A 144,179-nucleotide genomic window follows, 5' to 3' on the forward strand; every position below is an offset into this window, starting at 1 on the left:
CAAACTAATTTTTGGATATTAGCAAAGCATAACACATACCAAAACTGCTTTTTCTTTTCTCTTTTTCCTTTTTTTTTTTCTCCTGTTGAGGAAATGGCATCTCAGGAACCAATCTAATACACAGAACAGCTTCTATTTTTAGTAAAGCAGTTTTCACTAGACATAATTTGGGCATTCTGAATAGAATATGTGAACCATTGCTAATTTAACTCCTCTGGGTTGTGAAATAAAGCCCATAGTGTATGTAACTAAGGTGGTTTTCTAACTTTAAGGTATGATCTTGGGTTTGATCTATTGTTCCAAATTTACAAATTATAAGAGACACCTGTAGAAGTAAACAAACATGATATTCAGGTATCTATCCTGTACAGCAAGGTATTTAATCTATATCTACACACATAGATAAACCAAGTGATCAAAATTAATGGAAATTCATGCGCCTTATTTTCATTAGGACAAATTGGCCCAAAGTATTTGTGCGTGGAGGAGGCATCCCAGCAAAGCATAGTATGTGTTCTACATATTCCACATCTGTTTCTTCCATCTATAGTGTAAAGGAAGTTTTGTGTCTGTGCATTAAAGGTTCAGCCTATTAACTCTTCTTTATTTATTTGCCTGTATACATAGATTTTTCATATGAAGCCCATGAAAGTAGTATCTAAGCAACAGCCTGAACATTTCAGCTTTGTCCTGAGGACTTTATTCTGCTCTTAGAATGGAGAATAAACGTAGGCAAGTTGTAATGGCTATGGGGAGTTTAACCACTATATTGTTCTGCTGTGGCTTATGCTAAGAATCTGTAAGCTGTTATTTAAATGGTTACTATTTCCTGCTTGAAACAGCACTTTCATTGTTGTGACCACTAATCAAACTACCTCAGAGGTGATCACCTAGAGAAGTGTTAGGAGAAAGATAATACTAGAAGCAAAATCACACAAGAAAAAAAAAAAAGTATAAATGCTATACTCCATTATAGTCTCTGCACCTGGTTGCAGACATACATGGGATTTAACAGGATTTACTTTTCAGGTATTTAAAGCAGGCTAACAAGTTTTGAGCACTTATAATGTTATTTGAATTTTATTTTATTTTTACATATATTTCAAGGACCTGCTGCATTTTTTCACCTGTAGGCCAATGTGTTTCCTGGAAGGCTAATCTCAGAATTCCTGTTAATTCTTGCTACTTCCCCACCAATACCAAGTGTATTTGGTTCTTTCACCTACAAGGATTGTATAGGAAACATTAGCTTTTTCTGTCAGCCACACATCACAAGAAAGTTATTATGCAGACCCACCCTGTTTTTTTTCGAGTTGTGATAAAACAAGGAAAAGTTTTTGAAAGATGTAGTGAAAAAAACTGCTAACACTGATGTGTGAGACTGAGTTTTCTGTTGGCTGATTCACTTGCCACTATTTTTGAATAGAACAAAAACCTGCAGTCTCAATTTGGCAAATAGCAAATCAATTCCTTATATGTAGATCTCATCTGTGTTAGAAAAGTCATACTGAAGATATTGCAAATTTGATAGTGCTTCCACAATTTTTGTGGCACAACATGGGAACATCAGATGTGAAATATTTCAAGTTTAGAGAAGGACTGGGATATCATAAAAAAAATGGCCTTAGGCTAAAGCAAAGCTTAAGTTTAATTAAAAGTGAGGGCATGAACTTATGGGTTTAAAGCAAGAATTTCTTCTATAAACAGTGGGATTTTCTGTTGGAAATGACAGAATAGTGGAAATACTTGCCTTTCTATTACATAACTCATTGCATATCACTGCATAAAGATGTCAATGTAATATTGCCATGAAAGAGAAATGGAGTATTTATCTTCGAGAGGAATCTAAAAGACTTGGTTTGATGTGTTTGCCTGTAATAATGAGCAAGTAGGAATGATGTCCTGGGAATTTTCACCTGACAAATTCCCTGTCACTACTCACCCCTGGGACACTGGCGATTCTTTGGATTCTTTGTTTTAGTCTTTACGATAAAATTCTTAATTTCTACATATTCTGACAAGTAATTTGTGGTTTTGTGGGGTAGAGCAGTGCAGATGTACATACAGACTTCTGAGCTGAACAAATATAGTGTTTTTGCCAAATTTTCTGAAAGAAAATGAAAATTGTTTACGAACAACCAAGATGTTCATGGCCCCAATGTCACTTACGTGTATGGGAGTACAATAAATACACTCCAGCAAAGAAGAGAGAACTCAAGGATAGTTAAGAGAAATGAGTCTTCAAAAATTACTCTTTAATACCTTGGCAAAGGTCAACATTTTTGCTGTGCCTAATAATGCCTTTGTATATATTGGGAAACTTGGGTTACAGCTATAGTCCCCTGTAATAATCAATAATTTTATGGAAGAGGTCTGATTGAGAATTATTGCCCATCCTTCATTGTCCTGTATTTTTATTCTCAAATTAATAATGAAAAAATGCTGCTCAAAATATCTGTCTAAACTGGTAAAAAAGTTACTCTGGGAAAAAAAAATGTGGCAAAGAATTTATTTGGTACAGGGCAGAAAAATACGAAGGAATGGAAAAAATAAAAATGAAAGGAAGACAAACTTTTCTTGTCTTCTTGTCTTTCTGGCAATTGTGAGCCAACATAACATCATTTTAGGATTTTAAAACAAAAATAATTTCCCCTTTTGTTGCATCAATAATTTTCATTTTAAGATTTTTTTTCTTTTTAGATTTTTGTTATTTTCCTGATCATTTTTTATTGGTTTCTTAGTGTCTTATTTATTCTCTCATACTGTTCCTATTTTTCTTTCCTTATTTTCTATTTCATTATTTTCTCCTCTGTCCCTCTTCTTACTCTCTTTCCCTTACTCCAGTCTTTCTTTGGCTGGCGTCCAGAGAAAATACTGCAGTATTTTTTTTTCATACTATTCTTGCCAGTAAAACAGTATCTTTGACAAAGAGAAAAAATAAGCTGCTGCTCTGGAGGTGGCAAGAAAACTGGCATAATACCAGTGAACATAATCCAAGCTTGGCACGGGACAGACTAGACGACCTAAAAACTTTTCCTTTACTGAACTTCAAGGTTTTTGTGGAAGCAGTAGGGGAAAGGGATAGATTCCAAAACTCTAAAATCTCTCATGACATTTTAATTGTGAAAGGCTTAAGAGACTCTGCAGACACTCTGTCCTAAAACACACCTTTCACTCTAATAATTTCTTTTGCATTTCATCTTTTTAAAAATTAAATAATAAGATGCCTGCTTTAACTACTTAAGATCAACCCTTTACTTTTGCTCCATGGATGAGAATCATTTCTGAAGCAATCTTTCTTCTGGAAAGGAGCAGTGCATGTGCTGGTTCAGCACTGTATTGTGGTGCACATTGGCAAGCCTTCTGCAGTACACCTAAGGTGGAGGAAGGGCACAGTCAAAGATTAAGGCATAGCCCAGAGAAGTTAATACCTTGGAGACTGTAACACATCTATACGTTTCCTTTCTTGCCTTACTTGCCCGTTGTCAAGCTTAGCTGCATATGCCAAGCACTGGTATCAAGACTGTAGACCTGTGTAGAGGGATCTGAGGGATTTGTTCTTGCCTTTGTTTTGTGGATCCATTATTTGTTTAGCCTTCAAGAAAAAGTATCTATGTTTGTTTGGTATGTGCATTTAATAATTTCAATTCTTTTTCCAGTATTTCAAAACACTCCTCAAAGACTGCAGAGCTATGCCATATTAAATAGAAAATAAAATATCTTCTCTCATCCAAGGTCATATTGTGTCAGTCCCTTGGGAGACATCAAGCTCACTTATTAGTACAGGAACGGATAAATAAATTATAGAAACCCCCACTGACACTGGCACATCAAATTGTCTTATAAAGGTTCAACAAACATCAGACAGAGTAATTTGACATCTTATTTTCCTTCCTCCTTGGTCAGCTATAACTAAAGTATAAAACAACAATTTGATTAAGAACTCTTACTAATAGAAATTCAAGACTAAATATAAAGCAAAAATAAACCTAACAGCACTTGAAAAAGTGAAGGATTCATCCCATATTTGGAGCTGGTTTGCACTGCCATTTCTAACATGCAGGACTTAGCCTTTTATTTTCATATCTTGCTGTAAGTCTTTGTCAGCCTGCTTATATTCCCTAAATAGCTCTGCTTCACTACATTTCCATCCGTACAGAAAGGGCATGGACATAAACACTGATAAACAGTGAATGAAATCTTCCCTACCTCCCAGCTAAGGCAGGATACTGGCAGGCCATATTTTTCTTCTCAGAAAGTATTATGCTAGGGATTGAGTCTTTTATTGTGATTTAAGAGGGATTTTTACCAGGAAGCTGGCAGCATCAAGCATCTTTTGCTAGATGTTGTGCTGCTCTGTGATATATAGGTATGTGTCTTTTGGCTGCTATAGCAACCTTCCTCAAAACTAACAAAGTACCAACCATTTAATCTCTGCAGTAGGTTAAAGTAGATTTTTGTCTTGTGTTTTTGGTCAGTTTGCCTCTGACTGAGAACAAAAGGAAAAATTGTCATATATATGCCTGCTTAAAGGAGAGATCAATTACATCAGGAAGATTTAAACTGGATCTGAGTATAAAACAGATTTCATAGGATGTTACCTCCTATGTTAAATAAGCAAGAAACACTTGAAGGTTTGTTGGAATCCTGAATTCTTTTTGCCTATATGATTACTCTACTGGTAACACCTGCTAGAATTTAATTGAGCCTGTTAAACCATTAACACATATATACCCCTGTCCATCTACAGCAGAAATCAAGCTCCTAAATTAGCAGAATTTTAGGGCAATACAAGCATAAAGTATGATTAGGTAATTTTAACTACAGGTGATAACAATTCGGTAGAATTTTAAAAATCAGTAGAAATAGATGAGTCACTGAAAAGGACACTTTGCATCTGTAGTTCTGTTTTCTACGGGAGGAAATTTTTAATATGCGATCATTCCAAAGAGGTACAAGTATATCACATACTCACAATCAAGCTATTCCAAGTGACAGCTGGAAGCTGTCGTAGGGCAAGGGGCCTATGATGTCGTTGCCATCACGGAAACGTGGTGGGACGACTCATATAACTGGAGTACGGCTATGGTGGGGTATAAGCTTTTCAGACGGGACAGGAAGGGTAGGAGAGGAGGTGGGGTAGCCCTCTTTGTAAGGGAGGACTTGGACATCACTGAGATGGATTGTGGAGATGAGGAGGTTGAGTGCCTGTGGGTCAAAATCAGAGGAGCCCACCAGAAGGGAGATTTTGTGATGGGAGTCTGTTACAGACCACCCAACCAAGGAGAAGCAGCTGATGAGCTCTTCTATAAACAGCTGGGGTTAATCTCTAGATCGATGCCTCTCGTTCTGGTGGGTGACTTCAATCTGCCTGATATCTGCTGGGTGTACAACACAGCAGAAAGGAAGCAGTCTAGGAGGTTCCTGGAGTGCGTGGGAGATAACTTCCTTGCACAGTTGGTGAATGAACCAACCAGGGAAGGTGCCCTCCTGGACCTCCTGTTGGTGAACAGAGAAGGCCTTGTAGGGGATGTGGCGGTAGGTGGACGCCTAGGACTAAGCGATCATGAGATTATAAAATTTTCTGTTCTAGGTGAAGTGAAGAGGGTGGTTAGCAAGACCGTAACATTAAATTTCCAGAGGGCAGACTTTGATCTCTTCAGCAGGCTGGTTGGTGAAGTCTCATGGGAGACAGTACTCAAGGGCAAGGGAGCCCAGGAGGGCTGGGAGCTCTTCAAAGGGGTGGTCCTAGCAGCTCAGGAGAAAGCCATCCCTGTGGTCCGGAAAAAAAGCCGGCAGGGGAGAAAGCCAGCTTGGTTGAATAGAGAGATCTTGAGGGTTATCAAGAAGAAAAGAAATGTTTATGGCCTCTGGAAGAAGGGACAGGCCTCTTGGGTGGACTACAGGAGGGAAGTGAGATTGTGTAGGGAAAAAATCAGAAGGGCTAAGGCTCAGCTAGAAATTGGATTGGCCAAGTCAGTGAAAGATAACAAAAAATCTTTCTACAAATATATAAATAATAAAAGGAGGACTAGGGAGACCATACAGTCCCTATTGGACACAGAAGGGACAACAGTAACAGGGGATGAGGAAAAGGCTGAGGTACTTAATGCCTTCTTTGCCTCAGTCTTTAGTCGTAAGGAGGGTCGTTCCGTCTGTGTACAAACCCAGGAGCTAGAGGAGCATAATGAGGCTCCCGTGATCCAAGAGGAGGTGGTCAGAGCCTTGCTAGCCCGACTGGACAGTCACAAGTCTATGGGGCCGGACGGGATTCACCCTAGGGTACTGAAGGAGCTGGCGGATGTGCTGGCCAAACCCCTTTCCATCATCTTCCAACAGTCCTGGAAGACTGGGGAAGTCCCACTGGACTGGAGGCTGGCTGATGTTGTGCCCATCTACAAAAAGGGCCGCAGGGAGGACCCAGGAAACTACAGGCCTGTCAGTCTGACCTCAGTGCCAGGGAAAGTCATGGAACAGGTGATCTTGAGTGCTATCATGAAGCACATGCAAGAGAACCGGGTGATCAGGCCCAGTCAACATGGATTCACAAAAGGCAGGTCTTGCCAGACTAACCTGATCGCCTTCTATGACAAAGTGACCCGGCTACTGGATGAGGGAAAGGCTGTGGATGTGGTCTTCCTGGACTTCAGCAAAGCCTTTGACACAGTTTCTCACAGCGTTCTGCTTGAGAAACTGTCAGCCTCTGGGCTGGACAGGCACACACTCTCCTGGGTGGAAAACTGGTTGGATGGCCGGGCCCAGAGAGTGGTGGTAAATGGTGTGAAATCCAGCTGGAGGCCAGTGACAAGTGGGGTTCCCCAGGGCTCAGTGCTGGGTCCAGCCCTGTTCAATGTCTTCATCAATGATCTGGATGAAGGCATCGAGTGCACCCTGAGCAAGTTTGCGGACGACACTAAGCTGGGTGGAAGTGTCGATCTGCTGGAGGGTCGGGAGGCTCTGCAAAGGGATCTGAACAGGCTGGACCGCTGGGCAGAGTCCAACGGCATGAGGTTTAACAAGGCCAAATGCCGGGTCCTGCACTTGGGGCACAACAACCCTATGCAGTGCTACAGACTGGGAGAAGTCTGTCTAGAAAGCTGCCTGGAGGAGAGGGACCTGGGTGTGTTGGTTGACAGCCGACTGAATATGAGCCAGCAGTGTGCCCAGGTGGCCAAGAAGGCCAATGGCATCTTGGCTTGTATCAGAAACGGCGTGACCAGCAGGTCCAGGGAGGTTATCCTCCCTCTGTACTCGGCACTGGTGAGACCGCTCCTCGAATACTGTGTTCAGTTCTGGGCCCCTCACCACAAGAAGGATGTTGAGGCTCTGGAGAGAGTCCAGAGAAGAGCAACAAAGCTGGTGAAAGGGCTGGAGAACAGGCCTTATGAGGAGCGGCTGAGAGAGCTGGGGTTGTTTAGCCTGGAGAAGAGGAGGCTGAGGGGTGACCTCATTGCTCTCTACAACTACTTGAAAGGACGTTGTAGAGAGGAGGGTGCTGGCCTCTTCTCCCAAGTGACAGGGGACAGGACAAGAGGGAATGGCTTCAAGCTCCGCCAGGGGAGGTTTAGGCTAGACGTTAGGAAAAAATTCTTTACAGAAAGGGTCATTGGGCACTGGAACAGGCTGCCCAGGGAGGTGGTTGAGTCACCTTCCCTGGAGGTGTTTAAGGCACGGGTGGACGAGGTGCTGAGGGATATGGTTTAGTGTTTGGTAGGAACGGTTGGACTCGGTGATCCGGTGGGTCTCTTCCAACCTGGTTATTCTGTGATTCTGTGATAAGAATAATAAGGAAATAAAGATAGTCCATATTGTATACTGAAATAAATACCATATTGTATTTAGCAAGTGTTAGTGCAAACAACAGACGCATCTATTGATGAAACAAAAGGGTACAGGTATGTCCTAGAAAACTAGCTAGATTGCTTACAATAGGAAAATATTTTTCTATAACTAAATTAATGTCCTCATAACTAAGCTCACATAGTTATTATTATTGGTAGAAAGCTGATGCTGAGGAAGAAGATAATAGAACACTTATGCACTTATAAGAAGCTGATTAATTAATAAAAATTATTAAGCTTGGTTTCATCCTCTGATCCTACACAGCACACTCACAAATGCACATACAGTCTGTGCCTTGCATTTCATAAGTCAGCATCTATTCCCAAGTCCTGAACCCTCTTCTAACATAGCCTAACGGTAGAAAACAAGGAAGAAAGGCAAATAATCTTCTCCTCTATTTAAGTGTTTCACTTTGACTTCTAGTCTGCTCAATAGAGTTTCTTGAGTCTGCAGATGCTTCCCAACACTTTCTTCAGATTTGTGTTCAGACCAGCCCTGAAAGAGTCCCCACAACAAGTAGCAGAGGCAGCTGTGGGAACACACACCAGAATACACTAGGAGTGTCTGCGAGAATGGGAAGACCTGGCAAAACTGCAGTTAATACAGTGTTTGAGAAAATTATTTTCTTAGTTACTGTACTAAGTGAAAAAATCACTGGGGAACAGACTGCAAGAAAGAATCGTATCCTTTAATGATAGATGCATGAATTAAAAAATACCCAGACTTCAACTCTGATTTTGAATGAAAATGAAATTGTAAGTGATTGTAGAGGCTAAGAGTGATAGTTACATTTTAAATTGTCTGAAAGATAGGTGTCTGAAATGTTGCTGTTATTTGCCATGAGCTTATGACAGAACATGAAAGAAAAGACCATAAGCACTTCAGACATATTATCTTAGACCTGTCTATGTTTCAAATGAATGATGACTATAAATCCCCATAACAAAAATCAGTGTAGATCAACCATTCCTTTGAATGTGATTTGTAGTTATTGGGGGTTTCCTAATCTCATTTAAACAGAGCTCTGGCATGTACACATTGCCTTAGTTTGACTGAAGGTTATGTTCTTCTGCAGCTGCACAAGAGGCAGGTGCATGAAAAGCATATGACAACATGTCATGTGGTTGTATGACATTGTGGACAGTGGCACTTCATGAAGTCTTGCAAGACTTCTATAACACGCCAGTGAATCTTCAAACTGCCGAAGCCAAAGAACATAGGAGCGATCAAAATGTTTGAAGGAATAAAGAAAGTAGAAATCTCCCCATTCTTTCCTTGAAATTTTGCATGCTTCACTGTTTGGTGAAGTACGAAAAGAAGTAATCCCAAAGTAGGAGCATTACAAGGTTTCTGTGAAGATTATTTTGTCTTCTCAGACTTCTTGTTCATATGTCAAGAAGCAGCAGTCTATGCTAAGAGAAATTTCTTAATTTCTTCTTCTAGGACAGCTGTCTGTCCTGCCTTGGTTCCTCCTGCTATGCAAGTCAAAAAGGAGGTGGGGAGACTGAAGAAGAGGAAGAATTTGCCCTTCTTAAAAACATTTCCTCCAATTCTTGAAGCAAAGAAGTAAGAAAAATAGCATTTTCACCTGTTGCGCCTATAGATTTCCTGACACTCTCATAGAGAAATAGGAGGTCCCTGAAATTTAAAGAAGAGGGGCAGATAGTAAGGGAGGAGTGACAGGAGACAAAGGTACAAAATACAGGCAGGAACCAGAGAAAATGCAGAAAGGATCTTCTTTTGCATTATATCATCCATCCTCCTGTTGATTAGCATATTTCACCATTCATCACTTGCTAATTGATTATTTATTTTCCTGGTATACTAAGCATGCATCCAGGTTCTACTCATTAGACAAAACATATTCCGTTCACATTATTTTCTTTAAATACCATATTTGGACTTTAATTGGTTTATCCATTGTCTTTCATACAGTACAACATACATACAATAATTAAGCTTCTTATTTTTAAAGTGTTTATAGCAAGCTGTATCCTACACTAGGAAAAATTTAGAAGGATAGGAAGAAATGGACAGAAAATGAAAGATAAATTGGACCAATTTACTCATCAAACCTAGAAGACAAATTCCATCCAAAATACAGATTTAATTGCCAGATCAAAAGCCCCATGGCAAAATTCTATGATAAAATATATCTGATTGATATAATGTTCATGATTCTGCAGAGGAAAGAAGCTGACAGAGTCTGGCTGTTTCTAGTAGATGAATAAAGATAGGTAGTTAGTGATGCACACAAAGCCAAAGAAACCTTTTGTAGACTTCTGGAGTAGGGGTCATCCCATTGGAATGACTGATCGACATTTGTTGGCACTGATAACGTTGTTTTTAATTTTTATAAAATCTTTTTCCTGTACTATCTTAAAATCTCTCAATATGCAGGAAATTGTGCTGCAATTACAAGAGTATCTAAATACAGTAAAAATAATTTTGCTTCCTAGTTTATCATAACATTTGTTTTTATAGCAAGAATAATTAAGATTGACTAATGTATAGTACTCTTCTATCTGATTTTCTAGATCTCCGTATAATGATATCTGCTAAATAAGTTGGACTGTAAAGGGCTTTTTCGGTTTAAGTGTTAAATTTCCACTTTTAAGAAAAGGCTGTGGATTAGCTTTGTGTCTTTTTGTTTTTCCCCCCAGGTGGCTTTGTAAAAGGAGATCAGACAAACTATGTCAATTAAAGCTTTGATGTTAAATAACCCTGGAAGCACATTACTTTAGTTTCATTTAATAGCTCTTTGGATTTATATTACTGTATAAATATCTCCACTGAATAGCGATATGAAGTTGGTTTAGATGCCTGATGTTGATAGCAGTCTGGACCATGCCTAAATTAATCCTGACTCTGCATTTGTAGTTTTGAGAGCTGGTCTAGGTGGGTTTTGTAATTAGACTCTCCCAGGTAGCAGGAAGCTAGAGCTCTGGCTCCTTAGTTAGCAGCTGTGCTCCCAGCTGGGTGTGTTTATTATAAATGAAAAAGACTCCTCAAATTTCCATTCTCGGCATGACCATGCTTGGCTTTAGTCTCCATTTCTGGATGTCACTGAAGATAAACATTAAAGGCAGCCTGAATGCTGCCTCATAAAGATTTGGTTGACATAATGTACCATAATGATATATTTCTAATCAGGCTATTTAGTACTATCAAAGAATCTTCTAAAAAATGAATCATGACTTGTCATTTGAATATAAATGTAACCTAACTCAGACAACTCTCTGTATAATGACCATATGCAGTATAGCAACTGAATATGAAATGAAATATTTGCCTAAAGCTTGCAGGTGATAACAAAACAATGGGGCATTGTTGACCCACAGTGAGAGTATTTCACTACTCATCTGAAGAAAAAATTACTTTTATTTCAATCTCATTATGAAAACTGGAAAATGTGCTCTATGGCATTATTCATCACAGTGCACAGCATTTTATTGTCTCACTTAAACCCAGTTTGGAAGGTTTAAGTGAGATTTAAGGAGTACATAGGCTCAGTACTGGTTCTTAACACGGGAGGATTTCATCATTAATAGCTACAGATCAGATATAAACCTCTATAAAAGCAATACATGAAGAAAAAAGCATTTAAAATCAGTTTTCCCTGAAGTCTCTAGAGTATATTTTTGTTTCAGGTGATATTTTTACATATTCAGAAAATAATCCCTTTCCACTCTCCCTTCTATTTAATCTCTAACAGGCAATCTTTCCCTCTGCACCTCCTAGCACTTTCACTGCTTTTTTGCATGATTCATTGAGCTTTTTGTCTCACATATTTCATCCAAGTGTAACAAAACCCCTCAAGCCAGCACTGGTCTAGAAAAGGCTGAAGATGGGAAAGCAAGTTATTTCACATAAGGGTTAAAGACTTTAGATTATTTTTCTGCCTTAGAATAACTATGAATTTGTCTGCTTAGATTTTTTTTAAAAAAATCAGAGTTGTAGTTGAGATGCATTCTAGATTTCTTAGGCAAAATCCTGTTGTGGTAAATAACAGTTTTGCAGCTGAGTTTGAGGGAGGCTAGGTTTTTTAGTCAATTTCTTTGCTTTTTAAGTCTCTAGGAGCTAAACCTCTGCTCTCCTGCCCTGTTCTACTGCATTCTCCTTTTCTGTCTCCACATGGTTATTCTTATAGATCAGTGGAGCACACAGGGGCCTTGTTCCAAGGTGACTTCCATACTATGGAATATAATAATTTTCTTCCCGAGAAATATGCCTCCCAATGACCAAATAGTCTCAATCAACATATAGGAAGTATTATTACCTATAACTATGAAAATGTCTTTGATGCACTGGGTGTTAGGGATACATCTAGGCCACCATATAATTTATTACTTCTCATCAATAGTAGGCTCCTCTGGCCAATGTCTGTTCTGATCCATACCCTGAGCCCATTATTATCATTACTGAATTAATACAGGTAACACAAAGCATAACCATGAGAAAACAAAACTGCAACGCTTTCAAGAAGACATTTTGTCTTTACCTCTTTCCAAAGAGAAGAGTGTAAAGGAGCTGGTCATGACACCGTTAAAATGTAGTGTTATGTGCTCCTAGGTAGGACACTCACAACCACAGATAATATGAATATGAATTTGACACTATCAATGATTTTTCTTTTAATGCAGTAAAAATGCATGGATGGCAGCCAGCCTCTCTGGTTCATCTGAAACCAGCCTCTATGATTAGGTATGTAGTAGAAACCTAATTATATGTTACAGCACAATGCCTAAAGGATGAATAAACCAGATGAGACCATATTCCTTCCACATGTGCAAAGTTTAGCCATACTCATTTCTTGTTTAACATTACTGAAAAAAGGTATGCTTTTTGTCCCAGAGAGAAACATGATCCCATGGGACAAATTCTCCTCTGATTTACATGCAATGCAGTCTCTCTGGGATAACTAATTATATTATGCTCCTTTATCATATTGTGCCTTAGCGCAATTCTCTTTTTCTATCATGCATCTTAGAAATAAAATATATTTCACTTTGGAAAGGTGAAGTTACTTTTGTGTGTACCAGCAAAACCTGTCATCATCTTGGCAGACAGGAATTAAACCAAGAACGAGTATGTAAATATTCATGTAGGTCACAGTCTGAAAAATTAATCCACAAAATTAAACTGAAGTTTGTTTCTGCTTCCTACTCCAGTTACAAACGGTGTTTGCAGTAATTTGTTGCACAACACTAAAACATATGAGAACTAAAGTTAGTTTTAGGTTAATTTAGGCAATTGCACAATTTCAAACAGCCTCTAGACTACTCTGAATTATGCTGCCCTGCAAGAACTGCATACCATATCCCTGCAGGAATAGATGGAAGCTGTGAAAAACTGTCTAACAGATTATTTTGCATAGAGTTGCCACAGTTTTTGCTACAGTACCTTTCGTTACTCAAGCGGTGTAAACATCCCACAATAGAACTGAGGACCTTATTTGATAAGTTTACATTATAAAAAGCTCTGAGATTATAAAAGTAGGCCACTTAACAACAGTTGTGAGGATGATAGATCTTATTTATATTCAGCTAAGGTAGCGGTTTCAACTTTTTTTGATTACCATCCCCTGCCAGGGGGTATGATCTACTATGCAGTAAACTCCAACCTCATAGCATTAATTCTGCTCACCTTAGTCACCTTTTAGTGACTGCAAGAGCTGATAGAGCACAGACTGCCAACCACTGGTCTAAGACACATTTGCAATGTACATAAAGAATAATAAAATAAAGTATTTAAAAAGTCAGTTTGAAGACTTGAATGTTTTGGGGGTTTTAGGATTATGATCCTTCAATTCGTAATTTTCAACAGATGGAAAAATGACCAACACCTGTAATGTTTAGTGATTTATAATATGAAGTGCACTTCACAAAACTGAAACCAATGTTAAGACAAAGTTTATTAGTCAAATCCCAAAGTGGTTGGCCATGTTCTTAATTCTCTGCTAATGCTTTATTAGTACTTTATGTATAGGTATTTACATTACATTTATTCCCCACTCATAGGACCAAGTACATTTAGAAAGTTCAATAACTGTATTGAAATGTCTTTGTATTCCCTAGTACCTCCACCAACTGGAGTTTAACTATCAGCTACTGAAGCATGTTGGCTTGATGTTTAAAGGGACACCTCTCTTTCACATTTTTTTTTCTTCTAATCTCAGGTTTATGCTTGGCATCCTCCATACTTACTTCTGCATATTTGTGTGGTTTGTCATTCCAAGCAGTATTTGTGCTGAAAGTATTTTGAAACTTACAATGTAGAAAATAGCAGCTGTGTTTTATCTCTGCATATTTACTACCAGCTGCATTTCTTCCAGTTGGTTTTCTCAAATCTCTGACTAGGTTAAGAAAATCTCCCATTACTCCTACAGCTCTCTCGACCTTTCCATATGCCTTTTCATTTACTCAGTCATTTCACACTTGAGCTGCTGTTTCTGGAGAAGGCGGAGAGGTGCATATTTCTGTAACCAGTTTATTCTCAGAGATCAATTCAAATCCAACCCTGAATGATACTGCAGCCTTAGGAATGACCAGATAACCACTGTTCTTTGCTCAAGGAACAAACAAATCACTGCCCATACAAATACCTGCCACAGGAAAACACAGAGAGAACACTTTGGCTCACCTCTGCCTCTTCTCATAGCATGGGCTGGGCCATATGGAAGGCAAACCCAAACATCTCCTCTCCATACTGAATTTGTTAGTTGGCTGATTTAAGCTAATATTACAACATTTTTCACCCTTCTCCAGGTTCTCTGCCCCAGTGTAAAAAGGGATGAAGTAATCTCATTCCAAGGGAATGAGATTTTATGCTCATAAGGAAGGCACATACTTCATGTTTCACATTTCTGCCATCTTCATCTAATCTATATCTTTTATTGTTAATAGCTCAGTTAATGTTTTCTTTGAGCTAGACATAAATTTGGCCTATAATATCCTGCTTTTTTTCATATTACTAGCTGTCCCATTCTCCTACCTACGTTGTTAGACTTCTTTCCATTTTTATTCAGGCATTATAACAGCCTTTTATTATTGAGCTTACATTACAATATATTAATGTCTATAAATTCCCCATTAATCTCTTATATAGCACATATCCACAACAAAAAATACACTTCCCTGTTAGCATTTACTCTATAATTTTGTTTTCATCTTCTCTATGTACATATGTGTTAGAAAGGCCACATTCAGAAAAATTTGGATTTGCTTGAATAGGTTCAACTGATTATAAGATACTATCCTATTGATTATAAGATGTTACTCCAACATTGGAATACAAAATAACCCTGAGTTACTAGTGCACTCAGATAATTCCTAGAAGTCTTTCTTTCCCAAATCAGAAAGTGTCAGCAGGAATTGAAGGAACAATTGACAGGGCACTTGGGTGACTTTTAATCTCTTATGTATAAATATACATATAACATAATTGCCAGCTTTGATATAAAAACATTGGAACAGTGAAGTAGTTATTTACAGGTCATCAATAATAGTTTGTATCACATATTTTAATATAAAGAATAGACATACGTTTATATATGCCTGTTAATATGTATGTTCCCTACAAAGAAAAAGAAAGTCTGTCAATTGCAACATAGACAATTGACATGACAGGAAGAAAAAAACCATGGTACAGCATTTCAACAGAAATACGCCTTTTTTTTTTGGTGTTATTGCCCCTTATAAGTGTGTGCTTATGTGGGTTTTTCTCTCTAGGAGCTGTGAAAAAACTGACATTTTTTATTGTCTTCTCAGACGTGGGAGGCAGCCATTTCTAAATCATTTTGGGCAGTCTACCACTGCAAATTTTACTTTATTCTTATTCCTTTATGGCTTTTATTAATACTATTCTGATAGTGACAACAATTTGGTTGGCTGCAAAATCAAATGTAGATTGTTATTAGTACTTAATACTGACTTTTGCATTCACATGTGTTAATTTACTGTGATATTCTTTGGAGTCTTGTCACTTCCATAATTTTTCTTTTAAAGCTATCATTAATTTATCATTACAGTACCTTTTGTAGCTTTCTTTTGTGAATGCAGTCCCCTGTATGACAAAGAAGTTCTATCTTTATATTCTGATTTTGTTCTTCAGTGGAATATCAGGGAGAAAATACCAAGTACACAAAGAAAAAAGAAAATATATCTCTTGAAGTTACAAACAAATATACATATTTCACTATGCTATTTTGTCTCTTGCAGAATGAAATAAGTAGACAGTAAGTTCTAAAGCATTATGAATTATTATTTTATGCTCTATATAAATAGTTTCATACTAATGAAACATCCATATAACTGACAGAAGCAAGGACTTCAGTATATCTCTGATTCTGCATTGCATGTGAATTCTTTTACATTGATCAGTACTCTCATCATAGCCAATGGGGCTCTTCAAGGATTGCAGAAGTGTTTATATGTCCAGTGCCAAACTGATATTGAAGCACTTACCTCCTGTCTAAACACTTCAATCATATCAATTTCAGTGAATTAGGATAGATTCTTGTATATCCTTATAGTTCTGGTCTTAAGTGTTCTGCAGATTCAGAGCCATGCCTGACACTTCCTCTTCCTTTTTCACTTAGCCAAAAGGAATGCTGATGTACAATACAACAAGTACAGATATTACCAGAAACATGACATTCTTAGTTTTGTGCATATACTTAAGCATAATTTTATACTGAAAAAGTACCGTATGTTATACTTTCTTTGATATTTTCTCACTCAATGAAGAAGGAAAATATCATTATGAATGTCCATACCAATATTAGATAACCTACAGCAAACAGGAAAAATCTATACTGAGTTTAGTGGAGCCATAATTTGTACTACTGTAGGGAGTTCCTGAAATAAACACTACTGTGTTAATTTCTGTGTGCTAGACTGTAGATATATACCCACTCAGACATTAAGTGCCTACTTATCAGAACTCCTGAATACCACAAACACAAGCTGAAGCCAAAGGGAGCTGTGATTATGCAGACTCTATCAAAACTAGGAAAATCAAAATCTTTATTGGCAAAACAGTACCAGTCAGACTAGCTGCTCCAGCACAAGTTTGTACCGCTCCATGGACAGGTGTACCTGATGTTTCTGGATTTGATTCAACTTAGGTTCATAAAGAAATGTTGGTGAGAATATATGAGATTCCCTGTCCTGACGACAACAAAAGAGAGCATAGTCGCATAAAATCTGTTGCTATAGCAAGTGACCATATTATATGTTTAATATTCAGGAGTCAGAAGTTAATGAAATACAACCCAACTTCACTATAACAAAACAATATGGTACAAGATACATATGTTTGTTCTATTCATGTGATGATTTTAGCAGGCTCTGGGAAACTGCTGCTTGAGAATAAGAAAGAAAAGAGCAGCTGAGCAGAACATCAATACGCAGTACTTCTATGGAGACCACTTCACATTGATCACCATTTAAAAGATGTTTTTTAAAATGATAAATCAAGGAAGAAGGGAAAAAAAAACAGTACATTCAAATGCTAAATACAGCCTTCACTGAGAAAAGTGAGAAAAATGTCATTGTCGTATTTGGGATACACTTGCATAACTGTTCATGCCATTATGCCTAATTAACAGCAAGCTAACAGATTCTTGCTATGGGGATGTTTATACACAGAATATGCTAAATGTAGAGTTTGCTACACTGAAGGTAGATTTTACATAGAATTAAGGCACTGTTAATTCACATAGAAAACATATTTCTGCTTTGAAAAAGCACTATGAGCCAAAGTACTTTGGGAATGCTAATTCTAAGGGCTAATCTTGATGAAAAAGAAATTGTTGCATTCTTCATGGAACAAATACAATAACATAAAATATTAAATTATTCTCATATATGTTAGGATAAAATAATAAAATCGATATATTTTAATGAAGCTAGACTAGCTTATAATTCTTGATGTTGTTCTTTCTTTTGTTTTTGCTTTGGTACTGTAGCATAGTATAGGAAATACTCTAAACAGCTACAGTATGAAAGAACAAGCTTTATTTTAACTTTCATAAATGACTTTGGACCCAAAGAACTCATCAGGTAAAGCTCATGCAGCTGTTGCTGTGAATAATTCAAACAAATCGCTTCAGCCACAGTATGACAGGACTGACTTCACAGCGGTAACCTCCATAAATACTGTCAGAAAACAGATACATTAGCTGTTAGTGACTGAAACTTCCAGTCCTTGGGAAGTAAAACTTGCTAAATTCTTTCTTGATTAACCTGTCTGACAAAACTTCTCATCAAATTGTTTGGTTTTTTCCCTGAGAATGCATCATCTTTGAAACCTTAATAAGTACTTGCTATGTTTCATATACAGGTTACATTAGAGCAATGAATTACTATGGACTGTAACAAAAAACGCTCCCACAGTCTCAGAATCAAGTGTGCAGACCAATTTCTTCTGATTTCAGTCTCAGCAGCACAACTAAACATCTATAATATTAATCTAAATGTATGCAGCATTATTTAAGTCCTGAGTGTACAAATTGTAACAGCACTACCTTTACATGTACAAGTACTTCTGTTGAACTCTGGGAATTAATTACATAAATAAAAACATTTCTACATTCTTGTAGAAAAGAGTTCTAATTATTTTGGAATAATTAAATATTACATATAAATAATTTTAGGGTTTTAAAAAGATGAAGTTTGGGACTAGAAGGAAAATGTGATATAGAGAAGAGCTAATAAGGACCAGAAGTAACATATATATTGAAATGAGTCCTAGTGGATGGAAAATTGGGAAGCTCAGACTCTTTAGAAAAGCCATTTCTTCGGAATGATGCTTTGTTGCCAACAGAGAATAAGATGTAAAGGAACAAGTAATATCTAAGAATTCTTAAGAGGAAAATATTAATAACTGGGAAAATGACAGAAATTACAACCAAAAGGAGGAGAGAATCGTTAAAGTAGCCAATGTGTTTAAGGCTTACTGAGCCAGTGTACAACAGCATTAGAAATGTGATTCTGCTGGCAGTTTGTCACACTCTTGTCTACAATTTTAATGTCATTTTTTGGGCGGATAACTTTTTGAAAGACAACATAATCATCTTAAGTGCTTATGAGGTGATTTCTGTAATTATTGCAGATCTACTCATAGTAATCAACTGGAACCTTTTCTGCATGATGAACTACTCTTCCTGCCTGATCCTGCAATTCAGGACAAAGGAACTATTCCCTTTGACTTCACTGGGATTCTGCCAGAAGAATCTTCTCCCTACTAAAAGAGTGCACCTAATTTGTTCACTTGCCGGGATTACATAATTTTCATAATTCTCCCTCCAAGAACCTCCAATTAAGTGTCCAATTTCCATGTTCGTTCTTCTCCTACACATTATCCTCTACTTTGTTGTTCATTTTCAGTAGAGATGTATTTTACAATTTAATTTGAAAAGTGGTTAGGTATCCTTCAATTCATGTTACACAATGATATTAAAAAATAAGTCTGTAATAGCAGGAATTACCTTGGAACACATTAGTGAATGCTTTTTTTGGTTTTTTTTTGAATAATGCTGAAGTGTGCCTTTAAAACAAATTTCTTGTGAAGGAAACTCTCATTTCCATCTCTCTCCTTCTCAGAAACCCTAAATGTTTCATTTATCAGTTTTTATTACATATAATTTCACAAGAGATTACAGAAACATTTTTAAGATGTAAAAAACTTACCTTTGTCAAGTGCATCAGTTCAAAACATGGCTGAGTGATAAGCCAAGTAAATGTATTAATTCCTGATATCCTATTTTCCATTTCGTAAGTGAACAGTCTGAGCAGCAGTTAATGCATACTTTTATCTACATGAATTTTTCATAAGGATGACCTGGTTGTTCTACATGATGTGGTCTGGATGATTTTCCTGACCCTCCTCACTGTCATTTGCCCTTCTCTCAGCATGATCCTCTCAGAAAAGCCTAGATTTATCATGTAGGCTGGTCAAATCAGCCCCCTGACTGATTCCAGGAAGGACTACAGTGAAAACAAGCTTTTTGCTTAGGAACACGTCCTGTCTGTGCCCCTCCAGGCTGCTTTCCAAGGCTGTTGTTGCTGCCCTTTGTTTGCACCAGATTTTCACATGCATTTTTTTTTCTCTGCCTTAGGCACCAGAAACCCTTACATACCTGAAACTAAAGGATATTTTCTTATATACTTGTAAAATTACTTGTTTCTGTTGTACTGGCCTTAGACTTCACTCAAATAGCACCACAGGATGTTGCCATGCTACACATCACGTAAGAAGATGCTTCTTACTCCTCTTCTTGCCACAGAGCACAAATATGTTCTTATAAAAATCACCTTTGAAACTTATATGAGCTTTTTTCATCAACTGAAACAAACTTATTGTCGGGTGTAATGTATATTTATTCACAGAGGAAACTGTGAGCTGACCAAATAACAGACAGTATGCAGGAGCTTAATACAGAAGTGACTAAAGCATTTGGTATAAGGATTTTTCAACATTTGGTATAAGGATTTTTCAAGTGCTTCAGGCAATGGCTGTTGAGCCTAGAAAGAATGAAGCACTGATTCTCTCTTCTTTCCCTGATAATCCCAAGAAGAAATTTCTTCTTTCCCTGAGTAATATATTAGCATTTCTTTTAGGCATGACTTCTATGCAACCTGACAAACTTGGGCAATTTTATGTAGTAAATGATCTCACTCTAACATTTGTCAAGCTACATATCCTTGGATCATAGATCCTTATAAACACAAGTCACTAGAGAGAAGGTTTAAGATACAGTTCTGCTGTAGCCATGGGCTTCTGGACATAAGAAAGGGATGCAGTTGTTCCCTTGCTAATGGCACTGCACTGGGTACGACTGTAACTCAGTGCCGTTCATCGGTGCAATGCTACAGTGTCACAGCAATGCAGTGCTTAGGCACAAGTTGCATTAAGCACGCGCAAAATATTATTCTGTATTACACAGAAGAGGGTGGATGTGAAATCCGTCCTCTTGGAAATAGCAGAAATATTTCAACAGAATCCTCATGAGAAACAATAACCCCTGCAGGCAAGAACAAAGCAATGAATATTGTCTTCTCTTGTGCCTTAAGGACTTAAGCCTGAAGAAATATACAACTAAACGGTCAATTAACAACAATGTCCTGCTTTCTTGGTGCCCGGCAGTTTGAATGATTTTTCTGACCTTTAAGAGCATTTCAAACAAAATAACCAAGGATAGAGACAGAATTTTGCTTAGTTTCTTACTGTCACCTCCATTCTCAAAACTATTAATCATTTCAGGAAGTGGTCAAGAAGGAGCACTGCAGAAATCTTTCCTGAATGCTTGCTCTCTGATAGAAGCAATTTCAGTCCTACATAATTCTTATGTTTGAAGCACAATGTATCTAGTTTTCTAGAAGACTTTGCTCAGTCTTTCCAACACTCCTCACTCAATAGGTGAGTGGCTGATACAACTCCCCTAGCATTAGCTGTGTACAAGCTAGGAGTTCTCTACCAAAACCAGAGGGAGAAAGGCACCACCATAGACTGATTCATTCCACCTTGAAAGAGGTATCTAAGATAGGTGGGATGCAGTGCTGTAGAGATGTCTGTGTTACTGCTTTAAAAGCAAGAAGTCGACACAAGCAGTTTTCAGAACGTGACTAAGCTTTGTGTAACTGATGAAGGAAGCTCACTTTCTTCATCACTGCACAGTCACGAGGAGGTAACTGCACCTGCCTGTGAATTGATGTCTTTTACCCCCAGGCCTAAAATTATATTGTTTAAATGAAGAACAAGTTCAGCTCCCGCCTCTGTGTAACACAATTAAAGGTATAAACCTTAACTTTTAAGAAAATATAAAAACCAAAGCTAAAGGGTTCCCATGCACTGAGCACATCAGAGTCACATTTACATTTGGTACTGGTAGCCACAGAAATGCTTAGGCCTGTTTCTACTGGCAAGAGCAATTGTACATCTCTCATCCAATGCAGGGGCACAAGTCTGTGCTCTGACAGATTCCAGCAGCACAGCCTGAAACTACATGCACCAGAAACCTGGATGGAAGTGACTTGCAGCTCTGGCTGAAAACAAAACAAAACAAAACTAGACAAATCTTAACTAGTGTGCAACTTTAGTTGCTTCGTGGCCAATAATCCACATGCTAGCGTGTTCCAAATAAAAATCTGTGTGCGGCATCTGGATTCTAATGGTAACTGACTCCCTTTTCTGCTCTGAATCACCCCAATTCCATTGTCAAGCTAGAGAGCGCATTACGCTTCTCTGAAAGTCAAGATCTTAGCATGACGCGTCCCAGGGAAGCAATAGGACATCAAATACAGCATTTGTGTCCCACCAGGGCCTTTCCCTCACGGTAAAGGCACGTTAACATAGGGACGGCGATGGAAAACGCGGTCACACGCATCCCGGAGGATGCTGCTTTTGGAAGGACGACCACCCCCGTGGCACTCCGCGAGCGAGGGATTCAGGGGAGCCTGGGAGGTTTTGAAGGCGAGGAGGGGACATCCAAAGAGAAGCAACCCCCCCCCGGCGCCGCCGAGGCGAGGGGTGGAGCCGGGGGGTAGGGGCACGGCTGCTTGCCGAGGGGCAGCCGGCTCCGGCGAGCGCTCGGGCTGGGGGCGGCGCTGGGGCAGCCCCGCGGGGCAGGGAGCGCCGCGCCGCAGGGCGAGCGCAGCACAGGCGCTGCCCAGGCGCTTCCAGGCGCTCCCGGCGGCGGGGGAAGGCGGAGGAGAAGGAGGAGAAGGAGGAGGAGGAGGAAGAGAAGGAGGGGTGGGGTGGGTGGAGGGGAGGGAGGCCGCCTTTTTTAGGAGGGAGACCCTCCTTCGCGGCCGCCCGCTCGCAGCCATGGCTTTGAAGGAGGCGGGCGGCAGCATCCTGCCCATCAGCGACATGGTGTCGGGGCCGTCGGCGTTCCCCGAGGTGGTGGAGCTGAACGTGGGGGGCCAGGTGTACGTGACGAGGCACTCCACGCTGCTCAGCGTCCCGGACAGCACGCTGGCTACCATGTTCTCGCCCTGCCGGGGCGGCCCGGCGGCGGCGCGCCAGCTGCCCAGGGACAGCCGGGCGCGCTTCTTCATCGACCGCGACGGCTTCCTCTTCAGGTACGTGCTGGATTACCTGCGGGACAAGCAGCTGGCGCTGCCCGAGCACTTCCCCGAGAAGGAGCGGCTCCTGCGGGAAGCCGAGTACTTCCAGCTGGGCGACCTGGTGAAGCTGCTGTCGCCCAAGGTCACCAAGCAGAGCTCGCTCAACGACGAGGGCTGCCAGAGCGACCTGGAGGACGGCAGCTCGCAGGGCAGCGGCGACCGGCTGCAGCGGGCGGCGCTGGACAAGCGCTCGGGCTTCCTGACCGTGGGTTACCGCGGCTCCTACACCACCGTGCGGGACAACCAGGCGGACGCCAAGTTCCGCCGCGTCGCCCGCATCATGGTGTGCGGCAGGATCGCCCTGGCCAAGGAGGTCTTCGGAGAGACCCTCAACGAGAGCCGCGACCCCGACCGCCCCCCTGAGAAGTACACCTCCCGCTTCTACCTCAAATTCACCTACCTGGAGCAAGCCTTCGACCGGCTCTCCGAGGCGGGCTTCCACATGGTGGCTTGCAACTCCACCGGTACCGCCGCCTTCATCAACCAGTACAGGGACGACAAGATCTGGAGCAGCTACACCGAGTACATCTTCTTCAGTAAGTGCCGCCCGCGCCGCTGCCTCTCCCACCCCCGCGGGGTGCGCGGCGGTGTTGGGGTTCCAAGTACCCCCCGCGCTCCAGCCCTTTCCGTCCCAAAGCAGCGCGTAGCTCGGGATAAATTGGGGCTGCCCCCTTCACCCTCTCATTCGCTTCGAATTGCGCTTTGGGGGCTGCTGTGATGCCCCATCCGGAGCGCGGCGAGGGAGCGGCTCCCCCCATCCCTTAGAGGCGTTGGGGGGCTGCGCCTCCACCTTTTGGTGCCGAGCTTGGAGCGGGGAAAGGCATCCCTCCCGCAGCGCCGTGCCGGGGTCCCCTGGGGGCTGGGGGCTTGCGGAGCTCCCTCCCGGCGAGGTGGAGCCCCGGGCGAGGAAGGGGTTTAATGTTTTCTCGCGGCGTTGCCCTCCCGGAGGAGCGCGCTGCGTTAGGGCTCCGTTAGGGAACGGGCGGCAGGGGCACTGCCAACTGCCCGAGGAGCCTGGCTCCAAGGGTGGGGGAGAAGGAAAGAAGACACTAACCCACTCCTTAGCCTGTGTGCAGCTCCTAAACAACTCCGCTGCTCGGCTGTGGGTAGCCTTAAAGGTTTCAGGCCACTAGCAAACAGGAAAATAAGAGCGACAACGAATCAACCTGGCAAAGTGTGTAGAGCTATGTAGGGCACTGACTGGGCAGGGATTTCGGGTAGTGAAACTGCAGCTGGATGGAGAACACCAGCCCCCGGCAGAGATTTGTCTTTGAAAGGCAGAGACAGCCTTAAGCAGTACAGATGTGTTTGAGAATCGAAACGTGTTCTCCGTTGACTTCCTTCCTCTCCTGCCTCTGTGTGGTCTCACGCTCCCTGAGCGCAGGAGGGATGCTTTGGCAGAGCAACCGCCTGCCTCTCTGGTGAGGTGGGTGTTGGAGCCTCTAACTGACTTCACCAGCAGGGCAGCTACAGGGAAACAACCTGTTTTGCCTGCAAAACTGTGTCTAGGCACAGTATTGAATAAAGGAGGGAGATGTTAGTGGTTTTCTACTTGGAGGATAGATTAATTAAATAGTTTACATTGCTGTGTGTTATATAGGTGGTGACCACCTATTGCTGGGCAGGTACTTCAAATCAATCTTCAAGACTATATTAAAACAGTTTCTGAAGGTTCGTTGCATAATCTGTTACCAGTCATATTTCATTAAGATACATAAAAACTGAGCTATAGACAAGCTTTACATTCTTCTGAGTGGACTTTATCAAGTATTTTACATGATTATTAAATTGTCTTTCAGAGAAAAATGAGTGTACTGATTTTCAAAATAGTAAAAATTCTTTATTGTTATTATCAAGACTATGAAATAGCCTGTTCTGCTCAGAAGTAGATTTTTAGTTGCATAATTATTTGTGTACATTTGTGATACTTGTAACATTTTAGGCTTTTTTTGTGTGTGTATGTGTTATGATGAGGTCACTGTATGGAACAGTGCTCTAATTCACATCAGTGTTCCAAATTAATCCCTGGTGTAATACCACTGATTTACATGGAAAAATGCCAGGGATGAATTGAATGTTTTACATGAAGAGTTTTGTTTCGATTTTTAGTCTTCCAGGTTATGATGCTGTGAAAAGTAAAACAGGTAATGATTTCTGAGTGCTGAAAAGATGGGGAGCATATTTTTGTTTTAGTTGTTTGTTATGTATTTAGCAACCTTTTTAACAGTTTTATACATCTTTGTACGACTAGATAGATTTTTCCAAAATACAGTAGCGTTGAGACAAAACTTAGTCCCCAAAATGAGAGGAGAAACAAGCAAAACACCTTTTGTGTGTGTGTTTTGTTTTAGTAACTAAGTATCCAGTTGATGGAGACTGTTTATAAAACAATACTTTATTGTTGTTAAACGCCCTGGATGAATTGGGTGTTTGCTTTGCCAGACTGTTGCACAAGAATCCATTGAAAGGAGAGGAAACTTTGGAAGCCTTAGTGTTTTGCACCGGGGTTAAGAAGAGTGGTTGGGGTTACCAGCTGTGGTCTCTCCAATAGCATTTGCCAGGACTGTATGCCTACCTCACTCAAAAGCAGACCTCAAAAGCAGGACAAGAGCTATTCTTCAATTCAAATCTCTGATATTCTTTGCCACATGTCCCCATGAAGCCTAGAAAGGAGGCAGTTTCAGTTGGTAGGTTACTGATTTCAAGAGCAGTGTCCAGCCCTGGGCTGTGCCTTACAGACAAAAGTATAAAGACAAAGAACTTTGGGAAGCCTCTTCTGGTTTTGGCCGGTGCTTGAGATTTAATTTTGTGTTATCGGAGAAGGAACCTGGTTTTATGTTCCCCTGGAAAAAGCCCTAGCTGCACTTGCAAATGTTATTCACAGCATGACCATCTGCAACCAGCAACTCTATTAGTTGTTGATCTGTAATTCTATAGCAGCCACAGCCACACAGACTTGTCTTTCACCATTTCTCCTGAGGACTTGTGGACAAATCTGTTTTCTCATAATGGTAGATAGCAAAGTGATTGGAAAAATATGTAAAGATGTGTATATTCTGACTGTTTCCTTAGGTCATGAGTGGTTGAATGAGTTTCTCACTGGGAGCTACTAAGGAACATTTGAAACCCAAAGGTGGCCTCTAATGTATGGTTTGTAGAACAGATTTTGTTTCTAGTATCTCTTAAACTTTGGTAGGTATTTTGAGTTGAAATGGCCACCTGTCACTTTTTTAAAAAGTGGAAATATATTTTCCTAAACATTATTGCCGATGAAATTTAATTTGGGTAGTCCACGTTTACTGAATTTGTGCATTTCTTAATATCTAGGGATAGATTAGTTGTCGCAGGCGTCATTTGAAGCTACTTACCAGGAAGTAATGCTTCAGCCTTTGGCAACATGTCCTGGCAACAGGTCCTGGCAACAGGTCCAGAGGCAGGCTTTCCTTCTTAATACACGTAACTCCTGTAAAAAACATGAGATTCTTTTACCTCAGTGGTGTGCAAGCTGTCGCGTATAAAATGACAGCTCCATTTGTCTACACAATAGCATCATGGTCAGAGTTTAACTTGCACCTTGCACGGGTGCCTTATTTCTGAAAAATGCTCGTAGATCTGTTCCATGTATCTCTTACAAATCCTTTCTCCTAGTGGTCAATAAAAGGAGTAACTTTTAATGTGGTATAGAAAAGGGTCTACCAGAGCGTACCACAAACTTTTCCTTATTTTTTTCTCCTGATAACTTGCCTCCATGCCTGAAGGCTATCAGGGATCTCTAAGCTATTAAAGCTCTCACCTTAGCATGTATGAGGGTGACTTGGGTCAGTAAACATCACATTAATTGCATATGCAGTTTGGAAAAGAGGCTCAAACTCTTTTGCTGCTTAGTTTCGAGCTACCATAGAGGACACTGATTAGCTACCTGTTGGTGTGCAGTAGGCAATGGCTTTCACAAAAGCTGTTCCTAGTTGGAGACTGGATGCTAGAAATAATGAGACCTTGCTTCAAGTGGCTGCAGGTAACACAACAGACCTTCTGTTATTAGCTGGTGTCTTTCTGAGGAATGGGTGCAATTTACATTTTGAAGCTTTTGTTCTTTTTTGTGTCATTCACTATCTCTCAGTACTGTTGTGTAATGCCGGATTGTCTGTGCATGCTATTACTTTTTTTTTCTTTGGTAGAATCTAATTGGTCTTAATGGATTTTGCATTTAACATCTGCTCTGCAATCTGACTTAGGGGTGTTGAGAACATGATGCCTAACTGGAAGCTTTCTGTGCTGAGCTGATATGTTTACTGTAAGAAAAATGCAGTAAAACTTCATGAAAAAAACTCTTTGACATGTTTTCTCTTTGACACTACTGTTTCACATGTGACATTTTCTGTTTCCTTGTCTTCTGTTTTTGTTTGTAACAGGTGACATTTGCATGACTTTTGGTGCTTATTTTCCACTTGAAGTCACAACATCTTGAGATTACATTGGTTGCTGTGCAAATAGTCATAAACAAGTGATAAGAATTTCATAAACAGTGGGGAATAAGCAGTTGGAAACAATGAACTTTCAGGAAACAATGTGGTATATGGAAAATAACCCCAAAAACAATAACAAAGCCAAACCTAGCCCCCCCAATGGCAAGACACCCTCCCTCCCCAATATTTTTTGTGTCTTTGCGATAAGAAGGACAAAACAGAAGGTGACTGTTGAAACTTGGGGAACAAGCATCTATGTACATACTTTGAGATGTTATTTGCTCTGTGCCAAACTCAGTGCAACATTCCACTGAGATAATAGTAAGAGGGTGGTGGGTTTGCAGGTAACCTTAAACTACCCTTCTAAGGCTAGAATGATATGAGAGCCATTCTGCCTATGGTTTCTTTGACCGTGCCAAGCTCCATCCACCACTCCTTATTTGCTGGAGTTTGTGCTACATGGAGTGTGTACCTGTACTATTTGATGTGGAGCAAATAGATGTGAAACGTGCTAGACTGAGGAGAGTGAGGAGAATAAGACAAAAGTAAAACAAGGATTTTGCTTCTTTGTGGAACATGAAGGTGTAATCAAACTACTTACTTTGGGCCTGAATCAGAGCCTGAAAAGTTAGAGTACAAGTTTTTGGTGGTACAGGAATACATGAAGGATTAATTTATTATCACAGCACGATGTAGAAAAGCTGATTTCAGGCAGAATCAAGATATAGGAACATTGTTTATGGTAGGACTGTTGAGCAAAACCCTTTAAGAGAGATTCTGCAGGCAGTCCTGTGACTTTGAAAAACTGACATAAAACTTCAGAATATTTTGCCTTATGATTCCAGCTCAAGTCTAATAGAGCTTATAAATAAATAAATAATAGACTACTCTTTATCTTGTCATTCTTCCAAAATATATGTCCCTGAATGTGAAGAGATGAATCAAAGTGTGCAGTCATAAATTACCAATATAAGAATATCTTTCTTATGCCACCATTTGACGTAATGTGTGATAATCTAGACTACTGAAACTGATATTCTGATTTCAGTCATAATTTCAACCAAGATACTCTATTTGAGAATGATTTTAAAAAGATTAAAAAGCAGTTTAAACAAATACAGCTTTTTAATAAATAATGAAAACGGCCTCCTTTGCTCTACACCTGATGCAAAGACACTATTGCAGTAAACAGCTATGCTAGGAACCTTTTTTTTTTTCTTACATTTCAATAGAAATATGCAAGACTTGATACAATGATTTGTAATCATTGTATCAGGTTTTTGCCCTCATTGCAATAAAATTATATTTTACGTCTTGTGGAGGCACTTTAATATCTGGAGCTGAGGAGTGAAACTGTTGTGCAGTATTTTAAAGGATCAATACTAGATAAGCAATAAGCACCATGATACAAGCAGCTGTTATTTCTGGTGCTGCAAAATGGAAACACAGTGTTTTTAATATTATCCCATATTTGTACTTCTTGTGGATTACTTGGGAACAAAGTAACGGTGTTGGAGAAGCTGACTTTGCTGTTTCTGTAATATTTTGCAGGAAAACTGTTTCTTGATGTCAGATCACTTTGTACATTTTCAACGATTTATGACAGTGGTTGCAGGGAAGTGTTTGCTTTTCTACAGTAGGATAAGCAAATCATATTTTTTTTATTGCCAACATGAACTCCCAGTTATCTGCTGTTCAGGTACCGAATTTGTGTACAAAAGTTTTCTGTATAATATTATTCAAGGCACGATTTAAAATTAAAACATCACTGCTAATAAAATACATTTTGGAATATAACTGCTTTCTCAGTATAATGTGGCTGGCGTTTCACTGCTGCTTTTCTCCTCTGCAGTAAATACCAGATTTGTTATACTGTGATGACAATTTGAGTGGTGAACAAAAATCCACTAAGCATTGCATGAAGAGAGACTTCACAGGTTCCCATGTTATCCTCTTTCTGCCACAGTTCCACCTTTAAACACAGATGTCTAGAAATGAAAAAATGCTCTGGCAGCTCTCACAGATATCAGTAGTATGCAATAGGAATGGGGAGAGACTGAAGTGGCAGAAAGAAAGCCTCTCTTCTTTGTCCAGCTGAACATCAGCATGGTCTGAAAAAAACATCCAAAAGTAACCAATCATGTTTTGTTGCATTATCTAGTTAAAGGGCGGGAAATTTGATGAGCCAGATACCTGGATGGGCAAAGAGGGAAAGCATGTAAGGTGATGTGCACCTGGCTCACACCTCTGGGGTCTGTGGCTGCTGAAGACTGGTGTGGTCCTCAGTGTAGCTCACAGCCAACTTAGCATTGTTCTGCCTTGTCTGAGCAACTAGGCAGATCCTGGGTGTCGTTGCAGAAGTGAATAGACTAGCGCGGCCATGGTCTGGATTTCTGCACTGATTTTCTATCTCTAATTTTGGATTACTTTACTGTCAGAGTCATACAAGAAGCCTCTTATAGAGTTAACTTGACTGAGGTCATGTCTGCAGGGCATTTTTGTACCACAGAGTGATTATTTGCTTGGTGGTAGTTTGACTTGGCATAATTGTTGAAATAAGCTGGTATCATGATACCAGCTAACATCCTAACTTGACAAGCAGGTTTTTGCTTTATACCAAGGATAGTTTTATTTAATTTCTGCTTGAAAGACCCTTGTTTCTTAAAGGAAATGGAGTACTAATGGCACTCTTAAATCATGTCTGTTTTATAAACTGGGCTACTGAATTTCAGTGGAAAATCGTTAAAAAAAAATCACCAGGCAGAGTTCATTTTGCTTTAACAAATCAAATGTTTCTTGATGGATTTTCCTGGGAAAGTTGTTCATTTCAGCTTGATAAAATGACATGGTTTGTTTGAGAAGAGGTAATTTATACTCTATTTACGATTCATATATTTACTAAAATTTAGGAGAAAAAAGTTCTATGTCTAAAATAAAATCATCATACTCAGTAAAGTTTAAGTACTTCTCTTTAAAAGTTTTGTGTGATTTTTATATCTTACTTTTAAACCAGTAATGGCCATTGCACATTTAGCTTTTTCCTTATATAAATTCAGGATTATTCAGTGAATTTATTATTTTTCTATTTTTCTTTGACCTAAATGGGATTAATTGTATAAATAGGGACTAAATGTGTGCAACTCACACTCAAGTCCCATTCAGAGCTTCAAGAAAGACCTTCAGTGCGACTGAAGCAGTAAATAGTCTTGGGCCAATCTTTCACATAGAAGTGAAATTCAAACTAAATGAGTGATGATTTGGTTCCATAACTGTTTCTAGTACACATAATCCTGGCAGGAAGTAAGCAGTGATGTTTTGTAATTTTTGTGGCACTTGTAGAAACCAATGCCATTCCATTTTGGTTGCGTTTTATCAGATTGTGATAACAAAACTTGTCATGTTTGCTACATTTTGACAGGTTAGCTTCAGAAGACATGTTTAAAGAGTGGGATCTTGCTGCAAGGTTTCACTTCATTTATATCATTGCATTTCTAAATATTTTCAGGACTTCATGACATATATAATAAATATCATAGTATTGTTAATGAGTGTTTCATGTTTCTAGCATCATAATGAATACAATGCTCTAAAAACATTTTATGCAGATATTATTTCTTCTTTATAGATTTCCTTCTGTCTTGATACTGTCTTTCCCAAAGCTGCTCAAAACAGAATTCAAAGGTAGGAAGCAGTGTGTTTACCCATTCTTTGCTGGGCCTGCCTGGCCATAAGCAGCATCAGGACTGCTCTCAGTTACAGCTGGTACAATGATTCCTTCATCAACATTTTGCAGCAGAGACTGGCTGGGTCAAAATTTAGTTGTTCTCTTTCCCATTGCTCCCTGTAAGCCAGAAGCCTGTGGCAGAGGCTCTGAGCAAAGGAGTTGCAGAGACAGGGGCCACTGCCTGCGGGGACTGCCACTGCCTCGGGGCTGTGTGCACATGAGGTTTGCTTTGTACTGCTCAAGTTGTGTACCCTGTGCCTGACCTGTTTTCTGTTCCTATGACATGGACTTAGTGAATAAAGAAAACTAGAATAAATTATGGAATAAAAAAATAATGGTGCTTCCTTTTGAAAGGAATACTGTAACACTTCTAACAAAAAAAGTTTTGAATAACTCAATACATAGAGAAAAAATCAGTCACAAGTGCAAGTACGCACAGTAACTAATGCGTTGAAGTAGATATGCTGCACATCCCCTTTTGGGGATAAGGAGCGGGTTGAGAAACTGAAGAAAGGAATCATCCATCATTAATTTTTATTAATAAAGTTAAATATTCCAGGAATTCACTTAGCAGATGTTCAGTCATACGATACATAATCAGTACAGAAACATTCTCTTTGCATCAACAAAGATACAATTTGGAAATATGGAGTATTTTATTTTTCGTGCAAGCGAACAACAATAACCTAATATCTGTTTTTATCTGTTAACTTGCATCCTTACTGGGTTTTTCCCCTTTAGTAGTAATAACAAATATTCCCAAAGAGAGATGAGTTGGTGTTCAGGGACTTTTGTCACATTTTGTTGTAAACAGTCCCCTGCAGCTTATGCTAATAGTGCAATTGTTTTATTGAACATAGATGTTTCTCGGTTCTTGTAAGCATTACAGCTATGTCAGTGTATTCTACAGAAGTTGTTAGAAGTGTACTATCATTCCAAAAAACTTTTTATCAGTAATATTTTCTATATGTCTCAGGTACCTGTGAAGCTCTTTATATTTATTTAATAATAGGAGGAAAAAAGGCCCAGAATTGTATATGTACATTATTACATAAATACTGTGCAAAACAGTACTTTCATAACCTCTTACTGTCTTACTGTTTAATTAAACGAGACTTTTTTTTCCCATCTGTTACTCAAATCCCCAGTAAAACTACCATATCTGCAAAACTTTGATTGATGACAAATGTCTGTTTTGTGTATACAGAAGTATTCTCTTAACACTTATTGTTCTTAATGCAAGGTTCATTCATTCTCATTAGAAGTCAAGAATACGAAATAATATGAGTCAGCTACAAAAGGGTTAGAAGGCAAATAAAATTAGTAAAAGGAGGTGCTAACAGCCTAATTAGTGTAACACATGGATAGTACAGTGGAGGAGGATTAAAACAAAACAACACCTTTTGCTAGTTTTTCTTAATAAATATCTTTTCTTTTCCTTTCTTCTCACAGTCACCCATTTATAGCCAGTCATTTCTCACTATTGTTCTCTTCAGATAGCTGTTACTGCTGCTGTTGTTAATGTCTCCCATGGCTTTTGAACTGATCTGAAGCACACTGGATGCATGGCTACTCTTGCTTTTCCACCTACTTTTGTATTTTTGCAGGGTTTAGGAATGCAAATCTCACTCATTTCATCATTCTAAAAATAACAGTATACAGCCGGATAAAAGTGTGATCAATATTGCTGAAGCTATCTGTGCTTGCGGCGGGGGGGGGGAGAGGAAAGGATTCATCTATTTATGATTTATGACAAAAGAGAGAATGGGAGCATTGTTCAAGTAAAATTGTGCCTGTCCCCTCTTATTGTCAAAACTTTGGCATCAAATCCCACATCGACGATTCTGAGTAATTTACCTATTTGAAGTACCCTGTCTTCAGAGCAGGAACTGTTATTATCTGCATGTATAGATGAGCATTTTTATATTTAAAGCAGTAAACCAAAATTACATAAGGAATATATCTGTGAGCAATGTAATTTTTAAATGGACTTGGAACTTTTACTTTCTAAGCACCCGTAGACTTTAATTTTCGTTGTAAGAATCCCTCAGAAAGCTGTGCATTATGTACCAGTTTGGTGTCTTCATAGCTTGAAAACATCTACTCTGATCATTTCTTTTTCCTATGAAGTTTCTTCATGCTGTGGGTTTGTTTCTGGGTATGTTATAAATTAAGATAATATTTATTAATGTTATAGACACAGAGAAGACGAAATCTTATCTATTTTTGCTACCACTTTCCAAAACCCACCTGATATAACCTGATATAATCTTTTGGTTTGAAAGCAACCCCGTAATTCTTCAAAATTCTGAGACAAACTTTCCAGGAATGTCTCAGTGATTCAGTATGTGATATTTTGAGGACTGGCAAAATTTTTGAAATGTTACGTCACCATCTACTAACTTTGTATCTTACAATTATTTTAATCTGTCTAGTAGTCTAGCCTCCAGTCATAACAATGCTTACATTTTCATTCAGGTCCTTTCACTATTTATCTTTTCCACCTGCAGCTGAAGGAGTTTGGTGTCTAAATTTGTGGAGTTATGCTCCTAAATAATTGCATCTGTGATCACATTTAATTACAGGAAGAAGAATGTGCCCATGGTAGAGGAGATTAGGTTAAACGCTGTCTGTCTAATCAGATCCCTGGTGACTAACTTCTGGCAGTGCTTTCTTCCTAAATCCCGTTGCTGTGGATGTGATGGATAAAAGCTGCACAGCCTGTGCAAGTCCATGTCTTCAGAAGGTGGTTTTGTTTTTCTGATTTGGGGGGTATGTCACAGACTTAGGAGCAGCCCTGAACTTCATTCACATCTACCAAAACCACATGGTGCTTTTGGGTGGCCCTGGCTCCGCAGGACCCAGGGCTGGGAAGGGCAGAGCTGTGGGGAGCTGGAGACAGGCCCTGCTGCAGCCGTGGGGACAGCTGACCCTGGGGAAGGGGAGTTAGATGGTGTCTTGAGCCAGGCTAGGGGAGGCACAGGACTGTCAGGGCTAGTACAGCCTGGTTGTGTCCCCTTGGGACCTGGCAGTGTGGTAGCCATGCCTGCTGTCTATGAAAGCCAACAGCTGCATGCTCTTGGGAGCTTTGGCCAGGTGCCTTAATCACAGTATAGTTTGGGTTGGAAGGGATCTTTAAAGGTCATCTAGTCCAGTCCCCCTGCAGTGAGCAGGGACATCTTCAACTAGATCAGGTCGCTCAGAAACCCATCCAACCTGATGTTCAGTGTTTTCAGGGGCAGGGCATCTACAACCTCTCTGGACAACCTGTTCCAATGTTTCACCACCCTCATTGTAAAAACTTTCTTCCTTGTATCTAGTCTAAATCCACTATCTTTTAGTTTAAAACTCTTACCTCTTGTCCTGCCACAACAGGCCCTGTTAAAAAGTTTGTTCCTATCTTTCTTGTAAGCCCCCTTTAAGTACTGAAAGACTGCAATAAGGTCTCCCTGGAGACTTATCCAGGCTGAACAACCCCAGTTCTCTCAGCTTTTCTTCTCAAGAGAAGTGTTCCATCTCTCTAATCATTTTTGTGGCCCTCTTCTGGATCCACTCCAACAGGTCTATGTCCTTCCTGTGTTGAAGGCACAGGGATAGGCAAATTGGAGCTTAGGCTGCTGGTTTGGAAAATTTGGTTCTTCTTATCATCTCAATAACTGTTGATAAATTGCACTTGTTTTGCCCCTTTTCTTATCCTGTGGTTATGTTAGAGGATTATCAGTATAGAAATTGACATTTTACCAAATCTTGATTTCTAGCAGTGGTTAGCTCTCACTCATTAATTTACTCATATCACTTTGTAACAGTGAAAGCAATAGTAGTAAAAGCTATTTACTGAATTATCAAATAGCCATAGCAAGAGTATCGAAAGTTGCTGGATAACTGCTGCTGATTCAGAGTAGGTTGCCGTAATTTCTGTTCAAGAAGGTATGTGATATTAGACTGTAGATCAGTAAATAAAGACTACTGACTGTTACATGTGGTAGCCATGTAACACTCTCAGCATTCAGGTTTCTTAATAGATCTACAAGTTTCTTGATAAAAAGAAAAACATTTCCCCCATTAAGGCAGTCAGGCATTGGAGCAAGCTGTGCAGCGATGCTGCGCGCATTGTGCATCCTTGGAGATTTTCAAGACTCATCTGGATCAAGCTCTGATAACCTGGTCTGACCTGATGGCTGACCATGCTTTTGAGCAGGAGATTGGACTAGAAACCTCCTAAATTATCCTGTGATTTGATTTTCTGATGTGATTTAACTTGACGTTGGCTATTTGAAATCACTTCTCAGGAAAGGAAGAGTAAACTGTTGCAGCTAAGTAAAATAGATGCGAAAGAGCTATATATTCTGATTATTCTGAAAATCACAAGCTTCAAAGCCTTAACTTTGTTATCTCTTTACTTAATTTTGTGGATCTTACTTGTAGAAAGAAATTAAATGAATGCTTTCTGGCCCAAATTCAAAAACATAGAATGTTAAATAAGCCACAGGTAAGATAGTGTTTGAAAAATTGTTAAAAAATAGCTTTGGATAGCAATGGTTGTTGATCGTATGTTGTCTGAAGAAAGAAATCTCAAAAATTTAGCAAATTGCTATTATTTAAACTTCTAACCATTTTTATAGTCATTCTTTAGTCCTATCTGTCACAATGGTGTCAGACCACCTTAAATTTCTTTGGAGGGTTCCCCATTTTGGTATTTTTCATCAGTGTTGAGTTTCTTTAATGTGACATATTTTTCTGCTTGAGCTTTTCAAACTCTGTATTTTTGTTCTAGCAGAGCTTGAATCAATTTATGTAGCAACTGCAAAAATGCTGAGCAGGATTTTTTTTGTAGCCTGGAAAACTTAAAAAAAAAATCATAAAGCAAACATGGATAATGCTGAATTACTTGTTAGTAATTCATTGCTGAATGAATAGCAAGATATAATGACATGATACATAATTATTAGGAGATTTAAACAATTTGAGTGTTTTTTTCTTGAAATTTTAATGTAAGAATGGAACATGGGGCACTAGTAACTAGGATTATGCAAAAAATATTGGATGTTTCTCTTGATTTTCCCACATTAATTAAAGATAGTTGAAGTGATGTGTCTGGAGACTCTTTGCTGCTAAAAATTCTCTTACGGCAACAAACTAAATCAGAAGTATTTCTTGCATTCACTGACATCTAATAGATAAATATACATTTATAGTCATAGAGAAGAAATATAATAAAAAGATCTTAAGACACCTCTTATGTTGTTATTAAAATACTTTTGATGCAAATAAAAGAATATCATTTATGCCTGGTGATATGTTTTCTTCTCTACAGTTATTCTCCTGGGCAGGACATAGGTTGTTAAGGTACAGTATATTTCCATTGGCAGTCACAGAGGGATTGGTCAGGCTGGTACTGATATCCTTTTTATGAGCTCACCTGCATCCACTTGGAGAAGATTTAGATGTCTTAGTGGTGTTAACTAGTCTGTTCCTTTATGTCCACATTAAATATGATATAATACTTATGTGACGCTGTGTTCAAAACCCTGTGGCTTGGCTGTGTTTTTCTTCTGGGAGACTAGTGGAGATGGCTTCTCTAGAGGAGAGAGAAGGGGATTCTGAGGAGCAGCACCCACAGAATTTCAGCTTATCATGTCTCCTTCTAAGCTGGTGTGGTGACCTAGAAGCAGTGGATCATGGAGCTTAGTCCTTCAGTTCTTTGCATAGGCGGCCTCATCAATTCAGAACTTCTCTCAGGCTCTTCTCTAGACTTTAATTGGTCTCATAACTCTGTTTATGTCTATGTCATGAGCTGCAAGCTTTTCTTCACAGCTTTGAGGGTGAGATAATTGCTTTATATTTTTAAAGTCGTAACTGAAATTCATGTATGATCATGTGAATCAGGAGCCTAGTATCTACTGTGCTGTTTTCACTGTCTTTTCAGTGCCTTCTTTCTGCCCTTATGTAATTTGGTAACACAGTATTCCTAAGCATTTCTTAAATCTAATATATAATCTTAAATCTGTGCATCATATATCATGTATATAAGTTTATCTATCTGTATTTAGCAATCTAAATATTTAAAGAAAAGGCATTAGTTAGGTTGTGATATCCTGGCTCAATATTGTAACTGAATCATATTATGGTGGCTTGGGAGGTTAATACTTTTCTTTACAAAAAGTGTTTTTCCTTATAATGTTATTGACAGGCTTTGAATACTTGGCAAGATTCCTTATTTCTTTTTTATAACATCCATAAAATAGATTTTGGTACCAATGTTATTCAGAATGGTATTGGCATATTATAGATAGTTGTCATAATTTTGTACATTTTTAAGAAGTTGAACAAATATCTCAGTGATCCACAGCAGTGATTAGAATGTTGAGAACATTGAAATTGTTTGTTTGCCTGTATGACTTGCAATACCAAGGAATTCCTAAATTATTTTACACAAACTAAGAACTGTTTGTTTCATCTTAATTCAAAGCATCTTGAAGTCTTTGCATTCAGTTCAGTGATTTAATATGTGTATGTAAAGATCCACTGTATATACAATTGCCAAAATATAAATATTGATTTAGTAGTCATTTTTATGTAGCGCTAAATCCTACATCAACTACATAAGAATTATGCTATCAAGTATAGAAAACTATACTAAATTAACTCTGCTTTTTGTGTATTCTTCTTTCTGAGTTCTTCCTTTAAACAGGATTTTCCCTCCACATAATTCTCTTTTGAGATTACGATGCTCCAGCCCTTATTGGGTAGGAAAGTAGTCTCACTGCCACATAAAACTATTGTCTCTATTGTTTGTTCTTGAGATCAGCAGTGTTTCTCCGCTATTCTTGGAGACAAAAATTACCATATTTTAATCAGGATGTAGGATCTTACTATACGGACTTTCAAAGTCATTGATACAGCTTGTATTGTAAACAGTTTTGTTGTGATGAGGATGATGTAGAATGTCTGCATCAGTCAAATTGTGTATAAAACTGTCTTGCTACAGATCTGGAAAGAAGTAGACTACAGTGATTACTTAAAAGACTTGATTAGCATGGTATTAATACAGAGATTACAACAAGTTGTAGAAATAATAAACAATATAAACATGTTTATAATCGTTCATCTTTATGACAGCTGTACAAGTTTTGTAAAATCATCATAAATACGCTCGATTGGTTCATGTCATGTGTACTTAACTTCATCTGTACAAAGTTGGTCCAGACAAAACAGATCAGATCCTTTGCAGGTCCATTGAACAATTGTTGGTAGTTGCACTGAGCACAAAACAATGTGAGCCCAGGGCTGTATGGGCAGTAATGTTCTTGGAAGACAAGGGAAAATCTTCAGTTGATATAGACACAGAAGCAAAACTCACTAGTTCCTGATTTTCTGGTCCTGTAGACTGTTATGTTGCCATTTTCCATATAATGTGAATTAGAGAATAAAGTCTTGAAATTGTAAATTTGCAATAAAGTATGTGATAATTAAGAAAAAGGTCTTTTCTACCAAGGGATTCCTTCCATTAAATACTGTAGTTTTACTTCTAGTTTCACAGAGTTGCTCCAAATGAGGCTACTGGGACTAAGGATTCTTCTGAGCCTGTCTGATGTGACACATGGTACAATCTAATGGAAGCCATTGCAATCGTATCAAGTCAGGGGTTTTCCTATAAAACAGAGGATTTATGTGTATTTCCATAAAGTAGAATGGCTAATGTTATGAATATCATGTGTAGATGTTCGTAATGTGTGGTGGAAGCTGGTAGAATTTCATCTGCCGTGTTGAAAGTACTCTTTTTATCATTTTTTTTCTGTTTTTTTTTTTCTTTGTTATATTGATTTTCCACACTAGATGGCAGTGCCTTAGCACTAGTGCATAGTAGGGGAATTGACTTAATTTGCCTAGGGTGGGACGAAATCCTTCTGTTTCATGCTTCCTTTTACATACATAGCTCAAAGATTTCCAGGTGGGAGACTGGATTATGATTAGCAGTATATGGATGGGCAAAGGAAGATGCAAATTATTTCCCCCTTTTTATTGTAAAAATGAAAATCAGTTCATGCTGATTGATCAGGGCTTGCATTGGCTGTAGGTAAGATGAACTGGGGTTCTCCCTCTTGTGCTGCCCCCAAAGATTACGTTCATAGGAATTCCACATCAAACACTGTATTGAGTAAGAGCTGAGAGTGCATCCAGACTCTTGAGCAGATTGCCTCACAGTTTTGAGCCATATGTTGTCTATACCGAGAAGACAGAACAAAACAGAGCTTCCTTCTCTTTCCAAGAAAACCAGGTGCTGAAGGCATAGGGTTGGAGAGCTGAGAGATGATGGGGTGCACCTAGGTATTGCTGTATTAGAGCTAGAAGACAGGCGTGGCACATAAACACACTTATGTGCTCAGATGCGCTCCTGGAGTTAGATGGAAGAATGCAAGTTTGCCAACTCGAAGTATTTGGACTAAACAAAAAGCCTGTGAAAGTCTCGTGAGGAATAAGGGGAGATGAGGATTAGAAATAATTGGGCTCTGAAAGTGTAAATGTGGCAGTAACAGGTGAAAGCTGAAAGTTGGAAGCTTGGAGGTGATATTCAACTTTAAATTAAGATATAATATTTGAAATTTATGGATGAAGTCCTTAAAATCCAAGGATTATTAAAGCAAGAAAACAAAAACCCCCTTTTCATTTTTTTGAGTCTCTAATGTTCATATTTTCAGTCTTGTGTTCACAACCTTGAAAGAAAACCTTCAGCTAATTCTGTGAAAGGAGGAGGCAGTAGCTTGGAGAACAGCAAATAGCAATAGACTCTGCAGTTAAAATAAAAGGAGTAGTCACATCACAATGTCAGGAGAAATGAAATACCTTAAAAGACAAGTAACAGTAGCAAAAAAAACCACCCATGCCTGATGTATGACTGACTGATGGTATGAGATACAACTGAAAGAAAGAAGGTATAAAAGAAGTTGAAAAAAAAGATGTCAGGAAGTTAAGAGCTGCCAAAGAAATGTAATAACTTTATGTAAAATTTCTAGATAGTCTCTTCATGCTAGGGTTTGCTTAAAAAATAAGATTGTTATTTCAAGTTTCACTCCAATCTATACTTAACAGGAAGCACATTTGATGCAATATCTGTATCTCACTCATTGGATTTAAACATTTTAAAATCAGGAAAGCTGTTACCCAAGTCTGGGAAGAATACTGCCATGAATACAGTTTCAGAAAGAAAATGTAACTGAACTTTGTGTCACTTGGGATCTTGTTGAATGCAGGTTCTACCTCATTTATTCAGTTTTATTTTATTTTTCTCTACAACCTTACTGAAAGAGCTGGATAAAACCAAATTGCAATACAGGAAAACAAATTTTCTCTTGCTGTTTTTTACGGGATCTGCTGTAGTCGCTGAAATTTCATTAATACTGCCAGAAGGAAGGCAGGCAAAAGGTATGTTTACCTATTTCTACCGAAATGTTGACAGACTGATTTTTTTTTTTTCAAAATATGCTGCTGTTATTTGCAGTCATTTTTTGCATATCACTGAAAGTGATAGTCCTCCCTATAATTTATTACACAATTCTCCCAGAGCAGAAGATGCAGATGGCTTGCTATAAAGATGGAATGCAAATTATACTTTATAGTACCACTTACAAGATTCCTTATTAGTTAGGGGAAGCAACAAATGGTACTGAGTTGGAATTTGTCATGAATTTGGTGCTAGAGAGTGAGCCTTATGACTGGGGCACTTATGTGGGAGGTAGAAGTTGTCAGTTCTTTAAATCAGAGAAGGCAAATGATTGAATATAGACCTCCCACCCCCCAGATGAATTTTCTAATCACTGAGCTAGGTTGTCAAGGAAAATACCTATTCACTTTGCAACATTTTTTTTTCCTTTCTAATTTTGAATATAAATATCTTGCCTTAAAGGTTTTTGTAATACAGAAACATGTTTACCAGTTAGACTTTTTCACATCAGTAGGAAGCGTGATGCAGAATTGTTTGAGGAACAAGATAAAAGGTGTCTTGAGAAAAAAAAGAGTATTTATATGAACATTATTATGCAGGAACTTGAACCTGGGATGTTTGGTTTTGGGTTCAGAGGGGTTGGTTTTGTGTTCTGTCTTGCTTTGGTTCTGTTTCATCATGTGGTGAGATGATAAACTGGGTTTTGCCCTGTGTATGGATATTTGGGAAGTCTGAGAAATGGAAGTTGTGGACTGTAAGCAAATTCCTTCCAGAGTTTCAGTCTTCCTGAGCACACTGTTTTACTGACTGGATGATATACAGTATTCAGAGATTTAGGGTCCCAATGCTAGAATTTCTTTATCATTAACATAATGGCATTTTCAGAGACTCCCTCTAACCAATCTGCATGGTATGCAGGTCAAATTCCGGTTAAAAAGAAGAAAGGTAATTTGTAAACTTTTAATATAAAAGTACTAAAGGAACATGACATTTGTTTTTTAAAAATAATTTGAAAGCCTCATTAAAATCTGATTATCAGTAGTTCTGTAGCCATTGTCACATTTTTTTGACAACCGTGCCCAGCACTTTGGAAAGCAACAGGAACCCTCCTATTCTTGTTCATGCAAGCCGAGAACAACTCACTCTAATAGGAGATTTTTATCTTGCTTTAATGGCAGTTCTGACTAGAACTGAAGAACAAATGAATGACAGGATGCTTCAAACCACCCAGATAACTTGTCTTTACTCCTTTCCATGATTTAATTGTAAGAAGTAGGTTTGCTGTCTAGAATCAGGCTTTGTAAGCATAAGGACTACCTTTTATTGTGGTTGTGTTTTTGAAAAACAAAAGCAAACAATATATAAAGTCTGCCCAGTGTTCTGTCCAGAATGTATTCAAGTTATTCTCTTTAAACAGCGTTGCTTATGAGTTGATACTACTGCTTCCCCTCCCCAATATTTTGCTTCTTGCCGCCGTCTGATCTGAAATGTCATTTCCACAAGAGGAACAGCAGGATTACTACTCTTGCTAAATGAATGTTTGCATTCCTTGTTGCAGCTTTTACTTCGTACTTTCTGCTGGGTAAACACACTAGCAGGATGGCCAGGCCCAATGAGTGAGGGTAAACGGAATTAAATCCAGTTGGAGGCCAGCCACAGGTGTTGTCACAGAGGGCTCAGTGTTGGGTCCAGTTCTGTTCAATATATTTATTAATGATCTGGATAAGGGGATTGAATGTACCCTTAGTAAATTTGTGGATGACACTAAGCTGGGCAGAACTGTTGATCTACTTGAGGACAGGGAGACTTTACAGAGGAATCTAGACAGGCTGTATGGATGGGCTGAGACCGACAGTATAAGGTACAACAAGGTCAAGTGCCAAGTTCTGCACTTGGGACACAACAACCGCATGCAGTGCTACAGGCTTGGGGAAGAGTGGCTTGAAAGCTGCCTGGCAGGGAAGGACCTGGGGCTGTTGGTTGACATCTGGTTGAATATAAGTCAGCAGTGTGCCCAAGTAGCCAAGAAGACCAATGGCACTGTGACCTGTACCAAAAATGCTTAGCCAGTAGGACCACGGAAGAGATTCTGCCCTATACTCAGTATTGATGAGGCTGCACCTCAAATACTATGTTCAGTTTTGGGCTCCTGACTTCAAGAAGGGCATCAAGGTCCTGGAGCTTGTCCAGAGAAGGGCCATGAAGCTGGTGAAGGGGTTCGAGAACAAACCTTATGAGAAGTGGGTGAGGGGACTGTGATTGTTTAGGCTAGAGAAAAGGTGGCTGAGGGATGACCTCATCACTGTCTACGAAAGGATGTTGTAGCAAAGTGAGTGTTGGTCTGTTCTCCCAAGGCACTAGTGAGAGATGAGAGGAAATGGCCTCAAGTTGTGCCAGGGGAAGTTCTGATTACATATTAGGAAAAAGTTTCTTCACTGAAAGGGTTATCAGGCACTGGAACAGGTTGCCCAGGATTGAGTCACCGATTCTGGAGGTATGTAAAAGACAAGTAGATGATGTGCTCAGGGATATTGTTTAGTAGTGGACAGATATATTTGGACTTGATGATCTCAAAGGTCTTTTCCAACCAAATGATTCTATGATTCAGTGATTCTAAGATATTCATTAAGCATTCCTGTTGTCCTCCTGGTTTTTGCCTTTTTCTTCCTACTTGGACCTTTACAGCTTCTTTCTCCTTTTGCCATCATCTTCCTCTTCAGAGGCTTACAAATGAATTCATTATCCTTTCCACTGTGATATAGTTTTTCTTTTGCCTCTCTTTTCTCAGTTTTTATTTTTGTGTGCATTTTTAATTTTTATTTTTGCTTTTACATTTAACATCCACCAGTGTTTTGTCCTTGCTCTTTTTTTTTTTCTGTTTCAATTACCTTTATGATTTTTTTTTTTAATTTAAAAATCTCGGTTTCCTCATATAATTGCTTCTAAGTGGAATACATTATTCTACCAGCAATTGAAGACTCTGTACTCATGAGTTTTTTAACATGTATGCCACTCAATCACAGCCTTGAAAAGACAGCAGCTTTGGTTATTTCTTAATTGTCTTTGTTTTCTCATCTCCATCCTGCCAGACATATGGAAAACAGCTGGTTCCTTTGCTTTCATTCCTTTACTGTTTCTTCCTATGCTCACATGCTGTTCCAAATCAATGCAAATACTTTAGGTGGTATAATAGAGATAAGAGATATTTTCTTTATAAAATGCCATGCTTCCTTTTTAAATTATTTTTCTTCTAATTCATGTGTTCTAAAATACAGGCTGAAATAATTTCACTGTTTACTCGATTAATGAGTAAAATTCTGCAACGTACTCAAAAGCCTGCACGTCTGTTTACTAGTTTTGATTGCCGCATAGATTTAAATCCTCAGTTCAGCTGAAAAGCCAAGGTGGCTGCTAGAGAGTAGGGTCAGATGCAAGTGGAGAAGTGAGAAACTTCCGCTATAGCCTGCAGGGCTTCTCTGAATATGATCTGCTGGGGAATCTACAACAATAGCCCCATTAGCATTTTTCACTCTTTTATTTTGACTGCTGTGGATTAGTCACAAGACAGAGCCTGTGCGCTTAGTCATCAACACGTGCTGATCCCTCACTGCATACATGGGGACAATTTCTGATGGGATGCATTCTCTTTTCTAAAAAACTGAATAAAGGAGTTGATGGGCAGCAAGACTCCTGTGGATGTCTGAATTCCTACCAGCCCAGCTCTCTGGTAAATGCTTTCCCACTGTAGAGGCAGATGCTAGCAGCAGGTACAGCAGTGCAAGTGTTTTGCCCTCTGATTTCCCATGCGTGCTGTGGCTAATTCAGGAATCCACGTTTAGGTGTGCTTTTTTTATTTGGGAAATGCCTGTTTCCTTCAGAAGGAAAGCAGTTAGGTCACCTTTCTATATGAAGACATAAGCACTATCAGGACACACTGCTCAAAGGCTGATACATGTGGTAAACACCCAGTCACAAGTGGTGTCTGGTCACAAATGGTGTCCCCCAGGCCTCAAGTGCTGGGTCCAGCCCTGTTCAATGTCTTTATCAATGACCTGGATGAGGAGATTGAATGCACCCTGAGTAAGTTTGCAGATGACACTAAGCTGGGTGGAAGTGTGGATCTGCTGGAGGGTAGGGAGGCTCTGCAAAGGGATCTGAACAGGCTGGACCGCTGGGCTGAGACCAATGGCATGAGGTTTAACAAGGCCAAATGCCGGGTCCTGCACTTGGGGCACAACAACCCTGTGCAGAGCTACAGACTAGGAAAAGTCTGGCTGGAGAGCTGCCTGGAGGAGAAGGACCTGGGGGTGTTGGTTGACAGCGACTGAACATGAGCCAGCAGTGTGCCCAGGTGGCCAAGAAGGCCAATGGCATCTTGGCTTGTATCAGAAACGGTGTGACCAGCAGGTCCAGGGAGGTTATTCTCCCTCTGTTCTTGGCACTGGTGAGACCACTCCTTGAGTACTGTGTTCATTTCTGGGCCCCTCACCACAAGAAGGATGTTGAGGCTCTGGAATGAGTCCAGACAAGAGTGATGAAGCTGATGAGGGGGCTGGAGAACAAGTCTTATGAGGAGCAGCTGAGGGAACTGGGGTTGTTTAGCCTGGAGATGAGGAGGCTGAGGGGAGACCTCATTGCTCTCTACAACTACCTGAAAGGAGGTTGTAGAGAGGAGGGTGCTGGCCTCTTCTCCCAAGTGACAGGGGACAGGACAAGAGAGAATGGCCTCAAGCTCTGCCAGGGGAGGTTTAGGCTGAACATTAGGAAAAAAATTTTTCACAGAAAGGGTCAATGGGCACTGGAACAGGCTGCCCAGGGAGGTGGTTGAATTCCCATCCCTGGAGGTATTTAAAAGATGGGTGGACGAGGTGCTGAGGGGCATGGTTTAGTGGCTGATAGGAATGGTTGGACTCGATGATCCAAGAGGTCTTTTATAACCTAATGATTCTGTGTGAAGCTGTGGCTACCCTTACAGCACAAATAGTAAAGCCTTATGCATTTTTATTTCTTGGGACTGATATAGTGAAAAAAAAAAAAAAGGACAAAAAGGTGAAATAAAAGCTACTAAGATTTTAGAGTCTATATTTCTGTCCATTTTGTTGTTTGTCTCTAAGAAATTAAATGAAAAATGGACCATTTTACTCAATTTGAAAATTATTTTATTTTAAAAAATCACTGAAAAGGCTATCCTAAAAATAAATGTCCATCAGCTACTTTTATTTCCCATTCCGTATTCTTTAGACATGACTTCCCAATTTTAGGTGTGTAAATTTAGCATCACCTCACTGTCATTTTAACTTTGTGAAATTTAATACTAAAGTGACTGTTTACGGAAACCACTGTTCTCTACAAAGATGGGAAAAGAATCATGAAGCATTAAAATTCAAGAGGAACTGTTTGAGGGGGAAGGGAACATCATATTCAATCATGCCATTTCTTAAGAAGTCAGCAACAAAAGACACAGGATGTTTATCTGTAGTGATCACAGCAGTGTGTACAGACAGAAGGCAAAACGAGAACTGGCATTTTAATTTAAATATTCAAAATTGCTGGTCCTGAGGAACCCAGTTACCACTATTAAAATTACTCTTTTTCTGACTTTGGAAGCTCATTACTGACAGTCTTCAATTTGTTATGCTGAATGTTATTGTTGGCCTCACAGCTCACCACCGCTCCTGTTTCTGATGTTCTGATATGGTGGGTAGCGTGCAGTGATGCTGTTTCTCCTGGGGCTGATATGGGCAAAGCAAGTTAGTGTCCACAGGAGTGGAGATACTTTTTAGAGACAAAAGGTCAGAGCAGACCTAGGAGGCTGAAAGCAAGAGCAAGGCAAGAGAAGCTTTTCCATTTTCTAAGTGTCTGAGGATGATTTAATTGATTAACTAGTAGTGCAAACCTCAGAACACAGTGTATTCACGTGTACATTCCTGTTGGATCTAATGAACATGCCTAATATTTTATAATTCTGCTTCTTAGTATACTCGCTTCACTATTTGACACCTAAATTATTTGTCGAATTAAATCTTGCAAAATGGAACATCCACCCTAAAGCATTCTGATCCATTAGCTTCAATCCATACCTTCTAGTACAAATCACTATTTTCTGTATCAGAGACACCAACTGAAAATCTCTTTAAAGCAGGTACAGATTTTTGTATGATACAATGGAGAAAGAGAGAAGGTCTTGCTATTCCCCTTATTCTTTCAAAATCTCATCACAGATTTCCCTCACCATATATCATGTTTTTCCTCCTTTCTGTTTACATTTTTTAAATAATTTGTGTGGAGGCATGATGTTGACTTTTATTTCAACTATTTGCCAAAAATAATTTAGGCAGAGTTGGCTGAACCTCTGCTCTGGTCAGTACTCTCAGTTTGTAATTCTTCTTTCCCTGGCTGGGCAGCAGAACTTGTTCTGAATATGATGATTTTTAGAAAAGGAAATCAGAAATGTTACCTCACTCCTCCTTCCAGCTTACAAAAAAATTTGGATCTTCCTGAAGGACTTTAAAACATGATTTTGTAGCAAATGAAAATGGACTGTCTTAAAACAGAAAGAAAACTGCTTATTATGTTTCCATAGTAACATGTATAGAATGCTCACAAAAGTTTGATTTTATTACATGGTTTTGTTGTCTGGTATGAATAGATCAGTTTGGCATCATGAGTTTTCCTTCACATTTTACTGGGTTCTGACTTGTCATGGCAATACAAACAGCAATCAGTGTGACGTGCACATGAAGGCAGTTGTGTTCGGTGGCAGTCTGTGTAGACAATTTAAGTTTTCATTGTCATAGAAGTTTTATTCATTACTGTATTTATTGAATGGAAGAACCTACTGAAGAAAGCTGCAACCTTTAGCTTCATTTTGTTACAGACACCTTGAGAAAAACATAGCATAGGTTTTGAAATCCTGTTTCTTTCTTTACCTATTGGTGTTGCATATCTTTATGTTTCAAAATTGCCAATGTATGTTGTCTGTTTGGTGACATACAGATACGTCTTACTGATGTTCTGTTCTCTAGGAGTGAAATCTCTGAAAAGTAATACCTGTGGGGCTCGTGTATTTTCTGGAAATAGAGCAGTGGACTCCAAACCTGCAAATTTGTAATTGCTTAAGTAGTTCTGCTGAGAAGGAGTATGAAGGATTGGATCCAGCTGAGGTCTGATGAGGAAGGAATCACAGTCTGATGTATTTTTTTACGTAAAGTGTTTGTAAATTAATGGGCTAGAATAATAATTTTATTTCTGTGAGCTAAAATACAATTGATCTCACTCATCATGATGTGATCTGCAGAGATTATAGATTCTCAGTTCTTTCTAGTGCAGCTGCATGGGAGTGAAGTGACAGTGCCTTTATTCCTCCTATCATTGGATCAATCTTCTTCCTGGAGGTTAGTAGTGAACCTGAATTTTCGTATATAATCCTGCATCTGCATTTTTGGGAAAGGTAAGGTAGCCCAAATATTATCCAAACACTCCATTAAAGGAAAAAAATACAATTAGTACTCAGATATCACAAAAAAAATGAGGTGGATTATTTGCTCTCCCAGTCTTCCTTTAGGAATACATTCTGTATCTTAAGGACAAGGATAAAGATAAAATAACATATTAACTCTAGCAACTAATTGAGACATCTTTAGCTTTCTGTTTTATTGCTCTGTGTGCAACTTTCAACCATACAGGTCGGCTTGTAGGAAAGCGGGATGTAATCTTGGGATTGACATTCCAGATGCTCAGATGCAGTCCTTTGCCCTAATTAATACACCATCCTACTAGTACATATGCATCAATTTAAAATATATTTTGGCCCCCTCACACTGCTTTTGTTGTTTAGAAACCACTTTAAAATGACCACCCTTAGCTTTAGTCAGAGTTAATTTATTCTTTTTGTTATGCACTGATGCTGCTTTAGTTTAAATAGGTCTTCTTGTTCCATTATTTGTATGTTGTATTGGTTTGCTAGGATGATCAAGGTATGATTTCATCATGCATTGTTGTTTGATAGTGTTGCAATCCCTCTGATTTTTTTAGTAGCTTTATTTTCTGCATGTGATCTTATTTAACTGTACATTTTCTGAAGAAAGATAGACCTAAATACAGTACATTTGGTGAGATTTTATCATTGCTGTGTCACTTATATATTTTAGGGCAGCATTATTTTACCAGATTAAGGTAGTCGTCCTTTGTTGTCTCCATCTGAGGAATTTCCTGTCATTAGCATAGCAATCAGTTCACCCCATTGCATTTCACACTACTACAGTTCTTTTACGATATCCTCAGCTTATGAAATTGTCTGAACCCTCTGTTGTCTGGATGGTTTTCTAGATCTCTTCTGTTTCTGCTTTGGTTTTGCTATTTTGTTTATAAGCTGTTGTGTCTTTTTGCAACCATGTTGCAGCCAGGCTGCAGCCCTCCCAACCTTGAAATCCAGGTTAGTGTGGCCAGGGTGAATGTAAAGCTGCCTTTTTAAAAAAAATTCCTTTCTGTAAACTATTTCCTTGATGTGTAATTCTGGTGGTTACTGGAGTTGTTTAGCCTGGAGAAGAGGAGGCTGAGGGGAGACCTCATTGCTCTCTACAACTACCTGAAAGGAGGTTGTAGAGAGGAGGGTGCTGGCCTCTTCTCCCAAGTGGCGGGGGAAAGGACAAGAGGGAATGGCCTCAAGCTCCGCCAGGGCAGATTTAGGCTGAACATTAGGAAAAAATTCTTCACAGAAAGGGTCATTGGGCACTGGAACAGGCTGCCCAGGGAGGTGGTTGATTCGCCTTCCCTGGAGGTGTTTAAGGCACGGGTGGACGAGGTGCTAAGGGGCATGGTTTAGTGTTTGATAGGAATGGTTGGACTCGATGATCCGGTGGGTCTCTTCCAACCTGGTTATTCTATGATTCTATGAAATCACACTGTGCAGATGTTTTAACAGTCAGTCTACATGGGTTTCTTGGCATTTTTTTTAATAAGAATAAACCCCAGGAATATATTGAGGAATAGAGGCCTTTAATAGTAACTTTTGGACATTTTTTATGTATGTAGATGATCTTTTAGATTTTTATATGTATAGAAGAGAAGGCTTCAGGGAGACCTTCTAGCAGCCTTACTGTACTTAAAGGAGGCCTATAGGAAACTTGGGAAGGGGCTCTTTATTAGGGTGTACAGTGATAGGATGAGGGTAACAGTTTTAAGATGAAAGAGGTTAGATTTAGAACGGTTATTAGGAAGAATTTTTTTGTGTGAGGGTGGTGAGACACTGGAAGAGGTTGCCCAGAGAAACCATGGATGACCCATCCCTGGAGGTGCTCAAGGTTTAGTTGGAAGAGGCTTTCAGGAACCTGATCTAGTGGAGTGTGTCCCTGCCTTTGGCAGTGGGGTTGGAACTAGATGGTCTTTAAGGTGCCTTCCAATCCAAAACATTCTATGATTCTGTGATCTCAACACCTGCTAAGATTACAAAAGGAATTTTTGGACGAGGGATTCTCTAAAAGGCAAGACAAAATCACTGACTGTGTTGGGGTTTTATTGTTGTGCAGCGAAACATCAATATGTTATAATACATAGGCTCTACTTTCTATGTGTTTATTCCATCAGCAGATAATACTGACAGGTGGGACAGCTGGCATTCTGATTAATCTCACTTTATTTTATGTGGAATTAAAAGCAACTTTAGATAAAAGCAGCTGACAGTGGAATTCCAGAAGGTTTTTTTGACTCTTCCAGGGCATAAATTGTTCAACACTCTGTAGCTATAAAATCTTCTTGCTCATTGAAATTGCCATACCTATGGAAAAACATTTTAAAAAAAATCTAAGTGCTGCAAAACAAATCCCTTACAAAGTGATCATCGTAAACATCAGAGACAAAATCAGCATTTTTCAAATTTTGAGTGCAGTTTTGTTTGTCCTCAGGAAACATATTTTTCCATTTTTGAGTTTTTCAGTGCACTAAACCCCTAATCTTGTATTGGAGGTGTTAACAGGCGGGAAAGAGGAGCCATGATGAATGCCAAAATGATCATGAAGATAAAATTAGGCTGAGAATAAAAGAACAGCATAACACTTTGTGACATTTATCACAGTGTGCTAATTGAAAATTATATTAGATATCAAAGTGTCATGATAACTACAGTTTGTATTGTTCCACAATGATTCCTTGATTATACAATTTGGAATAATCCACAAACTGAGCAGAGTGGCTAACTATGCATCTGCATTACATTTCATTGTCAGACTTTTACCAAATGATGTGGATTGTCACAAAGAAAACCTCTCATCTTGTTGTGTACTGAAAGGTATTTGCCTTAGAATCTCAACATAAACTGAACTCCTACACAAGCATTTCCTCAAGTCTTTGCAGGGTTTTAGGTTTTTTATGTACTAATTTGTTTATTACTGATAACTAAGAATTTGCATCATGCCATTACATGTGTCTTGAATAATTTGTAACATTTATGCTTCTTGTGATTTAATATCTGCTGCTCTGTGGATTGTTTTGTCCTTTAGCTTGGTATAAAATTACTTTCATTATATCTTGAACTCTACTCCTTCCTTTTACTTGAAGCTAAAGATACTCATTAGAAAGGAATGCTACATTTTCAACAAAAATTGAGCAACAAATTTGATACCTGCTGTGAGTGCTCAGAGAACGGCTCCCAATTGAGATATTAATATTGTATTGTTTATCAGGAAGGTAACTTGCTGAGTTATTTCAAGTTAAAGGCCAGGGTTATCTCCCACTGAGATAATAGCAGCATATTTCTCTGTACGAAAGTATTGGTCTAATTATGTTTTTAACTGTGCTGCTAACTACGGTAGCCATACAACTACATACATTGGGGTCAAAATGACTTTATACTGTACATTTGGCCGTAAGTTTTCCTGGTTTTAAAATATATTTATAAATTTTTACACAGTAGATTGTTGCCTTGTTGTTGAATTTTATTGTTACTGAACTTTAATGTAGTGATCCAAGAAAATTAGCCGCATGGAATTCGTAAGCATTTGTGTGTTTGAAAAGCAAAATAATTTTTTTTGTCTGTTAAAGAATGGTACTAATTATAGGATTTATTAAATATTATTAATTTTAAAGGAAAGTCACAAATTTAACATGTGCTAGAGGGAAAAGAGCCTTCTTGGTTGTAGTCCACCAGAGTTTCACATTTTTCAGTAAGTAACATAAAAAAAAGTAACATTAAAACAATAGTCAGTCAAGTAGGTAGTAAATTCAGCATCACCCTTCAATCATATTGTATGTTTGATAGCTGTTAGTAAAGTTTATAGTAAAAGTATTTCTAGATTCTTTAATTAAAGCTAGACAGATAGGTTGCCAGCTTAGTTTCTTCTCCACCACAGACAGTGGCAGTATAAAATTCTGAGGAGCCGTAAGAGTGATAAGTTTTATTTCTATTGCTGAGAATTAGTACTAGTATTTTAAACTTCCATGGTCTCTCCCTCACATCTGAAGATTTTGTTACAATTTAAATATATGATTCACTGCTACGACGCATGGGATTACCATTTCCTTCAAACATAGTGTAATGCAATCAAAGAAAATACAAATCTGCAAGGCTTTTATAAAGGCTACACAAGCATGTGATTAATTGAAGATTGTTATGCATTGCAGAATTAAAACTGAGGTGAGGAATTACGTGAATAAATTTAGGTGTTTGAAATAGGAGGAAGAGCAGAAAGAAATTACCTTTGGTCAGCTACATCCATAATACTGGGTAAAAGTATGTTATGAGAAACAACATGAGAAATTGTTATGCGAAATTTTAACTTGGTCTTTAAATTGAATAAGCAGCAAATGCATTGAAGATCTGAACATCTGAATTTGAACTCTGTTCAAAAGACAGGCTATGTCAAGAGAAAACTTCCCTTCACTTGTAACCACAGTGACTGGTGACATTTTTAATAAACGGATTTGGCTCATCCAGATGCAATCAACTCTTGATTATGTGGAGATGAAGTATTCAGTCTCAGGGTTAAGTGTGCTGCTGATGTGAAGACACTGGAGCTGGCTGTACATGACCTGGTTTCATTTCAGGAGGAGTGTAGGCTTGCCTGGACTGAGTGCACAATATGTTCTTGACTGCTTGCTGGGCAGCAGTTGGGGGATCTCTCCGCTCCATAGTCATTAGCAACATTTCCCTTTCCCCACTGCAGCCTTGCTGTGTGTTCTTATGCCCTAATTTCACATGTAGATTGTATTGTGTGTGATTCTAGGTTACACAGGCTATCCAACCCTTTCAGAGTCTGAGAGTGTATAACTAGGAGTTGATAATTGCCTGCTGTTTCCTCTTTACATTATTTATGTGCCAGTTTGTTAGGAAACTATATTAAAACGAAGAAAAAATTAAAAATACTAGTTTTAAACTTGTACGTGATTTCAAAATTATACTTACTGCTGTGTTTTAGTAATAGGATTCATTATCTCTTCTGATGGCAAAAAGACATTCCTACTATTTAGATATTTTGCTCATCTTGGGCTTTTGATACAAAGAGAATTTAAACCATTCCTGTAATGTAATTCTTCTGCACAAAATTGCAACGTCCACTTCAGAACTTTGTGTGGAGTAGATGCATTCTGCAATAAATAGGAAATAGCATGAGATTTAAATTTCAGTTTTATTTCACATAATTTTCACAACAAATATTAAGTCCCACTTTGTGTTATTTTCACATCTACATTCAGAATTCTGAAATTCTCATCAGTTGTTTTCAGTGCTTTGACATAAAATGCCATGCCTTTTAGAGTGGCAGTTATATACATATATTCACATATGTGATATTTGGCTGTGAACTATATTTTATTCTAACAGAAGGCGTCATTGGCACTGTCAGACCTGTTGATTGTGAACCACAAAGTCCAATCTATGCCTTGTGAGTTGGCTTTCTGTTTATATTAGACACAGTCATTTGGGAATAGTGTACTGGAAATTCCCTTATGAAATGGAATCATGTTGCTTTTAAATTAAATTTAATTGTAAATTGTACTATTAATGTGTAGATTTTGAACTACTTTTCTTTTTAATACAACGTTTTAAATGCTTAGTGTAACCATTTGTGTTTGAGTTATATTCCAGGATGTGAGGTCTAATTGAGCTTTGACTTAATGTAAAAAGCTTTGCATTTTTGGGTTACTTCAGTAAGGAAATAATAATGTGCCAAAATACTCTGCTCAGGATGACATTACCTACCAGGTTAAAGCTTTGAAATCTTTGAGATTCTCTCTGTAAAATGTCTGTAATTGAATTCTTGGTCAATCAATGGTATTACTTCTGTAATCATAAGATGCCATTTGTTTCATCAACATCATCAATTGCCTCACAGAGAAATATGACAATGTAGTATTACACTCAGTGAAATCATGTGAAGTAGATATCTGAAAGGTTAAAATCTACATTTTCACCATTTCTGTAAGGGAGTATCTGAGCAAGAAAAAAAAAAAAGAACATTTTGAATAGTAACCTTTTCCTTTGGCCTTTAGTTCCACATACTATGCTAAAATGATAGTTGCTTTTAAAATACCAAGCAAATTTTTCTTTGAAAGATTTCCAACTTTTTCATCTAGTATGTAATACCAGGCTCCTGTTGAAATGGAAATAAGCCGGTTTCAGTATTTATGCCTTTTAGTCCACCTGTAATTCAACCTACCTGCATATGTCCCTCTGGACTTGGCTATAATGTGTAAGCTGCTCTTTTTGTTACAAAGCTAGGGCATTTTCTTATTAATATAAGTAACTGTGCTTGTGATATATTCCCAAAGGCTTTGAAGAGCCTTCCTCTGTGTCTTTCAGCCAAACGGAAAATGTAAGACTTCCACAAAAATTTCCCATGCTTTGATGTTGCTAACAAGACCATAGGTAACGTTTGGTTTTGGAACATATGGCAATAAAGATAAGAAGGTGTTTCATATTTAAATCTTTAGTTTACAGGATTCCTCATTACCAGTAAAGTTTCTGCTCTTAAAATGAACTATTTGTCTTCAATTTTCTAGACACTTTCATTGTGATCTTTAGCAAATTATTATATATAAAAGAAGAATGGAGTGAGTGAGTACATATATACTTATTTCTGTTACGAGAGCACTTCACTGGTAATACACACTCACACATCTGCTCAGATTTTAGACTTCTGACTCTGCCTCACAGCTGAACATGCTCCACTCCTTTCTTCCATGCTTCTTCAGGCTGTTGCAGTTGCCACCTATTTTCACACTTGTTTCAAGGAGAGTTGTTACAAATAGTATCTATTTGTAAATTTACAGGAAAAACACCCCTTATAAACAGTAAGTTAATCTGCCTTTTTTCTTCCATTCCTATTTGTAACCTGACAACATTAGTGACTACTTTCCCAACTTTGGCCTTCCCATTCCCATACACTGTTGGTAAAAATAATCGTTTTACTACATTTTGCATTTTCCTGTGGCCTTTGTTCCCTTTAAGGTCAATCTACTGTCAATTTTCCTCAACGGTACCCATCCAGCATGTGTATTTGCAACTTCTTGTTGACTGCATGTTGTAAGACTTTCCTCTATGCTGATTTTATGAAGGTTTTAGTTGCTTCGGTCTGAAGACAGAAAGATAGGAAATTAGCTGTCTGAGATGGAAATAAACACCTCATGCAAACTAAGTGCTTACATTTGATCATTATGCAGCTGCCGCAGATCAGACTGGCTAATTTCACTGTACACAAGATGTACTTGAAAGATCTATGTATCCATCTTGAGCAATACCACATTCTTAAGGCTCACCAAAATGTATAAGCAGCTACAAGCCTGTAAAGTGTGCACAAAACACACAGAAAGCAGAGGTGCAGTTCTCTGTATCAGCAATTACATGGTGAGGGTTGGACTGTATTCTTACTGATCAGCTTAGTTTTATGGATGCTGCTCCAATGGATTGGTGAGCTTCACACCATGAAGGTGTCACCAGACATGTACAAGGCATGGCCAAGATGACAGGAATAGAAGAAGCAGGGCAGAGAAAGAGGAGCAAAAAGGCAAGGGTAGAATAAGAGCTCTGAAGGACCCTGGACCCTGATACTTGTTTTGTTTTGGTTTTGTTCTCGCCCCGCCCAGCCTTTACAAGCAACCCAAATGAAATTCTTAGAAATAGAGGTCTTAACAAAAGTTGCCATAAATAACAAGTCTTCCAAACAGTGACTTTTTTTTCTTCTTTCTTACAGTCACTTTAAATAATTGTAACTTCACCTTTAGCTGCTTCTTCTTAAGCCTGTTACAGGTATCTTGATGTGCTGTTAAGTCTTGTTGCTTGCTTATTCCTTCAGTGATCCTGCCTGCCTACAGCTGGTAGAGACATGCACTAAACTCATCCATCCTAGCTCTAAAACTGTATGGGGCTGAAATGCATATATCTCTTAGCAGTACAGATTTGTCAGAGGCTCCTTACAGAAAGTAAAAATGGGTGCGAATTGAAGAGATGGTGTTCTTTCCTCACATATCCCAAGTATTCCCATGCTCAACACCATAATCTGGACAGTCTTTGGTTCCTCTAAATCAGATAATGTGAAAGAACCATGTTTTCTAAAAGTTTTGTTGTGTGCTCCTAGATTCTTTGAAACCGGTAGTGCACAGGCTGATGGGTTTCTGCAGTAGTGTGAAAAACAGCTCCCTGTATCTAGTCTCATGTCGTATCCAGGACCCTGGCCTCGATGACAGGAGTGGCTCTATAGTAGATCCATAGAGCTGCTTTACTAGAGCAACTTGATGATTAACCCACATGTGATGATGTTTAAACATCTGCACAGTGTAATTCCATACATAACCAACTCTACACCACCACCACTGAGATAGGCAACAGTTGCACAATTGTTCACAGCAAATCTCTACATACTAGGTATGTATAACTTCCTATTTCCTGCCTCTACTGCCCAGTCTCTCTAAGAGGTTCTGGGACAATCTTTAAATCCAGTGTTACCTCTTCCGTGCATGATGTGTAAACTTTCATCCTATTCCCCAAAATTGTACATAAATATTCTTCCTTGTACATAAATATTCCTTCTTCTTTTATGAAATTCTACCACATGGATGTGTAGCACATACCTGCAGTATGTCTACCTCCCTCAATGGGGCAAGTTTCTTGGGAAACTGCAACTCCCCATGTACTTCAAGCGCAGCAGCAATGTGTGTCTCTTGAATAGCAAGAATAACTAGAATCCAGCTGTGAATCAAAGCCATTCAGTGGTGGAATAAATCCTTGTACATTCAACAGAGATATAGGTGGAGTCCATGTTGTAGCACTGCTGTTCAGAGATTGTCCTTGCCCAGCTGTGGATATGACCTGCTACAGGATCTGACAAGCCTTCAGGAGATCTTTATAAGGCACTCTGAACTGTCTGCATCGTTTATTCAGCCTGTTAGTTTGATAGTGATAGATTAACTGAGTGAGGTTTTTGGCAAAGTCCTCAAATTCATTGGAATGCAGGTCTTTTGTGGGATATGACAGGACCTGGTAACTCATTAGTCACAGCTGACAAAGAGCAAAAACTGCTACAGTAGGTGTTTTTATCTCGACTCATTTCAAGTAAGAGTCTGCCACAGTTTGGGGGCTCTTTTTTGAAAAACATTGGGGCATCAACACAGATTTAAGACAACATCTTCTTGGATGGTGTTGTGCATGTCACACAGAATAATCTGTCTAGTGATACACTCATTTATCACTTCCTTCTTGATATGCTTTCAAACTCAAAATTTTTTGGTTTGCTAAAATGGCTAAAATTGCTCAGCAGTCTTCAAGAACAATGATACAATTTTTCCATTCTGAATAATCTTTAAAACAGTTTTTCCTCTTAATGTTCAGGGACAACATGTTCTGATGGTGCATATGTGGTGGTCATTTCTAGAACTTGTTTGGCCAAGAAAAGAAGTGAATATCCAGACTTACTACTGGTAGAATGGCACAATCTTGGCAGCATGTTGCAGTGGTGCATTATGAGGTTGGTGATGAAGTGCTGCACAGATGAAGCACAGACCTCATGGTATGTAGTTGAAAAAAAATGACCAATGTTGTAGCATTTAGTGATTCATCAGAATTCAGCAATGGGGGCAGCAGTACCCTCATCAGTTTGCTGATTTTATGGAGATGATGTAGGCAGAAATACAGTTGGCTACAGTATCATCTTATGCTTTGATCTTCAGCCCAGCAGGTGCAATAAGCGCCTACAGTGGCAAACAGAGGCAGTTGAAAGAACAGCATGTTTTGGTTTGGGAATAATTTCTCTTGTTTCACAATTATTCCTGAATTCAGAGAATCTGAAACCATATCCCATGATACAGAAACACTTACATTGAGTTTTTCAATGTATCCCAGATGTGCTGATCTAATTCCCAGGCAAACACACATTTCAGTGGATGTGGCAGTGCTTTACGCTGTGTTTGCTGCTTGTCCTCAGGACCACTGCTTCTTTCTCTGAGGAGCAGTACCACACTCCTGCTGGATCTGCTCATTCCTCCACAGGATTACACTCTTCCTGTCAGATCCCTGAAGTTGTGTTTGTGGAGTGGGAAACATCTTGCAGATGGAGGCAGCGGCTTTTTTTGTGATTAGCAGTGTAAACAAAACCAACCTGCTGCACCGTCACAGGGAGGAACTATGTGTGACATTATTTCCTCATAGGCCAGAAACAATATTCTGCATATACAGCAGTGGCATCTCCTCTGGATATTCATTCCTCAAATAATTCGAAGTGGCCTTCTATGCATACATAACATTTTCTGGCCCCTGCTTTCATTTTCCTCTATGTGTAGGAGTCTGCTGTCTTTTTCAGAGAGCAAGTCCATCACTGCCCCTATTGCCTCTTTTTTTTTGCATTCATCAATACCAAGATTTCTCTTCACCTTTCCTTATTTAGTCCTTGAATTTCTTCAGAAAAATGATAATGCTGACTCTGCTTATAACGTTATCGTCTTCTGTGTTCATCCAATTGCCAGATGTCAGCCTGTCTGGTCTTGTCTGTATGTCATTTCACAACTGGCACTGAAAAAACAAAGTGTTGGCAATAGATATATATGCTGCTTACTAATTGCCTTTTGTAATTCTTTGAAACATGACTGGTTTTGTATAAATTCATGAAAACAATTATAGTAGTGCTGTTAATATTATTTACACTGCTTTTTTTTTAAATGCTTAGCTAACCTTGCCAGTAGATCATTACTATAACTGGGCACATGCCCTACATTAAAAGTAGCACTACTAAATTTAACAATATATAAAATATAGCTAACATAGTATATTACATCACTGCAAGTATGTCACCAGTAGTGATCCGTAGAAAAGTATGTAGATGTCAAGTCTTGTCATTGATGTTTGAAAACTACATCCTGTTCTTAATTAGAAGTGTTTCTGGAAGATACTATATGTGTTTTGCTGGATTGTTGCTGCAGAAGGGCGATTATTCCATCTGGGTAACTGTAGTCTTGGCTGTTTGGAAATGCTATGAAATAAACTCAGTGTCTTTTTCCTTATAGAAGACTAGAATTTCAGATTCTTAGGTGATTTTGCTTGTCTGTATACAAAATTATAGCCCTAGTTGGGAATAGTTAATGGTTTCTGTTTCCAAGAGGTCCATAATGAATAAATGGAAAGGATCTTGTATGAAAAATACTAGATTCTTGTGGATATTCGCAAGACATCAGAGCTTAGTAATTTGAGTCGACTCAAGAATTAATTTTAACTCATGGTTTAGAAAACTGGAATGTCAAGGATATTCAATATAGTATCTTCAGAGATGAGATGTAAGCTTTAGTGACAACAATGTCACTAGAGAGCTATTTTCTAAATTGTTTCAACAGAAATCTATGACGCCTTCATGAACAGTGTTTATAAAAATTTACTTTTCATTCTGTTTACTCCAATAATGTATTGGTTTTAGTACATCTAGTGCTGACTTTCACTTGTGACCTTTTTGCTCTGTCTTTCAATATTTAAGTGAACCAGCAGAATAGGGAGACAAATGGAAAATACACAAGAAACCAAAAGTTCTAAACCTTCACAAAGTGCCTTTAGGTTCTTGAAGTATTTCAAGTAGAAAAATATGATGAACATTAATTACGTTCTGATGCTAAAATTAATTAAGATATAATAATGGGTAGTGCAATATACAAAATTTAAACACTTATAATGTATTACTAATATCTAAAATATTGTTCTGGAAGCAATTTTTAAGCCACATCCCTATATTTCGGTTCTTAGGTACACAGATATAATTTTAAGGGTCTGAAATAAAGACTCTTTACACTGCAAAACTTAGGCTACCTTTAAGTATCTAGTTCATGTAAGATTTAAAGCATTTGTGTTTAGATTTGTATAGACAAGGAGAGAGATACCTCCAGAGGAAAGTGTATGTAAAGAAAGAAAACTATTTGGTGTTAATATTTGAAGTGTAGATGCTGGCACACCAAAGGATGAGGCCTGGAAATAGAAGTCTTGAAGCACTTTAGGAAATAATTTTGCAAACTATGTATTTTCCCTGGAATTTAAATACATCTTGCCCAAAAGAAAATGTCTCGCCAACAAGAAGTAGACATTCTATTGGCAAATGAAAAAGTATTTATTTTAAAGCTAACATTAAACTTTACCTACCTAAAATATTTCTGAAGTAACTACTGTTCACAGATCCTTTCTAAAATCTTCATGACTTGTTCATTAAATTTTAAAATAGGATAATTTTTGTTTAAAGCATAGAAAACTTCTAGACACCAAAGCACATCACTCAGTGTCCTGAAAAGAGCTGAGAAAATAATTCATAATTTATTTGCAGGGTTTTATTTTTTCTTTCTCCTTTATGAATACTTCACATAGAACAGTTTGCCAGTATTGTATTTGTAGGTGTTGAGAACTGGGTTAGTTTTAAGTTAAGTACATCACTTTTAGTCAATAGATTTTTTCTCAACAGTTTCTGAATTTTTGAACCCTTGACATGTTTGGACTGGTAGGTTATTTTTTTTCCCTTAGCTTTAAATCTGTATACTGCTTTTCTAGGAGAAATGAGAGTCAATAATATTTTTGAGGGGTTTTTTGGTTTGTTTTTGTTTGGTTTTTTTTTTTTATGTTTTAGCATCTCAAGCTTCAAATGTCTCCATGGTTTCCTATCTGGAGTTCTGAGTTCCATGACCAATGACATTGAAATTATTTCATCAGAGAATATTAATTAAAAATGGAATATAATATATTTTACCCCCAAAAAGAGTAAACGCTATAATGTCTGTGACTGTGAAAAAGAGCATTAATATAAACTTAGAATAATGACAACATGAAAGGCAGAAGAGAAAAAGATGCAGTCAAGGGATACTGACCAGTAACAGGGAACTACAAGTGCTTTTATAGATTTCGAGGGAGATGAAATTTCCCACCCGCATGTTTTCCTCATAATATGAAGGAGAATCCACGGTCTGAGATGTTTTTTCTCACAGAGCAATGACACTGATTAAAGTCTAGTTGGTTGTAGATAAGCATCTGACCTTGAGAATGATAATGCTGTGTGCTTGAAAGCTTTAAATGACAACAAAGTAGTGAAGGATATTAACACAGTTTTCATAAGAAGAAAGTTGCATCCTATTCTGCATTTGTTTGTAAATATATCTGTAAGCTCTCTATGCTTACATTTAGTATTTATTAATAGTAATTTAAATTTTGTCTTTTTCAGACACCTACTTCTACTTAGAAAACTAGGCACGTAGTGTTCATTCCTGAGCATGTGTTTCCACTAGCACTGAGTATTTCTTTCTTTACTTCACTACTAATCAGAGATTTATTTCATTTATTTGTTTTGTTCTAAATGCTCAGGGGCAGAGTGGGAAATAATTGTTTCTTGCTTCAGCTAGTTGAAAATCTCTGACTGCAGGGGCAGCCTGTCTGCACTGGAAGGCTTGCTCAGACCAATAGTTTGCACTTAATTTAATGATGATTACAACACCACCTCCTGCAAGAACCATTTCTAACATAAACTGGCCCTGGTGTTGAACATGTATGATCTTGCAACTCGAAAAAAACTGTATTACTGGTGATCTGAAATATCAGTGACATCCATGGTACTTGTTCCTTTTTTGAAGCACACTTACTTAAAAAATAAACCTATTTTGAAAAATCTAGCTTTTGGAACAGAAGATGTGTGACGGACAAAGTGACCTTTAGAGAATTAGCTGTATGAAGCAAATTATGCATGGCTTCTCCTCTCACAGTTTAGAAAACATTTGCTCAAGTGAAATCCAGACCTTGGCAACTGGATTCAATTGATAAGGTATTAAATGCAGAGCAGTATACACCCGAAGTAACATCTACTGTTGCAGTGTTTGAGTGAACCTGTTTCTGAAAGCTATGTAGGTTCTTTACGAGATTAAAAACTGAGTACCGTGAGAAAGGGTAAAAAGTCTGAGATTTAATACTGGGTGGCAAATACTTTTTTTTTCAGTTAAACCTCCCTGTTGAAAGAGCGTTTCTGAGATAAATTTGACATGAAAGAAAGAATGAAGTAATATAAAACATAAAAGTGCTATTGTTTTCTTTGCAGGTACAAGTAAAGGAGTTAATAATTTAATTTAGGGTAGATAGCTGAAAAAGGTGAAGCAGCATTTTCTTCTTTTAATTCTTGTCATGCTCATGCTTATTAGAGCATGATGGAGATGATACTGGTTACAGGCAGTTGCTTTGGAACCTTGCGTTTCTGTAATGCACCATGGGTAAGTCTGAGCTGGCACCATGGCATGGGGGCTGTAATCAGCTGTTGGAAACTTCTCTGTCCTCTCAATCTGTACTGAGACCACTCAGTTTCTCAGTTTCACAACTGATATCAATTAATAAAGAAATAAAAAACTCATGCAATTAAAGGTTATATATCTGAAATGTAACAGAGTATTACCCAAAGTTGAGAGAGTTGGGCTTGATTAGCCTAGAAAAGAGAAGGCTACAGGGAGACATTATAGCAGCCTTCCAGTACTTAAAGGGTGCCTACAAGAAAGATGGGGAGGAGCTCTTTATCAGGGAGTGCAGTGATAGGATGAGGAGTAACAGTTTTAAACTGAAAGAGATTTAGATTAGTTATTAGGAAGAAATTTTTTGCTGTAAGGGTGGTAAGGCACTAGATTAGGTTATCCAGAGAAGCTGTGGTTGCTCTATCCTTGGAGGTGTTCAAGGCTCAGTGGGATGAAGCTTTGAGAACATGACTGATCTAGTGAAAGGTGTCCCTGCCCTTGGCCGGGGGTATGGGGGGGGTCAGAACTGGATGATCTTTAAGTCTCTTCCAACTCAGCCCATTCTATGATTAAGCTTCTGTGGGTGTGTATTTGCATAACTACTAAAAGTATGATGCCTCTGGCTATTTATTTCATGAGATTGTATACAGAAGCTCCACTTATGACTTGAATTCTGTGGTTCTTTTTACCACTACAACTTTACACTTAGTTTGTTTGTATATGATGCTTTAATATTGGCAGAACACAATACACCCAAGCATTTTCTTTGCTATAGGTGGCAGAGAGATTATTCCATCATTAAAGAAATGTTCAGGGTAGAATGAAACTCAATACTTCATGTACCTTGCTTGTGTTTTCAGCTGCTTGTTTTTGTTATGGCTTTGCCTGCTATAATAAAAAGCATAGTGTTGTCAGCATAATGATTCTGTACACCTCTTTCCATTTTCTGTAATTTTCAAATTAAAGCACATGAAAACTTCCCTTTTGTAGGATTTTATGACATCTCCTTTCTTGCCCCTAGAGCAAATTCACCATTTTGAATAAGCTTATCTGCCAACAATGAATTGTCTGCTATAGTCTTTCTATCACGACTGTTTCCTAGCTTAATTGCTGTGAGTCAGCAGTAGGAAATTAGAATAATGAACGGAAGCTATCTGTGTATACTGTCTTTTTAAAGTACAGTTCAGTCTTTACATTTAAAAGCTGGTTTTCATGCTGTGTTTTTTTAGGGCTATGCTTCCGTTCAAATGTTTTTTTCACTTTTAGAACTTAATGTCTTTTCATATATGACAGGTCATAGCTAGGCAAGAGTTGTAACCTGTAAATAATCAGACAAATTATTTATATTCCAAAATTGCTAAGATTTGTAAACCTTGAGCTGTAATTCTGAAATTTCTGATTATTCTCATGTCATTATTTTCCTGTATGAAGTGTTCTTGTGTGGCCTTATGAGCCTGTGCGGTCATAATGAACTTCCAAGACCAAGTTCCTATTCAAAATATAATGACAGTGATACATTACATTATATAGAAACACATTGTTTTATATCACAAAGATTAGATGGATGACTTGGACATAATCTCAAAAATTTATGCACACTATAAAACTTAAGCATTTGAGTAAATTTAAGCTTGCACATAAGTCTTCCCAGGATTGCATCATAAAATTTAGATGCTAATTGCCAAATTCTACCAATTCTACCACTGTGGAAGAGTGGTAGTTGTGAGGCAGTAAATATTTTTTTTTTTTGGAGAATGGTACTTTCATACTGCTAGAACTAAATACGGAGGCAAATGTTTCATGTTATGTTATGTTATGTGTTCAGTCATATCTCCTTCTGTAGGACTGACAAACTCTGCATTAAGTTATAAAAAAAGGTCGTAAGAACTCAAAGCTATGTTTTCCTTGTTTCTGAAAAAGTGTCAGGTGATTAACCTTTCTGGGTGCTACGGTTCTGTGGCTTTCAGCCTCCCTGCCTTTATTTGCAATGCAGTGGACTGTGAGTGGTATCAGCTACCTGCCACCTACTGAAAAACTTGAAATTGTGCTCAGTTTCTTCAGTGTGTTCTTTCTCTTTCTGAGAAAGAAGAATTGTATAAAAAAAAAAGAGTTCTTGAAAAGAAAATCTAAAACTGAAAAAAGAAGCCATTCCAGAAACCCTGCTTGAGATCAAGGCCATTACACAGAATCCTATAAAAGAACATAGAGGAAACCAAGTCATTACAAACTCCCATGATGAGTGAAATCTGCAGTAAAAATAGTACCTTCTGAAGTTAAAGGAGAGCTTTTCCAAATTTAGTAAAATTTATTTGAATATTCTGTTAACATCAGAATATCAGCTCATTTCATTCTAGAAATAGATGTGAAAATAAACCAAAATCTTGGGCTGGTATAATACTAATCTTCACATTTTTACCAAGGTGGATAAAACCTAGTCTCATTTTCTTGTCAACTGTTTGATGCCAGATTCAGTGCTTTGTAATGAGGTTTCATTATATATGCCCTGTTACTCAGGCTGAAGTTCAGATCAAAGCATTTACTCTTTCATAGTCTGTCCTTGCCTGTGTCAAAATGTGTCCATTTGGCTCTACTCATCTTAATTGGCTCTCCTGAGCTTCAGTTGCCTGCAAGTACCACAAATGTAAGTTTTTATGGTGAATATGTGGAAGTCTGAGGCATTGAAAGAAAGGCTGGTTTCATTTGCTGGCAATTAAGATAAGGTTATTCAGGCATGTAATAGATTACTTTTTTTTCTTCTTCTAACTAATTATCAAAGGTCAGTTTTAGCATCAAAGTCCTAAGTATCTCTATAGTCACTGACTTTCCACAAAGTCAGTGTAGTTCACATCCTCACAGGCAGCGTTCAGCACTGAATGGTCCCAAGGCTTCCGTTGAACCTCTTGGAAGAATAAATCATCCCTGAAAAGGGAATATACATGCAGTTCCATCTCTTTGTAGTTTTTTTTTTTAACTTGAGAACTACTCAGAGTACATCAGAAATGAGTGATGAATACATGAACAAGACATACATTACTTTGGGAAGTTTTCCAGCCACTAAAAAGAAAAAAGGCAGCCATGCTTATGCATCAGTTCCATCTGCTCCCACTGATAGCAGGCCTTTGGGATTTGTCTCAGAACAGAATATTAGCGTAATGGACAACAAAAATAAAGTGCATGTATCTACTGTAATGCATCATACAGAAGCATCATTCACTTCTTTAGAAAAAATATAGCAAAAGGAAATAGCTTTATTATCGTAAAACAATGTTAATAAGAGCAGAAGTGTTATAAGATTAAATGAGATATGAGATCTGTAATTTGTAAGTATCAGCAAAATGTTTGGCTGATGTTTTGTCAAAATATATGAAAAATTATGCTCTGTTTAAACCAGTTTCAGTAAGAAAGTAAATACTAGAAATGAATGGGGACAATGATAATTGTTTTTTGTGTAACTCACTGTGAAAAATGTATTTCATACCTGCTCTTGAACCTTGTAGAAAAACCTACAAATAAATGAAATACAGGGATATTACAGTAGATTGGTACCAGTATAATCGAGGTCAGAAACTGGTCATAAGGGTTTTTTTTAAAACATTGCATTTAATAATCTGTTGTCTCTATAGCAAGAACTAGGTCCACTTTTCTGTTTACAGGACAGCTGGAACAGTATGATCTGAGACGGGTTCAGAGCCATTACTATTCAGTAGTGGCTTATTATCAATATAATGCTGTTTTAGTGGACATACAGGCATCGTGTCTGCACAGGTGACAGAGTACTAGTCTAACACCACCTCTGTGCTTCTGACCTCAGAAGTGCTGAGGGCTTTCCTGTACTTTGTTGACTGTGAATAATTTAAAGTTGCTGACAGCTATCATAATTTAGAGGGATGAACCCATTTAACTCCAAAGGAAACACTGGGAGAGTTCAGGGAAACCTTTCCAGATGCTCTGTGAAAGCTTAAATGGATTTAATATATGGAATGAGTGACAACATTTTATATTTAATATTAGTTTCACGTCTTTCTGTTGTAATTATGCAAATGCTCTTTTGTATCAAAACATCATTAAACTTTTAATCATATGTATTATGTTAATCAACAAAATGAATCATGCTAGAATTGGAAGATGTTTCATCTGTAAAGAAAAAATTATCTGGAGAGTAAGTGTGGTTGGACAAGAGGAGAACATTGTACATAGGTACAAGTTTCTTACATGTGTAATTGCTAAGTCAGACTCCTTTTTATTTTATCCTGCATCTCAGTGAATACTTAATGAGAGCCCATGAGAGGCTATTTCTTTCGAGCTTTTTCCCTGCGGCAAATGCAGCTACCAAGCAGCATTGGCCTGTTGGGCAAATACACTGATCATGTTTTCGGGCACATCCACTCCTAAGAGACTGCAGTTTGCTAGTATTTGCTTCCTAGCATATGTAGACCCAGGATGGTTGGTAAGTTTATGATGATTTTGTAGATGGGAAAGAGGAAATACAGAAGGGAAGTAATAAGAAGAAATATAAATACATATGAGAACCTCCACATCTTTTACTTTGTTGTCGTCATTGCTTCAGTCACAGCACTTGATAACTTGCTTAAGAAATGTTGAGCTGCTACAAGGAAGGAGACATATGCCAAGGGACACGTAAACACCTACACAGAGAGGACTGTATTCAACTGGAAACTGTCTGCTACAATGACTGCTTTTAATTGGAATATAAAACTAGTATTGCTTTTCCTGGAAAATAAAACAAACAAACAAACTGACTTTTAGGGGTAAAAGTCACACAAAATTTTTAATCTAATGTTATTAGATAAAGTATGTTAATAGTAGAATTGCATATTAGCATCACATTTTTAATTCCTTGGGTACAATTAAGGGAAATTCATATGCCTTGTAAGTATTTGAGGTCAAGACAAGAAATCCAACTTTGGTTATAATATTTTATTTGATAAAGTTAAGGAAAAAATTTTCCCTATGTTTTGATCTCCAGTGTATTAGAGGATAAAACCAGTAGAAATACGAAAATAAAATAGCTTTTCTTAACAGGCAGAAGAGAAAAATTGAATGAGTTGGGCAATCCCAATTCACCAATGTGTCACCACAAGCATAATCCATGGAAGTAAGGATTTTTCCTGGTTACAGCAGCAGCCATGTAGCAGTTACTCAGATTTAGAGCTGCTTTACTGCAACTTTTTTTTTATGACTGTATTGAGCTTCTCAGTTTCTTATCTTCTTCAGTCAGCAATGGTGCTATATATTTTTTGTGGTGTAGTGTCAACTTGCAATATAACTGACAGTGGAAATCTGTCTGGCACTGTACTATGAATACACACACCAAATCAACACAGCTTAGCTGAAGGAAATTGCTATCCGGCTATTCTGCCAAAAGAAGTGCACAGAATATGAAAAGACAGCATTATTCTTTCCTGTAGTTCTTAATAAATGGGAAATGATTAAAAGGGAGCTCTGGGATGCATAGGGAACAGTTGAGTGGTTAGAGATGTATGTAAAGTTTAGAACACCTCCAAATAAAAGTTAAAGTTGTACTGTTGTGATTTCTATGTCAAAAAATTCATTAAATGTGATTACACAGACACCTTCCAGTTGCACGTGAAAATTCTTGGGACTTAAGAATGAAGTATTATTAGGTGCTTAAAATTCATATCAAAATAGCATTACTTTTAGCTGCTATTCACCACACAAGGTCTGTGCAGAGCAAAATGCTCACCTTAAACCTTAATTTCAGGATTTCATTTTGGTAGGTAATTCCTGAAAACAGTTATCTATTTTCTGCTCCTTGATTTCATCATTGAGAAATAATTCTTAAATTTTGCCAAAAATAGGAAAAAAAACCAGTTCAGGTAGGCTGCTCATGATTTTTTTCAGCAAAAATACACTCAGCTAACTTGTCTGAATCATGAAAAAATGAACACCTTTGGAAAATGTGCACCTACAAATGCTTCATTGTCTCAGAAAGTAGGTTTAACTACAGTTGTAATGCATATATATCTAATAAATATTTAGCTGTGTTGTTTCATCCACCCAAAAATGTCAATCCACACTGTCTATGAGAACAAAAGCACAACGCAACTTTTTTCCCTTGACTCAGGACAGATGTGGCTGTGTTTGTTTCCAACATAGGGTGTGTGAACATCTTTAGTTCATTTCTCATAGGATCAATTGACTCTTCTGAGGGCCTACAGGAGATAATCTCGTATCATTATGAGCTATTTTTTCCCTTTCATTCATTAATCCTTAACACTTTTCCATAGTTGAGAGATACTCTGTGAGCTTAATTAATAAAAACATTGTCTTAAAATGGCATCCAAAAGTGACTTGCTCTCCCTTTGCTTGTTATATTATATACTTTACTGTATTTCTCCTTGTCTTTACCGTCTTTCTTTTCATTGTAAAAGTTCTTATCACAAAGTTATTTTTGGCATAATTTTCAATTTAGAAAAAGATGAAGGTACATTGTTGCTTTTCTTAGAAAGGTTTGAGCATTTGTGGGTTTTCATTGTAGTCCTATTTAAGTAAAAAAGCTGCCTTACTGTCAGCTTCAGTAAATTTTTGATGGATCTTTTGGCTAGGCAGTCCCAGAACCTCTGTCCTAAAAATGCTGAACCTGTATTTACTGGTTGTCATGGGAAGTATTCATTGTCAATCTGAGCTGTCTCATTTGCCTTGAGGATAAAGACTATGCTAATATTTGTAATTTGTTTAGAAGTCATGAGTTGTCCTTTCTTTCACTTAGTCATGGAACAAAAATTTGCCTCTTCTCAATTTCCTTTCTCTTTTTTAGTGCAGCTGGAGATTTACTTTTCTCCAGATTCCTTTACAGCAGAACATCCAAAAGGGGAAAGGTCAGATATATATACATTTGATTCTTACAAGAAACAGTATTTTAGCAAACCCAGCATGCCAGTTTACTTCCCCTTCTTCTTTTGAATCCTTCAGAAAAATCTGTGTCCTTTCAATGACCTCCCAAAGGCATAGCATGCAGATAATGTGCACCTCAAGCAACATTTGTTAAAAAAAGAACAGAAAATTCACTTCCTTCTGCCTTCCCAAGGATTGTCCAAGGAGTCCAGAGACTTCTGTCAGGGCAAAAATGCAGAAAGAATGGCTGTTATTATTTGGTGTCAGAGCTGCTGTTCTTCCCAGATTGGTGCACAAGAGAAGATACAGAGGAATCATTCCTTTTTGCAGTTCTACGCAGTTTCACAGAAGCCAGGCAGCATCAGACCTGTAATTGCCTGTCCAAATATAGATGTACATTCCTAAGAAGCTGCCACAATTTTATTTCACATGTTCATGTGTAACCTGAAACATCTAGAGGCAGTAGAAAATACAATACATTAAAAGAAAAGAAAGAAACTATAAGCATTAAGATGGTTTTGTTACCAATACGTCTTTCCCCACAAATTTTCTGATGACTTACAGTGCCTAGCAAGTCAGCCAGGCAGCCATGGCTGCTTAATCACAGTTCTTAAAAAAAGGGGGAGTCTTTCTGACTTAACTCTGAAATTACTCACGTGCTTTAAGAATTTCTTCATTGCATTTTCCATTGTATCTCATTGTAGGTAATAGTCACCTTTTCTGCTTCAGAGGCCGGGAGAAGTTTGCAAAACTGAGCAGAGAAGATCTTGCCAGACTGAAAATGTACAAGACACTCAATGGGAGCCTAAGTTTTTAAAAATTAATCAAGCTTCAGATATTTATTACTTAAATATGTTCTCCTAACAGAGTAGCATGACAAAGCTGTTTCTTGAGTGGACATCAGTGTTATAGTACCACCATTGCTGCAAATAATATTATCCTGTTTTTATAACATTTTGGCATTTCACATGCCCTTAGACCTCTACAAATACTTACTGGTTTATTCATTCAAGAACAATAGGCAAACTTTTACTGTGTTCCATTACAGCATTTCCACAGGACTGATAAAACACAAATTCATAAGAACATAAGGATTGCTTTGAGCTGAGATAAGAATATGGTCTTTTCTAGGTGTTTCTGACAAGTCTTGGCAGGGATGAAACATGAATAAATACATAATTCATAAGTTCCTAAATACCTTTACTTGAAGAATTAGTGTAGCTTAAAATTATTTGTTTATTGTTTCTGCTTTATGTACTTCTACTAGGAATACAGAATAATACTCTGCATAAACAAAGTAATCCTTGTTACATTTTCTAAAATATCATTGAAAAATTATAAGTTCATGGGCATCAAAAGAAGTCCTAGTAATTATTACATTGAAACCTAACTTTCCAAACTTTGGGAAGTCACATAATTACACAGTGGTTTCTAGGAGAGATGAGATATTTATAGGCAGTTTTATTTATTGAAAGAGAATAATTTTAGAGATTCTTTTGAAAATACTTCTCTCGTAAAGAATTTTCAAAGTTAGATAAGAGAAAAATAAATTGAAATCATCATCTGAGTGGAAAGCAAAACAATCACTTGCCAAAGTTCACCACCTTGCCTGACAGTGTCCCTGAAGATGTCCTTCCAGGGTAAAGGACCTTTGTCCATATTTTGACTCTTCTCTTGAACAATAATTTCTGTAAGAACTGCAGAAGAGGTAATCCTTTATTATTTAAATTCAAGTAGTTGTTCCCTTGAATGGATTATGAATCTTCTAAAAGTTTCAAAGTGGCATAAACCAGTCATTTTTATAGCTCTGTGTGTTGAATTGTTTCCTGTCTCATAAGACACTACTTGGTTGTTTGATATTTTTCTTTATTTTTTGTCAATACGACAATCAGAACAGTGGGTTATAATCAATGCTTATATCCTGAAGTCTTTATTCAAATTCAGACTGATGTTTTCTTATTTTATCTAAGCTGTAAACTTCACTTCTCCCACCCTTCCCCACAAGCTTCTTCAGCCCAGAAGGCCAACCATATCCTGTGCTGCATCAAAAGAAGTGTGGCCAGCAGGTTGAAGGAGGTGATTCTGCCTCTTTATTCCTCTCTTGAGACCTCATCTGGAGTACTGTGCCCAGTGCTGAAATCCTCAACAAAAGAAGGATATGGAGCTGTTGGAAGGGGTCCAGAGGAGGGCTACAAAGATGATCAGAGAGGTTGAGTACCTCCCATACAAGGACAGGCTGAGAGAGTTGAGGTTGTTCAGCCTGGAGAAGAGAAGGCTCTGAGGAGATCTTACAGCAACATCCCAGTACCTGAAGGGAGCCTACAAGAAAGCTGGGGAGGGACTGTTTAAAAAGCCTTGTAGTGATAGGACAAAGGGGAATGGGTATGAACTTGAGAGGGGCAGATTTAGACTAGACATAAGGAGGAATTTCTTCACTGTGAGACTGGTGAGACACTGGAACAGGTTCCCCAGGGCAGTTGTGGCTGCCCCATCCCTGGAGGTGTTCAAGGCCAGGTTGGAGGGGGCCTTAGGCAGCTTGATCTAGTGAGATTTCCCTGCCCATGTCAGGGGGTTGGAACCAGATGATCTTTAGGGTCCCTTCCAATGCAAACTTCTATGATTAAAAAAAAAAAAAAAAAGTGATAGATCAAAATCTAAGAACTAAGGTATAGCTCTAAACACTAAAAAAATATCAGTGCTGTATACAAATACTTTTAAATGCCTGTTATGGTAATTTCAAAACAGAGTTCAAACTTAAGATATAATTGAAGCTATATCCTTTTTGGTATATATTAAGTTTTTAACTTTATTTGACTTTACCTATTACTACAGAACCTTTTTCTAAGTATTTTATTTATGAAAAACTCTTTAAACCTATGCATTACTGTTCAGAACTTCTAGTACTTGTCCCACAGTATTATATATATTTGAGATGAAAGAATGTCTTTTAATTCTCATTTATATTGCTAGATCTGTAATACAGTTCAGGCATGACATTTTAATAATCTGATAGAAATCAGGATTTGTTTTTCATTGAAGTATTAGCTCATCAGCAAATTGACTAAATCCTTTATTGATCTTTCTTTTAGAGTTTTTGTTTGAGATTTCGGAAGGTTTAAGAGTTGCAGTTCATCATCCCAGTCTTCCAAGATCAGATTCATCTGACCTTTACTCTGCAGTTAACATTACTTTAATTCTTTGATTCAAGGAATCCCATATTGTGAAATACTGCTTTAACTTTTGCTTCTCGTGTCAGTCAAAGATAATATCTGCAAACTACATTGAGCAGAGTCCTTGCACAGAATTAATCTCTTCATTTTCACACTGTTATTACATTAAGATGCCTCAGTGCAATGGTTCTCTATTGTGCTTATGGAGAGTGAAGTGGGGCTTGAAATAGCTGTGTCCTGAAATAACCTGAGACGCAGGAGCTGCTCATTTTTTCTTATGCTGGTAAGACAGTCTGACATTAGATTACTGATGTTAATTTTTCAAATTACTACCCACTGTTAAATTCTTTGATTGTTTTATGGAGTATAATGAATTCTGTCAGACAGTATTTTTATGCAACTTTAGTTGAAAACTACAGTCTAGTGGCTTAATGGTGAAGTCCATTCAAAGATATGCCATTCCGTATGTAGCTTTTGACATGAGAATCAAGTCAATCTAAATTTTCTATATTTGCTCTACCACATTCTCTTGTTATTAGTAGACAAATGGATAATACAGTTTGAGCAAAAGGAATTGGGGTGAACAAATTCTGTTTGTGTTTCTTGTTCTCCATCCTGGTTATAAGGCATCAATTTCACTGCAGTCATCTGTTGTTAATAACTTTGACTGAACCTGCACATAGCAGTAGCTCTGATCTTTTATTTTTAGCCAGTAACCTACTACTAGTAGTTGGCAGTAGTTCATTTCTCATTCTGCATTTTGATTGTGTTCAGTGTGCAGAAAAAAACCTTGGGTTTAGGGCAGGAATAGAATATCTTTCCAAACTCCTCTCCTCTGACTGGGCATCCACAGCCACTCTTTTAGAGGACAATCACATTATTATTGTTATCAATTTTTTGATGAAATGTAAAAACAGAATGCAGTCCTCCACAGTCGCTTGCTCTTCCTCAGGCAACATCAAGCTGTCACAGCCATGTGTTACTAAGCATGGGAAGGGGAAAGCCAGTCTGTTGCTGTGTGTTGAGCCTGAAATCCAGGTGATAAAGTCTTTTAGGATAGAAAAATGTACAATTCAGGCTAAACAGTTACTTACTTAGCCTGGTTCAGTTTTTTGCGTGACAAGAAGCAGTGGATCTGAACTCAGAACAGTGAGTTTAGGAGCCTTTGGTCACCAAAGACAATTTTTGGGATGAAGATTTGGGTGGAATTGACTACGTCTGATTGTAGATGTCCATTTTCCCAGGACAGGAAAACTCCAGAAGCCAGTCCAGCTCTATCACTATGCATGTGTCAGCAGACGTTAAAATGTTCTATTTGCGAGTCAGAAACAAGTATGACCAATCAACAACCCACTAGAACTAGGAAAATGACACACAGTGGAACAGGCTTATTAGAGATTTCTGAGAATGATTATTGTGACTGTGCCATGAGCCCTCCACATTTGAAGCTCCAGAATATAGAGCAGCAGTGCCACCAGGTTTGTACCAAGAGGTCCTTATGGTGTACCATGGCATTGCTATTTCTGCAGGTGGGATTAAATCTCTCCTAGCCTCCCTTCTTTTTCAGAAATGAATTTTGTGTGGTAAAGAAAGTTTATCTAGGTAGTGGCCTGATATGATGGTGGCCCAAATAAATCTGACTATGGGCTGCCTACTCCGCATTCCCTTACCATATCTATGTGCTTCTAGATGGTATTGACTGTAGTATCCATTTATCTACATGTTAAATCACGAATAGAAAAGGATTAACTGTAGGAAGCAATTTCAGTTCACTTGTAACCTTAATGCAACAGCAGTGCTTCTCGAGTACAATTCTTGCAGACATGAGTTTAAAAAATGCTCAAGGGAAAGCCTGGGAATTGTTTAAAAACAAATATGAATCATCTACTTTGTTTTAAAAGTTGAGTTGCTGATTTTTTTAATTCTTTGAAATTCAACCTGATGGTTCCTGGAATTACTTGCAAATGAATTCCACTGTGGTTCAGTATCATCAGTAGGAAAAGGAGTGTGAAGCTGAGCAAATCTCTTGCCATCTGGAATGTAACCCAAGCACCTGATAGTTCCATTCTGAGTCCCCTCAGGAAGCTTACAATTATATAAAATGTTTAATCAAAGCTGTTATGCCAAGTATAACTGCAAAGCTGACATCAACAGAGGAAAAGAAAAGTTAAAAGGCTCCACATGAGCTGTTCTTTTCACTAGAATTTTTAAAAGACGTGAAGAAGATATAATCCTGCCTTTGCTTTCTTTATCTATGATTTATTAAAACCATTCTTTTAGTAAATTGTGTCCTTCGGCTACTCTGCATTGTTATTGTCACTTATGCTAATTACAGAATTAATGTCCATAGATATATGGTTCTGTTTCACGAAGACTGAATGTTTATTCAGTTGCTCACAAGAATGTTAATTCGTCTATTCTAACAATTAATCATGCAATGTTGACTTAAACCCAGTAGGCTTAAAGCGCATTTTTTTTTTCATTTCAGTTTTTAAATAGAGAAGACTGAAACATTAGAAGCATTCATTAAAAAATGAAGATACATATTGAACAATCTTCATATAATATCTATTTTTAATAGCAAATTGATACTTGGCTATTACAAATATTTTATCAGTTTGGGTGAGGTAAGAAAAAGGTCACATTTCTTGAGGAAGTTGTATGCAAAATTTACTTTAAAAGTAGTTCTTAAAATATTTGGTTGGCATTTAAGGTGAATTTGTATTTATAAAACTGCTGGAACGTTGGTTTGTCATTTTCATAAAATTTTTTTATTTATTTTCATAAAATTTCATAAGAATTTTATTTTCATAAAAAACATGGAAGAATGTGCAAAAGCAAATGATGCTTTGAATAGTACTTGGGAAATTGCTTGCATAAACATTTTTTCACTAAAAATATCAGTTTAAAATTTGTTTGCTAGAAATAATTGGCTTCATAATGTTTTTAAACATCACTTATTTTCAAAAATAATATAAGTCTAGATTTCCAAAGCAAATTACAAATTAGTGAAGAAAAACATTAACGTAAGAGAAGTGATATTTTGGTTTATTTTTCTTTTTGGAATGGAATTGTATGAAGCCTGTAGCTTCACAACATATTAGGTACTGTTCAGGATATTTTAAAATTACTACTACTTAATTGAAGATGTTTCAAGAAAAGTCAGAATCTTTTTAATATTTCCTAAAATAATTGTAAAATATAATATGCATGTTTTCTGCATTTTCCTTATTCTTATGTTTGCAGTGCAGGACACAAAATCTTGTGGGGCTAAAGGCTTGATCCTCCACAGTAAGAGACTGAAAGTGCTGAAAATCATATAATCAGTAGTATAGATAAATTTCAGCCAGGTTATTTAATGAACCTATTATTTATCTAGCTGTATAAAGAAATCTCTTAATGGAAACTTAAGATAGTGATAAATCTTAAATGTTCCATAAGGTAGGGTGCTATATCATCAGCTGAGGCTTTGACTGTGATATTAATTGTTAAAATATGGATATGAGAAATTCCAGTTCAGGAAAAAAAAAGTCTATTACCTTTTTGCATTGTAACACACTCTGGCATTGACAAAGGCTTTAGAAATGTGAGAAAGGAATGCAGATCTTATGTTCTCAAACTCACTATGGGAGCCACAGATCCCTTAAAGCTAAAGTTTTATTATACTAACAAACTTGAAAGTCCATTTTGATAAATAGCAGGACATTCTTAAAGGACCTAGTTAGAAATAATTCCATAGTCCCAAAGGTCCCACAGATAAGGAGCAGATTCAAATCAAATGCCTCTGTGCCATCTGACAGTTCTACAAATACTATTCTATTTGTTGCCTTAAGGCATCCAACTTGGCCTCTCTAAGTGCATACTGCTCACAGAATGTTAGAAGTACAATATTGATTGGAGGGAACCTCCCAAGGTCATCTAGCTCAACCTGCTGCCTGAAGCAGGACTGTTGCCCACCTAATATAAGGTCAGTCTAGCTTTGTTTAGCGAAGTCTTGAAAACTGCAAAGGAAGAGGTTTCACAGCTTCAGTGAGCAACGTGTGCTAAGTTGCACTGCTCTCCTGTGGCAATATTTTCTTGTAGTATGCAACCTGAACCTCCCAAAGTGCAACAGGTTGCTGCGACGTTATCTTGTTCCACTAGGAATAAGATGTCTCTATTAGGAATTTTGTTCTATCACATGTATACCTAACCATCAAATAGCTGTGGGGTCAGTCAATCTCTCCTTTACAAGGGCTGGAGATAGCAAGTATTGCCAAATTCCTTTTTCTCCTCAGACAAGCAGTGAAGGCACAGCAGCATGACTTACTTATCTAATCCCTTGTAGGAAGGGAGAGGAGGAATCCACACACAATTTGGGGAAGATGCAGTAGTGACACTAGTTGTGTGGGATGTCCTTTTTTCCATCGGGAAAAAAATCAGTTGTCCCAGGCAGCAAGGTAAAATTCACCTTCATCCTGAGACAGTTTGGTTCACAGGGGAGGGGGAGCATGGTTAGATCCCACCATGTGGTGGATGGAATATAACATCTGTGCTTATTTTGAACAGGAGATTGACTTGACATTTTCTAAGCCTTTACATTTCCCTAGGAAATTACATTGGCCTAATTAGAGCTGTACCAGGACTTCACCTGCCACCATTTCTTTTTTAATAAGCAGGCTGAAATTTCCATTAAACTAATGTAATAACAGGTTTGTTCTGCTACTTTAAGGCTTACTTGCATTTTAGTCAGCGTGAACTCTGAAGACAAACTGAGAACTTTCAGATCAGCTGGAGAAGGTCCATTAGACACATCTGTGGTAAAAAGAAAGTGGGCTGCTCTAACAGGCTTTCAGGTAAACCTATAACATAGAATCATAGAATCACTTGGTTGGAAAAGACCTTTGGGGACATCGAGTCCAACTGTACCTATCCATTACTAAACCATCTCTCTGAGCACTTCATGTGCCCGTCTTTTAAATACCTCTAGAAATGGTGACTCAACCACCTCCCTGGGCAGCCTGTCCCAGAGCCTGATAACCCTTTCAGTGAAGAAATTTTTTCCTGATGTCTAATCTGAATCTCCCCAGGTGCAACGTGAAGGCATTTCCTCTCGTCCTATCACCTGTCACTTGGGAAAAGAAAGCAACACCCACCTCTCTACAACCTTCTTTCAGGTAATTGTAGACAGTTATAAGGTCTCCCCTCAGCCTCCTTTTCTACACATACTGGAAGTATTTAGGGTAGCACTCACCTGCCATGAAGATCTATTGAAGAATTACCAAAAGTAATAGAAACTTCATATAGTTGTCTTGTTGTTACCACCTAGAATGTGAAACATGAAACTAGTTAATTAGAAGAAACAGAACAAAACAAAAACCCCTGTAATGATGGCCTGTGAAAGTTTGGGCAAGAAAAGTGGAAAATGTCTAAGAACATGAGTGGTTCTGTTATTTTTTAAAATATAAAGTAGCTGATCCCCATGCAAATAAGTATCCATTAAATGGTGCAGAAGGTAAATGCTGTCATTTCTCTCTTGCATGTTTCTCTGCCCTTTCAGAAACTCTCCAAAGGATTATGAAGTGGCACATTCATCTTAATGACATACTGCCAGGGAAGAAATGAGAACATCTCAGGGACATGGGTACAGATAGAAACCATCCCTGGGATGTCTGCACTGCTGCATTCATTTCAGTGGATCTTCTCATTTTCCCTACTTTAGTTTCATCTTTTGTGAGCTTGCTGGTAATTACAGCATAAAGCTTTGTATTTAGATAAACACCTTTGCAGCATTTTGGTATTTCTTGTACTATTTCAATGTATTCTAAGACAGCTGTTTGCATGTGCTTACGTTAGATAGAGGAAAAGGAACTCCATTTATTTGCCATTAACAAATCAAATCAAACACCTGAGAAGATGCTCCATAGTATTGCACAAAAAAAAAAATTAGTGGAAAAAACAGAATTTAAGCTACTCCATGTTCACTTGTTTGATGTCTTCTTACAGTATCTTTTTACTGAGACTTACACAAGACCACTTGAGCTGTATAAGACCCCCGACATGTTTTCATCAGTAAGAGAACTTCCACCAGTAAGAGATCTCCATTTATGACTGAAATATTGTTTTCAGGCTGCACCGTCTTATTGTCTAAGTTTTTTGGTTCTTCTAGTTTTGATTTTTTATTTCACATTCTTATTATGCTGTTAATAACTATTATCTCCTAATTGGCAATAGGGTTTTTTTGTAATATACTAGAAATATGCAAGGCAGTCACTAAAGTGATTTGACATCTGTCTCTAACTACTTTCATTTCTATTGCCCTTTCTTTCACCTAGGATTTTAATCCTTCTCATTTAACTCTACTGACTGCATTAGATTTCTCAAATTCTATTCTATTTACTTCATAGCCTTGTCATATTCCTTGACAGCCCTTTGTATAAAACATGCTGTCATTTAAATTATGAATGCTTCTATTGCTTCTTTGTAGTGCCTACTCTTTTGAGTTTTACAGGGTACACCTTCTGGAGAAATAAATTCAACCTTGTTTGGTGTGATCAAAGAGCAGATGGGGCTTTAGCTGGAATCAGCTTCATTTCTAAAGCTCTCAACAGCAAGGTTAGACTATATGGATTGTTCCCTGCAGAATAAAGTCAAAGAAGTCAACATCCGAGCCAGATAATGCTATCTGCTAAAGAAGTGAGGTGATCATAGCAATTAGAAGGGTTTGTTTATTTCATGTATAAATGTGTAATGAAGTAACATCAAACAAACTAAACATCTGCCAGGCACTTATTTCCACCTAATGTTACCAATTCATGGTGGCAGGAGTTGACTGAGTCTCTTCTAAACATGCTAGGTTCAGTCCTGTAAAGACATATAACTAAGTTCATACGATTAATTCAGGTTTTTAGGCAATTAAACTCTATGATATCTGAAGTAGTCGTTTACCTATTTGAATCCTAACTACCATACCACAGCCATTTGTTTTAAGAGATTGGGCAGTTCATAGAGCAGTTCCTAGCTGAGGAATCAATTGTTAATTACTGCTTTCTTTATTTGGCTAGTATAACAGGACTTGAAAATTGGAGTTTATGGGGATTTTACTATGATTAACTTCAGACTCTGATAAGAACGATACCTAAATTTACCTAAAACATTCTGCGAAGTTTATGGAAATACAGAGCAAAATGGTAGGAACTGAAAAGCCTGAAAATCTTTAGGACATGTTTGTCAAGCTGCATAAAGCTTTTAAAAATAATTATTACACAGTTGTATTCCATTAGATTAAGGATCAGTTACAACTCCCAAGCTTACAGCTGGACACAGAAAACTGCTGCCCTGTTTTATCTTTTCCCTCCATCAGCTAGTGTGTAGATTTCTCAGAGAGAATCCTGAATTTTCAAGTATGCATCTTGCTTTGTCTTCATGAAATATTTAGCTATTTTAATATGGCATTACCAGGTGGAAGAAATTGAAAAGAAATTATATAGGAAATCTTACCAAAAACTAAATGCAATTCTAACAAGGGCTGTCAGAGGTGTTTCTTTTTAAATACATTTACATATTTTGAAATGTTTTAAGCAAATATTCTCTCACTTTAACACGGAAACACTTGAAAATACATAACAGCCTACACTGAACAGTATGTAAAGAAAAGTGTCAGGAGTGGTTATCATCTTAAAAACACAGCTCTTTTAGAAACTGCTTTTATTTCTATCTTAAGGTTCAAGAGATTTCGCACTGCGTGAAATAATTCTTATTTCAGGTCATCTTCCCCTACTGTTTTTTTTTTGTTTTGATTGAGTGTCTAGACTTGTATCTCTCCTCTTGTAATTAGGCTACAAAAATTGATTTGCCTTCTTGTTACAGTAGATAAAGATAAAATTTATCTGAAAACGATATTGTTTCTTCAGGGTGCTTATAAATCCTCTTATAAATAAAGTGAAACATATCAAGACTTGTGAAAGACTTTAGGGTTAGCCTCCTGGGGTCTTTCTGTAGCTTTTACTGCTGTTCAGTTGGGCTTTTTGTTAATCTATGATGAAGAAATACTTGTATTAATGCTGTGATGGAAAAGTTTTTACTGATATAGAATCATAGAATAACCAGGTTGGAAGAGACCCACCGGATCATCGAGTCCAACAGTTCCTATCAAAATGTATTTTGGTACTGAAAATTTCACAGGTAGAAGTTGTTTAAAGGCAAGTGGTGGTGACTCTGGGGTACTTTTAGATGAATAAGTTTGTGTGCCCTGGGAAATCCATTAAAGAGCCCTTAGTCTGTACCTCCTTGATGCAGGTGGTCTCTGTGCCAGAGTAATTTTTGCTCTCAGACCAGAGGGAGTAGATTTCAGGCTGATGGCAGGTGAAACCTTCACAAGTCCTGAGCAAGCTCTGATCCAAACATTGTGCTGAATCTGGATTAATAGTAATGCACACTTTTTCAGCAAAGCTCATTCTCTTGGACGTGTATTCCTCTCACACCTGGTTTTGGCTCAAAACAGATCAAGTGGAGTGTGTATGTGTGTGTCCACACCTGAGCATATCAGTAGGAAATATGCCAGTCTACCATTACTGGTACTTTTGCAGGGAGGCTTTGCATGAAAAAAAGTGGTAAAGTGACATAGCGCTTTGGAAATCAGTATCTAATACTATATTTATATATCTAGCAATAAACTCCAGAATCACGAATTTAAGAGTAATGACTATAATCCTGTCCAAGTTGCAGCTGATGCCTTTTTATACTGTTCAATTGGTTTGGGTTTTTTTGTGTCTGTGTTTTTGCCCCTTCTCTCCAGCAAATTCTTTCTTTGCGCATATATATTGTTCCTTTAAAATGTTTTTGCATCTCATGCTACAGCAGAGGATGTGAAATATTTCTCATTCCACTTGAAGTACAGATTATTTTCAGACAGACCATAGGCTCACAAGCTTTAACAAAGCATGTTATGTTAATCTTCCTCCTTACAATGGAGTGGCCAAAATCCAACAAAGTACTATTTGGTGACAGATTCAAAAGGGTTATTATTAAGCTTTTTTTTTTGCAGTTCCTGTAACAATAGCTTTTTGAACTGCAGGAATAAAAAAGATATAAATGCTTTCTTGAAGTTTGCCGCTTAACTTTTGTTACTATATTTTCTTTCAAGAAACATAATAAAAAAAAAGAGTTCTAGAAAGACCTGAGTTACCTTGTGCAGGTAAAATCACATAATTGCTTGGTTCTGTCAATAATGGCCTGGAAGAAAGTAATTTATTTATAATTTTCATACTTACTGACTGTTTTCTTAAAGTGGAAGTGACAGCAGTAAGCATTCACGAAGCCTCTGATTTAGGAGACATGTCAGAGACCTCTTGCTGAAGGACTGTTCATGTTTGGGGCTGGGGCAAAGTGAGGAGCAGGAAAAAGAAGTTGAGGGAGAAACCCTGGAAACATTACTTCAGAGCTGCCTAGCAAATACTTAATAATTTTGTGTTATAAGTTATACTTTGCAGTTTCTTTGTTTAGCATATTATATAGAAAAGAAAAAAATATTCTATCAGCTGCTGTTTAAGACCTGCCAGTCTAAACTGAAACTAATCAGATACATTACTTTCCTGAGATGGCTGATCATGTCATCTGATCTGAGAGGATGAGGGAGGAGGTAGAGAACTCGTTGACTAAAGTTAAGCCTGAGAAGAAAGGAGTGGGAGGAATGTATTTATAAGATTTGGGGTTTTTATTGTTATCCTACTCTGATTGGTCATAAATTAAACTAATTTCACCGAGTCAAGTCTGTTTTGCCTGTGATCGGTGAATGACTTCTCTCTGTCCTTATCTTTACCCAAGGGCTATTTGTTATATTTTCTCTCCCTTGTCCAGCTGAGGATGGGAGTGATAGAATGACTTTGATGTGCACCTGGTGTCCAGCCAGGGTGAACCCACCACAGAGGAATTTCAGGGCCAATTAATATTTTTCCTGCCTCTCAAACTGAAGATGCTGAGAGACTGTGGCAAGATTTATATAGTTTCATTGCTCCAGTAAACTTAACTTCAGTGTCTTCTTCCAGGAATGGGATCTATTTCTTCTTCAGTCTTTGCTGTTGTTGACTGTTACTGCAGTACGGGGTTTGTAGCTGTGAGGTACATAGCATCACTTAAGGAACAGATTAAATCCTTTGGTGTGTGGCTGGGATTACATTAATGTAATTAGATGTCTAACAGAACATGATCTTCATAGTTTAAAGTTAACTGAAGCTAGCCTATATGCTTCTACACTACAATGCAGACGTTTGTATTGATCTCTGTCAATGGCTTTTCCATACCCTTGCAATGTTTAGCATCAGTTTGTTATGCAAAGTTGTTTGGATCAGTCCAATAGCTCACCTCAGGTCACACATTTGCTATTAGGTTACATCAGATAGAAGTCTATTTATTTTTTGCTCTGATGGTTGTATAGTTAGGAAGCACATTTTCTCCTCTTCTGGGAGCCAGTAGTGCATGACTAGAGTTCATGGGAGTCAAAAACCAAGGAGTGGCAGATTTAAAGCCCCATACAGAAAATTCAAACTTCCTCTTAGGGACTATTCAGCCATTTATAACCTGGTTTTGAAGAAGGCAAATACCTTTTGGTCTCACTTGTAGCAACTGTTTGGATGATATGGTTGCCAGATGAGAAAAATGTTGTATTTCAAACCATCTCATCATACAGGCTGAAAATACATCTGCATTTAAACGGAAACAGAAAAATATGATTGCTGCCGCTGATTACTTGCACAATATAATGGCAAAAATGAAGTAGATAAGCGTGTACAAGTGAGGCCACTGAAACAGGATTTTTAATTGCTCTGTTTTATACAAAAGTTAAAGAGTTCTTTCCAAAATATGTCTTTGGGATACACTGGGGCTTATGTTACTAAGTTCAGGTGTCATATATTATTTTGCTATTTTCAGCATCCAGAACATAACCGCAGTAACTGTAAAAATACTTATGACACCAGGTTGTTATTACTAGACACTAAATGTTTTCATAGTTAGTATTCATTGCAAAGTTCATTAATTTAAGTTAGCTACATTCCTATTATCAGATCCCTGAGAGGGGATTTAGTTATTGGTATTACTAACTATTGATTGAAATGAAAAAAAAAAGTGTAACACATCTTTATGGAGTATTGGTTTTTCTTGGTCTCCACTGTGGGGATGGAGTTTTCTTATTTGTTCAGTTCAGCAGCTGTTTAAGCAAACAGACTGCAGTAGAGATTTAAGGACTACATGTGCAATATAGCCCTACCCAACATGATTATGAAGGGTAACATCTGGCTCAAAACAAACTATAATTCATTTTCTTTAAATCACTATTACATTTTCACTTTTCAAAGGTTAGGATGTTTAGGCAGAACATAGCCTGCACAATTTTGTTGATATAGCAAACCATATAACTGTTTGACTTTGAATAGTCAAAGGAGTTTATCCACAGCAGAGGAATATTCCAGTTCACATTTTTCCACACAATTGAGTTACTAATGAGCCAGTCAGCCTGTCTATGGATAATTAGTAAGGAGGAAATAAACACCCATTTCACCAAAACAGTGCTCGTTTTGTGGTGTTTATTCTGCAGTAGTTGTTGATAATTTGGATTGAAGTCCTAAACATCAATGTTGATACCCTAGTCCTGCGACTCCTTCAGTCTATAGTCACTGGGGTAAGTTTTGTACACTGGAAGGTGTTGGATAAATAGCTTCCTTCCTTCAAGAAGGGTCTTTCTAAATATTTCTAAAACTATTTTCTCATTAATCTTGTTTCCCTTTTTACTTGTAACTATCTCTATAGAATTCAGTCTATTATATCTAGAAAAATCTACGTTTATCTATATATTGAGTTTATGTGCTTGATTACATGCTTACTCGTAATTTTTTCTCTTTTATTTAAAAGACATGAGAAATTGAGACTTTTGTAAAGTCTATGTTTGTTGAAAAGATGAAATGCAAATATCCCCAGAATATAATGGTTTATCATCAAAGGGTATAGCTGTCAACCTTTTTTACTCATGTATGGTTGTGTGACTCAAAATGTTTAAAATATTTAAAGTATAAACTGCATATCTTGAAGATTTCCAAATACTACTCTGTATCTTGTACATATAACTTTGAAGTCATGGTATACAGCCTACTTTGTGTCATCCAGCCTAAAATAATCTCCTCTAGGCTTTGTGTACCCTGCAATTTTTTATTAAAAATTTCTTTAAGCTCTAAAACCTTCAGAACTTCAGAAAGTACTAACCTCCACAATGCTTCAGCATCTTATAGAAGGATCACTACTGGGAAATTGATGTCTCATATCTACTAAAAACAGTATTCAGTAACAAATTACAAACTTTGCACCACGCATGGATAATATCTATTTCTCATCATGGAATTTGTCTGTATGCTGATACTACTTACACAGAACAAATGAATATGTGCCCCAAAGGAAAAACACTTTCCTTCTGAATATTTATAGGTGTTAAATTTAGTTTTATTAGAACATACTCATTCATGTTATTTGGATGAACAGTCAATGAATAAAATACATGAACTATTATGTGTAACATACAAAATACTTCCAATAGGCACTGAATTCCAAATCACTTATTATCCATTTTCTAAACAGGTGTTTATTGCCCATGTTACTCTATTAGTAGATAAAGCACTTCTCTTTACAGTACATTAGTGATGCTATGTAAGCAGTGATAAAGTGACATATATGTGCCATATATAGCAAAAAAATATACTTAAACCAGAGATAGTTTGAACTCGTTTTTGAAGCTCACATTTCATAGAATCATAGAATAATAGAGTAGTTTGGGTTGGAAGGGACCTTAAAGATCATCTAGTTTGAACCCCCCTGCCATGGGCAGGGACATCCCACCAGATCAGGCTGCCCAAGGCCCCATCCAACCTGGCCTTGAACACCTCCAGGGATGGGGCAGCCACAGCTTCCATTGGCAACCTGTTCCAGTGTCTCATCAATCTCATGGTGAAGAAATTCCTCCTTACATCAATACTAAATCTGCCCCTCTCCAGTTTATACCCATTCCCCCTCATCCTATCACCACAAGCCAGCTTTCTTGTAGGCCCCTTTCAGGTACTGGAAGGTCTCTATAAGATCTCCTCAGGGCCTTCTCTTCTCCAGGCTGAACAACCTTAACTCTCTCAGCCTGTCCTCGTATAGATGATGCTCCAGCCCTCTGATCATTTTTATAGCCCTCCTCTGGACCCGTTCCAACAGTTCCATATCCTTCTTCTGTTGAGGATTCCAGAACTGGACACAATACTCCAGATGAGGTCTCACAAGAGAGGAACAGATAGGCAGAATCACCTCTGTCACCCTATTGGCCACACTTCTTTTGATGCAGCCCCAAATACGGTTGGCCTTCTGGGCTGTGAGTGCACATTGCCAGCTCATGTCAAGTTTCTCAATGATGAACATGTATAGGGTAGAGAAGTACTTAATGTTTTGAAAGAAATAATGTTAGGCTGACCACATACACACACTGTTCCTCATCTTTGTATATACCAGCTAGAGCTGTTAAAAATAGTTCAATATTTTAACAGAAATGACAGGTTGACAAAAGTTTTCCTTCCTTACAACTGTTAGTTTTTAGAAATATCAAAGTTCTTTGACAGAAATGTTAAGGAAAGCATATGTTAAGGAAAGCATAGGTTATGGAGAGTAGACTAATAGAAGAATAGAAAGCTTTGAAGCAAATACAGTAACTGTGACAATATATTAAGTTGTAAAGTTTCTTAAGATAAATAATGAAATAACCTATTAGGACACTCCTGTATCTCCTGCCCTTTCCTACGTTCTGTACTAGAAATGGAGACTAGAATAATCTGTTCCTCCCTGCTCTCTCCACAGCTAACTTACCTGATTTGTCAATTTTGATGAATTGCTAGCAGCCTGATAAATGATAAGAAGCAGCTGCTTTGCTGGCCACCTCTGTCATGAATCTGCATAAGACAGTTGTCAAGAAAGGTCTTTCTTCTTTCCCTCATCCCAGCTCTTACATTAATGCCAACTTTGGGTGCAGCTTCTGCACTGGAAATACAAAGGTTCTGTATCTGTATATATGTGTGCAAGCTGTCTGACAAGAACAGACCCAGTGCTGACTGGAAACCAGTGTATGCTGCTGATTTTCACTACAAGCATATAGAAGCCACTAAACGCCTGTAGGCTTTGCCTGAGTGAATTGACTGGGTAAATGTGCTTGCTCATCTTGCCCTGAAGCAGCCTCTGAACAAAAACTGAGCAGGCTGTAGAGAACGGGGTGTTTCGAGCTACCCCAGAGAATAGTCTCCAAGTGTAATAGGTCTTGAAACTAATGCTGTTGTTGACGTAGCCTACACGAAAGCAGTGGAGAAAAGCTGAGGCAATACTCCTCAATACCCAATTCAAAAGATTGGGCTAGACACAGGGGGAGTTTGCACCTTCCTCTCACTCGCTTATTTTTTTAAGGATTTTGGTAAGTCACATCCTGACTGAGGAGGTGATGGGGAAGCATTAACTGGGAGTATGTATTCTTGTGGTACCTGAGTGGCTTTGACAGCTCTGCCTTGAGTCCCTTCTGGTTTTCTGCATGGTTGTCTCCATAGGGATGCTGTGCAAAATTCTTGATAGAGGAAATGTAATTAGAAGTTATTTATTAACTATGAGAAGTTGTTTGTATGATACTTTTAGATAATTTCCACTCTGAATAAGAAAAGTAGTGCCCATTGTACCTTTACTACTTAGTTTAGAGAATTGAAAGTTTCCTGCCAGTGTGATAGAGAATTCTGGTAACATGAGTAAAAGCAGTATCATATGCTTTTCAACCATTGAGTTTGGAATCAATTAAATCAAACTGCATAAAAATAATGAAAGAGCAGGATTTAATAATAAAATCTATTAATAATTGCGTCTTCATACTCTGCTGCCACCACTAGTATCAAGAGATTCAAGAATATCCCTAACTAGCAGACCTCTTTCATGCATAAAAGGGTAGAATATGTACGCTGCTCAGCTGCTTAGCCCTAGTGGGACACATGTGGAGTGCTGTCCTCTGTGGCGATACGTGGAGATACTGAAGAGAATCTGACCACAAAGATGATTAAAGGCTTAGAATATCTGTCGTATAGGAAGAGTCCCAGAGTTGGAACTGTTCAGTCTGGAGAAGAAAAGGCTCAGGGAGAACCTTATCAATGTATATAAATGCCTGGTGGGAGAGAGTTAAGAAGACAGAGACAGACATGACCAAGTGGTGCCTAGTATCAGGTAAAGGCAATGAGCACAATAACAATGCTGGAAATTACTTTAAAATGTGAAAAACCCACGACCTTTTTGCTATGGGAATGGTTGAACACTGGCACATGTTGCCCAGAGAAGTTGTGGAGTCTTCATCCTGGGAGATGTTCAAAACTTGACCCCTTACTTGGGCCCATTATTACAAGAAAGACATTGAGGTGCTAGAGCGTGTCCAAAGAAGGGCAATGAATCTGGTGAAGGATCTGGAGAACAAATCTCATGAGGAGTGACTGAGGGAACTGGCGTTGTTTAGCCTGCAGAAAAAGAGGCTGAAGGGAGACTGTATCGGTCTCTACAACTACATGAAAGGAGGTTGCAGCGAGGTAGGTGTTATTCTCAGATTTTTTTCCAAGTAACAAGCAATAGGACAAGAGGAAACAGCCTAAAATTGTGCCAGGGAAGATTAGACTCACTATGAGGAATATTTGTTTCACCAAAAAGGTTGTCAAGCATTGGAACAATCTGCCAGAGTTGTGGTTGAGTCACCATCCCTGGAAGTATTTAAAAGACATGTGGATGTGGTGCTTAGGGACATGACTTTGTGGTGGACTTGGCAGTACTAGGTGAAGGGTTGGATGTGATAATATTAAGGATCTTTTCCAACTTAAACAATTCTGTGTCTGGACATGATCTGCTATAGTTGACCTTGCTTTGAGGAAGAGTTTGGACTAGATGATTCCCAGAGGTCTCTTCCAACATCAGTGATCCTGTAAATTTACTTCAGTCTTGGTGAGGATTGTCAAGGTAACATCTAAGGGTTAGCTGAACATCTCTGGATCATACAGGTACACTGTATGTTCAGTCCTCTAGTTTTTGTAGCCTAATAGCTTTTTAACCATTACCAGCAAATGTTTCAGCGGTATCTCCACAGGTGATTTGGGCACTGTATGCTGTTCATTGCTTGAGTACAGACTTAGTTTCAGAAAACACCAAATAAACTTTTTTTTTTAAGTAGTTTCTATGTTTATTAAAAGACTCGATATATGTATCAACAGAAAAGTATGAGTAATTTTCAGTAACCATCACAAAGTGCTTTCTCAGCTGGGTTACTCTGTTATGTATTGACCAGATCTAATGATGCTGTTTGCTTTTAGTTTTTTCTTCTTTGTAAACAACTTGAAACAGAATTTAAATATCAAATTCTTCATTAACTGTTCAATTCCCACCAGGGAAATACTTTGTAATGATTAATTTATTTAATTAATGTACAGGACGTTGTGCAAGCATCAAATTATACTTACTTCTTGCTCTGTAACTTTATGAAGAAAAGTTCAGTGCAAGGCTTTTGTGAGAAGCAGACTGATTTAGGTGTGACTTTAATGTCCTTTAATCTCTCACAAGTAATAGACCAAAATATTTCTTCACAATGAGGGTGGTGAGGCACTGGAACAGGTTACCCAGGGAGGTTGTGGATGCTCCCTCCCTAGGGCAGGTTGGATGGGGCCTTGAGCAGCCTGATCTTGTGGGAGGTGTCCCTGCCCATGGCAGGGGAGCTGGAATTAGGTGGTCTTTAAGGTCCCTTACAACTCAAACCATTCTATGATTCTATGATTCTATGATTCTATATTTATTTCACAAAATGTGACGGTGTTAGTGGGGTTTAATAGAACCCTTAGAAAAACACACTGCCAAACCTAGGCTACTGTACATAATTTTAAGCTAAGCAAATATAAAGCACTCTATCACAGCAAGGTCAAATCAGCAAATTATTCTCTGCTGAACTGGAATTAGATAATCAAACTCATTAAATCCTCAAGTTAGTACCAAAAATATCCTATCTCTGTATGCATTCTAAGTGAATCTAAGTAAGTGGCTGCATGTGCGGATTGCAGATCCTAACTAAAGAATTTTCCCAGAGTTGTTTCACTGAATAATTTGAGTATGTAAGTGCTTTAATATGCCCAGAAGGATATGCTCTAACATGTAAATTACATTCCTAAATGTAGTCATTAAAAAATCCTGCAAATAAACTGAGGTGGAGATTTAAACCTTTCCTTTATATTTATCTTATAGGAAAAAAACACTGACTTTAACTAGAAACTCATTGTAAAATAGAAGTTTGTCAGACCTTATTTATCAGAAAGTGCTAGATGACAAGCTCCAGTCTTCCAAAAACTGCACAATACCAAAAAATGAAAGTAATGCGTATTAAACGTAGTAACCATGCAGAGTTTGCATGGAAACATGTCCATTTCTATAAATTGAAAATATAAAGGATAGCTCCAAATTAATAAAAACAAAATGAAGAAGAATGAGCTGCTAAAGGCATAGTGGAACTTGGACACTTTTTCCCTCCCATAGGACAGATCTACTCAGTGCAGTGGAGCACACCTCCAGGCAAGTGCTGGCAAAACTTGTCCGATGACAGAAGCCATATACTTGTTGTATATTAGCACTGCCCTGGTACTCAGGTGTAGCACTGAAAATATGCCACAGGCAATTTTTAGTGTAATATGTTAGCTGTCAATAACTTGGGCATTCTCAAACTGAAGCATAGCACAGAGCCAGTGGTTTTTGTGGCAGGGAAAGAGTTTTGTATGTAAGCTATGAAAATTAGTCCCTACTCCTGGCTTGAGTACATTACATTAAGCACTACTTTTGTTCTTAAAGTGTTGTAGAGAAAGTGATCAGACAAAATCCGTATGATTTTGGCTTCTGGGTTTGAGGTATGACTCTCACCATGTGAGGGAATGAAGCCCAACAGCAGACACAGGATTCTCTTCTTTCAAAGTAGCCAGAGCATATACTCTGTAAATAGTCCAGATCTGCTCAATTTACAGGATACACTATCCACATCTATACTGAACTTTTCAGGACCACTTTTTCCTTGGTAAATATGGCTTCTGTTGAGAGGTCAGAGTTTCATAGAGGAAATCACACTGGTGTCCAACAGAGAGAGACTTAATGTTTGCAGGAAACAGATGAAGATCAGTTAATTATTTTAAAAGCAGAATACAAAATTCCACTTCCTTAATCAACTCTGTGCAGACATCAAATACCACCAAATACCACCATCAAATACCACCATACCAGGCAAATATGAAACTTATTTTTACAGCAGCTAAAGAAAGATAATAGAGACGGGTTATTAACCTTCAGTATTAAATATTTTTTATATGACATTAAGGCAGTCTCACACAGAAAGACACAAATTGGGAGTTTACAAGATTACAAATGGAAAGCTTATTTGCTGTTGCTTTTCTCAATTCACTGCTAATCACTGTTCCAGTTAGTTTTTACCACTGAGCTAATTTCATAGAATATTAATACACACTTAAAAAAAAAAGGCAAACACAAAGTAATAGTTAAATTCACAAACACTTGTAGAACATTGCCTCTCACTTCTATTCCTTCTCCCTGTAATTTCATAGAGGGCAGATTAGGAGCAGAAATTTAAAATATAATTTTTTTCATGGAAGCCCACTGCTCTTCAATCTCCCCCTCTCACCAATCGCATCCCATTTGCAACATGCAGACTAAATGCCTGTCTCAGTGCTTAATGCAAACTGTCATAGCATCACTTTTGAATAAATGAAGACTATTTATTGTGCTTTGCACATAACTAGAGCAGGGTGGGCTTGTGGGAAGTGGCAATCTGTGTCAGTTCTCTCCTATCCCAGTTTCATAAGATTAATTTTAAATAGAGTAGAGATGGTGAGTATTGTGATTAGTTTGCAAAGCAAACCAAAACCAAAATCAGTTGTTATTTTCAGATTTGATCAGAGAGTGTGTTTTCTTGTATCCTCTTATTGCTCTCATGCCTTGGCCTCCATCAAACAGTAACACAAAACCTCTCCTTCTTTTGCTTCCATGTGGCCTGTGTTTCATTTGCTTTTAAAGATTTTTAAAATGTCATGTACACCTTTTCAGACATCTTTTTAATGAAGAACTTAGAAGAGCAATACAAATATAAAATACCGTCATTAATCTTATCCTAAAAGCAGAATTTTAATTCAGAAAGATTTATTAAATTCTGTGGGCTTTTCACTCCTAATTGTTGCAGTAATCCAAGAAATACTGGTTTTATTTTACCATAGTCATATCTCCTCTGCATGCTTGGTTTTGTGTGTTCAGCCAATGTGTGTTGCACTTGCTACTCTTCTGCCCTGATTCTGCAAATTAGGCCACCGATTCATATGCATTTCATTTTCCACTCATGTTTTGTGAACTATCAGTTTTAATCCAGTTGTTAGTGTGTACAGAGGATGAAGCTGCAGTGTCCGCGTGCTGCACACTATTATCAGTTTTCAGAATAAGGTTGTGCGTAAGCTGCCCAGTTTTCCAATCCATTGCTTCCCTTCATTCATATATTTCTTAATAATTTTTTATGATATCAATAAATGAGATCATAATTAAAACCCAAGCAGATCAGGAATGCCTTTAGATTTTCATGTGTCATCTCTTAATCCTCTACTAATATAAGACATTGGTCTTTTTTGCAAATTCTGTCTATAATATGTCTGTGCTAGTTCTTAATTTACACAAAGATTAGCTTTGGCAAACCAGCCTATGAGTGTTTCACAGCAGTCAGCTGATTTCCTTTTCAATTCTTCATTTACATGATTTATTGCTTGCTGAGAGAGCCTAATTAAATCTAATGGACTGGTGGTATACATCTATTGCACTATTGACATTTCATCACCAATTAGAATGTATTCCTTATGTTATTATGCTGTTAGCTGGCTTTTTATCACTTTACTTTTTAGGATTAGGAAATGCTTCTTCCTGTTTTTCAATGCATTTGTTTTCAATTAAGATGTTGAGTTTATTATTTGGAAAATAGAAGCATTATACGTCTGAAGATACAGGGCGTGAAGAGGTATGTAACTGGAAGGCATAATCATCTTAAAAATCCTTCTCTTTTTGTCCACCTGTATTCTCTCTCTCCCCCAAATACTTCCAATAGTCTGATAAATTAAGCTCCTATATCCAAATCTGCTTTCTATCTAGAATTGCTCTTTTTTTCCCCAAATGATTTTATGGTAAGAAACTTCTAATAATTTTTAACTGTAATACCTTGCTAAACTCCAATGTGCACTTGTTTCATTTGGAGATAGTGCTGCAGAAAAGACTGTTGCTCACTTCTCATCCTGGGTGTCTTGTACCAGTAGGTATCTTTAGATTTCAGAAGCATGACTGTGACATGCTGCAGCATTGAAGTCACTGGGGGCTGTTGTGGGAAGATAACCCCTAAGCAATGTATCAGAGCCATAGGTTTACTTAATGCCTGTTAACTGGTCATTAGAGACAAACATCATAAGAGCAGATATGGGCAGATATGCTTGTACAACACCATTTAGATTGTATGGTTTTGATCTCTCATGAAGTGTTTCTTAGGCTCCTCAATAGAGGAATGGAAGAAAGCTAAGTAAAAGCGAGTGGTAAATCAACTTTGGACATCTGAACTGTGTTCATTATGCCAATTAAAAGGAAAAAAAAATTCTGCCTGAGCCCAGAAGTCTCAATTTATACACCAAAAGTCTCTTCACCCAAAACCACTGTGGCCATGTGCAACTGACCTAGTGGGAAGAGACCCTGACCTGTGGTGTTTCCAAAGTCATGTCCAAAGGCGCTCAGGAAAAGAGCTTGTTGACATTGGGTAGAACTGTTCAAAGAAGACTGCTAGCAGTTATAAACGCTAGACAGACCTTGAACAGAAGCCAAGTTTTCTTATATTTATTAGTGTGCATTTATCTGTAGAGACTTTTCTTTGCACAGTTCAACCTTATGCTACAAGCCAAGATTTCACTGTATTTCAGTAATTTATGTTATAGAATGAAGAAAACCAACACTGAAATATCTTTTCAGGATAGTAAAAGTGAACTGGACTACATAAAAATTTGAGAAAGAAATATAAGACTGAAGTGATTTTAGCAACAAACAGTTATAACACCACTGATATCAGTAAAATTGAACTATTTTACATAGACACTATCCAATATTCAGCATCTAATGCAAGTCATAATATTTAATCTTCACAAGATGTTTCCATAAAATACAATATCTTGTCTTTATGCGGGGTTTTTTGCACATGTTCTGATGCTAATTAATGAGGTGCTATACCTAGCTACATTTTCTCTTGATGTTCATTAAGTTTTAATGATGAAATTATAGAGAATATGAAGCCATTATATTAAATATATTTTGTTATGGGTAAAATGTTTGCTACATATCAGGAAACATACTCACCAATAATATTATATATGGACTACAAGATTATTGAGTAAAATGGCCTGTAAAAAGCAGAGGATATAAATTAACAGACTACACTGTTGTTTGCATTAGAAATGTATGGTATCTCAGTGATACAAGAAGTGCACAGAGAACAAGAGAGTTTAAGCTTTAGATCTTCTGTCCCCCTTCAGCAAGATCTGTGAGGGGATGTCTGTCCTTGCCACTTGTATATGTCCATTGAATTCTGCCTCTGTTGATGACCACTTGGGCTGATGTATGCTGGTATCTGCCATACAAATCATAGGCTTATAGAATGGTTTGGGTTGGAAGGGACCTTAAAGAGCATCTCATTCCACCCCTCCTGTCATGGGCAGGGACACCTCCTGCTAGAGCAGGTTGCTCAAGGCCCCATTCAGCTTGGCCTTGAATGCTTCCAGGAAGGAAGCATCCGCAACTTCTCTGGGCAACCTGTGCCAGTATCTCACCACCCTCATTGTGAAGAATTTCTTCTTAATGTCTACATCTTCCCCCTTACATTTTAAAGCCATTCCCTGTGACCCTATCACTGCATGCCCTTGTAAAAAGTCCCTCCCCATCTTTCTTGTAGGCCCCCTTCAGGTACTGGAAGGTCACCCCAGAGCCTATTCTTCTCCAGGCTGAACAACCCCAATTCTCTCAGCCTGTCCTCATAGCAGAGGTGCTCCAGCCCTCTGATCATCTTCGTGGCCCTCCTCTGGACCTGTTCCGACAGTTCCATGTCCTTCTTATGTTCTCCCTCAACCTGCTGGCCACGCTTCTTTTCATGCAGCCCAAGATACGGTTGGCTTGGGCTGTGTGTGCACTTTGCTAGCTTATGTTGAGCTTCTCATCAATGAGTGTCACCAAATCTCTCTCTGTGAGGTTGCTCTCAATCACATCATCCCCCTGCCTGTATTGAAATTGCAGATTGCCCTGACCCAGGCATAGTACCTTGCACTTGGCCTTGTTGAACCTCATGAGCTTCGCACAGCCCCACTTCTCCAGCCTGTCCAGGTCCCTCTGGATGACATCCCGTCCTTCTGGTGTGGCAACTGCACCACTCAGCTTGGTGTCATCTGCAAACTTGCTCAGGGTGCACTTGATCTTGCTGTCTATATCATAAATGAGAATATTAAACAGCAGTACAGACCCCTGAGGGACACCACTTGTCACAGATCTCCATCTGGACATCGAGCTGTTGACCACTCTTTGAATACAACTATCCAACTAATTTCTTATCTACTGTACCATCTACCCATCAAATCCATATCTCTCTAGTTTAGAGAGAAGGTTGTTGTGGGGAACCATGTCAAAGGCTTTACAGAAATCCAGATAGATGACATCCATTACTTTTCCTGTGTCCACTGATGTGGTCACTCCATCACAGAAAGCCACGAGGTTGGTCGGGCAGAACTTGCCCTTGCTGAAGCCATGCTGCCTGTCTCGAATCACCTTCCTGTCCTCCATGTGCTTTAGCGTATATAAACTGCTTTGGCTTCCAGAGGAACTGGGAAGTCTTAAATTTCACCCTGGAATCATAGCACTGGTGGATAAATTTAGGGTTTTTAGACGAATATGGAAGAAACCTTTAGGATGTCTCTCCTGTGAACAGATATTTATGGTCCAGTGGCAGTGAATATTGTATTCTACTCTGTTGCTGCTAAAATCTCAAGAGTAAAATATATTATTATATATTTTGTCCCAGAAGTGGACAGAGTCTACTACTTTTTCTAAACAAATTAACTGATACCTAATGCAGATTAACTATGGAAATGTATGGTTCTTAACATAATACCAAAAGAGTTACCTTACTGAATTACAAGAAAGCTTTCTGTAAATGTTTATCAATTTACTTCATAACCTCTAGCAGTGACGACACTGGAATACAATTATTTGGTTTTGTTCTAGACTTATTGCTGACTCTGCAGATTGTGGTGATGATGGGAAATTAACTGTACATTAAAACTACTATTACTGAATAGTTATTATATAATAAAGTAGACTGCTTCATAATGTATTATTATTCTCATAATGGTTTAACAACTTGTGTCACAGATGCATTAGATGAAGTGGCAACAGCAGAGATAGCAGCATAAACATCATGCTCCACTGCCTGCCCTGTGCTAAATAAATTAGAGTGTGGGAGGAAGAAACATTAACATTGTGAGTGCTGAGACTGACAGCCATAGATGTGATGACGTTTTTGTGAAATCAATAGCATGTAGGATACATATTCAGCAATTATGATGACAGGGCTTCACTAAAAGGTGGACCCACTATGATTACACCCAAACAGAACTGTTAAGACAGTTTCCAAAAGATCAAGAGCAGCAGGTACAGTTTTAAATAGATAATAAAAGTTGGTTGAACCCAGCAGCTCTTCTAATGCAGTCTCATCCTTTCTCCCGTCAGTATGAAGGAGTATGAATTATTGAACTGTGAAATACTTTTTCCGTTCTCGGTTTGGATTATTATTCTCATCTCCCTTCAAAATATTTTGTAGACCCTTCTTGTCAGGGGTGGCCCACTGTCTTAGTCACGCTGTACTGAGAGCTTGGCTGATATCACCACATTCATAGCACCATGCATCTAAAAAGAATGCTAATGCCAACTGCAGAGCAAATTCTTAGGAAGACCTGCTGGGCAGGGTTTGTTTGTTTGTTTGTTTATTTTCCTGAGCAGAATGCAGCATTCATAAAACTTACTTTGTGTATAACTGAACAGTTTCTTTGTGAGGTGTGACAAAATGCATGTCACATTTATTTGTCCTTAAACTGATATGCTGCACTCTTTCACCCTCAGTGGATGTACTGAGGTTAGAAAAGGTCTTCAAAGCTGCTAGGTGTTCAATTCCCAGAAAAAAAATTGGTAGCCCACAAGCAATTCAAGGAATACCTGGCTTTGGTTTTGTTCTTTTATTTCTCTGCTCATTTATTGAAAGCCTTTGAGAAGTATTGATAAGGGAATTGTCTAGGCAAAGCCACCCCAAAACTGTAGCTGATTTGAGGATCTCATCATACATGTGGCTGGAAGTCTACCAGTTTACTGAATTTATACTATCAAAGGCAAACAAACATAATCCTGTTTATAAACGTGTCAAACATCTCTGGATGCGAGCGAGTCCAGAGAAGAGCAACGAAGCTGGTGAAGGGGCTGGAGAACAGGCCTTATGAGGGGGCTGTTTAGGCTGGAGAAGAGGAGGCTGAGGGAAGATCTCATTGCTCTCTATAACTACCTGAAAGGAGGTTGTAGAGAGGAGGGTGCTGGCCTCTTCTCCCAAGTGACAGGGGACAGGACAAGAGGGAATGTCCTCAAGCTCCACCAGGGCAGATTTAGGCTGGACATTAGGAAAAAATTTTTCACAGAAAGGGTCAATGGGCACTGGAACAGGCTGCCCAGGGAGGTGGTTGATTCACCTTCCCTGGAGGTGTTTAAGGCACGGGTGGACGAGGTGCTAAGGGGCATGGTTTAGTGTTTGGTGGGAATGGTGGACTCGATGATCCGGTGGGTCTCTTCCAACCTGGTTATTCTATGATTCTATGATTCTATGAAACTGCAAAACCTTGTTGCTTTGCTTGCTAAAGAGCTTCTGAATTCATAATTGGCTAAAATCAATATATTTTTGTACCAGCACTGTTATTTCTGTTTGTGTTGCTCTTTCTTCTTTTGGGTTTTCAAATAAAAATAAAAAAAAAAAAGGAAAAAGAAAAAAGGTGTAAGCACTTTCTTTAGTTGGAAATTGCCTTCATAAGTGTGGGAAACCATAGTTAAACACAGTATTCTGGGCCAAGTCTTACCTTTACTTTGTGAAGCACTACTGAATTTTCTTCTGGGTATGCCGCACTTGTCATGTTCTGGAATCACATCCAACTTTTTCTTTAATGACTGTATTACTTTGTTCAGAGGAACTGTGATCAGTTAGCACAAACAATTCTTTCCTCTCCTTTTGTTTCTACTCAGATGCTTAAAGGAAGAAATTCTTTTTAATAATGTCCAAGATGTGTTTTGTACTATTACATTTCATTCTGTTTCTATCATTCAGGTCTTCTGCATTGCTTCATTTCTCTGGTATGATATTCTGATCTTCCCTCTTAACAGTAATATAGCTTCATGTCAACATTATGTTTTAGCAGCATGTTTATGTGCAGGGGTCATTACTACAAAAGTTAAATGAGACTCATCTCAAGAATCATTCCTAACAAAAAGCACTCATCACTTTTCTCTACCTCAACAATTCAATTTGAAGTGCATCTTCACCTCCCATTTACTCCACCATGGTGTAGTTACCATTGCATTCCTGTATCAGTTCTCTTCTTGTCTGACTTTTTGCAGATCATTGCTACAGAAGTTTCACAATACTCCTCAAATGAGTGAGAAGTTGAACTGATATCTTAACAAAATATTTATTTCTCAGAATTCATCTTTTCATGCAGCTGCAGATTCTATTCCTATTGAAGTATTTATAGCACGTCCTTCACCAAAGGTCCAAGATATGCATGGCAAGCAGAAAAAAAAGTGTATTTACACAAAGCCCACATGGAGGACTGCTGCAGTTAAACAATGAAAGTTTTTCCTTCACAAATATACTTTTCCAAAGCACTTAAGGATTCATCGTACTTAAATACCAAAGGAAAGTAAGGCATTATTTATATAACTCTTACATAAAACAGAAAGAAAGATAATGGAATCCTGGAATATCTCCAGTAGCTTTATTTAATGCTCGTTTATACCAAGCCACACATGTGAGGTCATAATCATTTTACAATCACAGTGAAAATAAGTTCATTTGAAGAGCACTTCAATAATAACATGAAGGGAAATCGAAGAGCTTAAATTTTTAGGTGTAGCTTAAGCTCCATGACAAAACTGATTAGTACCATTTTACAGCACAGAGAATAATGCTGCCACTGTTTTATGTATGGTCCCAACCGAGAGGCAGCTTTTTTCCCCTTTACTTGGTGACATTTTCTTTTTGGTTATTAAAAATAGAAAAGGACAGCTGCATACTTAGATTTGCATTAGCTTCATAAATTTTTAATCCTGAAAAGACATGGTGCTCACAGCGGGGGGTTAGTTTAGTGCTGTGGACTGCCATTCAGTGACCATTACTGTTTCTTACATCTGAAATTGTGCACATCAGACAATATCTGCTTCTTTATAAATTCAGCCCATTCTCAGGGTGTCCTGTGATGTAAGCAAGAGTTTAATTTATTTAAAAAAAAAAGAAACAGAAACAAAAGCAAACTCCAGTAAAAACAGTAGACATAACTGAAACGGTTTTCTAGTTTCTGACACTGAGCAGAAATGCGTGGGAAGCATATTTGCAGCATGTATTGAAGGTCAGCACTGATGCTTCCACTTAAAGAATGTCAGCTCTCAGCTGTTCCCTGCGAGGGCTTTAGCCTTGGGTGGCCCTGTTCCGATATGCAGGCTGAGCAAGCATTGGGTCATCTACCCACTTGTTGAATTCACTGAGTAGAATGCTTGGCCCCACTGCCCATGCAGTCAGCACTGCAGCAGACCTCTTTGCAGGAGACAGGTGCCCATTCTCCTGTATGGGTGCTTTAAAACAGGGAGGAACAGGGAGGGACAGGCACCACCAAGTGACATTAGAAGCCTGGAGTGGGAGGCAGGGCGGGAAAGGAGCATGGCAGCCCAGTTAAGGCAGTATTTTGCAATGTATTCCATCGCATGTTACTTTTGTTAGCTTTGTCTCTGATCAGCACGCACTGTTCCCAAACCTCTTTTACTCATTCACTCATGAGCCATAAGCTTTTGTTTGTATATTTGTTAAATTAAAATGCTTTGTGTGCTTAGCAAAGTCTTTATCAAATAAATATGGGGGAGGGGGGCAAGCCTTATAATTTTTCATTGCTAACATGACTGGAGAGTAGCAAAAATCACAAAGTTGTACTACAGCTTAGAGGAAAACTGAGTGCCACATGAAAAATAAAGAAGATTTGGGTATATGTACTGGAACTTAGACAGCTACGTCCAAAATGTCATCATAAGAAACCTGACTAAACTATAACTTCACTCTGGAAATGTAATCTCTAATAGAGTTCACCCTTTTCCAGGCTTTTAGCTTTCTGTGTGCATATGTCTGGACCACCTACTGAGGTTGTTCCACAAAGCAGAAAATAATTCATCATCTAAAAACGTTGGAACCTTTCCTAGCAGCTGTGTTTTAAAAAACATACCTAAATACACAAACTATAAAAAATGAACTGCAAGAGCAACACGATAGTACCAATACAGAATCGAGTCCTAACAGGCTTTTCGATGATGACCATTGAAAACATTTCCAAGGTTTTGGAAACCTCGAGGTTTTAAAAGGTGTTAAAAAGAAGAGGAGCTGAGAAGCTGCTGAATATAGGAGCGGGGCTGTCTTGCACCAATTAAGTTTAATGCATGAGAATAAAGGAGACACATTCACTGAGCTTAATGTGTGTTCTATTGTGGGCATGATGAAAGACCTTCATCAGCACTGCTAATGTGAAGTCAGATTCACACAGGTGTAACTCCATACAAAATCTGAGCCACGCTATCAGAAATGTAGTCATATGAATTTGCCAGAATTAAAATTCTCATTATTGGCTATGACAGAAGCAGTAGGTAGCGAAGGAGATGATGATTGTAAAATAATGGCCTGCCTCCACCTGCTGAGGATAAAAGGGACATTTTTTGTGTTATATGGATTAATTATATAATGTCTTGCCATTAGTAGAAATGTAGTCCTGTACCTACATTTTTAGTATAGTATCTGCATTAACCATAGATACTGCATAATCCATAGGTACTCTTATTCTAATTACCATACATATTAAAATTACTTCTATTCTTTGTCCCCTTCTCCCTTTTATTCTTTCATATAAAGACATTAAATAACTTCAGACATATATCATAAAAGTAATCTGTGGAACTATTTGCTCAGTTGTGTCACAGACACATGTGTGATGGGGAGGATATGTTTATAGAACTAAATAGAAAAAATCAGAATAATCTGCTGAAATATTTTTCAGTGAAAAATATGGATTTAATCTAAGGCTAAAGTATTTTAAGCACATGATTTTTTTTTCATATAAAAAGTAATTTTAAGACAAACAGCAGGTAATTTCCAAAAGTGCTGGAAGTTAATTTATTAACTTCGAATTACCTTTTTTTTTTTGTTGTGGGTTTCCCCTCTTTCTTTACATTAGTGTATAAAATTAGAGCAAGCATCTGACTTGCTGAAATGGCAACGTTCATTTTGAAACAAGCAACAGAAGTCTAAAACCACCTTGGGCAAGAGAAGAAGCAATTCTGTTGTGGACTCATATAATTAAAAAAATGCAATACCTCCTCAATTATTATGATCATCTGATGAGGAGGATAAATTATAAACAAAAAAATAACAGGCATATAGTTGAAAACTAAAGTCAAAGAAACTATTAAGTTTACTGTGAAGGATAGTCTCGGGTTTTATTTTATTTTTTTAGACAAGGAATAGTTGTCAGCATTTGTATCAGAAAATATTTCACAGCTGGTTTAAAGAATATAAAGAAACCAGTTGAAAGTTTTTCTCTAAGGAAATAGAACATATAGCCAAGATTGGGCCTCTTGCTTTAGGTTAGTATAATTATGAAGAACACACCCTTTTTCAAAGGAAATATCAGAGTTTTTGTTCTGTAACAGTCCCTGCCAGTGTTTATCACCTGTCTGTGACCTTGCCTGGAATACAGGCAGTTCTCAAACTCAGCCATTCCTTCATACTAAGGAAAACATGAAAGCTAGATCTTAATTGTGTAAGTTACAATCATAGAATCATAGAATAACCAGGTTGGAAGAGACCCACCGGATCATCGAGTCCAACCATTCCTATCAAACACTAAACCATGCCCCTCAGCACCTTGTCCACCCATGCCTTAAACACCTCCAGGGAAGGTGAATCAACCCCCTCCCTGGCTTGTATGAAGAATGTAAGACTACATATCAACACATTTCTCTTCCTCTTTTCTGCATTTGTTTACACTTTTTAAGGCTAATAAATAAGAAGGGATCATTTCATAAATTGACCGCAGTGTGAAAATCAGTCAACGTCAAATGGAAGCAGCCAGAACTGGATCTTTAATCTTTTCCACTAAGTACTTTGCCTTCCTTTGATTTCCTGAATTTGTCAAACCACAGTAATACTGTGGCATACCTTGCATCAGCAGACCAGAAATACTAGGACAGATGTACAAGAAGGAACTATTCTACGGTCTCATGAGACAAACCTGTTGCCTAGTTTTTCTTTGTCATGCTCCAGCTGTACTTTATTTTGTAGGCCCAAAACAAATTTGGAATTTATTTTACAAGAATTCTGTGGGATTTATTCTGGTATATTATTAGTCTCCAGTTGCAATAAAATATTTTCAGCAGCAGATCTTGAAGCATTTTACAGACTTAAATTTTACAGATGGAGAAAATCAGGCACCGAGACAGAAGAACCCTGACTTTCATATTGACATTGAAAGGCAGAAGAAATTTACATTTTCAGACACAAAACCAATTTGTTCAGGGTAACTGTCTTGTTTTATTTGAAAGCTCAGTGTACAGCTGAATAGGAGAGATATACTATCATTGGTAAAGCTTGCTTAAATTAAGCTAGCTTATAAGGGAATCAAAATAGTAATAGCAGGAGAAACAAGTATGTAGGAAGAAAACTACTTCCCTATAAGAATCCTGAAACCAATGACTGTAACAACAGAGGGTTATTAGATCCTGGGTTCTTCTGGGGGTAATACAAAAAGTGAGAAGAAAGAACACATCTAGCTCTTTCCCTGATTAGTAACTGTACAGATTCCATTTGGAAATCTGAGTCAATAAAGTTACATCATTGGTCCCTGACAGTCCTTATGCATATCAACTGATCTTTTTTGTTGACTCCGGATGGTGACAGAAAAGAAGCATCATCTCGTCTGTAACGAGAAGCAGGTTTCAGTTTAGGCTGCTGTTGGAAACTTCTGAATGTAGAACTGCAACTGTTTTTGTAGACTCATGTCGACATCTCTAAGGCAACAAGTAAGTCTTCTATTCTGAAAGAGTAAATATTCCCAAGCCTTATGGCTTTTAGAAGAAAGATGTGTTTTAATATCAACAGCTACTTATCTTTTTCATAATTGTATGTGTTTTAGCTTTTGTACAACCAAGATATGATAGCTCTTACATGAATGCAATGAAAATGCCAATTACTTCAAAATAATTAATTATAAATGATCATTTACTAAAATGTATTGAATGTTGCTTTTCTAACTCCATGACTTTTTTTTCTTTGTGATAATATTCCAAAGTAATCATTTCATCTGCTGATCAATCCTCTGTTCAGGCAGTTGAAGGTGGGAAGAGAAAATAAGACAAAGTAAATTACTTTAGCTTTAATGAAACTCTAGTAATAAATTATTGACTGTGCCTTTGGTCAAACAAATGTAGCACTACTAGTGATAACGACAGTGAGGTTATTACTTTCTGTAAAGTGTTTTTACTACACGGTAGATTAATATATTGAAATGAAAATTGCTCACGTTTGTTTGACAAATGAGATTTGATGTAAAAATTTTCAATACTACAGCCTTTTCACTGTCCCAAGATTAATTTTAGTCTGTTTTCCTTCCCTGCTCTCATTTGTTTTGTTACTATTCAAAGCTACAAAGGCCACTCAGGCCCTATTTGAAATATTCTTTAGATAATATACTGGCGTATGGTATTGTGGTGAAATGTATAAATAAACGTGTATTTCTCCTCTAAGATTCTCATACTTGTAGGGCTTTTTTTTGTTGTTTTCTTTGTTTCTGTTAGGGCTAAATTAGGTAATGACTAATGTGGTACTTATATTTCAGTACTGCTAAAACATGTTTTGTTAATACCTGAAGTATATTTTATTAAAAATTATCTCAAAGAATAATCTGAGAAATGAAATTTTCACTGAAGAACACTGTTACCCTCCTTAGATTGCCTTCTGTACTCATTTAGTATTCAGTTTGCAGGATAGAAAAAAATCAGTACATGTTTTATTATTTAACATCTTTATTATTTAAAAACTTTGCAAATGTAGTTAATATTTAAAGAAAGAGTGAGTTTAAACAAGCACATCTCAGTCTGAGCTGGGCATGATTTATTCACTGTAAACTGTAGTAAGCGATTAAATATCTCAGTTATGTGTATTGATTGTGTTTCCTGATAGATTTCTGAAACATTTGGAATAAGAGAATATTCTTCTTACCCTTTCTAATGCTGCGTTCAACTGGGCTAGGAACTAGAATCTTTGTTACTTAGGGAAGGAAACATTGCATGTAAATGCAACTGTCAAACACAACTAGCAGTCACCTTACAGAAAATACTTCTGATAAGGGGTTGAAGGAATAAATAAATATTGGAGGCATGATTTCTTTGCTTACAGGTTATGCATTGCATGCATAAGTGAATTTGAATCAGAAGGGTATATGGTATCTGCAGGACTAATCTTACAATCCTAAAGTTGCTCAAAACAAGTCTGGTGTCATTTATCCCCGATTTCTGCCACAATAAGAAAGGAGGAGTTAAAGGGGAAGAGCTATTGTAAGGCAAGCAAGTGTTGTAGGAAATGTTGAGGAAGGTGTAGGAAGCCAACCAGGGCTTGGTTGCTCCATAGAACTATGTAGCTGCTTAACCGAGGCCACAGAAAAGTCTTCTGGAAAATTATATTTTCAACTTTAGCAAGCTGAAACTCAGATACATCAAAGAAGTAGGGTCTTATGTTTGGCTGGAAATTGCTTATGGGCACTTCTGTGTATATTAAAAGCTATATGACTTTTCAAATCTCACATGCGCTTGCTTAGACATATGAACAATTAAATTATGTTTGTAAGAAAGGGTCTTCTTTTTCTGCCTCTTACACCCAGACTTTATGTATCTAGCTGTGGAAAATACTACTTTATCTCCTTGCAAAGGATCTGGTTTTTGTTGATTGAAAAGAAAAAAAAAAGTTGTTCATTGCATTTGTTTCTCAGTCCCTAAATCATAGCTCTCAGTTTTATGTCAAATGTGAGTGGCTTATCCTCACACTCAAGGTCTTTGGTTGCCTATCCTCATGTAGCCCCTATCATTTGTTGTTGCAATGGTAACTCTTAGCCACAACCAGACCACAAAAATGTTCTGTTTCTTGCATTCATGTCCTTTCTGATGCTGCTTCTTACCTGAAGGAGAAGATACCACTAACATCTGCAAAGCCGTTGTGTGATTAGCCTTCAAAATCCTCCTTAAAACTCTTAGGGTTTGCACTGCTCGTAAAAATTTCAACAAAAGATTAGACAGCTGGAGATCCAAGACAACCAGCCTATAATGCTGACCAATACTGCATTTTTTTTGTAGTTTCCCATCTGTCTGTCTCTTCCCATCTGTTATTTCTTGTCTTGTTCCTGGATTTTAACCTTTTTGGGGCAAAGCTCATATTTTAATTAATGACTGTGCAGCTCAACTATGTTCTGCACAGTGTAGCCCATTACTAGAACATATAGTCTGCAAGGGAAATAAATTAATATTAATAACAAGAACCACTTAAATAACAACAGTGCATCCTTTTTAGACTTTCCTTTTTATTACTTTTGTAGGATTAAGTGATGAGGAAACATTTAAGTTGGTTCAATATATTTAACATCCCTTTTATCTTCAAGTAATTCTAAGAAATGTCTGAAGAAACTTTGTAGCATTTCAAATACTGCTGTTAAGAACCCTTTATGTTTTGAATTTCTAAATGTGATCAATACAGTCCTGTCCCTCTAATGCTGGTGGTTCTGTCTTGTGAAAAATTTTGTTTGTTCTGCAATACTAAGGATTTCTATTAATAACTTCAAATTGTCTTTACTATACTGTAGTTGTAATCTGTGTGGTTCCACTGTTTCCCCAGGAAAATTCAGTAATAAATTCAACCTTCAGGGTTTTTGTGTTTGCAGCCTTGTGTCATAGAGTCATAATATTTAGTTTGTGCAAGTATGGATATATAGTATTTTTAGATGCAGATGATTTGCAAACTATTTTACCTTTGACAGAGGATGTTTGGTGCAGAGTGAATTCATTATCCTTTACATATGCAATAATTTTTATTTTACTTAAATATATACCATATAAATAAGATTGGTTTTCTGCATACATTTTGATATTTCCTGTAGCTGTTTACTTAGAGTGAATCCTTTGAATATTCCATAGGGATGATCTAGGAATTTGGATCTTAAGACAGTGTGTTATTATCAGCATGCATTTGCATAGCTCAGAACGCAATGCCCAATGAATTTCATGTTGGTTTACTTTTTTTCCATGTGCCAGACCTTAATGATAGAATAGATGAATGGCACTGCTATAGTTCACATTAGTCGGAAATGTGGTTCATGCTATGAACACAGAGGTGAGAATAACCTCATCAATGCCCATCACCATTACATGGAGAAAGCTTTCAGGAAACATTTCTAGTCTTTTCACAGAATTCTTGCAGTTTGAGTTGTTTCTACTGTCCCAGGGACTGATGAGGAAAGGCATAAAACTGTACAAATATAACTTGAGTATATTTTAAGTTGCTGCCCTCTTATCGTTGAACCCTTAGAATAATTCACTGTGAACTCTTACCCAGTTCATGCAATTCACTAGTAGTTCTCAGTAATTAAAAGTAAAACGCAGACATGATTCAAGCTTGCATTTCCCATTGTTTTGCACTTGCTCATCGCCTGAAGTGCTATCATAAGTATTATGTAAGCCTGCCAAGATTGCTTGTGTCTGAAATATTCCTTTACTGCAGGATGTTTTCTAATTCCAAAGCCAGTCCATGGCATTTTGACAAATTTCTGCTAGCATGTTTTATACACATTCTGTAAAGTCACATTAACACTAATTTATTTCACATGCCAGTAGGAAAGAAACCTGAAAAATTGAAAGAGCTGGAATGAAGAAATTAAGATTATGCATTTTATCCAAAGCGATTGACAAAGTAATTGACAAAACAAAGTAATGTGAGATGATGCTAAACAAACAAATAAAAATTATTGAGGATTTTTTTTGTTTAGAATCTGAAACTGAATGGAGAACCAAGCAATAAAGAATCAGAGAATCACAGAATCAGAGAAATGTTTAGGTTGAAAAAGACATTTAAGGTCATGGAGCCCAGCATTTAACCTAGTACTGTCAGACCACCACTAAACTATAGAATCATAGAATCATTAGGGTTGGAAGGGACCTTAAAGATCATCTAGTTCAAACTCTCCTGTCATAGGCAGGGAAATCCCAGTAGACCAGGCTGCCCAAGGCCCCATCCAACCTGGCCTTGAACACCTCCAGGGATAGGGCATCCACAACTTCCCTTGGGAACCTGTACCAGTGTCTCACCAATCTCATGGTGAAGCAATTCTTCCTTATATCAATCCTAAATATGCCCCTTTCCAGTTTATACGTGTTCACCCTCATCCTATCACCACAAGCCTTTTTGAATAGGCCTTCTCCAGCTTTCTTGTATGCCCCTTTCAGGTACTGGAAGGTCGCTATAAGATCTCCTTAGAGCCTTCTCTTCTCCAAGCTGAACAACCTCAACTCTCTCAGCCTGTCCTTGTATGGAAGGTGCTTCAGCCCTCTGAAAATCTTTGTAGCCCTCCGATAATCTTTGTAGCCCTCCTCTGGACTCGTTCCAGCAGTTCCATATTCTTTTTATGTGGAGGATTCCAGAGCTGGACACAGTACACCAGATGAGGTCTCACAAGAGAGGAATAGGGGGGCAGAATCACTTCCATTGACCTGCTGGCCACGCTTTTTTTGATGCATCCCAGGACACGGTTGGCCTTCTGGGCTGCGAGCGCACATTGCTGGCTCATGTCAAGCTTCTCATCGACCAGCATCCCCAAGTCCTCTGCAGGGCAGCTCTCAATCACATCATCCCCCATCCTGTGCTGAAATCGGGAATTGCCACAACCAAGGTGTAGGACCTTGCACTTGGCCTTGTTGAAATTCATGAGGTTCACACAGCCCCACTTCTCCAGCCTGTCCAGGTCCCTCTGGAAGACACCCTGTCCTTCCAGTGTGGCAGCTGCACCACTTGGCTTGATGTCATCTGCAAACTTGCTGAGGGTGCACTCAATTTCACTGTCAATATCATTGATGAAGATATTAAACAGCACCGGTCCCAGTATGGACCCCTGAGGGACACCACTTGTCATGGATCTCCATCTGGACATGGAGCCATTGACCACTACTCTTTGAATACAACCATCCAACCAGTTTCTTATCCATTGTACTATCCACCCATCAAATTCATATCTCTCCAATTTAGAGAGAATGATTTTGGGGGGGACCGTGTCAAAGGCTTTACAGAAGCCTAGATAGATCACATCCGTCAGTTTACCTGTGTCCACTGCTGCAGTTACCCCATCATAGAAAGCCGTTAAGTTGGTCATACAGGATTTGCCCCTGATGAAGCCGTGCTGGCTGCCATTAATCACCTTCATGTCCTCCATGTGCTTTGGCATAGCTTCTAGAAGGATTTGTTCCATGGTCTTCCCAGGCACAGAGGTGAGGCTGATGGGTCAGTGGTTCTCAGAGTCATCTTTTCTGCCCTTTTTAAAAATGGGTACAACATTACACTTCTTCCACTCACCAGGGACTTCTCCTGATTGCTGTGATTGCAGGTATCATGGAGAGTGGCTTGGCTTGATTACTTGAAGAGCTGGAAGTCTGCTTTCCTGAAATTTAGGGTCTTGATATACTCCTTACCTGTCCCATATCCCTCTGGACCTTGAACTCCACCAGTGCATGATCACTGCAGCCAAGGCTGCCTCTGATCCTAACGTCACTGATTTGTCCCTAAGCACCACATCTACCCATCTTTTAAATAACCTCCAGGGATGGTGATCCACCCAGTTTCCTGGGCAACCTGTTCTAGTGCTTGACAACCCTTTTGGTGAAGAAATTTTTTGTAATGTCCAGTCTAAACAGTTGATTCTGTCCTCTTTTTTATTGCTTTTTTTTTTCCTGTTGCTTATACTGTTAGAACAAAGTAACCAGGACTGAGGCCACTGACAGCCCCCGAAGAGGAGAGCTCTTACAAGTTAGGAATAAACTTCTTTTAAAAGAAAACATCAAAACAAGGATTTCTGAAATTGCTGTATTAATCATTCTCCCTCTGCTTTAAATCATGTTGGAGCTTCTGAGAGAGAAGTGGTGATTTTAGAAGTGAATGAATCCCTTAAGTCTAACTGAAGTATGTTCCTCACTGGTACGCCTTATTGGAGATGGCAGTTTTTACATTCTACTTGTATGTTCATTGAAAATAAACTATATTTTGATGAGGGTCATTATTAAGTCAGTATATTTGATGTAGTGAGTGGCACAAGTAGCAAGCAATTGTTCATGTGTATTTCAATTGCCATAAGCCATCACCAAAAAGTTCAATCCTTTCCCTTAAATACTCTTTTAGATCTCTCATGTGCCTTTTCTTCTGGCACAAGCATTTATGTTGCCACATAGGGAGCCACATCTGACAGCTGAGAAATTAAAACTATTTAGGAAAAAAATGAAATGTAACTATTTCAAAGAAGAATATTGCTTATCTGGATGGAAAGTGATTCAGATTCACATTGCCTAAAACTCTGACTAGGGCTTTGCCAAACATAGACCTGTTGGCTAAAAGACTGTTTCACAGTTGAGCAGATGCCCTACTAATATTAATATTTACAAAGCAGAAGGTAGCTGACAGCAATGTGGTTGACAACAGATTGAAATTCCCAAATTACTTCCAAATAATAAGTCCTTAAAAGAAAGGGGAAGGGAGTGAGGAATGGGAAGGATAATATCTGGCAACCTCAGAGGGACCTGCAAGGATTAAGGGCCTATATGAGGGATAAACAGGCGTATAAAAGTCAGTGTCCTTACCCAGCCCAACAGCTGTTTTCTCTGAATGCAGTCTGAGGACATCAAATAGGAAATAGAAATGAGTCTCTAAACACAGAGGTTAAGCACTCATCTAGTTTGCCCTATGAATCCTGGGAGGGAGACGCATCTGGGATGTGTTTCTGCAGTGTGAAGATGGAGTGATTTTCTTTCCTTCTTGTCACTTCTGCCCTTGTAAAGCATTTGAAAGTACATTGTCAGCTTTTTTTTCTTCTTGTAACTTTAAGCCTATGTTAGAGGTGATTTCAAGGAAATGGTGAGGAAAAAGCAGCTTAAAGCCATTTACATCCTTGACTTTGAGACATTTTCTTGTACTGCCCAGTATCTTGGTGTTGAAAGAATAAGCACGTACTTGTCCTTTCAGCTGCAACGGCTAGAGTAGAAGCTGGAAGACTGGCACCTGGGTCACTCTTCCAGTGATCAGCAATAACAAAGTAAACTTTCTGCCAGCAGCAGTTAGGGGAAAAAAAGACTGGTCTTAAGGGAGTTTATAAAAGTGACATGATAAAATGTCCTGCTTTTGATATCATTGTCCTGACTCCTTTTTGTGGTAAACTGAGAATACCAGTTCAGATACTCCTAATTAAATTTCACATGTGAAATTAATTATTTGAAGAATGTTTGGTGGAAATTAGTATCAATTAACTCTTTCTTTAAGGGAAAATACTGCATCTAATAAGCAACTATTAAGCATTTTTTCATGGACAGAACAAAAGATTTTAGGTATTAACTGATAGCCAGAGCAAAATAACTAGTTTAAAAAAAGGCAGATAGTATTAGCTCACAGAACTGAGCATGAACCTACTTGACAGTTTGGAAATGAATGACAAACTCATAAACCAGATGTTGTTGAGAAATAGAAGCAGTTTAAGCTGCTCACTGTAGCAAGTGAAGTTGTTGGACAGGCATGCTTTTTATAAAAGGTTTTCTCATTTACTATGTATACTGATGCTTTAATTTTTTTTTTTTTATTTCCATCAAGCATCACAATTATCTTAAGTACCTGCATTATCAGATTTTGGGCAAGGGAAAAATATTTCTGCGGGTGGAGAGGCAGCAAACATATCATTCTATGTATAAAATGCATTTGTGTCAAATTGCTTTCATTCTAAAATAACCAAAGCCCTTCAGTCTCAAGATCAAGCTCAATCTTACTGCTACTAGTATAATATTTATATTTTTTTGCTATTACTTTGCTGTTCATGGAGATTAATATAGTGTGTGACTATCATTGAAAAATGTGATGAAAAATGTGGAGCTTCCTTCAGGAAGAAAATTCTATACTGCTTCGGTGAGTCCTCTTTCTCCAAATAACTTATGTGAAAAATTTGAAGCATCTGGTTAGTTCTGGAAGTTTGTGTTATTTGCTGGGAACTTGTCAGATAACTTTACAGTAGTCCTTTTGCTGTGAGCCTTGATGAGACTTGTTAAAATTTGCTTCTGAGGTTTTGCAGAAGGTCTTGCAATCTGTTTGCTAAACAGTGGATAATCAGGATAATCAGGAGGACTGACATGTTTGGCTGTAAAGTATTGACCTAGCAACGTCATCTTGAAATGGATAAAATCTGTCATGTATTATACACAGTGGATGGATATTGGTGGTTTTCTGACTTTCAGTCTTTTGATGTTGGATCTTACTTATTCAAAAAATTTAATTTTCTTCTTGTATCTCCAACACAGAATCAATGCAGCAGCCATCTCTTAACTCCATAATACAAAAATATTCTTTTCAATGTTCAAATCCATTTGTAGTTGAATATGCAAAAAATACTGATCTTTTTTCCTCATATCTTTATTTCATTTGCAAAGAAAAGATCTTTCTCAGAATGACTACTAAATTTTCAGATTAATATATTTAATAAAGAGTTGTGGACCCTTCATTGGTATTACTGAAATGCAGCAAACTGTCAGAATTTCACTGACTCTATCCTATTTCAGTACTGCTTTGCGTAGCATGAAACTCATTTGGAAACATAACAAATGAAACCAGTATGCTTTTACTGTTTGTGAAAAAAAGAGTAGGGTGAAGTACCTAATGAATTCAAGCTGGGCATGGGACTTCTATTGTGTATCTGTCATTCCAAATAACAAAAATAGTTCCCTCTCTATATATCAACTAGTATTTTTATACTGTGAATAATTTTAATATGTAAAATACAGCCAGACTGGAAATAAGCAAAGAAGTTTTCCTCATTGATTCATTTAACTCATTCTACTTTACTCTTTCTAGAAGTTAGTTTAACATGAGGTGGTAGTAAATGTGACAGAAAAATATTTTTTATGTTGTAGTGTTATTGTTTTTTTTCTTTTGATAGAAAGTACTTATCACTTACAAGCATGTGGTCCTAATCTGAAAGATGAATTTGTTCATTCACTTCAAGTACCATATAACCATTCACACACCATCAAGCTTAACACCATTAAAGGGTAATTTCCCCTGTGGGAGCTATGCCCAACACAGCCACAATCTCTGCACAGTGTCTTTTTATCTTTCCATGGCAGGTAAAGAGATTTAAATAAAAGGTTTCATCAGGAGAGCAATCACAGACATATTCTTCTTATTGAAATATCCATCAAACAGCAAATAAACACTCCTAAAAATCTAAATTCTCCTAAACATTACCAAGAAGACTTCACTGTACACTTCCCATTTTGAAATTTAGTGTTGGAATCAAAGCATGCAATATGCCTCATGAGCTTGGCAGTAAAGGACAAGAAATATTATGTGAAAATTTGCATTTTCTATTAAATTCTGAATGTAACTAAACAATTCAGAATAATCAAGGAGTATATTTTGACTTCTTCTCTCATAATTGCCATGCTTTTAAAAAATATTCACATAAACTCTTTAGTTTCTTGACAAAGACTCATTGAGCACCCTATTATTATTGATTCTACATTCTAGCAAAGATCATAATTAAGTTTACGGTGAGGTTTTCTTTAGGACATAGTATTTTCACATGCCCTTGCTCAAATATTTGGGGGCTAAAGTATTATCTGCAATAATTTTGCTTGGTTTCATGTAAAGAGGAATTTGCCAGGGATTCCAGGAAAAAATATGATTTCTAAGTAAAGTACTGAAAAGTTATAGAAATCACTCTAACTTCCTTCCCTGCCCTCCCCTCCCCCAATAAGAATAAACAGTATTTTCTGTCATTAAATTGCTTTCCTTCTGAGATCTTTTTTGCACACTAGAAGGAAGAGGCTTTATTTTTTTAATTAATATATTGTATCTTAATTTCACAATGTGTTGTAGCTTTGGACCCAGACTCACAGCTCAGAGTCAGCTTGTTAGTGAAGCCAAACAAATTTACATGCCTTGTAGACATGAATTTGAAGCTTTGCAGAGCATAGAGTGTATTTACTAAATTATTTTATTAAAATGCAAGTAAACTAAATGCTCTTCTTCATGTCAGGGAAGCCCTGCTGAGATTTGCAAGACCTCACTGCGCAGTCTCATCTGCAAGCCAACTTGGTTTGCTTTCTTAAATCATAATAAAATTCAGCTCCTGCTCAAAGTACTGATATGTCAACACTACTGGCCTTTTACCCAAGAGTTCAGGGCTCAGCATATTAATAAATCAAAGCCTCCCAGATACTTATTCTCTCTTGTGCCTGAGGGAAGTTAACTCACTTCTTCCAAATTAGTATGTTACCCTGAAGTAATAAAGGCGAAGGGAACATTCTCTTCATTTTATTGAAGCTATTCTACTTTGCATTGAGTAAAGACAGGCCTCAGCTGGGTCAAAGAACATGAAAAGGGGAGCATTGGGATATCCATATCAATATGCCACTCGTCTGAAAGGAGAAAGGAAAATGGGAAATGCCGAGTTTCAATTCTCCTTTCTGAAAAATACTTCACTATTAAATACTGAGCATTCATTGGATCAAGCCTTTAATCTGAAAAGTGTTTTGAAATTTTTTACCAGATGAGACCCAAATTGGAAACTGAATATATGGGGTTTTTTTTTTGCTTGAAGTGATTTGAAACTACACAGCATAAAGACTCCCACACAAAGTTTTGTTCCAGTGAAATCTGAACTCTTCAGTTTTTCCCTTAAGTGCAAGCTGTCAAGAGCAGAGCTTGTCAAGAGCACTTAGCTATTTCTGACATTATATACTTGGGTATTGGTATTGTTTCCTTGGGATGTTCATAATGGATAAAACTCATCCGTCGACAGAGGGACGGTTAAGGACTGTGTGCCACTTAATTCCTGTATAGCCCTGCATATTAGCCTTAAAATTGAAATTACATGGGGCACAGCCTTCTTTATGTTCCCTCTCTCAACACGACTAAGTTAGATGTAAATTGCAATACCTAAAATAAGTAGAAAAGTTTTCTTGACAAATTGCATAGAGATAAAAAAAAACCTATGTGAACTCTCATTGTTAAATTCAAGCAGTGGATTTAGCTTGATTCTGTAGTGCATTAAAGAGGACAGAGTGCAGTTATAAGGAAGTCCCTTGTAAATTTGCTTGCCATAAAGCTGCCTTTACCCTACAGCTGTAGTGATATGAGGCAAGCTGAATCCCTGGCTGGTCTCAGAGGGTGAATTCATGAATTGAGCTGCTTCTAAAACCGGAAATATCATTAATATGCCACAGAAAATGTCAGAGGTTTAGAGCTATCCTTTTATAGCTCTTAAAATAACCTTTTTTAAAAATAAAATCAAAGTGAAATTAGACATAAAAGATAATCATTTACCATTGAAGTGTGATATTAAGTACTCAGAAGTCTGGTAATGAAAATGTTCCCACAGTAGCCATAACCTGTCATCAGATTTCACAGGTGACTTGTCTCTAAGCATTCAGTGTAGTTTAATACTTTGAGTGTAATGAAAAACCCTAGATACGTAAGATGGACAAGTTAATCATGATGTGTGATTTGATGAGCATTTTTCAATGATCTATTTCATAGATTCTTAAGATTAAATCATAAACCACAATAGAATTAATCTTATATTCACTCTGAATAGAATGTAATTTTGAGATAGTAGGTAGAAAAGACGTTCATTCGGGAGTTTAACATAGCTGTGTACCAGACTGAAAATTCTGTGTAGCCTATAAAAATTAAGATCTTTCTCCCTATTAAAAACAGTGTGAAAAAACTGCATTTCATGCAAAATCACGTATAAATCATATACTGCCGATGTTCTCAAGCATGCAAAAATTATGAATCGAAATGCAAATAATATTGTTGAATTAGGTATTCCTTCTACAGATAAAATAAAAATAACTTCTGTTCTCTTTTTCACTATATTTCTGAACCATCCAACATAATCAAATTTAAAACCCTCTTGGCCTCCTGTTTCCATTTTTGATGAAATCAGTTAAATAAAAGGGATTGTTTTTACATCATAGTTTTATTAACAGTTTTGCTGCAACATTTTAAATATGTGTTCTAAATAAATATAAAGCATTTGCTGCAAAGAACCAGGTTTATAGGTTTCTAGTTAATTTTGCATCAATATTTCGTGTAACTGTTTGCAAGCTATTCTTTTGTAAGTCAGTCCTGCCAGTAAATGCTGGCTAAAATGTGTGCAGAGACCAACATTGATAAGGAGTAAATACAGTAAAAGTAAATGTAATATGCCTCCCTGGTCAGATAAAAGTGTTTGAGGTAATCTCTCAATTCTACTAGACTTGGGACTCTAGCAGCCAACTTGGTAGAGGTGGTGAGTAAGCCCAGGTAAAGGGTGAGGTCACTTTCTAACTTCCTGAGAGAAAGGAAGGCATTTAAGAGCAATAAAGGAAAAAGAAGAAGTGGGAAGTTCAGTGTCTACTGGAACTGCCTGTTGGACAACCAGCAACAGAAAATGAATTGGCAGGAGCAGGAGGGACAGATTGTAAATCAGTGAAGTTTTTTAGTGTTATTTACATGTTGGAGCAAGTATGCTTTCTCTGAATTTTTAAGAACTGTTGTGTGCTCCCAGAAAATAAGTAGTTGCAGATCGACTGAGCTATTTGAAGGTCTTTGATGTTATTCTGGAAGGGCTGAGAAGGTATAGTGAAGACGCCATCCCATTACCCAGTCCTGGTCACAAATGAGTGTGCCAGTATAGAAGGCAATAAGCAGATGTTTTTTGAGTTAGAGATGTAGCTAAATTTATCTGATAATTCCTGATGCTGAAGATTAAACAAATATCTTTTGAGAATCCTTTCTTGCATATTTATAAATTATTTGGGGTTTCAGCGGGTGGAAAATTTTGTGAGAAAACCTTTCCTCTAGCAGAACTGTTGCTTCTGTTATTAACACACTATTGAGAAAGAAATGCTGGAGCTTTTAAAGAATTCTTTGTGAGGGAGGATTTGTTAATTTCTAAAAGGAGAGTTGTGGGAGAAACCTATGTTTTGATTAAAGTCATCATGAATTTAGGGATTTCAGTGCAGCATGCAGAGCTCAGTGCTGTAACATACTGAACCTCAGGGCTCTGATCCGAAAGAGCATTTAAATACTTGCCTTTTGTCAGGCTCCTGAATAAACTTGTAGCAAGAAATGGAATTGGTTTTTAATTCCTGAAAGTGTATTTCAGTGCTTTTTTGAAACAGATTCTTAGTACATTGCAGGTTTGAGCCCTTGAGAAGCAAGGAGTACCGATAACAACGTGAGTATAAATAGACCAACTAGAAATAATACCTTGATTTATGAAGTTACAGCAAAAAACTAGGCAGGAAAGACAGAGATGAAGAGTGCAGGGTATTGCTAGCAGAAAACTTTAGTTTATTAGTACACAGTGTGTTGTTATATTTCAAGAAGCTAAGATTGTAAACTAGATTAGATATTGATGTTAATCATGTTATTGGAAATCAGAGTAACTATACTGAAATCACTGTCTGATTAACTACTCAGTTTTATAGTTCCATGCTGCAAAGCCAGAATAATTCCATAACAATAGATGACTCTTGATTTAACATATTCATATAGCGGTTTGAGGTATGAAATGAAATGCCAGATACATCAAAGACAGTCCTGTAAATCTATTTAAGAAAGTGAACATATTTCTGGAGGAGAAGGAGGAAGGAAATTGCAGCAGCCACGTGCTAAATATCTGGGATGAATATAATGAAGCAGAAAATCGCTTGTGTTTTTCACTCTGAATAATGCAACTACAAACCCTGATGTTCTCTCTTCTTTGGATCTTGATTATGCATGAGTTTCTCTAGGTGGACTACAGAAATATGACACTTCATCCTGGGATGCTGGCTAAGACAAAAGAAAAACAGGTTCTTGATTGCTGCTGTTGTTAGATTATTGTTTACTTGCTTTTGTGGTTTTGTTGTTTGGGTTTTTTTGTTGTTTTCCCCAGTGTCTTACATGAAGCATTTCAGTCTTCTTAGATTCCTTTTAATCATAGAACTGCATTGTCAAAAAGACACTACAGTGTTCATATTGGTCCCGCATTCTTAATAATTGCAATTATATTTCTAATTTGCAATTCTGAAAAACAGAATACTACGGGACTCAAAAAAATCTCCTTGCAACTCTGTCCCAGTAACTCAAGCATGAGCTGTTATACCCTGAGGTGTGTCACTGGCAAAGGTGGTTAACTGAGGCTAATGGTGGTTTTGGTGAACAGTAAGAATAATCTAGTTTTTTTAAGATAATTATATACCTCAAGTCTTTCAGGACTCATAGCAGTCACACACAACCACCACAGAAGACCCTATCTTAATTTTCATTTAGATGTTTAAACATCTTCGAATTTTTTCCCTTTGGTCTGATACAATGCTTTTTGAACTCTGTAGATATTTCTGTGAGCTTTAGACAGTGTCCTAAATTAAGATCATGACCTTTATATGATGCCAGCATAGCATCATTTCACTTCACAGCTGGAGTTTAGAAGTAAGGCTTCAGAAATGAAAACACTTGTACAGATTTAGTGGCTACCACCTAATTTTCACATTCATATTCTGCTTAAGACTTCAAAGCAGAAGTGATATCTGGAGAGAATAACAGCCTAGATCTGATTTTCAGGCACATGAAGCACTGAGCAGTGCTTGCTGACAGGTCATCAGATTGCTCTCCCAGCCTTTGCAGAGTGCCTCTTTATCCACACCTTCATAACCTTCTCTTCCCTGCCAGCATGTGCAGTAAGGGGTGTACAGCTGAACTCTGACCTTGCACTGAGGCAAGTCTGGGATAAGAGCTGCGGTGAAATCACTGTAGGATAAAAAAATACCAACTAAAGACTCTGTCAGTAGTGAACGATCTCACTGTTATTCTAGGGTTAATACTCCTTTTCCTGTCTGCGGCTTCTGCAGAGTTGGCATCTGCAGAACATAGTATCAGTAGACTGTTCTGGGAGTGTGAGTTAAGAGCTTCCAAAAAAAATAAATCTAAGCCCTCAGAATATTTTTATTTAAACAAAGAGTTTACAAATTGTATAATACTATTCTCATATTTCTCATAATAAACTTCTGGGCTGTAATAGCAAACTAGGTCATTTAAACTTTCCTGCAGGGATTTCTGGTGCATATGACCTGTGAGCATTACGCATGTTTCACTAACTGGATTCTTAGGTAGTCAGTGAAGTTATTCTTGCCATAAACATTTTCAGGAGTGAATATTGTGACAACTGAACACACACGTAGAACCAGACCTTCAAACTGTGTACCAGTCTAGTGTAGTTCTTTTGACAGAAAGGATAAGCTACCAGTTTATCCCAGCTGGGATTCTGAGTCATGTTTTTCTAAACAGCAGCTGATCAGTTTTCTGTATAAGCCAGCACTTGTTTAATACTTTGTCTTTCCTGCCTTGTATTAGGACCTCCCCAGCGAACCGTTTCCCCCAAACAAGACCATGAAGAAAGGAAGCATGACAAAGTCTTGGACAAGGGCAGTGAAAGTGGGACTTCCTGTAACGAGCTGTCCACTTCAAGCTGTGACAGTCACTCAGAAGCAAGTACTCCTCAAGAAAATGCCACCAGCACTCAGCCATCCACAGCCCACCAGCCAAATACTCTGACTTTGGATCGTCCATCAAAGAAGGCCCCAGTGCAGTGGATGCCACCACCAGACAAACGCAGGAACAGTGAACTCTTTCAAACTCTCATTAGCAAGTCCAGAGAAACAAACCTTTCAAAAAAGAAGGTATGTGAGAAGCTGAGTGTAGAGGAAGAAATGAGAAAATGTATCCAAGATTTTAAAAAAATCCATATTCCGGATTACTTTCCAGAGCGCAAACGTCCCTGGCAGTCTGAACTCTTACAGAAATATGGGTTATAGTAATCATCTCTTTCATGACATATCTCTGGGGCATTTGATGTTTATTAAGTTGCCACTAACTTACTGATGTCCTCTCTCTGGCCAGCTTTGCCACCAGAGCTATTCCTGCTGCTTATTTCTTTCTGTGAACAGTGGATGTTGACTAGTACATGGTTTCTTTTAAAATATATATATAAAAAGATAGAAAAAGTACAAAAGGCATCTCATCTAAACCACCTCATAATAGCAAAGAAAAAAGTGCATGGTCAAGAAAGATGGTTTTCAAACTGTAGTCAGTTGAGCTTCATTATTGTTTCAAAATTTACTGAATAAAAATCTCAATCATCAGTTAAAGCCTCATTTTATGTCACTAATAAAAATGACTCAGACTTGCTATGGATGAAGAGAAACAGGGTTTAAAATTTGATTGAACTGGTTTCAGAAATAATTCCCAATGTTCTTTCAATGTTATTGCAATAAAGCAAATACCTATTTTGCATGAGCACAATGTTACAAATAAATCACACAAGAACAAGAGGTTGTCTGTTGCTTGGAGAATTATTTGTTTGATACCAAGCCTATAAACGTAAACTGTCTAAGGGATTGAATTTATTTTGTTCTGGATCTGTGATTTTTTTGTGTGTACAGTGTTCTGTATGTAAGGATGGTGTAAATATGCCTTATACTGTTTTATTATTGCACCAACAAGGTTCATCTACTAGTGCTTGTCAGGATTATTTCTGTGAAATGCAAAGTTATGACAGATTGTGAAAACTGATTTGATGGTCTGAAAGTTTCTGTTATGTTAGTCGCTAAAAATGGAGAAAAATAAAAAAGACTTTAATGTATTTATTAAAAGAACCATCTGGTAGATTTTTCTCGGCTGTCATTATCTCCTCTTTTTTAAAAAATAGAATCAAGCAAATTGGTACTTTTTGTTTAATGTTTTCATAAAAACTGTGCTGAAACAAAACAAAACAAAACAAAAAACATGTTTCAAGAGTGACTGAAAAATATTTAGGGTAGTGCCATTTAATTGGAATCTCTACACATACTCTCTGAGAAGAAGATACTTACACTAAGCAGCAGCAGGGAATGAACTAAAAAACTGAGTGGTTTTACTAACAGAGCGGAAAGCAGTTCCAATTTGACAAGTTCACAAAAGTCAGCATAGAAATAGAAGATTTAAAGTCCCACAGCAGAGTCCACTACATTTATGAATGAAAAGTTTTCTGTGAAGAGTCATCTCTATATGACAAGCCTATTTTCTCAGCCCAGATACAGGAAAAATCAATACCTTTCTCATTACAACACCACCAAGAAGACAATTGTGATTCAGACAGCCATAGCTGGAATGGATCAGGACCATTGGATTTGCAGGAGAGCTGCTGAGTTCCCACAGACTTGAAATTATTACTGTGTGCGCACTCACAGCATACACATACACATTCAGAAGGGTCCATCCCCATACATATTCTATAGCAGAAATTGTACATTTGTGTCAGGAGAGGTGTTTTACATCTGATGGCAATATATACAGCCCAGAAAGCCAACCATATCTTGGGCTGCATCAGAAGAATTGCGACCAGCAGGTCGAGAGAGGTGATTCTGCCCCTCTACTCTGTTCTCGTGAGACCTTGCCTGGAGTACTGCATTCAGTTCTGGAGTTCTCAGCACAGGAAAGAAATAGCAAGTCCAGAGGAGTGCCACAAAGATGATCAGAGTGCTGGAGCACCTCCCATACGAGGGCAGGCTGAGACAATGGGTCTTGTTCAGCCTAGAGAAGAGGAGTTTTCAGGGATACTTCATAGCAGCCTTACAATACTCAAAGGGGGCCTACAAGAAAGCTGAGGAGGGGCTCTTTATCACAGAATGTAGTCAATGGTTGTGAGCTGAAAGAGGGGAGATTTAGATGAGACATTAGGAAGAAATTATTTACTGTGAGGATGCTGAGGCATTGGAGCAGGTTGCCCAGAGAAGTTGTGGCTACCTCAGCCCTGGAGGTGTTCAAGATCAAGTTGGATGAGGCTTTGAGCAACCTAAGCTAGAGAAAGGTATCCTTGCCCATGACAGGGGAGTTGGACCTGGATGATCCTTAACGTCCATCCAACCCAAACCATTCTATGTGATTCTGTTCTGTGCTTCTGTTTTAATCTTTGACATCCCAGTATTTGCTTTACAAAGTTTCCAGCTATTTAAACATGACTTGCTAACCTCCAGTGGCTACAATTCTGTTTTTATTTAGTCTAAAATTAGACTGTTATTGAGAGCTTTTGAAAACCTCCCACTGAGTTTTCCTTTAGCCTTTTGAATCAGTCTTCTTTGCCCTTCTGATACCTAATTGCAGCTTCCTGTTGCCTTGGTTTAGGCTATGTTTCCATGTGGGATGATACCCCTTAGGTTCAGACAGCATCTTGAACCTCCCCATTAAACCTTGCCATTGAGTTGGATGCAATTACATCAGCATCTGAAGATGAAGAGTCTTGGTTTTGAAAATGCACAGTGTGCAGCATTGTGGGGGATGTGTTGTAGTCTTGAGGGAGAATAGGAGAAAAGAAACAGCTCCTGTGAATCCTCCTGTCATATTCTCTCCCATTACACCTTTCATACAGTTCACCCAGCTACAGCTCCAACCCTATCTATATAGGTATTAATCTACAGTTTTCAGATTCCAGCCTGAAATTAGGGTGAAAGCAAGCTGAGACGTTTGGTAGAACAGAGGAGCTTTTGCGTGGTTAGATGGTTGGTTGGAAATTCCCAATTGTTACAAGAGAATTGTGTATTAGAAGTACATGGGGTATTTGATTGCTTCCCGTTGTCCTCTGTTTTTCTTACTTTTCTGTGATCACTGTTGTTTCTTTTTCTGTTTCAGTCTTCTTTTTCTCTTTCCAGATCTTCATTTGGTTACACACAGGCATAGTCTACCATAGGAATCTGTACTTTTTACAGGACTAAAGTGGAAGCGGTCAGTACATTAAGATTACACTGCATATGAAATTTATGATTTCAAAACATAATGTTTTTTCTGGAAAGGAAAGAAAGATCAAAATATAGTTATTTGCCAATCTTAAACTTAAAAAAGAATGTAAATAATAAAATTTGTATTTTTCTTTCAATATTTCAATTATTTTTACGGTTTTCAAGTTTTGTAGGACTGTGTTTTACAGTTGTAATTATGACATATTTAGTTTAATCAGGAGTTGCTGTTATAATCCATAATGAGTAATTGCTTTGATAAATATATAAAAAATAAAAATAAGATAAAATATAAAGAATTTATATAACATTTAAGTGAAGCATATTTCTGGAAGGAAAGAAATTCATGTAACAAACTGATATTTTTATTTTTCAGTGATGTTTTCTAAATCAACAGAACCCCTTAAATCATGGTCATATTGGGAATTCAACAGAACATGTTATGTTTTTCAGCCAAGTTTAATACTTGATTTTTAATATGTTCAGAAATATAAAATGCTATGTTCTAGGCTATGTTTAAAAACTTGGAGCTGATAAAAATAAAACAAATCTTCATTCACAAGTTGTCTCCCAGTTAAGCTGGTATTTCACAAAAGTAATGTATCAGAATCTGCTGCAAAAGTACTGTTATTATTGCCCATGTTTATTCACTACAAAAGTGAACTTTAAGACCTCATAATGGATGTTATATGTGCTAATTTTTATATACTTTATTTTTTTACCTGACCAGGTGGGGGAATAAAGATACAATTTTGCCATACAATGATGTTTGCACATTCAAAATGTGTGAAAAAAGATCAGAATTGCATGATGAACTAATTGGTCTATTGCTGATGGAATATTTCTGACCCCTTTTTCCACTAAAAAAATTTACAAGTTTTAGAATAACTGAAATGAATTCTGAAATAGAATTTTAGAATTCACTTTGGTTTACTTTGAACAAATTAAAAAAAATGCAAAATTCTATAAAAAAGCATCATTTTGTGGCCTTCTTTAGAAAAAAGTTCTTATGCAGAATCATTTGACTTGCTAATGCTATCTTTGTTCAAGTAATGATATTCAAAAATATACTTCCTTCTGGAGGTGGAAAACTCAATTTAGCATACTTGGTAATGAGAGTACAATGTCGGGTTCCCTCTGCAAGTGACTCATGTCCTGAACTAAGTTATTTGGGATGCTCAGGAATTCTCAAGCAACCTTTAGCTTTTTGCAGAATCACACCACTGGAATGGCTCATCATAAGAATAACATTCGCACATTACTTCAGCTTATATATTGCCGGCCATAAGTATTTTTTTTTCTTTTCTAGGATCTGCTATCTAGAAGCAGTTTTCAACCTGTTTCATATTTTCCATCCTATGTCTGTTAATACAGACATTCATACAATTGCTTTTATTCAAGAGCTTCTCTCTTCCTTGCTTGAAGACTCATATTCAAATTCAGAAGGGACTTCTGTAGTCTTCACACTGGAAAATGATGGAGGAAACTGGGCATACTGGTAATGCTGCAGGTTTGAATAACCTTCAGCACTGCTGGCAAGAAGATGCCATAAAAGATGGGGTGGGAGGCAAGGTCGTGTCACACTATACCTCATGCTCTCTTTCAGACTCTCAGGCATCAGATACCTTTAACACTGACCAGTCATCTAATGGAGCAAGCCACAAAGACATTATTCAGCAATAAATTAGCTACTGATGCTGTAAGCATCCAGTTTGCCGCACTGCTGTGTGTTGTTACTGAAGCTAAATCGTTCATCCCAGTTCAGATATGGTCACGCTGGGCTGCACAAGGCTGGTGCAGGTAAGAGCTGTAAGAGCTACTACTAACACAGTATGCCTGTTCATGGAGTCATGCTACTTATTGCCGGCTGCTGTAGTGGATATCTGCCTTCACAGAGATAGCCCCTGAATCACTATATCTGAAATGGGCCTGTTGTTTTATTCTGATGGATCATTGATGTATACGCAGAAAACAGCTGTCCTGTGGGACCAAATCCTCATGCCTCTGCATTGAGATCCCCAGCAGAAGATGGAGATGTCTGCTGCTGTTGCAGACTGTTCCTTCTTTGAAATTGGGCTCATGACAGTGTGAAATGGTGTGCTGAGAAAACAGAGTACAAATGGTACCCAGAAGAGAAACTCAGCAGCGACTATGCTCCCATCTGTTTGGATCCTGGCATCCTGGCAATCCTCAGCTGCAGGCATTAGGTTGTGTAAGACACATGGGGAAAAGCACAATTGGAGTGAGTGTACTTAATGATGAATATAAGAGAATAAATATTCAGAGATTTTCTTGTCCCTTAAGGGCTCCTCCTTTTCTCACTGGGCCATCTCTTCTCTTCAGATAATAAGAAAGGAAAAGGGACTGAGAAAAACAATAGTAGACCAGACCAAGGTAGTGGGAATTTCTGTGTCTCTGTGTTGCATTGCGTTTGAAAATTAGTATATTTCTTCACGTTACTTTATGTTCCTTTATATACAGAAAAAGGGAATGTAGAAATAGTTTGACAGGATTAGTTTTGAGGTTCTAGATCATATAACCTTTCACACACATTTTAGATGAAGTTCTAGTATTGAGCATGCTAAGTGTTTCAATTACAGGGCAGTGCAATTTTTCACAAAAATTCACCCAAGACTAGATGAATACCAATATGAAGTAGTAAATTAAATTGGCATAAAAAGAAAGGAGATTGCAAAAAGACAATAAATAACCTTTCTAAATTCCAAAGCAATATTTAATGCTGAAGTATTATAATTTTATCTATCTGTTTAACATGCATGCAATTCATTAAATTAATATTGATCAATTCATAAGCCCCTATAATATGCTTAATTTCCTCATGGTAAATTTCTGAAAGATCGTTTTCTTCATAAATGTAGACTGTACATAGTAAATGTAAATTTTAGCAGCAGGCAGCACATGATGGAATATTTCTCAACCCTACTAATTGCTACTTTGGCCTAGGATGAAGTACGGAAACCATGAATCAAATGACTGTAAAAAGTATTTATTACTGTTTGTCTTTCTGTTTATGTGAATTGTGTGTTTTGTGTGGTGTCATTTTTCTGTCAAAACCAGCACTAGATTCAAAGCAGCACAAAAAGTCACTGACAGTTCATCCCTGAATTGTTCTGGTTTAGAGCTACCCTTGATTTAAATTACATTAGTAAGCTTCTGACATCAGCAGTTGAGAAGACTGCTGGGTGATTGAACACCAGCCAAATAGTCAAGAAAGGAGCTTAAAGAAGATAGGGTTAAAAACAGCTCTCTGTGCCATGGTGGATTTGAGGCATCCCAAAGGGTAGAAGCCCCAGCCCATACAGGACATGGCATGTCGGTCTTTCCTATCCAGACAGGGAGGAATGGGAAGCCCTTGCATACCCTTCCGTGAATGAAGGCTTGGTTTCACCATCTTGTAGAACTAAGCCTAGTCCTTGGGAAAAAAAAAACAGTTGCTCTTTCACTTGGTTTTGTGAAGTTAGTCCTGAATGTTCTCATGGAAAAATTAAGAAAAGACCTCTTGGTCTGTGAAGAGAAAGTAAGCTTGGCTTCTACTTTTGCAACTACAGTCACTTAACTTATGTGAATGATGGGTAGACGAGGTGCTCAGGGACATGGTTTAGGGGCAGAGAGGAATGGTTGGACTCGATGATCCAAGAGGTCTTTTCCAACCTGGTGAATCTATGAAACTATGAATAATTACCTGGAACTTCCCTGGCAAGTGCAGGTCTGTCTTTTCCAATGTGTCTTGTTACTCTCCTTGAACTTCTTCCAACTGTTCAATTATCTTTTGGCAAAGAGATACCCACAAATGCACATATTCTAGTTTTGGTCAATAATGGAAGGGCAGAGGTAGAAAAAAAAAAGGTTATTCCTTTCCTGCCCTGTGATGGGATGTTACCATATATAGAATTCATTATTGCATGCTCTTATATTGCAAAGTTATATCACTTTTCTTGATTTTTTTTTTTTTTAACATTTCCTTCTCCTGTTTACTTCAGCCTTCTGGAGATACGTAGCACAGATTTTCAGTCATTTCTAACCAGGTCACTTTCTTCAAAAGTTCAGTCACATTTTACCTTCTTCTGTGTTTCTAATTGCTAATGAGTCTTACTTTTATTTTTTTTAAATGAATTTAATGAGCATCACATACTTTATCTTAGATAATTAGATGGCAAATAAAACATGAGAGCGATTTTCAAAGGCACACAGGTGAGAGATCCCCACTTCTCTGTGGCATTTACTGAGACTTGGGCATGTAACTTTATTTTCCGTCTGAAAAACTCATGTTACCTCTACAGTGATCCCTATGCCCTTCCCCTCCTTCCAATAGGACTTGTCAATCATCTTTAACTGCAGCTTCCAATTTCCACCCCAAGTCAATCTGAATTAATTTTACAAGTAATGTTTCTTGAAATTGAAATCAGAAATTATACTGTCCCATTCCCTTCATCCAGTAATTCTGTAGAGCTTATTGAAAGGAATAATCAAGTTTGTCTGACAAGAGCTATGTTTTAATACTCTTTGTGAGTCTGTCTCATTCTCACACAGCGGTAAACAGCAATTGCCTGAGCCAGCCTGTGATAGGCATCCCAGCAGGAGGCAAGAAATGGTGCTGCTCTGTGGAGTACAAAAATGAGAACTCTTATGCAACAAGCTTCTAATTAATTAATGTACATCAGTGTTTCTGAAAATCTACAAAAGACCTCTGCATCCCTCTGTACATGTACACACAGTGAGGCTGTCATGAAGGGGAAGAAAGGGGGGAAAAAAAATTAAGAGGACAAAAAAAATTCTCCACGGTTTTGAAAGTGTTTTGAATGGTATTTGGGTATCTGGGGAGCATTTAAAATCTTCCTCCATATGTGACTGTCTTGGTTGTCTGCTGATGGACATTCTGCATCCCAGCCCAGCTTAGTGTATAGATCCTAAGCTGGTGCTTGGGAACTAATATCCTGCTTGACTTCGAGGCAGCCATCACGGGCCTCATCTTCTGAACACTGTCAATACCTCACCTTAGAAAATGCAGATGTAATTTCATAAATCATACCTTAACAATGGTGCTAGTGCAATATAATAACCCTAGGAATTATATTTTGGATGTGTGCTACATCCCATTGTGATCTTGACTTCAGAAGATCTTAGCAAAACTGCAACACTATGTAGGACCTGTGTCCAGAATTATCATATCTTGTTTTTACTGCAACTATTAAAGGATTATTTTCAGGTGGTAAGATACCGGGCTTTTAATCTGTACATGTGCTTAAGCAATTATTTGGTTGATGCTTCCTCCCAGTTCTGAAGTTATGTTATTTCTTTTTCTTCTTCCTTGCTGCTGCCTCAGTCATCCAAGGATATTCAGTAAGGATGATTATTGATGCAGTAGGTGTGTGCTGATTTACTTAATATCCCAGAATGCCTATCATGATTATTTTTTTATTTATTTTGTATGAGATGCATCATTAGTCCTTTACAGTTTAGCATAAAGACTTGTCTCCTGTCCTAAGACAATTGAAAATGACAAGACAGGAATTGAGACTGTTGAAATTAATGTTACATAAATGCAAAGAGATTGGTTGTTCTCTGTAATTTCCAGTATTCCTCAGAAAGGTTCTGTTTAAAGTTTATTACAGTGTGGGGTAAGATTACAATCTCTTCATAATATTTTGCTTTTAAATCAATGAAACTCATTGTGAGTTAAATCAAGTCATGTCTAGACCATGCTTTTCTTCCCCTTATCTTCCGAATTACCTATCTTCCTGTTTGACACTTTCATAGTTTTAGGACTGATCAGATTGCTTTGCTCTATTGTTTGCTCATCAACTGTGTGATCAACCAACTTAGAAGTCACATAATGTGAATGCAGAATAGAGGAAAAAAACACATACAAGGTTTTCTATAGTGAACATTCTGGTGGGTGTGTGATAGCTGAGAAATTTTTACATGTATTACTAAGCAGGAAAGCTCTTGAATGCATGAGGATGTTTTTTTCATAGGCCCCAGTCCTGCAGCCTAATGTTTAAGCAAGATTGGGCAGAAGTCTATTGCTACGAATGGAGTTGTTGCCCATGGGTATCGAGTTGCAGAATTAATGACTTAATTAAGTTCTTACATTTCCCATCTATTCAAGTCCTAGCAGTGCACAGCAATACACTGATGCAGTTGGTATCCATGAGATCAGCTTAACATCACATAGATGAATTCTCTGAGTAACATCATCCACCAGGCACAAATACTGGGGTAGGTGGCTGGAGGGCATTTTTCTGTTTACTGGCTGCATAAGACATTTCACTTAAAGTTCCTTAAAGGTGATCTTGAAAAGGGGCTGTACTGCCTCTGTGGAAGGCACTTGCCCGAAACAATTTCCTGCCCCACCACTGCCTTTAAGTGTTGCAACAGGACAAAAGTGACAATTGTATTTGCCTCCTCGTAGAATCACCCTTTCTGTACCTTCTGTGTTCTGCTGTTTTGTATATAATCCAGATGGGAAAACAAGCTCTTCTTAAAAAAATTTTTTTGAAAGACAGCACTATTTATTTCTGGCAGTAAAAATATTTCCTGGCAGTGATGTAGTGTATTCTCTGTAAGCCATCAGCAGCAAATTCCCATTTTCTTCCTTCTCATTTTTCAGGCTGTAACTCCTGGACTGCACAGCAGAGCCATGTAACTAAAAGCATTGCTCCCACTTGGTATTCTCAGTTTACTGGACAGTAAAGAGGGAGCGACTATTGCTACTCTCCGCACCACAGGAGAAAGTAGTTATAGCCTTACCCTCCTTCTCTGTCTGCAGTGTTTTACATGGCTGAATGATGCCAACTGCATAGTCTGCGGATTCAGCACAGAATTTGGGTTATTTTGTTTATTAGGTTGTGGTTTTTCCCCCTCTGTAAGCTTTCTTCCAGAGACACCAGCTGCAAATCTGGGCCAGCAGCCAACTTTGTCTCTTCTTGATTGAGCAAGGGGGAAGTACAGAGAGGCAGCAGAAGATAATACAGCCACTTGTATCAGCCACACAACATTCACCCAAGCTGCAGCAAGCTGCTGAAGTGTTGCCCCAGAGAATGAGTCTTAAACAATGTCCATATGGACAGATAGGCACCTGCAGATGCATGGCCCCTCGCTGAGCAGAACTCAGGTGTAGACAGCCATAAGCTGATCTTAGCTTCTCTTGAACTTGCAGGGTGCAGACCTAACAGCCCCCTGCACCAGCTGGGCTGTGACACCCTGGTGGGAAAATACCCATGGAGGATTCTGAAGGGAGTGGAAGCAGGTGCAGTGTGCTTGGAAAGTGTGATTTTCCTAGGCTGAGGTGGAAACAATCAGTGGATTCACTGGGGGGAAGCCAGCAGGACCTCAGTGCCATTTGGAAGAGTTTGTGAGAGGGAGCCTGAGGGTGCAGTCAAGGGCATGAAAATAAGCAACGATTGCTGAGTAGGTGGATGATGAGGGCGGAATGCGAAACAAATTCCTATTTTGTCCCTCTCCCTTGCAAACCACAGAGGTTGAAAACTAAATTGAGTATCTAGGGAATTAAGACAGGCAATTTTGAGTTTTGCCAAACTTGTCCAGCCCCAAAAACTTATTCTCTGATTAATCAGCCCTTCCACTGAACTAATTGCCTCCCAGCACAGACCTTCCCTTCCGCCTCCTTACCCAGCCACTTACAATGCTTTCATCAACAGTTGCCTTTTGACAGATTGGATTGCAACAGTGCTGTGTATTGAACACAGACCTGTGGTGGAGAATGACTGCTCAGCTCCAGCATCACTAAGTGAGCCATCCCTGACAGCATGACAGGTGTGTCCCTCACCTCACTGAAAAAAAAAAATAGAAAAAAATTTACTAGTTCGGGGAAATCTGTAGCCACAAAGGTGTTCCAGATTGTGGCAGATGTGGCTGTCCAGATGTTCTCCTGAAAAAGCTGGGGACTGTTCCCGGGTACAAGCACCAGGGTGTAACATTTGGTGTGTAATCATGTTGCATGCTTTTGAGTAGTTAGGTGATGATGGATGGGCATATACCTAGAGGTTTAGGCAGCAGATGAGTTACAGTTTAAAAAATGTCTGGGATGCCTGGATTGTAAGCAAAGCTGCCAGTCTGCCTCATTATGAAACCCCAGTCACAGGCTGGCATCCTGCCCTCTGTCAATCCTTATCCTCAGGATGGTGCCTGATGCCCAGGGCTGGGGCTGCCTCTGGCGCCCTGGCTGCCCTGCTAGACGACTGGGGTGGTCTGACAAAGTATGTGCATACAGGACCTGTTAATTTAAATACATTCCTAGGAAGACAAATAATACTGGCATGCTAAAGTAGTAAGGGGTGGGGGGAATACTCACAGAAATGTAGGAACAGTAACAATGCCTCTGTCATACTAGAATTGTGCCTGGTTAGAAGTTATCACTTTCCTGTAATTTTTTCTGTATGTCTCAGGTCAAGGAGTAGAAACTGCTTGGACAGTTCTGCTCACAGCCCTTCTCCCCGTCCTTGTGTTTGAAATAGTTCATAATAATTTCATTCAGAACAAAAAGGTTATATGCTTAAACTAACACAGGACAGGAATGAAGCTGTAACTCTGTGGATTGGAAGCAATAGCCTCCAAAGTATAGACAAGAAGAATCCACGGGATGCTCAAATGTCAACATGCTTCTGGAAATACCTGTTTGCTAGTGAAAAATAAAAACTAAGCCCATTCTCTGTCCCCACCTGCTTCAATTTATGTAACTGCTAAGAATCGCTTTCAAAAACAATGGGTATGGGTGAAGAAAAAATAAACACCTTAAAAAGTCTTATCAACAGGGAGACAGTTATGCATGTCACTAGGGATACTGAGGAAAGATCCCTTCCTATTGTAATATTTGAATAGTGTATTAATCAAAAAATGGTGTATATACATATAATGGGTTCTAAATCCTGGAACTGGCATTTGTCATTCATTGCCTATTCACCTCTCTACTCACAAAATCTTAGATCTTTCCTTGTTCAGACACTATCAAAATAATTGTCCAATATATCAGTAGGTATTTAAAATTGGAGACTAAGCATCTTCTACTGCTATTAGACTTCTTTTACTGTCATTTCTTGTGAAGAGCTTTAGTGCAAATGAATATCTGGCACACTCTTCTTCATAGACATTGCCATTTGTTAGCAGGTTAAGATAGAAGAAGAAGAGTCCTTTTGATGTGTAGCACAGAAAACAATTAATTAGCATTGTAATTCAGCAGAAAAGTGTTAAATTTAAACTTCAGAAGAATTATAAAATTTAATTAATTGACCTGGAATGTGTTGGAATTTCTAGCAACTTACTTAATTGCCCTAGATGATATTATCTTAAATCATGATTGGACATTAAAAATTTGATTAGGCTGACCTGACCTGTGAGCAGGCAGTAAATAACAAACTGAGGAAGGATTCATAATAAATGTATATTCTGAGAGGGAGAGAATGCATATCTGCAGGAACGTAGAAATAATTTATATAAGAATAGAGATTACTATTTCAAATATATTTTCATTCATTTGTAAGAGGTCCCAAAGGCTTCAGCAGGGAAAATTCACATAATATTCTGAATGAAAGAGTTCCCAATATAAGCATTTAAAGCAGGAGATGACAGTTGTCTTTCTGTTGCTGTCTTCCTACCTCACTTAGCTCCCATCTTCTTCGTGCTGTGGCTGCCCTGCAAGCAGCCTGTTAGCTTTTGCAGATGTTTGGAGACACAGATTGATGAATGTACAGTATCTGCGCTCTTCAGATTTAAATGTTTCTCCTAGATATTTAGCAAAGTTCCCTAACCTTTATGCCACGTCAGTAAAACTAGGAAAAACAGCAGGGATGTTAAGCTTAATGGACTATGAAGATGGTACAACTGAACCTGAAGGCATATGTAGAAATCTTACAAATGTTCTTAAAAAAAAGTTGCTAAATAAAAACAGGTTTATTAAGACAAACATAGAAATGAAAAAAAAAGAGGTTTTGCAGTTCAGTTTTGGGGAGTCCAACTTCTCTTTCCATTTACAGCTAAAAACTCCTACTGATGCTGTCGTGCAGAAGAAGAGAATTTGGGCCAGTGTGCAAGTACCGTGGCAGACTTAATCATGCCATATGTTTGTTTATTTTATCAATTCCTCCCCCACATATGACTAACACATGACATTCACGCCTTCCAGGAGGTGAAAAGAGCTGCATCCACAGCAATACCTGTGGGTGCTACTCCCAATGGGTCTAACACAACAGTGTGTTTTAATCGCTGCCCTCCTGATGCGAGGTGTCCTGTAGCCAGCCATTAGCCATGCTAGTAACATTCACAAACTTTGCTACTGGAGCCATTAGAGGATATTTACTGAAATAATTTTCATCAGCTAAGTGTCTGCTTCCTCACATTGATCGAAAACAAGCCAACTGCTCCTAACATGCCAACTATTTCCCTTTTAGTTGCTTTTCCCATTCTGCTGAAATCACAACATGTTCACTGTGGCAGTGGGTGCTGCCAAAAGGCATAAGAAGTCTTGCTCTACAAGAATAAAACTGTATCCTGATCTAAGGGATTGGAAAAGCAACTCAGGGGCTCAGGTGGCTTTATTCAATAAAAGCTAAAACAAACAGGCCCTGAAACACAGCTTGGTAAGGATCTGTGCATCCTAAGGCAGAAATACTGCCAACACTGTGAGTCAGCACTGAAGTTCTGGGCAAGTTTCAGTGTTTGTCAGAAGCAGAAAGTCATCCACCTCATTAAGAATTGATTTTAAACTTATACTTCCCCTTCATTATTATGCACTGCAAGAGCATACTACAAGCATTAGGATCCCATTATTGGTTCATAATGTGGTGCCATTACTCTGTTCCAGCTCAAATTACCACAGTAATGGCTACTGGCTTCCAATAACCTACCCCAATCTAAGATTTCACATGGGAGACACAGTTTATGTGAGGCACCACGATAAAAGTCTTGTAATATGCATAAGAGACCAAATTGCGCATAAAAGATTGAACGTCATCTGAATGCAAAGCCTCTGCACTGTCTGCAACAGATGTTTTCTTTCACAGCACCCAGAAAGGATATATCTTGGGGGTTGTTACAATGCAAATATATATCATCGTCTCTATAAGCAGTTAATGGTGCCACTTGCAATATCTACTTCCCTTCTACTTTTCCACTGACTTCTCTTTCTTTTTAGTTTAGAGTGGGATGCAATGCATGAAATAATGTAGGACTTAACCTTTAGAGTGCAAGGATATGTAGGTGTTACCCTCCATGGAGCTGCTACCTAATGTCCTGTGAAACATTTTTAATCAATGTGTTTTCAGATACCTGCACTACAATTAAATTCAGTTCCTGTTGCCCACAATTTCTTGTCTGTCTCACTGCCACATCTTGGAGTTCCCTCTTGTTCAGTGCTCACATCAGTCATTACAACAGGTGTGCTCTCCTCAATAAGCACCACACACTCTGCTCCCTACTCAGCCCCTCTAAGGCTATATTTATTTATTTATTTAAAACTTTGCATTTTTTGAAAACACTTTGATTATAATTCTCTGATCCTGTTTTTCTCTATTTGCAGACTTATTTTTAAATCCATGCATGATTTTTGTATTTGTTAATGCAAAAGCCTACAGCATTTTTTATTTTACTTTTCAAAAAAATAGTTCTCTCTCATTAAGCATCCATATCTTTGCAATCCATCATATTAAAAAAAGTCTTACATACTTCATGGCATTAAGTAATACCTTTTCTATTCACAGCAGTAACCTGCAGTTAAAAGCTTGCTGCTTTTTCTTGCTTTAAAAATCTCCAGTAAGGATTTGGGACCATTCCCACTCAATTCACTGATAGTACAGTTAAAACCTTTGACTTGAAGTTTGACTGTGGACACATGCATGAAGATGTGTAAAGAGCTACTAATGCAAATTGTGTTATTTCTTTCTTAAAAGAAGGATTGAGGTTTCAGTTTCCTCTGAGCCCATCCTGACACACTGAAGTTAGAAAGTATTTTCACAGTGAGTCTTCTTGAGTTTTCATTACCATGAGGGCTCTAATAGATAGACAGATGTCTAAGATATATGTGTGGTAGTTATTTTTTTCCCGTTCTTTAGCAATAATAATGGAATTTGATGATGCTCTTACTTGCCAATATTACCATTATCAAAATTACACATCCTTATTTCTTTAACAGATTTCTAATAATGTGTTATGAAACTTTTCTATGAAGTAAAGATTTTTATGTTATTTCATTCAGGAAGTGCTGGGGAAATGAAACTGCCTATTTCCATCAAGTAATTAAAAGATTTGAATGATTTGATTTATTCAGAAGTGTACCATCTGACTAACAATGCATGTTTCAGTGAACAATCATCTAGTTTGTACCACATTAAAATCAGAAGTAAAGAAATATGAATACAGCAGAAACAAGTCCCATTTATCTTGCTACAATCATGTAACTGTTCTACAGGAACTTTGATTTTGAATCAGATTATATTACATTAGAAGTAAATTATATTTCTGATGACATGGAACTTGTTTATGTTAGAAATCATAGAATCATAGAATCATAGAAAAACCAGATTGGAAGAGACCCACTGGATCATCGAGTCCTACCATTCCTATCAAACACTAAACCATGCCCATTAGCATCTCATCCACCCGTGCCTTAAACACCTCCAGGGAAGGTGAATCAACCACCTCCCTGGGCAGCCTGTTCCAGTGTCCAATAACCCTTTCTGTGAAGAATTTTTTCCTAATGTCCAGCCTAAATCTCTCCTGGCGGAGCTTGAGGCCATTTCCTCTTGTCCTGTCCCCCGTCACTTGGGAGAAGAAGCCAGCGCCCTCCTTTCCACAACCTCCTTTCACATAGTTATAGAGAGCAATGAGGTCTCCCCTCAGCCTCCTCTTCTCCAGACTAAACAACCCCAGCTCTCTCAGCCACTCCTCCTAAGACTTGTTCTCCAGCCCCTTCACCAGCTTCATTGCTCTTCTCTGGACACACTCCAGAGCCTCAACATCCTTCTTGTGGTGAGGGGCCCAGAACTGAACACAGGATTCGAGGAGCAGTCTCACCAGTGCCGAGTCCAGAGGGAGAATAACCTCCCTGGACCTGCTGGTCACACTGTTTCTGATACAAGCCAAGATGCCATTGGCCTTCTTGGCCACCTGGGCACACTGCTGGCTCATGTTCAGTCGGCTGTCAACCAACACCCCCAGGTCCCTCTCCTCCAGGCAGCTTTCTAGACAGACTTCTCCTAGTCTGTAGCACTGCACAGGGTTTTTGTGCCCCAAGTGCAGGACCCGGCATTTGGCCTTGTTAAACCTCATGCCACTGGACTCAGCCCAGCGGTCCAGCCTGTTCAGATCCCTTTGCAGAGCCTCCCTGCCCTCCAGCAGATCCACGCTTCCACCCAGCTTAGTGTCGTCTGCAAACTTGCTAAGGGTGCACTCGATGCCTTCATCCAGGTCATTGATAAAGATATTGAACAGGGCTGGACCCAGCACTGAGCCCTGGGGAACCCCACTTGTCACTGGCCTCCAGCTGGATTTCACACCATTTCCCACCACTCTCTGGGCCCGGCCATCCAACCAGTTTTCCACCCAGAAGAGTGTGCGCCTGTCCAGGCCAGAGGCTGACAGTTTCTCAAGCAGAACGCTGTGAGAAACTGTGTCAAAGGCTTTGCTGAAGTCCAGGCAGACCACATCCACAGCCTTTCCCTCATCCAGCAGCCGAGTCACTTTGTCATAGAAGGCGATCAGGTTAGTTTGGCAAGACCTGCCTTTTGTGAACCCGTGTTGACTGGGCCTGATCACCCGGTTCTCTTGCATGTGCTTCATGATAGCACTCAAGATCACCTGCTCCATGACTTTCCCTGGCACTGGGGTCAGACTGACAGGACTGTAGTTCCCTGGATCCTCCCTGCGGCCCTTTTTGTAGATGGGCACAACATCAGCCAGCCTCCAGTCCAGTGGGACTTCCCCAGTCTTCCAGGTCTGTTGGAAGATGATGGAAAGGGGTTTGGCCAGCACATCCGCCAGCTCCTTCAATACACTTGGATGGATCCCATCTGGCCCCATAGACTTGTGTGTGTCTAGTCAGGCTAGCAAGGCTGTGACCACCTCCTCTTGGATCATGGGATCTTCATTTCAAAAGCCTATAAAGAGGTCTCTGGAATGAAACAAAATGGTTGAGGGGGTACATTTGTTTATTCCTGCCTTGTAATTAACAGTCATTAATGACATAGAATCAATCTGATTAATGGGACATTGTCTGTGCAAATTTGTTTTCTGTACTGTAAGGGAGTGAGGGAGAACTGTGAGAAAGGTTATTAAGCACCAACTTCAATAATGAGATTAAGGAAACTCTATATCAAGTCTGATGGAAGAAATTAACAATGAACAAAACAAGAAAAACGAGTCTTTGTAAAGACAATTTACCAAAAGCAAGCAATAGTGTACAATTTCAAAGACCTTTAGGAATCAAATCTGACCACTAGTCATCACATGTAATCCAGAGATGCCAGGATTAATGTTCTGCCCCTTTCAAATTACAAATGTAGCCAGTTCTTTTAAAGTTAAATTTCTTTCAGGCAGTACAAATTAGTGGAGATATGCTACCAACTTTAGTAAGTTTTCTAATCAAACTTGGCTGATTTAGGTAACAAATACTGGGGGAAAAAAACCATATTTATATTGGAGAACCCCAGCTTCTAATTTGACTACAACTTGCAACATGATGCTAGCCTACATTCTCTCTTTATTAATTCTCTTCTTATTAAGTCTGATAGAGAGAAACTGACATCCTGATTTGATACGGCAGCATTTGAGCTCTTAGTTTTCTCGAGAGGATCTAAAGCTGCAAGTATAGTCTGAAAACAAAATAGTGGAACCATTAGTACACTGGATCTGCTTTTGTACTGGTGCCTCCAATTATCTAGGAAACTAACTAGATCTTCACAGCTAAGACTGCAACCAGGCCTCTGTTTGCTCTATTGCTTTTCATTTACTCACAATTTGAAAAGTCAGTTACTGAAACTGGACATCTTCAGGAACTGAGGCCTCTTTCTTTGTTTTAGCTTTCTGAAATTCTTCATCGTCTATAAAAGTCTTCACTTCCTCATGTTCTAGGACAGAGCTTGTTTCATAAGAAGCATTTGATTATAATATATTATTTCTCAGAGCTACATAAGGAAAAATTTCTTTCACTTTACTTGTCTCAACCAAATATTATCTAAAATTTTATATCTGCCATGATGTAAGAAAAATTTAAGTGCCCTACTGCACATGATGAGCATCTGCTCTGTTGTTAGCTATAATATTTCCAACGTTAGCTACTTAAATACCTTTAGATTTAAGAAATTGTAGTTTTCTCAATTGTAAACTTTTGCAAAAGACCTAAAGTGTTGTCTTCTTTAAATACTGGAAAAGACTTAAACTACAAATAAAAAGTTGTGATATAAGGATTGAAGATCACCATATAATAAATTATTTTGATGAAAAAAATGCAGCAACAAACACGTAGGAATTTGTAGACAGAAACAGTTTCAGTCCTGAGTGTTCTGTGTTTTTACTTAAGAGTTTCTTCCCCCATCTTCCATAAATCATTTGCTTAGAATGTCAGAAAGGTGCTTAGATTGCATCACTGAACACTTAAAACCCAAGCATTTCTGCAGACCTTGAGAATCCCTTGTGTTCTTTTTATTGTTTTTTTTCCCCAGGGAGCCGTCTTATATGAGATCGAAATAAAATCCCTCTTGCTTATCCAGACCCTGGAGTGCAGTATGAAAATTTCATCTTAAGAAAGTACCTGCAGGTAAAACCTTTGCTTTATCTAACCTGAATGAAATGGTCACAAATGAGCATTACAATAATAAAAAGAGGTGAGGGTGATGGGGAAACAAAATGCAGCAGACATGTCATGTGTAATGCTTCAAACTTTCTCTAGTGCAAAACTGCCATTCCTGGGAGCCGAAATCAGAAATTGCCTATGTTCCTCTCTTCATGGGATCAAGACACAACAGTTTCCTTGTGGATGCGTTAACAAAATGGGATGATTACGAGCCAACAGCAGAAAACTTTCTGTTCCATGATCTGTCAGTGGAAGAAACAAACTCCATCTGTTGAAGTTTAAAGTCATAGAATATAATTCAAAGCTATATATTTTAAGTAACGTTGTTAAGGTAAAGAAAAATAGCATGAAGACACTAATAATAAATCAGATAAAACAAGATGCGACTTCTTTGCATGTAGATGCAATGCTGATTTTATTCCAGTTTATTGTGTTTATAATATTCTATTATGTTATTCTATTTTTATTCTTTCCTATTGCTGAGAGCTCTCCTGTTTCAACAGATGGTGAACAATTCTTAAATATAAATTTTATTAAAATATAGTAATTTTTTAATTTATTATATTTAAGCATTAAAGGATTTCTCTTTGAAAGACCTGTCTTTTTTTCATTTCATATTTTGCTGGTATAATAATTTTTGGTTTATATAATACTATACCTAACTCTTTCCTGAAGAAGAGGAAAGTAAGAAATGCAACCTTAACATTGGAAGAAGGCTGAGTTGGTGGTTTGTGTTAAAAATAGTCTTTTTTATACAATCAATTCACTTGACACCTCTGGGTTTTATCTTCAGTAAAGGCAGGAATATTTTAAATAAATAATAACAAATAAAAATATAGTTTTAAATTATGTTTTAGAACCCTATTAAGAATATACCACAAAGCTCACCTATTACACTATATATCAAAATGGTTATATGGGAAGAATATTGTTAAAAGTTTCAAGGTCAGTCCTTGCAAAGTTAGGAATCTTCAGCTGCACCTGGTATTTAAAAAACATACAAACACCTTTGATAATCTTACCTGGGTGCACACTGTTTTTTTCACCAGGGTTAATGTCAGATTCAGGGCACTAAATTAAAAGAAAATCCTTATTTTTCTGAGGATATGTTCATTATGCCTGAATTTTGGAAATTTTGAAATAAAAATTTGGTTTTGGGGAGAGCTGTCTCGCTCCCGATTTGAAACTGTGGCTCCCAGAAATACCTGTATTTTTTCCATCTTCCCCACTCCCTCCGTTACACACACATGGACACATGCTTGCTCTCTCACAGGACAGCAGCAAAGGGCCTTCTGACACTAAGGTTTCTTTTATACATTCTCTAAAAATTCTTGAAGTATACTATATAAAAATTCTTGAAGTATACTATATAAAAATCCCTGAATGCTTTTCATTATCTCTTGAATTTTTCCTTGTTGCTGTGTCTTCATTTATTATTTTTAATGTCTTCAGAAGGAATAACAGAAGCTAAATTGCTTCCAAGAGCCTGAGTTCCCTGGTGCAGTATTTAACATACTGGCAATATATAGCTTTAAAGCAAATACTTTGACCATATAACATTTAGGGAAATGAATTTCAACCATCCAAAAATAAGATACGTGAAGAACCTAATAAGCTGAACTGAAGGACATGAAAAGGTCTCTAAAGAAAGAAAAGTGTTTCCAAGTCCTAAAAGTATTCAGAGATCAGTAGGGATCAAGTCAGCCAGATCTGTGCTAACACACCTGAGAGGCTGCTCTCAGTTTCCGAAAGGTGAGTGATTTTCATGGGGGATGCTGTAGCAGCCTGTAGGAAGAACTGGGCATCATTAATTTGCAGGTATCTGTCGGAGTGTAACCCAATGCTACTCAGATTGGAGATGCTGGACTGTTTGAATCAGAAGTGTTTCCAACTAGTAGGACTGCTCTAGGCAGCTCTAGGGGTGCAGTGAACTAATGATATTGTGGTAGGCATGTGGGATATGACAGCCAAGCTACCACTGACCTTTGTGCTCTGGCCGGATGAGCAACAAAGAGCAAGACTTGCTCTCTCAAAAGTGCCCAGAGGAAGGGACAAAGGGATGCATTCTCCCCTGTGGCATTTTCTGAATGCTCACATGCTCTGAACTGAGACAGGAAACCTTTCCCATTATGTTTGTAGCATGCAGAGAAGATATACTCTGTGATTCGTCTGCTCCTATGCACATAACTGAGAAATCAATATGAACAGGAGATGGCCGGATTTCAGCAGAAGGGTGTTCCATAGAATAGCCATAGAATAACCAGGTTGGAAGAGACCCACCGGATCATCGAGTCCGACCATTCCTATCAAACACTAAACCATGCCCCTTTAGCACCTCATCCACCCGTGCCTTAAACACCTCCAGGGAAGGTGAATCAACCACCTCCCTGGGCAGCCTCTGCCAGTGCCCAATGACCCTTTCTGTGAAGAATTTTTTCCTAATGTCCAGCCTAAACCTCCCCTGGCGGAGCTTGAGGCCATTCCCTCTCGTCCTGTCCCCCGTCACTTGGGAGAAGAGGCCAGCACCCTCCTCTCTACAACCTCCTTTCAGGTAGTTATAGAGAGCAATGAGGTCTCCCCTCAGCCTCCTCTTCTCCAGACTAAACAACCCCAGCTCTCTCAGCCGCTCCTCATAAGGCCTGTTCTCCAGCTCCTTCACCAGCTTTGTTGCTCTTCTCTGGACTCGCTCCAGAGCCTCAACATCCTTCTTGTGGTGAGGGGCCCAGAACTGAACACAGTACTCGAGGAGCGGTCTCACCAGTGCGGAGTACAGAGGGAGAATAACCTCCCTGGACCTGCTGGTCACACCGTTTCTGATACAAGCCAAGATGCCATTGCAAAATGAAGCATTTTTATTACCTGAGGTTTTTCTCAGGAGACATAGAAGTAGGAAAGAGAAAGTGGCATGTTCAGGTATGGAGATCTTCTTGAATCAAGAGCTTTTGGAGGCAACAACATGCTATTTTGAACTTACTGGGCCCAAGGAGAGCACCAGGTATTTTGAAGAATAGATTAGTGTATTATTGTTGATCTACCATGAATGAGAGAGAGGGCTTTCCAGAAAGAATTGTGTTGAGGCCTTCTTTGAATGACAGTTTTGGGCTGGCTGCTCAGAGGATTGGTATGTTATTATTGGACCTTTTGGGACACTGGCTTGTCATCTGGGCAGACCTTTGCACACCTCCTGCAGAAGGTATAATGCCAAACTTGATTTTTTTTGGAAGTGAAGCTTGCAAATTCTATTTTAGAGCTAATGTAAGAAATACATGGGAGAATAAATTTGAATGAGAGGAATATATGGATATATAAAAATATATTTCCTCCTGTTTTGCTTAGTCACATGCCTCAGTCATTCACGGTGCTCCTGTTTGTTGTCAGGACTCCCAAATACTCTCTGTTTCTATGCCATTCTCCCCTAGGATGACCACCACATGGCCATCTTTGTGTTTGGACCTCCTCCATCCCATGCCCTCATCCACTTGCTGGAAAGACAAAGCTTACTTAACCATGTATAACTTTTCCTTGTAGGCAGGTAAAGCGTTACTATGGCCCTGTTACTTTCTAGGGGTCTGTGTTTGCTCTGCCAAGGGGAATTTATATGTCTTCCTAGGGAGGACATGCCACTAAGTGCATTTTTTAAAAATAAAGCACATAGTTCTGTAGAGATAAAGTATTCTTTTTTCCATTTATTTTACTAGCTTGAACAAGTCTAGCAGTCTGGGATTCAAGAGGTGAACCACCAAAAGAACTCTCCCCAGTCACAATTCCTACATCATATTTATTTAAAAAAAACAGTGGCCTAGCATTTGCAAGCAATGAGATAAATGGCTACTGGGAATACTTTTATTTTATAAATGGCTTTGACATTAATACAACAGTAATCTGTTGTGAACTGGGGCCATTAAAATGTCAAGAAACTAACTGTCTTTAGAGGGTTGTGAAGGTAGATTTACTTTACCAGTTTTCTGCACAACTGATCAGATGAAACAAAAATCCACCGGCTCTAGGAAGATTCATGGGACAAAAGTGGCTCTGCCTATTTGTAGAATTCCTCATATTGTCAGGAAAAGATCTAAAGCCACTGTTTAAAGAATATTTTCTTGCACTTTTTTTTATTGTTGTTCTTACTAGCAAATTCTTAACATTAACCCTTCATGTCTTAATATCTTCACAGTCAAAATCTTCAGAAATCTGCACACACATATGTATTTGTCACCTAATGCAACCTCCCCTGTAGTAAGCAGGGACATCTTCAACTAGAGCCCTGTCCAACCTCACCTTGAATGTTTCCAGAGATGGGGCATCTACCACCTCTCTGGCCAACCTGTTCCAGTGTTTCACCACCCTCAGTGTGAAAAATTTTCCCCTTATATATAGTCTAAACTTCTCTTCTTTTAGTTTAAAACTATTACGCCTTGTCCAATTGCAACAGACCTTTCTAAAAAGTTGTTCCCCATGTTTATTATAAGCCCCATTTAAGTACTGAAAAGCTTTAATAAGGTCTCCTTGAAGTCTTCTCTACTCCAAGCTGAACAACGCCTACTCCCTTAGCTTCTCTTCATATGGGAGGTGTTCCAGGCTTTGATCATAATTGTGTCCTTCCTCTGGACCTGCTCCAGCAGCCTCATGTGCTGAGGGTCTCCAGAGCTGGATGCAGTACTCCGGGTGTGGCCTCGCCAGAGCAGAGTAGAGGAGCAGCATCACCTCCCCTGGCCACGCTTCTTTTGATGCAGCCCAGGATACAATTGACATTCTAGGCTGCAAGCACATAGTCACTCCACGTCCAGTTTGGCTTCTCATTTCAAATTTAAAGCCATGCCCCCTTGTCTTATGGCTTTATGCCCTTGTAAAAAGTTCCTCCCCAGCATTCTTGCAGGCCTCCTTCAGGTACTGGAAGGCGACTATGAGATCTCCTCAGAGCCTGCTCTTTTCCAGGCTGAACTACCCCCACTCTCTCAGCCTGTTCTCATAGCTGAGGTGCTCCAACCCTCTGATAATCTTTGTAGCCCTCCTCTGGAGTTGGCCCAACAGTTCCATATCCTTCTTATGCTGGGGATTCCAGAAATGGACACAGTAATCCAGGTGGAGTCTCAAGAGAGTAGAGTAGAAGGGCAGAACCACCTCCCCTGCCCTGTTGGCCATGTTTCTTTTGCTGCAACCCAGGATACAGTCAGGCTTCTGGGCTGCAAGTGCTCATTGCCTGCTTATGTCAAGCTTCTAATCAATGAGCAACCCCAAATGCTCCTCCACAGGGCCACTCTTAATCATATCGTCCCCCAGCCTGTATTGAAACTGCAGATTGTCCCGACCCAGGTGTAAGACCTTCCACTTGGCCTTATTGAACCTTATGAGTTTCACACAGGACCACTTCTCCAGCTTGTCTAGTTTCCTCTGGATGACATCCTGTCCTTCTGGTGTGACAACTGCCCCACTCAGCTTGTTGTCATCTGCAAACTTGCTGATGGTGCACTCAGTCAATATCATCAATAAAAATATTAAACAGTGTTAGTCCCAGAACAGACATCTGAGGGACACTGCTCGCCACTGAATAGATGCCTCAAAAAACAGAGCATCCATATATTCACATTGCCTGGTGCCTGATCCTTTGATAGTAGATTCAGAGTCTATGCAAAGATCTTTCCCTGTCTGAAAGAGAAAGATTGGGTCAGTGTCTCATTTCTTTTAAATTTAAAGATCTCAGCTTATAAGGGATCTGACCATGTATTCTGGTGGACTAGCTGCTCAGCTGAGATAATATTGTATTCAAAATGGCCTTGTGCAACCTGGTTCGTGTTATCTGAATAGAAGACTACTAACAGCAAAATTACGTGAGGCAAGGCATGCTTTAAAGTGAACAAAAGTCAGTGTGGTAGTTAGATATGTAGCACTGAGTTAGCAAAAAGATGTGAACAAATCTATGCAAATCCTGAAAATGGAAATTAATTTAGTAAATTAATTAGAATATACTGGAGGAAGGGATTGCTGTGTTTGGGTTTTTTTGGTTTTGCGGTTTGATTTTTTTCCCTAAAAAGTTGAAAGGTATGTTTTAGTCCTTTACTTGTTTTGAAATTTGTATTTGAAGGAAGCTGTTTCTATTCTATTGTTTCACTATATTGAAACTGTAATTGTAATTGCACATGCAGTAAGATAAACTATGACACAAACTAATGTAAAAGGTGTGAAGGAGTATACCAAAAAGAGTTAGCCATCTAAAATACAGGGTAGCTTCAATAATTTCTTAAAAGCACTGGGGAGTGTTCCCTGTGATGCATTTTCCAGTATCAGTGAGAAATGTACACGTCAACTGGAGAGTAAAAATAAATCACTTAGTGTTCATCTTTCTTCTCATCAAGTTTCACATAAACAAACAACAAAACAATTGAATCTATTGTATATCTTATATAGAATCTGCCCCGTTGTTATGGAAGCTGCAA

General features: G+C 38.2%; 1 protein-coding gene across 2 annotated transcripts; it reads left to right on the forward strand.

Moving 5' to 3' along the window:
- Nucleotides 1-22,630: 22,630 nt before the first annotated feature.
- On the forward strand, nt 22,631-119,268 carry KCTD8 (potassium channel tetramerization domain containing 8). Of its 2 annotated transcripts, none has more exons than XM_069856112.1 (2): nt 22,631-23,509; nt 118,507-119,268. In XM_069856112.1, exons 1-2 carry the CDS (start codon nt 22,672-22,674, stop codon nt 118,965-118,967), a joined length of 1,299 nt encoding a protein of 432 aa, XP_069712213.1. In that variant the 5' UTR covers nt 22,631-22,671; the 3' UTR covers nt 118,968-119,268. The 2 variants fall into 2 exon arrangements, with proteins under 2 accessions (XP_069712213.1, XP_069712214.1); XM_069856113.1 differs by lacking the exon at nt 118,507-119,268 and adding an exon at nt 26,046-26,125.
- The last annotated feature ends 24,911 nt before the right edge of the window (nt 119,269-144,179 follow it).

Source organism: Phaenicophaeus curvirostris, chromosome 4, assembly GCF_032191515.1.
Source record: "Phaenicophaeus curvirostris isolate KB17595 chromosome 4, BPBGC_Pcur_1.0, whole genome shotgun sequence".
NCBI classification, from domain to species: Eukaryota; Metazoa; Chordata; class Aves; order Cuculiformes; family Cuculidae; genus Phaenicophaeus; species Phaenicophaeus curvirostris.

Coding starts and splice junctions, on each gene's coding strand:
- KCTD8 (XM_069856112.1), top strand. CDS start 22,672: ATGGCTTTGAAGGAGGCGGGCGGCAGCATCCTGCCCATCAGCGACATG. Junction 23,510..118,506: donor CACCGAGTACATCTTCTTCA/GTAAGTGCCGCC, acceptor GCCTTGTATTAG/GACCTCCCCAGCGAACCGTT.